Consider the following 144,179-nt stretch of genomic DNA (forward strand, 5'->3'; position numbering starts at 1 on the left):
AAGGAAATTATGAATGTTAAAGTAATGAGAAGTGGGGAGTTTGACTCCGATCAAACTCAGGAAGAAGAATTTCGACAACCTTGGGGAATGCTGCTCGCTACCCGAAGTAACTTCAAGACTCTCGAACTGATAAACGACGAGTATACAATAGGGCGAGCAGCATCCTGCGACGTCACTACCTCTCTACTGCAAATGAAGCAGGAAATTTTGTCGACCATCAGCAAGGTGCACTGCCGCATCAAGAAGGAAGAGAACACCGTGTTTCCGGAAGACCTCAGCTTTAACGGTACCCATGTCAATGGTAATCTGGTGGGCAAAGGGAAGAAGATAGCCCTCAAGAACAATGATCAGATCAGCTTGGCATTCCCTCATTATAAAGTGTTCATTTTCATGGATCCCTCCAAGTATGATGGCCAGAACTACCCTCCAGAAATAATGCAGAGTTTCTTTGTGTGTAATGTCTTGGGGACAGGAGCGTGTGGAGAAGTGAGAATTGCATTTGATAAGAAAACGTGTAAGCAGTATGCCATCAAGATTATTTCAAAAAAGGCTTACTTGACCAATGGCACGAAGAACCATGTCAATGATCCTGACAAGATGATGAATGAGGTTATCATTCTCAAGGCTCTGAGACATCCAAATATCATACGTATCTACGATGTGGTGGACACCCCTAACAAATTGTTCGTGCTGCAGCTGATGGAAGGAGGAGAGCTGTTTGACAGAATCAAGGCCAGTTCGCAACTTGAGGAGTCTGAGGCCAAGTTGATCTTCTATCAGATAGTGAGGGCTGTTCAGTACCTGCATGCCCAGGGAATCGTCCACAGGGACCTGAAGCCTGAAAATGTGCTGCTCGCGTCCGACAAGAAAGACACGTTGGTAAAAATATCGGACTTTGGTCTCTCCAAGTTCTTCAGTTCCCAGTCGATTCTGACGACGTACTGCGGCACTCCGATGTATGTTGCCCCTGAGATCCTGGAGACTAAGGGGAGGGGTGTCTACACAAACCAGGTGGACGTGTGGAGCTTGGGTGTCATTCTCTATTGCTGTCTGAATGGACTGACGCCGTTCAGCGACAACTACATGGGCCTGACACTTGCTGAGCAGATCAGGTCAGGAACTTACACCTTCCCCCACCGCCAGTAGAAGGATGTTTCCTGGGTAGCAGTGGACCTCATCAAGAAGATGATGAGAGTGGATCCAAAAAGGAGGATAACTATCAACAAGATATCCTGCCATCTATGGTTCCAGGACGAAGCGATGAAAGCAAAAGTGGAGTCCCTCCTTCATGAGCACTGTGCCGATGAGAATTCTCCTCCACCAGCCAAGAGAAGATGCCTCGACAATGGCGATGTATGATGTAAGGAATCTGTTCATCGCAGTGTGATAAAACCCCGCATGGCAAATAACTCAGCATGGCAAATGGCCAGAATTATATAAACAGATTAATAGTGCAGCGAAGAAAGTATTTGGATCAGTTAAAACTAAAAAGAAAGTATGGTGGAATAACGTATGTGAGGAAGCACTTATGGAAAGAACGAAAAAGTGGAAAAAATGGAAATGTTCCGGAAACAATGAACACTATGAGTTATTTAAATAACAAAGAAAGGAAACAACAAGAATAATAAGGCAGGTTAAAAGATCTTTTGAAAAATCGCAGCTAGTAGAAATTGAAAATAATTTTGTAAGAAATAACTCCCGAAATTTCTATCAGACCTTTAAGAATAACCTGAAAGGTTATCAATCCCAGATCATTTGCTTCAGAGATGCAAATGGTAATATTGGCCTTAACAATGCCGAGAATTGTGAGATTCTGGCAAAACACTTCGAACACCTGCTGAACTGCCCTGAGCCAAATCATAAATTAGAATTTTCATAAATTCACGAAAATCTAGAAGCTGATTCACCTCCAACAGCGGAAGAAATAAAGGAAGCATTAAAAAATCTTAAAAATAACAAAGCTAGTGGGGAAGACTCCATAACAGCTGAACTTTTAAAATGGGCTAAACTAAAAATTATAGAAGATCTACAAACAATCTTTGAAGAAATTTCGGAAACAGAAAAGATCCCAGAGGATTGGAAAGTGGCTCTAATACACCCATTACACAAGAAGGATAACAAGCAAGATGTCAACAACTACAGAGGTATATCTCTCTTGCCAGTTGCTTACAAGATATTCACAACAATACTACTAAACAGAGTAAAATCGACACTGGACAGTCAATTGGGTGAATATCAAGGTGGATTTAGAGAAAGACGATCTTGCTCCGAACAGATGTTCAACCTAAAATCTATAATTCGACACAGATTAATAAACTCCAAAGACATAGTTGTAACATTTATTGACTTTACAAAAGCTTTTGACTCTGTTGATAGGGAAACCCTAGATAAAGTAATCCGTGAATTTGGAGCTAAAACTAAATTGGCAAACCTAATTCGTGAAACACTTACAGACACTATCTCGAAAGAAATGTTATGGGTGAAGTATCTCGACCTTTCAAAATAAATACAGGTGTCAGGCAGGGCGATGGTCTATCTCCACTCCTTTTCAATTGTGTCATGGAGAAAATTGTAAGAATTTGGAATGAAAAGCTGAATGAATCTAAAATATTGCCACTCATGCTGGGGAAGAAGAACAAAGGTGATGCAATAAATTGCCCAGCATTTGCAGATGACTTTTCCATACTTTCAGAAAGCCTTACAGATGCAGCAATGCAAGTCAATCTCCTTGAAAAGACAGCCAACATGACAGGCTTGAGAATCTCTGCCGTGAAAACAAAATTTTTGACGAATATAGAAAGTGCCCCAAAGTTTTTAGTAACGGATATTGGTCAAATAGAAAAGGTAAAGAAATTCAAATATTTGGGTGAGACAATTCAAGAAAATGGTTTACAAAAATCTGCTATAGAGGAGAGGATGCAAAAGTTGGAAAGAGCGTACGGTATAACTAAGAATACTTACAACAAAAAGTGCTTATCAAGAAAAATAAAGCACTACAACACAGTAGTGAAACCAGAATGCCTTTATGCCAGCGAATGTCTAGCAATGGACTACAAGCTTGATAAATTAGAAATATTAGAAAGAAGTATTATGAGAAAAATATTAGGTCCTCTAAGAATTGCAGAGTTTTGGAAATTAAGAAGTAACAATGAAATTTACCAGAACGTAGAAAACATATCAGAAACAATAAGAAAAAGGAGATTGCTATTTCTTGGACACATTCACAGAATGGATGACAATGAACTAACTAAACGAATCTTCAAGTACCTTTGGGATAAGAAATCAACTACCACCTGAATTCAAGAAGTCAAGAAAGACCTGGAAAGGAACAACATACGATAAGAAGAATTATTGGAAAGAAAGATTTTTATGAAGAAAGTTTTACAAATGGAAAGATTCCAAGGAAGGAAGGAAAAGAAAACAGGCACAAAGTGGACTGAAGACAGGAAAACGAAACACAGTGAAACAATGAAAGAATACTGGAAGAAAAGGAAAGAACAACTAAGGCGGAACAACTGAAATTGTAATATGGTCCTTAGAAGGCCGGAACACAAGAATAATAATAATAATAGTAATAATAATAATAATAATAATAATAATAATAATAATAATGTAAATTCGTATCCTCATCCCGAGGTGGTGCAGCTCTTTTCAGGCACACCCCGAATGTAGGTAAGCTGCATGTACCATGTCAAACACATACTAGCCCTCCTGCCATTCTTAAATATCTGACAGTACCTACCGGGAATCGAACCCTGGTCCCCGAGGACGACAGTTAATAACACTAACTGTTACGTTAGGGAAGCGGACAAAATAATAATAATAATAATAATAATAATAATAATAATAATAATAATAATAATAATAATAATAATAATAATAATAATAATAATAATCGTATGGCCTCAGCTATCGTGTGCAGACATTTCAGTTTGACTCCATCTGGCTGTCTGCTCCTCCATTTCGACGTTCCGTCTTACATGGCAGAATAAACGGAATCTCTCTTAGGCGTCTATGACAGTGTTTTAATTTTGTCGGGTAAACACCAAACGTGTCACCAGAGATATTTTACATGCCGACATTGTACGACATGTCAGTCAATCAATACTGATCTGCATTAGGGCAGTCGCACATGTGGCAGATTCCCTATCTGTTGTTTTCCTAGACTTTTGTTAAATGATTTCAATGAAAATGGAAATTTATTGAACATCTCCCTTGGTAAGTTATTCCAATCCCTAACTCCGCTTCCTATAAACGAATATTTGCCCCAATTTGTCCTCTTGTATTCTAACTTTATCTTCATATTGTGATCTTTCCTACTTTTAAAGACGCCACTCAAACTTATTCGTCTACTAATATCATTCCACGCCATTTCTCCGCTGACAGCTCGGAACATACCACTCAGTCGAGTAGCTCGTCTTCTTTCTCCCAGTTCTTGCCAGCCCAAATTTTGCAACATTTTTGTAACGCTACTCTTTTGTCGGAAATCACAGAGAACAAATCGAGCTGCTTTTCTTTGGACTTTCTCAGTTCTTGAATCAAGTAATCTTGGTGAGGGTTCCATACACTGGAACCATACTCTAGTTGGGGTCTAACCAGAGGCTTATAAGCAGAGATCTGTATCATTTATTTACAATCCCATTTATGTGATTACCCCAACGAAGATCTTTCCTTATATTAACACCCAGATACCTACAATGATCCCCAAAAGGAACTTTCACCCCATCAACGCAGTAATTAATACTCACAGGACTTTTCCTATTTGTGAAACTCACAACCTGACTTTTAAGCCCGTTTATCATCATACCATTGCCTACACTCCATCTCACAACATTATCGAGGTCATTTTGCAGTTGCTCACAATCTTGTAACTTGTTTATTACTCTATACAGAATAACATCATCCGCAAAAAGCCTTACCTCTGATTCCACTTGTTTACTCATATCATTTATATACCAGGTGGCTCTCGAACGCCGTACTTTCTACTTATAAATGCCCCGCATGCACAAATGATGAATGGGATGTCTACCAACTGATTTTCACAGGGAAACTACTGACAGCGGACAGGTTACGTCAGAATATGAAGAGATAGGAAACGGAGAGTCGCTCGCAGCAGGCTGCTCAATGCTACCAGTCAAATGCACCCCTTGGATTGGTAAACATCGTTTTCGACCGCATAGTTCTAGGCTGGTATATGGTACAGCCGCACTATATTAGCGGTCTGCATATCAGCAATGGCTAGTGTGATCAGCAGCGACGAATACACAGACATTATTTTAATCTGGACAATCTGGTCGGAATGCAACAGAAGCTCCAAACAGACGTATGCCTTCTACACACGTACTTCACAGAACAGTATTATTTTTGTTTCATACAAGCAACTCTTCCATTGAGTGGAATGTCTACACGTCTATACATTAATAAGTTATTAGATTTACTTTTCTGCATCTTTGACGTGTCTACAAACAGTAGTGGCGATTAGGGGGTGGAGCGAGGAGGGTCAGTCGCCCCCGCCCCACTTTGTGGAGTAATCATTATATTTTATTCCACTTTAGCCAGCTGGAACTAGGAATTATTTTTAAAAAGCTGTTTGTGCAAACCTTGTTATCTTATCTGCTAATTCCTTCGTTTATTTTCCTTAATTATTAGCATAATTATTGACGGAAATACGCACAAAATGCTGTTCGTCGCGGCTAACCAATTTATATAGCACTACGGCAAGTAGTGGAGACTTTGTATGTGCTCTGAGAAAGGGTAGTAGAGGTACATATTTTTTACCGAGGTCGTGGCCACCCACTTGCCGCCCACATTCATCAGTCTGGCAGTCTCTTTAGTGTCTGTTAGTTTCTTACTGAGTATTCAAATACTAAATGATTTTTAATTGCATAATCATGCCGTACTTCTATTTAATTATACCGGGCGAGGTGGCCGTAGGGTTACGGGCGCTCAGCTCTGTGCTTGTACTCGGGAGATAGTAGTTTCGAATCCCACTGTCAGCAGCCCTGAATATGGTTTTCCGTGGTTTCCAATTTTCACACCAGGCAAGTACTGGGGGTGTACCTCATCTAAGGCCACGGTGGCTTCCTTTCCACACGTATCCCTTTCCTGTCTCATTGTCGCCATAAATTATATCTATGTCGGTGCGACGTAAAATATATTGTAAAAAAAAATATGCAGGTGTAAGGGTATTTCAACGGGAGCTAATACCAACATTCCTAAATTATTTCTTTGTGTTATGTTATTTATTAAGTAAATGCCCCGTAGTATCTTTGTGAGACCTGGTGAAAATTTAATATACAGCATTGAATCAAAATCTCAAAAAAACTATTATTACTAATATTCCACGGAGCAGATTAGTTACATTTACATATAAAATAACATAATACAAACGAAATAATTTAGTCCGGTGAAAGTAAATTTGGTGTCCGCCTCTGTGTTGTAGTGGTTAGTGTGATTAGCTGCTACCCCCCGGAGGCCCGGGTTCGATTCCAGGCTCTGCCACAAAATTTGAAAAGTGGTACGAGGGCTGGAACAGGGTCCACGTAGCCTCGGGAGGTCAACTGAGTAGAGGTGGGTTCGACTCCCACCTCAGCCATCCTGGATGTGTTTTTCCGTGGTTTCCCACTTCTCCTGCAGGTAAAAGCCGGGATGGTACCCAACTTAAGGCCATGGCGGCTTCCATCCCTTTTCCTTATCTATCCCTTCAAATCTTCCTATCCCCCACCAAGACCCTTGTTCAGCATAGCAGGTGAGGCTGCCTGGGCGAGGCACTGGTCATCCTCCCCAGTTGTATCCCCCACCCAATGTCTCACACTCTAGGACACTGCCCTTGAGGTGGTAGAGGTGGGATCCCTCGCTGAGTCCGAGGGAAAAGCCAATTCGGGAGGGTAAACAGATTAAGGAAGAAGAAGAAGAAAGTAAAGTTGGTATTCTCTCGCGTTGAAATTACAATTACAATTAAATATATCTTGTTTTACAATTGACTTTACGTCACACCGACACACATAGAACTTATGGGAAGGAAGCGGCCGTGGCCTTAATTAAGGTACAGCCTCAGCATTTGCCTGGTATGAAAATGGAAAACCACGAAAAACCACCTTGAGGGCTGTCGACAGTGGGATTCGAAACCACTATCTCCTGAGTGCAAGCTCACAGCTGCGCGCCCTTAACCCCATGGCCAGCACGCCATTACACAGATGTAAAATGCAATTAAAAATCATTTAGTATTAGAATATACACTAAGAAACTAACAGACACTAAAGAGAGTGCCAGACTGACGAATGAGCGCGGCAAGCGGGTGAATTATAACTCAATGGCCACGACCTCGGCAAAAATTATGTACCCCTAATACCCTTCCTCACAGCACATGCAAAGTCTCCACTACTTGCCGTAGCGCTATACAACAAAGGGAAGATTTAGCATATAAGACAACAAGGCTTTTACAAATAGCTTTTTCAAAATAATTCCTAGTTCCAGCTGGCTTAAGTGGAATAAAATGTAATATCTACTCTCCAAAGTGGCGGTGGGAGCGACTGTCCCTCCTCACCCCACCCCCTAATCGCCGCTACTGTTTGTAGACACGCCAAAGATGCAGTAAAAGAAATCTAATAGCTTATTAATTTATACACGTGTAGACATTCAATTCGATAAAAGAGTTGATTGTATGGAACAAAAACTAATACTGTTCTGCGAAATACGTGTGTAGAAGGCGTACGTCCGTTGGACTCCAACCAGGTTGTCCAGCTTAAAATAATGTCTTGTGTATTCACCGCTGCTCATCACACTAGCCATTGCCGATATGCAGACAGCAAATATAGTGCGCCTGTACCATACACCAGCCTAGAATTATGCGGTCGAAAACGGTGTTTACTAATGCAAGGGGAGCATTAGACCAGCAGCGCTGAGTAACATGCTGCGAGAGACACTCCGTTTCTTATCTCTTCATATTCTAACGTAACCTGCCAGCTGGCAGTAGTTCCCCTGTGAAAATCAGTTGGTAGACATCCCATTCATAATTTGTGCATGCGGGGCATTTATAAGTAGGAAGTACGGCGTTCGAGAGCCACCCGGTATATAAGAAAATATAGGGGTCCAGTAATACTGCCTTGAGGAATTCCCCTCTTAATTATTACAGGGTCGCCTATTATAATTCTCTGAGATCTATTTTCTAGAAATATAGCAACCCATTCAGTCACTTTTTGTCTAGTCCAATTGCGCTCATTTCTTGCCAGTAGTCTCCCATGATCCACCCTATCAAATGCTTTAGACAGGTCAATCGCGATACACCCCATTTGACCTCCAGAATCCAAAATATCTGCTATACCTTGCTGTAATCCTACAAGTTGAACTTCAGTGGAATAATCTTTCCCAAAACCGAATTGCCTTCTATCGAACCAGTTACTGATTTCGCAAACATGTCTAATGTAATCAGAAAGAATGCCTTCATAAAGCTTACATGCAACGCATGTCAAACTTACTGGCCTGTAATTTTCAGCTTTAATGTTTATCACCCTTTCCTTTATATACAGGGGCTACTATAGCAACTCTTCATTCATTTGGTATAGCTCCTTCGACTAAACAATAATCAAATAAGTACTTCAGATATGGTACAATATCCCAACCCATCGTCTTTAGTATATCCCCAGAAAGCTTATCAATTCCAGCTGCTTTTCTAGTTTTCAACTGTTGTATCTTATTGTAAATATCATTGTTATCATATGTACTGTAAATGTTAATACATCTTTAGCATTAGTCACTCCTCTATCTGGACATTTTCCTTGTAACCAACAATCTTTACATACTGCTGACTGAATACTTCTGCCTTTTGAAGTTCCTCACATACACACTCTCCTTGTTCATTAATTACTTCTGGAATGTCCTTCTTGGAACCTGTTTCTGCCTTAAAATATCTATAGATACCCTACCATTTTTTACCAAAATTTGTATGACTGCCAATTATGCTTGCCATCATGTTATCCTTAGCTGCCTTCTTTGCTACATTCAATTTCCTAGTAAGTTCCTTCAATTTCTCCTTACTTCCACAGCCATTTCCAACTCTATTTCTTTCCAGTCTTCACCTCCTTCTTAGTCTCTTTATTTCTCTATTATAATAAGGTGGGTCTTTACCACTCCTTACCACCTTAAAGGTACAAACCTATTTTCACATTCCTCAACAATTTCTTTAAACCCATCCCAGAGTCTGTTTACATTCTTATTTACCGTTTTCCACCCATCATAATTACATTTTAAAAACTGCCTCATGCCTGCTTTATCAGCCCTACTTAATAGCCCTACTTTTAAAACCTTCCTATCACATTTATTCTTAACTACGACAAAAACAGCTTCGTGATCACTAATACCATCTATTACTTCGGTTTCTCTATAGAGCTCATCTGGTTTTATCAGCACCACGTCCAGGATATTTTTCCCTCTAGTAGGTTCCATCACTTTCTGAATCAGCTGTCCTTCCCATATTAGCTTATTTGCCATTTGTTGGTCATGCTTCCTGTCGTTCACATTTCCTTCTCAATTGAAATTTGGTAAATTTAGATCTCCCGCTACAATCACATTCCTTTCCATGTCGTTTCCCACATAGCTGCTTATCTTATCAAATAATTCTGAATCCGTGTCAGCACTACCCTTTCCCGGTCTGTACACTCCAAAGACATCAAGTTGCCTATCATCTTTAGAAATGAGCCTTACACCTAGAATTTCATGTTTCTCATCCTTAACTTTTTCGTAGCTTACAAATACTTCTTTCACCAGAATGAATACTCCCCCTCCCACCATTCCTATCCTATCTCTAAGATACACACTCCAGTTCCGTGAGAATATTTCTGCATCCATTATACCATTTCTCAGCAGTGATCCAACTCCTATTACAATATCTGGTAAATATATATCTATTAAGTTAATTCCATTCCTTTCTTTAAAATACTTCTACATTTCAACACTAACATTTTAATGCCATCCCTACTTGACTTCCAGATCTCTGTGCCCTCATCACCGCTCCCTAGATAACACCGTTTCCCTGAATGTACCTGCCTATTACCTTTCTAAACAAATTTCCTAACTTATATGTACCACTGCGATTTAAGTAAAGGCCATCTGAGCGCAGATCCCTATCTCCTACACCCCCATTAGGATCTAGAAATTTCACTCCCAGTTTCCCACATACCCACTCCATAGTCTCATTTCAATCCCCAATCACCCTCCAGTCAGTATCCCTCCTACACAGTATTCCACTGATAACAATCTCCGCTTTCTTAAACTTCACCCGTGCTGCATTTACCAGATATCACACATCCCCAACAATGTTGGTACTTATATTAGCTTGCCACACGTTGTTGGTACCAACGTGAAAAACTACCACCTTCTCCTTCCCCTCCTCCTTCTCTTCTACTTTTCTCAGTATCTGCCTCAACCTAATTCCTGGATAACACTCTACCCTGGTTCCCTTTCCTCCACACACTTTCCACACGTGTCTAACGATGGAATCCCCCATGACCAGAGCCTCAATCCTACCCACCTCCTTTGATCCTCTCCCCTCCTGGTCAGCCCTATCTTTCCTGACAGCTGCAGAAGCTACTTCCTCCTCCCTTTTCTCCCTCCGATGACCCTGTTCCACCAGTCTTTTCCTATCCTCTACTCTTCCATTTTCCTTTCCTAGGCTTTTCCCTTCCTCCTACTTCCACACATCTCAGCAACAGTTCCCTGTTCCTCATCTTCCCTCTTTCTCTACCTGGCGTGGCTCGTTTCACAGACACCTGTCCTGAGTTCTGATCCTGAATAGAGCCCTTAGCCTGCAATCTCCTTCCCCTTAGAACATTAGACCACCTGTCTTATGCAGTTCCCCCTTTCCTTCCCCTCCCTCCTGTACAACTACTGTAACCTGTACATTGTTTGAGGGAATCATATCTTCCTTCCTGTCTTCTGTGAGAATCCTAATTATCTCCCTCAAACTCTCCAACTCCTCCCTCATACCCCTCAATGCCTCGCCACACCCACAGTTCCTACACTTGCACTCTTTATCCATTCTTTACGGAAAAAATGAAAAGAAAAGGAAAATTAAAATAAATTGTTTTGTGCAAAAAATGAACGAACAGAAATATTGTCTAGGTTAGTACTCAAAGATCACACAACAATTAGGTAATTAATATACCACTACACTATAATACTACTTAGTGGTATTCTATATTTATCCTACAACACCCTAACGGATAAAAACTACTGTTAATTACTGAATACCGAAAGGAATACACAAAAATTACACAATTCTATTCTGCAGTTAAGCCTCTCCTAATTACAACAGAATTTTAGTAAGAGAGTTTCTACAGTTACCTCTACTATACTACACAAAAAAATTTACAATAATAAAATAAGCACGCCTATTTCTAATAAGATATTACTCGTATACTACTGTACAGTACACTAGGATAATTTGAAACTACGTTCAGACCTATCCTAATTACAATACCTATTGTGGCCGTTCATCACTATGCCATAGGCATGTTAGGGGGTTTAGGCAATCATATAAGCCGTTTTCCGTAACATTCTGCGACGTATAATGTCGTAATTAGCAGTCTACGTGCCGAACCGGGATGCGAGTTGCGATACGCAGGCCCGAAGGAAGCAGTTTTCTGCGCTGTATCGAGAAAAGGATAGCGTATTACCACGGAACCTTGAAATCACGCTCTCACTCTGTGCGAGAGAGGAGGAAAGATGACGCTACGCATGGAAGTGTATGTTGTCAGAGAGTGGGGTGAATTAAGGTGTACCGAGCTCGATAGCTGCAGTCGCTTAAGTGCGACCAGTATCCAGTATTCTGGAGATAGTAGGTTCCAACCCCACTGTCGGCAGCCCTGAAAATGGTTTTCCGTGGTTTCCCATTTTCACACCAGGCAAATGCCGGGGATGTACCTTAATTAAGGCCACGGCCGCTTCCTTCCTACTCCTATCCCTATCCTGTCCCCTCGTCGCCATAAGACCTATGTGTGTCGGTGCGACGTAAAGCAACTAGCAAAAAAAAAAAGAATTAAGGTGTGTTAACCCCCAAGAAATAAAAATCCTTACTGATTCAACACCGCATTCATCGGTGCCAATTCACCATATTTAATCAGAAGAAGGAGAAGAAGAACACCTTTGCCTGAGATAATCTATGGAAATTTATAAGTTAGGTCTCATTCAAACCAACGTATTTAATGCAAATTGTTGATGCATATAAATGCAATACCTTAATAGTAGATCGGTAATGACGCATGTCGTATAGTGGTACGCAGACTAAAGATGACTGCCAAGATCTGGCAACGTGAAGAAAAAAGTGGGAGGTCTTGCGAGATGAACCATGACGCGTGAATTTCTAAAAGGACGCCTTTGAGATTGTGAATTACACGCTGATCGTATTGATTTAAAATTAGATCAGTATAAAACAGGGGTCATGAGCTATAATTTGATTGCTTTCACGTCGCTGAAAGATTCCGCTTACCGGAGCTCAATTTCGATCAGGGGTGTGGTGTACCACCTCCCCAACCACTCAGCCTAGATAATATAAATAAGACCCGGACTTAGATGCAGTATCCCATTGTAATTTGTGTAGCCGCAGTACTCACGTGTCAGTAATGAACTATGGATATCAGTGTAGGAATTGCTGTGTCGAGGAAAAACATATCAGTGCGGTGTAAATATCGCGAAATAAGCCCTGTGGTAAGAGATAAAGTACAGTGGTGATGAATAGAAGTCTTATTTGAACATTTGATCCTTTAAATATCGACGACAGCCAGTGTCGTCTTATGATGCAATCATCAGAGAAAGGGCAAACGCATCAGGTTGTTTAGAAGTAGTGAGACAGACGATTACATTCAGTAATTAATAGTGTCCGATTTAAAAGTATTTAAACAGTGCGTGACACTCAGTAAAATTCAAATAACGGTATTAATGATAAGAAGAATGTTGTATACTCCGTGGACACTCATGGTAACAATTAGACTGTGTGATTAATCGAGAAATGAACAGTGATTTATACAAACTTACCACTATTCGGGTTAGTCCATTTCTTGTTATAAGTGGATCTAATCACCAGTAGATTCTGTGAAAACACATAAATAGTGCTTATTAACGGAATTTCCCATTGTTGCCAATATGTTCGTGAGTGATCATCGAACCCAAGAATTGGAACCAACGAGAATCGCGCCGAAGTGCCTGCATTCCTTTCTTCAGGGAACGTCTAGAGATTCCAACAACGGAAGGTCACAATTCGGGACATGGACGTTGTGAGGAGGAAGAAGAACAAGGACAATTTAAGAGTGGAGCTGTCATCATGATGGTCTAAAATTTCAGGAGTACTCTCGAGATTGCTGCGAACCACAGGCATTATCTGATAAGTACATTTCTGAATATATTAAACCACGAGATTTGCATGCTAGTATCTGTTTTTATTTGTAAATAAAAAATAAAAAAGTGATGTAATTAATAATATTAAATGTAGGGAACACTATACGCGTGTGACTGGGAAAGATTATTTTATTAATTTAATTAGGATTTCTTCTGTGATTTAAGGATAATCACTGATATTTTAGTAGGCTTATTTGCATGAATTAATACATAGATCCCATAAATTCTTAGTGTGTATGAAGCACATATTTTGAGGAGAATGGCACTTCAGTTAAATTTATAATTCTTCCTAATGTTACCAATTGGTAATGATCTTCATAGTAATTTGAATATAGACTACGTGTTCGCTTCACACGGTGATTCAGGTATTTTATAAATACCATTTAATAAGTATATGATCATTGAAGATGTTCAAACCGAGGTATAGTTTGAATTATATACATACGCGAGTGAAATTGAATCAGTTAAATAACCTGTGAGAATAGAGTCTTTTCTATAAATGAACAAAATGGATTTGAGATGCACTGGTGTGATGTGGGAAGGGTGAGGCTTGTGAAATGTTTGAGATATTGGAATGACAAAAAATTATAATAATGACGGTTGCCTGTAATACCTGCATTAAAACAAGCTGTATATTTAGCCGGAATAATAAGTAATAAGAATTGGTGGCCCTTAAATGAACGTGTACTTGGGAACAAGCCAAGATTTGAGTTCCGCTTTAGCCTTAGCACGAGCAACACGTATCTCGAGCAAGTGTGTACAAGTGTGGAGCCGTACAGTGAAGTGGGGAAAGCCCGTTTGGTTTAAGTGTATTGCGTATTATACGCTTAGGGAACTAAAGACATTACGGAACGATGATAGTTGAAAGGAAAAATACAATCGCCATCACTTTCACAGAACGAGATATACCAAGACATGCCCCCTACGAAATCCACGTGTGGATTTTTGAAAATTTGAAACTTGATGAAGCCGACATCGAAACATTACAGCTCAACGGAATTTCCCAACAAGTCTTCATTAAGTGCAGGAAGCAAGAGACAGTTGATCATCTTCTCAAGCACTATGCAGGTGAGCAATATTTTGTTCATAGCAATGGCTATCGTAGCAAAATAACTGTTGATTCGGCCGGCCTAGGGATTAAACTTGTGTGAGTTTTTAACCTCCCCACCGAAACATCTCATGGACACATTTCAGACGTTTTGCGTCAGTACGGGACTGTACTTTCAGTAAGTGATGAAACGTGGAGTTCCAATTTTCGATATAAGGTGCACAATGGCATACGTGCAGTACGCATCATGCTTAAAAAACATATCCCTTCCTACGTAGACATAGCAGGAAATAAGGCTTTAGTAAGTTATGATAATCAACCACCAACCTGTGCCAGCTGCAGTAAGATAGGCCATTACCGTAGTGAGTGCCCAATGCGCCGTTTACCAGTTCAAACACCTGCTACACCCGACAAGCCAACCTGGGCGACCTTGACTTCAATCTTGGGGAAGCTACCGACGCAACGTATACCTCTCACAACAACACAACTCACCCCAGATTTTCCCGAGCTGATACACCAGACTCACATGTAAACACACCGTCCGCACAACAGGCAGAAATAACCACAGAAGAGGAAGAGACACAAGTAGCCAAGCCAGCACACAACCACCTTGAGGAGACAACAGAACCTGTTTGCGATAGAAATTCGCCAGTGGAACAGTCGCTCAGCTCATCAACCTACCAAAATAATACCCAGTTAAATGATGTACCGGTACTATCAGAGCCACCCTCACAGCACCAGACACAACTTTGTGAACCTGTCTGCGAACAGTTCCCGACACCTACCAGTGACATGACTAGCTTACAAAATGACACCACCACACAGTCTGTGCAGACGCATTCCGCACAGTGCACAAACAAAGTAGGCGGTGACGAAGGTAGTTTAATGGAAATGGAAACCACCAATTCAAAATCCAACCAAGCAGTTAGTCACAGGGATCCAAGATTAAAAAGATCGGTTGAGGGGAATGATAGGAAAAAAAAGTAATAAAATTAAGTAAATGTCTTCCACAAACCTAATCTGAAGAATATTTACGTGTTGTTGGGTAACGCCAAACGAGTATGGAAGCTGCTAATGTATTTTTCTTGGTAATCTTAGCTGTGACGTCAGTAGTTAGCTGCTACGGTACTCTGAATGTGAACTGCCTCCGAAGTCAGAGCAAGCAGGTATTGCTAAAAGAATTTATTAAAGATTATGATTTAGACGTAGTTTTCTTGCAAGAGGTTAACGTCACGAACTTAACTTTCTTTGGATCTCAATACAGTTATATAATCAATGCCGGAGAAAATTTAAGAGGAATTGCCATAGTCTATAGAGCAGGGATAACTATCAAACTCAGTGAATGTCACCCGAGTGGAAGAATTTCATGCATACTTACCGAAGATAATACACTGCTGATTAATATATATTTACACTCAGGAACACACAGACGGCAAGAACGGGAAGATTTCATTCAGAAGGAACTGCCTTATTTTCTGCGTCACAATTATGATAACATTATTCTCGGAGGTGATTTCAACTGTGTATTAAATGCAAAAGATCAGACAGGTGAATTCCATCCCTCCCTGGCATTAGGGAGAGTATATCGCGAACTTAGGCTTTGTGATGTGTGGGAAGTTATTCATGGTAACAGAGTCGAATATACTTTCTTTCGAGGTACGGCTGCTTCACGTATCAACCGATTTTATGTAAATAAAGAATCAGAGAATAATATCCGAGCAGTAACTGTTAATGTTGCACCATTCAGCGATCATCATGCAGTAGTGATGAAGACTGCGGGGCATAGACGGCAGCACGGATGGGAAGGGGTTACTGGAAAATAAACAGCTCCTTACTGTCTGACGACGATATACAAAATGAATTTTCACTCCTGTGGAATGATCTGGAAACTCGAGTGCGAAGAGGTGGACACCTTTCGATCAAATCTTGGCTATACAAGTTTAAGCCAGCTATTCAGAACTTTTTCAGACGAAAAGGAGTAGAAAAGGCCATCAACAGACGCCGTACGCTGCATTCTTATTACGTGATTCTTCACGATCTTGTCACCCGTCAGCAAGCCGGACATGACGTATCCAATCATTTGACCGCTGTAAAACGCCGAATCAACTCAATACAGGAAACTGTTCTCCGAGGAGCAATCATTCGCTCCCGTGCAACACCAGTCATACACGAAGAGAAAGCACAGTTGTACCACCTTGCATCCGAAAAGAATAAAGCGAAAAATAAATACATTCACTCGTTAATTACAGATGACAATAGGAGTCTTACCACTACAAGAGAATGCATTATTGAAGCCGAAAAATTCTGCCAGAGAACATGTAGTGAAAGTGAGATATCGATACCCGACCAAAACAAAATACTATCCTACTTAGATCAACGTTTGCCTGAGGAAGGAAAACAGCAGCTGGCCCGTGAAATCACCGAGGAGGAAGTTCTAAAGGCCCTGCGCACTGCAAGTGACAAATCAGCTCCCGGCCCAGACGGTCTCAGCTTCACCTTCTACAAAAAGTACTGGCCAGTCATTAAATATACGCTCGTAGAATTGATGAACATTCTATTAAACAACTCCGAAGAATCAACTGGATTCAGCGAAGGCATAATCATTCTTATTCCAAAAGTGTTAATGCCCCGAACTTTATCAGACTATCGTCCTATAACCTTACTAAATGCAGACTACAAATTATTTATGAAAATTCTGGCCAACAGGTTACGGCCGTTTCTGGAAACCATCATTCAGCTAGGCCAGACGTGTGGCATTCCGAACAAGAAAATCACTTTTAATCTCCAAGCAATTAGAGATGCTATATTATTATGTGATCACTACCCCCACAATGACGCAGCAATACTTAATCTTGACTTTGAAAAAGCTTTTGAACGAGTTCACCATGGTTATTTGTTTACGATTCACTATAAGTTTGGTATTCCACAGTCAACATGTAGTATCATTAGAACTTTATACACTCATGCTCATTCCCGAATTATCCTCAATGGTCATTTCTCCAAACCTATTCCAATACGAAATTCAGTGCGACAAGGATGTCCTCTATCTATGATCCTCTTCGCCTTAAGTATAGAACCCTTCATTCGAGCTGTCCATCACCTCCTAAAGGATGTACCAAATCCGCACAAGATGTTTACCGTCCGAGCGTATGTTGACGATGTAACACTTTTATTACGGAACCGAGCCCAAGCGGATCAGCTGATTGGAATATCTGTGTACGAAAGAGCCGCCAACGCGAAAGTGAATTATCAGAAATCTGTCTTGTTACCTGTCTTGTTACCTCTCGGTACCTGGCCAAACCACATCACAATTGCTGGAATCCCTGTAAAAGAAGAAATAACAATTCTCGGTTTGAAATTTACAAGCAAATTTCAGGAGACAGTCGAAAAGAATTGTACTGCAGTCATCAACACTGTCCGGAACACAATGACGAAGGATCTCAGCAGAAATCTTAATTTAATACAGAAAGTATGGCACATTAACTCATTCGCTCTGTCCAAGATATGGTACGCGGCTCAGGTCCTCCCCATTTCAGAGAAACATGCACAAAGAGTGGAACTTGGAATGAGTTGCTATCTATGGAGAGGATACATCTATCGCATATCAAGAAATCAGCTCAGAAGGCCAGTTGATCGAGGAGGCCTAGGCCTCATCGCCGTCTCCGCTAAATGCCAGGCTTCTGAGGTCAATTCTAATGGCAAAGAACGGACTCGGAGATATTAATGATATGCATTTTTGGACATCACCTCGAACTGGAAGCTTTAAACGAGTACTGCATACTATTGAATCTTTCTATCCTCATGTGAATCAACAGTGCATTCCACCCACGCAAATCATCTACCGTCGTCTTTTAAACCGTCAACTTCTTACCCCACAGATCATGGAAAAATTCCCCAACAGAAATTGGAAAAATATCTGGAAGCAGTTCACAACACAAGAGATCCCAACAGACTGGAAAAGTTCAGCATACATAGCCATCCAAGATGCCATACCAACCGAGGAGAAAAAAATTTCGTCACAACTTGGTCCAGTCACCCTTGTGCCAAAAATGTGAGATTCCAACTATTGACACACAACTCCACAGACTAACACGATGTGATGGTATGATGGACGTTTGGCGATGGACACTGACTATGGTGCTGCAGTTAACATCTTCTAATAACCCTAACGATATATATCGTATCTTGGTAGCTCTGGACATACCCAACAGGAACAACAAGTTTGCCCTAGTATGGCTAGCAATGGGCTTTCTTCATTATGCGCAGACCAACGAGAAATGCTCTGTACAAGGTTTTAGGCAGTTTCTCAAGACAGCGAGACAAAAACTGAAAGTGTATAGTGCTTCTGGAGGGCAGGAGAAATTCAATGAACTTTATGTTCTTACCTTGTGACGATACAGCTTGTGTAAATACTACTTTGTTTCTGTTTGCATTTATTTGTTTCTCTATTTAATAATCTATGTAATTGTATAGTGTATCGGTCACCGACGAAAGTGGATCGCCTTTCCGTTCCTCATTAAAGTAATGGATCACGTGTGTTAATTATAAAAAAACAACGAGATAACTTAATGGTCGTGTATCTGTCAAGATTTTTTTTGGTTGATTTTGTATTTGATGTTTATCTGTAACAGTATGTCTAATTAACGCAGCACTGTAATTAATTATGTATCCTTTACTTTGCTCTAGAAAATAAAATAATTATTTGGAAAAAAAAGATGAAAAGAAAGAAAAAGAAAGAAAGAAAGAAAGAAAGAAAGAAAGAAAGAAAGAAAGAATAGAATGTGTCTTTGGTGCCGCAGGGCAAGACACGGGCCCATTACTAGAGGAAGACTGATTTACGATGTAAGGGTTTGCACGGTCCGAAGGGGACTGTGTTGTCACCAAGAGTCTTAAGCATTTGCGCGAAGCTTTCTTTCATTCACCAATGCAGTATCAATCCCATGCTAATGATACATTATGAGCAGCGTTGATAATGTTATGATTCTGCAAATGTGTACTTGGGAACGAGCCAAGATGAATCAAATGTATCAAATTGGCTCGTTTCAGATTTTTACCTCGGAAGCTGAAGAACGTGGGTTCGACACGGTTTGGAACTATGGATTTAACCTGATACTTTATGGCTTGACTAGGCCATATCTTCAAGATGTATTATTTGCTATATGTTTGATATTTTCCTATGTAATGTATTTATATATTTCATTATTCTCAACTGCTTAAGGTGATGGGTTAGAGACCAGCGTTGGTTGATTTACTTTGAATATAACAGGTTTAGGTAAACCCAGGATACGCGTATGTATTCAGTATAATATGTAATAGACATGGTCAAATAGACCATGTGTTTGATATACGGCGATGCAATCTCGTGCGTGAGAAAAAAAATGTACTAACCAATACACCTAAATTCCATAACCATGACAGTTAACTAATAAAATGATTTATTGAGAAAATGCCAACATGACTTCTGGTCAGTCCATTCAGATAACAGATACCATGGAGTATTGTTTAGAAATAAATAAATTTGCATAGTGTACATAGTTAATAAAGTGATTTAAAGTATGCCAAGCGATAACCACAACAGTGAATAAACTGAAAAAGACGTTAAGGCATACAGTATACAAATGATTGCTTTACAATTGATTATTTCTTTTGTTTATGTGTAATAATATGGCATTATCTCATGTATTTATCGTGTGATTCTATCAGTTTAATAAAATATTTAGTAAATATTCTAAACAAAGATTCTTCTCGTTTAATAATATTAATGTATTCCTCTTACATTGTAGAGAACCCTACATTCGTTATATTTTATGTAGTGCCTATTTTTCTTTTACGAACAGTCCATTACCCGTATGCTTTTGAGCTTTAGCCGTTGACCCCATGAACGTAGGGAGATGAGACTTCGAGCCCCGGGATGTGATTTCCGAAGGTTCTCATCCAGGAATTCCATTTGTGTAATTGTTTGTGAAGCCGAATTATGTAATTGTCGCCCTGATATGCCCGGGATGGGTACAGAATGTCACTACTAAGCACAAACAGAAATTGAAATTGCAAGTTTAAAATTTGCACGAACTACTGTACTCAAAGATTACCAACAAAGCTAAATGCTTAGGCAGATTATTATTAGTACCGGTACTATGCTCTAATAGATACACACACAAGGACACACACGAATATAGCAGGTAAGATACTGTGCTATCTAAATATATCGTATCTGCACTATAATTCTAAACTGAAATGTGGTTATATGAATTTTACCGCTGATGGATTACTATTATTTTCCCTACTATGCGGGACGGAGAATATAAGTATCCTTAAATGCCGAAAAACAAGAGGTTGTCTACAATAATGTCTGTCAAAACTACGCCGGGGCCTTGAACTGCAGTATTATTACGATAGGACCTATAGGAATTTAATTATTAACTTTTAATCGATGTATGAACGAAGGTACAAAGTACAGTAGAAAGTATGCCGGGGCCTTAGCCTACAAATTATCGGAATAAAGTAATCGGCTGATTTTGTATTTGTTTACACAACTATCATGTGCAAGTAGCCCGTACTATTCGATCTCGTCGGAATGTACGGTATCAACAATCGTCAACAATCCAAAAACTGTTAAGTACCGTAATTATCCAGTGAAATTACCGTGTAATCTCTTTAACTTCTTTTTAAATCGAAGTTCACAGGCATATCATGCTTTTTTAATTTAGTAAATTATTACCTTCGCGATAGTTTGAACGGATATCTATACAAAATACGGGAAATGTTGCGGCGGAAGATTTTATTGCTATTTTGCTTTACGTCGCACCGACACAGATAGGTCTTATGGCGACGATGGGACAGGAAAGGCCCAGGAATGGGAAGGAAGCGGCCGTGGCCTTAAGTAAGGTACAGCCCCAGCATTTGCCTGGTGTGAAAATGGGAACCACGGAAAACCATCTTCAGGGCTGCCGAAAGTGGGATTCGAACCACTATCTCCCGGATGCGAGCTCACAGCTGCGCGCTCCTAACCGCACGGCCAACTCGTCCGGTGCGGCGGAAGTTACTGTAGTATTCCTTATGATAATCTACCTTTGTAAGTATTATACCAACGAACCTACAGATATTTACAAATATTTTTAAAGTGAATATTATTACCTAAAGTATTTCCTAAACCTAAATTCGAAACAAGGTACACCTACCTAGCCTACTTAACCTAGGAAACGTAATTTACTGAAGACCAACTGAATTACTTGTTATAAAATTTAAATAAATATCACTACTCCCAATTTCTACCAAGAAGCACTAAACACCACTATATAAATAGAACTAAATGAATCACAATCACACAAAATTAAGTTATTTCAATAGATTTTAACTACTTTATCACTACAATAATGCAAGAGCTCTCTCAACAGCCAACCGTTCACAAGCGCATCCAACAATGGTACCTCCAACAATGGAGTGTTGAATGGACTTTTTCCACCCTTCGAAAATCCGACAACCTCTGTCGGGTTTGAAGTCGCAATCTTGGCATCCGCATGCCAATATGCTACTACTCATCCACAGGGACAGCTAGTAGTTTCTGAGATTACACAGAGACAAAATCACAGTCTTTCTTTATAGATTAGTGGTCGGCACTAATGTGGATTCTGCCCTGTTCCTGTGATGGCCCGTAATGTGATGTTCTGTGTGTAGCTGAAGCTTCCCCCCCCCCCCCCCAGATAGAGGAATCATCGTTAGTTATTAACCAAGCGTGGTTAAAATCCGCCAAGCGAACACCGTGCCTCGTGAACCGCAGGCCACATAGCTGATCATCCATCCAAGAAACGAGAACCCTGGCCAAAACTCTCAGTGATAGATTACAGTATTGATATATTTAATTTACTCTCTTTACACAGTAATTCTCTTTCCCAATATGTGGTCCACGTTTCCGGAGAGACAGGGATTCACTACTCTGCTTCTTTTTTTTTTTCTTTTTTTTTACAATTGGCCTTACGTCGCACCGACACAGATATAGGTCTTACGGCGACGATGGAAGAGGAAAGGGCTAGGAGAGAGAAGGAAGCGACCGTGGCCTTAATTAAGGTCCAGCCCCAGCATTTGCCTGGTGTTAAAATGGGAAGCCACGGAAAGCCATCTTCAGGGCTGCTGACAGTGGGGTTCGAACCCACTATCTCCCGAATGCAAGCTCATAGCTATGCGACCCTAGCCGCACGGCCAACTCGCTCGGTAACACATTAATTAATCTCTCTCGATTCACTGCAAAAGTAGTCGTATGATGTCGAACTCACCCTCCTTATCTCCTCCTCAATTTGAAATATTCTTAGCAGAAACTAATTTCTACCGAGCGACTTGGCCGTGCGGTTAGGGTCGCGCAGCTGTGAGCTTGAATTCGGAATATCCCACCGTCGGAAGCTCTAAAGATGGTTTTCCGTAGTTTTACATTTTCACACCAAGCTGTATCTTAATTAAGGCCACAACCACTACCTTCCCATTCCTAGTCCTTTCCCATCCTTCCGTCGCAGAAAACCTTCGTTGTGTTAGTGCGACGTTAAACAAGTAGCAAAAAATGTAATTTCTGAATGACATTGTCCTCGCTCAGCGAGTTTGGATGCTGGAGACAACGTATTTTCCCCATAAAGCAATTATAATCATCACCATCATCATTATAAATTATTTTGTTTGTTCCATAACACTAATCAAGAGAAAAAAAGAAGAATATAATAATAATAATAATAATAATAATAATAATAATAATAATAATAATAATAATAATAATAATAATAATAATAATAATAATTTTACGTCCAGCGAACCACATTTTTATGGATTTTGCAGACACCGAAATGCCAGAATTTTGTCCCGAAGAAGTTATTTTACGTACCAGTTAATGTACGGACACAAGACTGACGTATTTCAATACCTTCAAGTATCTCCGGACTGAACCAGGATCGAACCCAGCGCTCTATCGTCTGAACTACTCAGCCCGACAAGAGGAACAGATGATATCCATCGAATAATGAGAGCCTTTGAAGGTCTTACGAATGAAACAGCACCAGCCTGGAAGAGAGCTGATCAAGAGAGGTCAGACAGAAATCATGAACGTTATGATCCCAGCAAACCACGCACACACAAATTGGAAGCCCCTGCAATATTATCTCTTTAGTCTCCTCTTAACATAGGCGAGGGACATCATGGGGTGGGAAGGGGACTTGAGGATAATTTTTCCTGTAAACTTCTTATTAAATATATTTGATCACAGTTTCGAACTCTCTCCATTAGTCTTCCTACACATTGATCCAATTTCTCGCCTTGTACTGCCATTCGACTTTCAATATGCATGACTATTATTTATCGACCGAGTTCTTTGCTGAATAAATATTTGTGGTTCTTTTCTTCGCCCTCAAGAGAGTAGTAACGAACAGCTGAAGCAGAGTGTACATGTAATTACAAAGTAGGCTGTGTTGTGTCCCTATAACAAGTTCGCTTTTCCACCATTAGCGACTGTGTGACATGTTTATTCAAAGCCCCGCGGGAGGGATCAAACGACAGCTGAGAACACCTCTTCTGAAATGTGCTTGCAAAACATATTCTACTGTCCACAGGCTCAATTACTGTCTTGAGTCACGACTGTAAGAAAAACTTTGTGCCATTAAAAGTGTTATGTTAATGATAAACGTCGCTAAAAAAAAAATAATGAAATGGCGTATGGCTTTCAGTGCCGGGAGTGTCCGAGGACATGTTCGGCTCGCCAGGTGCAGGTCTTGTGAATTGACTCCTTTAGGCGACCTGTGCGGCGTGATGAGGATGAAATGATGATGAAGACAACATATACACCCAGCCCCCGTGCCAGCGAAATTAACCAATGATGGTCAAAATTCCCGACCCTGCCGGGAATCAAACCCGGGTCCCATGTGACTAAAGGCTAGCACGCTAACCATTTAGTCATGGAGCCGGACATAAACATCGCTATAACTGTGCAAGACATGATCACATAATGTAAAGTGCTCCAACACGAGGTATAATCCTCTGAATTGAACCAAAATATCCCTTTAGGCCAAACGGCAATAAAATGCTAATTTCGTGATGGTGATTATTTTTTAATGGGAAATACAACTAGATAGCCATTCGCTATAAACTCTGATCACACGTAATTACAGTAATTATAGTATTTAACTAGCTGATGTACGCGTGCTTCACTACGGAATTCTTAGAAAGACTGTTTTTTGTGGTTTTCCTACCTGAAGTCAACATAGGTCATTACAAGACGTCAGTAGGAATGTAGCAATTAAAATCAATATGATCATATAAAATACTCGATCAAATAAAGAACGTCACTTTTAACGAACAGTACTGCGGTGACGATCTAACAGTCCAAAGTTCAAGAGCTGGAATAACCAGGTCGCAGACAGTCGTGAATACTCCTCTTTCATTATTCCGTTAAATATGCACACTGCTCATTCTAATCAGTGCCTCAGAGTAAGGAATGAATAGCTCGAATGCTATGATGAACCAGTGTGTTATGTACCAGTAGAATCAGAAAATTTATAAACCAGAGGAATGGCATGCAAAGAAGAAAGTTATATAACTCCCCAGCTACTTCCCGCCAATATTCAGGCAGGCTGTTACAGTCGGTACGACCGGGCGAGCTGGCCGTGTGGTTAGGGACGCGCAGCTATGAGCTTGCATCCGGGAGATAGTGGATTCGAACCCCACTGATGGCAGCCCTGAAGATGGTATTCCGTGGTTTCGTATTTTCACACCAAACAAATGCTGGAGCTGCACCTTAATTAAGGCCAAGGCCACTTCCTTCACACTCCTAGCCCTTTCCTCTCCCATCGTCGCCATAAGACCTATCTGTGTCGGTGTGACGTAAGGCAAATTAAAAAAATACTCTGTACGCAGCAGTAATACTATCTATCGGAGATGAGTGACAAAAGAAGACACAAAGCACGTCATATAAAACAATAGCCAATGTAATGTTATTGTTGATCAATTTTATGAGCTTTATATATTGTAGGCCTTCACATTTAGGTTTCTTTCGACTCTGTGATATTAGGGCGTCTTATAGTTATTTATAGCGTAGACTGCAGTTCCTCATTCTCCGACTTAAAATACCGATTTTCATTAAATTCTGTTTACTCATGTTCTCGTGACTCGGCGCTGATTTGGACTTATTAGCAAAAATCCAAATTCATGAATATCTCTGTGATCATAGCCGGTACGGTAACAATGTATAAGATATAAATGATTGGAAATGTAATGCTATACAACTTAAGTTATATAGTATTTATCGATACGACCACTAATATGTCTCCCCCTAAACTACCATTTCACTCAGAGTGAATAAAATTATTTATGACCTAGATTATAGCAACTTATTCCACGACTTTGCATACCAATTTTCATTACGATAGGACCACTAATAGCATAAATATTTCAGAATTAAATGTTTATGCTTTCCCCTAAACTACCATTTTTCTCAGCGTGAATACAATTATTTATAGCCTATATTGTAGCGACTTATTCCCTAACTTCGCCCACCGATTTTCGTTAAGATACGACCACTAATAACATAAATATTTGAGAATTAAATTGTACACCTTCCCCTAAACTACCATTTCACTCAGCGTGAATACAATTATTTATGACCTAAATTATAGAAACTTATTCCACGACTTTGTATACCAATTTCCATTACGATAGGACCACTAATAGCAAAAATATTTCAGAATTAAATTTTAGGCCTTCCCCTAAACTGCCATTTCACTCAGGGTGAATAAAATTATTTATGGCCTAGATTGTAGAGACATATTCCTCAACTTTGCATACCGATTTTCATTAAATACTCTTCAGCCATTTTCTCGTGATGCGTATACATACATACAACATTTGCGTGACGTTAAACAAGTAGCCAAGAAGAAAAAAGAGAATAGGAACCTTAACAGTGTGGTTTAGAAATAGTTTCGACTTAAATCTTCCATATTTTTATTACGTACACCGGTCCAAGTACGGTCCAAAACTATAGACGTGTTCGATGTTAACCAAGTGTCAATATCAAATTACTGCACGCGTGGCTTGTTCTGTGCGCTCATAGGTTCAGTGAACCCCTTTATAAAATTAGCATTGGAATTTTACTTTTAAAGTCGATGTGATTGACCATGGCGGGTGAAATTTTTATTTCCCGCCCCCTACCTTAAAATATTTCAGATGGAAAACTCTAATTGTGGGCCTGCTCATTTCTTTTATGGGTTTTAACTCTCCTCGGAACACAGGCAAGAGGGAAGAGAGGCAGGGGGAAGGAAGCACCGAAGCCGGTTTTTCGGATGAAATTAAGACTAGTGAAGAGTCGATCCTTTCCGATCCTTCATCACGTTGATCAGAAGTGTCACAACCTGACTGTCAGCAGATCGAGTGAAAGTTAAGGGAAGATTCACAGTCACGTACGAGAGTGCATTGTACTTTTATCAGTTGAATATAAATATAATTGTATTAAAATATGTTATACAGTAGTGAGTTGTGTATTTCTGATAAGTGCCTTACTTCTTCTTCTTCTTCTTTATCTGTTTACCCTCCAGGGTCAGTTTTTCCCTCGGACTCAGCGAGGGATCCCACCTTTACCGCCTCAAGGGCAGTTTCAATCTCTGGGTTGGGGATACAACTGGGTAGGATGACCAGTACCTCGCCCAGGCGGCCTCACTTGCTGTGCTGAACAGGAGCCTTGCGAGGGGATGGGACGATTGGAAGGGGTAGACAAGGAAGAGGGAAGGAAACGGCCGTGGCCTTATTAGGTACCATCCCGGCATTTGCCTGGAGGAGAAGTGGGAAACCACGGAAAACCACTTCCAGGTTGACCTCCCGAGGCTGAGTGGACCCCGCTCCAGCCCTCGTAACACTTTTCAAATTTCGTGGCAGAGCCGGGAATCGAACCCGGGCTTCCGGGGGGTGGCAGCTAATCACACTAACCACTACCCCACAGAGGCGGACAAGTGTCTTACTTACCTTTATAAAACAAAATGAACGGCGCGAAGTTTCTTTTGGAGACTGACTTCAATAAACTTTCACTAGAAGATCGGTGCAAAATATAACAGTTAGGCCGTCCGAAACCCTCCACTGTCCCTAACGCAGTAGTTTGTTACGGCAAAGAGTTCACGCGTACATTCAAAAGTAGTAATAAAAGTTGGTCGTAAACGATGTGAACTGGGTATATGAGCGTACGAGGCTTGGTCATACTGATAATTAAAATGAAAAAAATCATTCGATATCTCGCGCCGTTGTTATTTTATGATCTACTAAAGTTGCTTTTTTTTTTTTTTTTGCTAGAGGCTTTACGTCGCACCGAGACACAGATAGGTCTTATGGCGACGATGGGTTGGAAAGGCCTAGGAGTTGGAAGGAAGCGGCCGTGGCCTTAATTAAGGTACAGCCCCAGCATTTGCCTGGTGTGAAAATGGGAAACCACGAAAAACCATCTTCAGGGCTGCCGATAGTGGGATTCGAACCTACTATCTCCCGGATGCAAGCTCACAGCCGCGCGCCTCTACGCGCACGGCCAACTCGCCCGGTGATCTACTGAAGTTAGCCTATAAGATCGCTTCGGATGCGATTTAAGATGGACTTTGCGAGACGGTGTTGATAAATCTGCAGATGGCTTAAGACTTGCCTGAGAAAAATACTTCGCCAGGGGAGGGATTTAAACACGGATCACCGAGCAGACACGACCGCGCCATAGCAAGTACGCTACGGCTCAGAGCCATGGTGTGTTTTGTGTTCGATGCTAATTTCTCGGCATGGCGTTCAAGCCGGTCTTAAGCCACGTGCAGAAATAGCAACACCACCTCGCAAAGTCCATTTGAATTCACCCGTGATGCAGTCTGGTTGGCTAACTTCTGCCGCTGATAAAATACGAGGTATCGATTCTTTTCAAATGATTTATCAGTTGAATCAACCCTCTCTTCGGAAACGTGGACCACATATTGGGAAAGAGAATTACTGTGTAAAGAGAGTAAATTAAATATATCAATACTGTAATCTATCACTGAGAGTTTTGGCCAGGGTTCTCGTTTCTTGGATGGATGATGCACTTCTCCTCCGGGCAAATGCCGGGATGGTACCTAACTTAAGGTCACGGCCGTTTCCTTCCCACTTCCTTGTCTATCCCTTCCAACCTTCCCATCCGCCACAAGACCCCTCATCAGCACAGCAGGTGAGGCCGCCTGGGCGAGTTACTGGTCATCCTTCCCAGTTGTATCCCCGACCAAATGTCTCACGCTGCAGGATACTGCCCTTGAGGCTGTAGAGGTGGGATCCCTCGCTAAGTCCGAGGGAAAAACCAATCCTGGAGGGTAAACGGATTAAATAAATAAATATATAGATAAATAAATGTGTTAACGTCGTATTCATATCAATTAATGTATGTAACATTTCTTTATTTCTATTTTCTTCTGCGCCAGTTATCCGCCTCCACTCATCACCTCCCGTGCAAACCTCTCATGTCCCACAGTTTGCGAAACACTACCGTAAAGAAACTAAATAGATATTTACACAAAAATTCAAGGCGTTGTAATAAGGAACGTGATATAGTCTATCCAGCAACTCACATAGAATTACGGAATGTTACAGTATTGATTTTCCCTTCCAGCCAGACACACGTTATTGCTATTCTGGTGACAATATGCGGGAAATGTGACATCGTGTGCTGGAATTCTACAGGAAGATTAAAACTTGTGCAGTAATATGGAGTGTAGAAGAAACGATGCAATATCGTCAGTCCTCTAAACCTCTGTGTTGCGTACTTCACATACGAGATTACTTTGAACTATGCGGATATCAGTATTTCTACCTGCACATCATTCGTTAACGCTGATATAATTATTCCAGTGCCTTTTCTTTGCCAAACGTGCGCGTAGCACGTTATTTGCTTCAGAGCAAAGGTTGCCTACTACAAGACTGATTTAAAATCCGAGGGTCAGTCAGTTCTGGTAGTGATTGTTGTTTTAAGAGGAAGTACACTTGGGCAAAGATCCTCTATTAACAATAATCAGAGGATAAAATGGGACAGTTCGGATCCTTGAAGAATGAGGATAGCGGCAAATGAAAAGAAAAGGCCACAACGGGCGTGATATATAAGAACATCCTAGGCCTCGATAAACTACTGCCGCCGTTAGAAGAGAAAAACATTTGACAAAGAGAGGTGTGCGTACAACTGGAAAGGACGACCACTACATCGTCCAGGTGGCCTCAGCTGCTATGCTAAACAAGGCCTTGTGGGAGATGGGAAGAATGGAAATGATAGGCAAGGAACAGGGAAGGAAGCGGCCATGGCTTTAAGTTAGGTAGAATCCCGGCATTTGCCTGGAGAAGAAGTGTGTAACCACTCAGAGCCACTTCGAGGGATGTCACACCGACACACGCAACAAAATGCATAATACCGTATTTTCTCGCGTAATTAACACACTTTTTTGACGAAAAATACAGGCGAAAACTTCCGATGCGTACATTATTCAAGGAATACAGATATTTACAAATTATTAACAATTCATTTACATTTAAAAGATACATCAAATATAATATAAACACAACTGTTAAATTCATTTGCGGTTATCGTCATTTGGCGTAAAATTCCGGCGTAGGGTACATCAGGTAAGTTATACACGTGGGTTTGCAGTACCGACACTGGAAAATAATTTTCCCGTTACGAGCTGACAATACGACCTGAAGTGAAATAAACATGAACTAATAAAAGTACAATTCATGTAATGTCATGACATTGACATACCGGCAAAAAAAAAAAGAAAACTGTCCAACACGAGAAGGGCCGGGCATCAAAGAAGGGACCTTGCTACATTACCCCAAACCGTTCGTATCCAATCATGTACGAGCGGCGTGTCCATCCATCCTTTTTCTTGAATACGACCGTGGATCACTCGAGGAAATTTTGCTTTAGGCATTGTTTGTCGTTTTAGAACAAGCTAAGGTGCAAGCTTTCTGCCATCAGCTGTCACACCAAGCATTGCAGTACATCGTTGTTTTTGCTTTCGGTAGCGCGTACGATAATACTGTATGTTCCTTTCTTATCGATTGTTCGACTTTGTGGCATATGGAAACTGATTGGCGTCTGGCTTGCGGTTCCTGTTCCTATAAGGTAGATCAAATATTCCTTCACTTTACGCTTCTCAATCACAAAGCGATGAAAATGGTTAAAATCATTCGTCATTTTTTGGCATAATGTTGTTCTTCATCGAAGAGAAAGTCCATTTCTCTTCATAAAATTAATCAAGCCTCGGCTAACCTTCAAATCAGAGACACTGATTCTATGAGCAGCGGCTATTTTTCATTTTTTTAAATACAGCATTTCGTGAGAAACGGCTCATCCAACGTTGCGTAACAAAATCATAGTCTATATTTAAGCAGATCCTCCTCTACTTGCGGAAACTTGCCGCTTTTGGGTCCGCGAAATACTTTGCGACACTTGTTGGCCGCTTGAAGTGCACTTCTGTTACGGCGGTAACGCACGTTTCAGTTGGACACTGAATAATTGCTGCCCGCTGTCCTACTCCCGTATGTTTCGGCATAACTGATCACCGCGAGTTTGTATGATGCAGTATTACTCGAATACTGTGGATTGACAAACAATTTTAAGATCACAGAATGTCCCGTACCCGAAACACTCGTAAAACTAGTGCAGTGGGATTTCCTGCCGGCTAGTAACAGCACGTTGCCCTGTATTTGGAACAGGGAATGCCCGCTTTCGCAATGGGAAGCCTGCTACTTGAGTAGTTGACATCTTTATTTCGAAAAGCATCCGGAGCTGCGTGATGGATGTCCGAAGTTGTGGGTGCGTCAAATACGTGAACATTTCTTTTTCTCCACATTGGATCCGAAAAATTGGTAAACGTAAAATATGCAAGGGCGTTAATTACGCGAGAAAATACGGTGTAGTTTCTTTTATCAGACGGTAACATGAACGAAAATTTATAGGTGTATCTGAACACTTCGAGATAACGTTTGTTATATTTTTTGGCCATAACTAGAAAAGAAAATACCAGAAACTGTCACCGACACAACCCCCTTAAAAACATTGAACTCATTATTTTTTTTTTTTTTTTTTTTGCTAGTTGCTCTACGTCGCACCGACACGGATAGGTATTATGGCGACGATGGGACAGGAAAGGGCTAGGAGTGGGAAGGAAGCGGCCGTGGCCTTAATTAAGGTACAGCCCCAGCATTTGCCTGGTGTGAAAATGGGAAACCACGGAAAACAATTTTCAGGGCTGCCGACAGTGGGGTTCGAACCTACTATCTCCCGAATACTGGATACTGGCCGACTTTAGCGACTGCAGCTATCGAGCTCGGTACTCATTAAAATTATGCACTTAAATGCGCAAAACTACCGGTACCACATACAAAACAATTCAACATGACCCATACATTATTAACATACGACTTTTACATAGGGGGAAAGTAGTGATGGGCAACGCTCTCGCTCGAGAGTCTCGAAACTGACATCACAGGTCTCGAGACAATCGCGAGAATCTCGAGACCGATTCTCCTGTACTTCGAGCTGTGCGTCATCCCAGTAACTACGAGTGTAAGCTTGATAGTATATCATCAGCAGTTCTCATATGGAGACGTGTGTGCCGATAAATTGTATTAAAAGTCTGGGAAAGTACTGCGTGTTGAACAGTGAGCCCCGTAATACCATTAACGAAAGTGAAACTAGAATGTCAGTATCTTAAACTGTTCACGACTTATTTGAGGTGGACATCTTAGCTGAACAGCCCTGTATAACTTGTGAATAACTGTAGATAGGATATACACCTACTTGGATACTAGAGGCGTGCATTATTCGAACTTGGGACGGGGAACGATGTGTTTTGCTAGATATGCAACCACCACTACACATGAGTGGAACGTGTAATCTAAAATGCCCGAGTATGCTCCAATTCCTTCGACAGGATTGCTCTCGAGACCGATTCTCCTGTGCTGAGATCTATGCGACGTCCCAGTAAGTACGACTGTAAACTGTAAAGTTATTTTGCCTGCTGCCATTTCTTGATGGATACAGTACTTTTGTATCCATCTCTTGGCACAGGCCAGAGTAAAGTGTAGCTTTCACCGAAGTCCCAGTCTCATCCATGGCTGTGACAATATGGAAGCTGCTGGGGTATGGATGGTACTGAGTAATGGCATTCAGAGCACGACTAGTGCATCTGAGTGTTATGAAAGGTGTTGCTCATAGGGTCAGTCGTGCTGCAATAGCACTTTCTGACCCAGTGAGGAAAGCAATGGCAAACTACCTCACTCCTCGTCTTGCCTAGTACGCCTTATTTTGGTGCTGCCATTGGTTTTTGCGGTTTCCTTATAACCGCATAACCTTTGGTGTGCTATTTGAGGATCCAACCAGCCTCTGGACTGATGACCTAACAGACAGACAGAAGCAGTTATTGCGGGAAATAATGTTCTCGTATGGAAACGTGTGTGCGACAAATGTTGTGAAAAGCCTGGAAAAGTGCATATTCAACTATGAACCCATAAACGAAAGTGAATAGAAAATGTCGGTATCTTAAACCGTTCACAACTCATTTCATATGGCATCTTAGCTGAATAACAATGCATAATTTGTGAATAACTCTACAGTAGATAGGATGTATAGTACGCGAACCTTTTCTTGATCCCTGAGCTCCATAGTGCTGAATGGCAACTTGCGATCAAGAAAAGGTTCGCGTACTATACTAGAGGCGTGCATTACTCGAACTTTAGACGGGGCAAGATGTGGCTTGGTGCTTATGCAACCATCATTACGCATGACTCGAACGTGTAATCTAAAATGCCCGAGTTTGCTCTCGAGACCGATTCTCCTGTGCTGAGATCTATGCGACGTCCCAGTAAGTACGAGTGTAAACTTGATAGTATATAATAAGTAGTCATTGTGTGCCGACACTTTTTGTTAACTGCCTAAGTTATGAATCGTTATTCATCATACAGTATAACCATGATAAATGTTTAAGAACTTATGACGTAAGGACTGAGGCCAAACTGAATGCCGCCGTACCATACAACGCTTGGTATAAAACACAAATAAATCACGAGTATCATTACTACTGTACCTCCATATCCGGCCTCTAGTAGTCATGACGTAATTTGGCATTAGGACGACCTCTATAATCCAAGATTTCTCCTACATAAATCACTACATTACTGAATAAACTTGAATAAGAGTATTGCGGCCAACTTAGTTTTATGTTGAGGAATATTGGGTACGAAAGCGTTATTTATCACTTTACTCGGCTATATGAGACCACATAACAATATTCTTTGTGTTAGAATACTACAATAACACATGTACTGTAAAATATACCTCCTACATACATACATACATACATTATCATTATAGACTGTTATGCCTTTCAGCGTTCAGTCTGCAAGCCTCTGAAAATTTACTAAACGTCGCCACAACCCTCGATTTGCAACTAGTGTTGTGGCCTCATTTAGTTCTATACCTCTTATCTTTAAATCATTAGAAACCGAGTCTAACCATCGTCGTCTTGGTCTCCCTCTACTTCTCTTACCCTCCATAGCAGAGTCCATTATTCTCCTAGGTAACCTATCTTCCTCCATTCGCCTCACATGACCCCACCACCGAAGCCGGTTTATGCGTACAGCTTCATCCATCGAGTTCATTCCTAAATTAGCCTCTATCTCCTCATTCATAGTATCCTCCTGCCATTGTTCCCACCTGTTTGTACCAGCAATCATTCTTGCTACTTTCATGTATGTTACTTCTAACTTATGAATAAGATATCCTGAGTCCACCCAGCTTTCGCTCCCGTAAAGCAAAGTTGGTCTGAAAACATACCGAAGTAAAGATAGTTTCTTCTGGGAGCTGACTTCCTTCTTACAGAATACTGCTGATCGCAACTGTGAGCTCACTGCATTAGCTTTACTACACCTTGATTCAATCTCACTTACTATATTACCATCCTGGGAGATCACACAACCTAAATACTTGAAATTATCGACCTGTTCTAGCTTTGTATCACCAATCCGACATTCAATTCTGTTGAATTTCTTACCTACTGACATCAATTCAGTCTTCGAGAGGCTAATTTCCTAATGTAAATATTTTTTCTCATAAATTTGATAACTACCGGTACTTATGAATTTGTACTGTGTATACTCCAAACATCTGCAATAAATTGTGTGACCAAACTGCTCTTAGGAAATAATAATTAATTAGTAACAATAATGTGGGCTGCTTCATCACAATGCAAGTTGATTACACCGTCTCAGCCACATAATTCTTATTCAAAAATATAAGTTTACCTACGAGTTTCCCATGCAACCTATTTCTGTGTTTATTAACCAGAAAACCAGTCTTGGAAAAAATCCGTTCACTCGGAACAGATGTAGCCGGTATGGAGAGATGTTTCCTGGCTAAAACACACAATGTTGGATATCGGCTCTCGCTGCAGCGCCAGTATTGTAGAGGATTGTCTGTTCGCTGAACATAGGCTTCACCAAGGTAACGCTACATCTCTAGAGCAGCATCGGCTGCAGCGTTATGGCTTCTGTTTCTTGCTGCTACTACGGCATCATATGATGCCCATACTGAAGATACGTCGGATGATGATGGTGTGCATTGCTCACTGGTTGCTGTATCTGATACATGCCTTGATGTATTGGTTAGTAAAGCCGTACACTGTGTCGTCAAATACTCCACTGCGCTTGTCGCATGATGTTCGTCCGTGAACGACAACGTTTTGAAACGAGGGTCGAGAATGGTCGCGGTGGCGAACAGGAGATGACTTTCAGGGTCACCTAGCTTTATACTTACGGATTCCCGCAAGTCGCTCTCGAATTGCCGCGCTGCCTCTGTTTTCCAGCCTCCCCTTGACAGCGCCAAACGAAGTTGCCTGTTGATAAGTATAACTTTCGATATCGAAATAATCTGTTCCGTTGACATCTCTGTGGTAATGTGTTCAAATGGCTGTAATAGTTGGAGGGCTTCATCTAGAACATGCCATTCTTCCTGCGACAGACATTCAATTCCTGCACGGAGAGCTGTCAGACAGGCTGCAATGCACTCCTTTTGCTCCTGCAGCCTCCTGAACATATGAAACGTACTATTCCAACGCGTTTCCACCTCCTGAATGAGCTTGTGTTCAAGTTTTTCAAGTTGCTTTGTGTCTCCGTTAGTTTCTCCTTAGCAGTGCAGCTGGACTTAAAGTATGAGACTATTTTTCGCGCTTTTTCCCGTACGGCTGATAACACTTCATTGCTCACAAAAGCTTGCTTTATAGCTACATTGAGCGTGTGCGCCATGCATGATCCGTGTTGCACACCCTCACCTCCGCTAAGGACCAATTGCATAGCAGCTGTCATGTTGTCAGTGTTGTCCGTAACAACAGATACTACTTTTCCAGCTATCCCCCAGTCTGTAATTACAGTATCAAGTGCTTCACTAATATTCAACGCACCGAGCTCGATAGCTGTAGTCGCTTAAGTGCGGCCAGTATCCAGCAATCGGGAGATAGTGGGTTCTAGCCCCACTGTCGGCAGCCCTGAAGGTAGTTTTCCGTGGTTTCCGATTTTCGCACCAGGCAAATATCGGGGCTGTACCTTAATTAAGGCCACGGTCGCTTCCTTCCAATTCCTAGGCCTTCCCTATCCCATCGTCGCCATAAGACATATCTGTGTCGGTGCGACGTAAAGCAAATAGCAAAAATATATATATTCAACGCCGTGTGTCTCTGGGGAAATCGAGATGTTTCGAGCGATAGACTCTGCATGGCCCATTCGCTGTCAATGTAGTGAGTTGTTACGGTCATGTACGATTCACAGTTCATCGATGTCCACATGTCGGTGGTCAAAGAAACATGTGCTGCGGCAGCTACTTCATTACGAACATGTTTCTCTACCTGTTCGTACGCTTCCCAAACAAGTCGTTTTAATTTCTTCCTACTCGGAATATTATATTTCGGATCCATAAGTGTTACAAAATTACGGAATCCGGAATCGTTGACGATGGAAAGGGGTTGGAAATCCTTTTTGTCACCATCTGCACCAGTGCTGCATCGAGCTGTTGCTGGTTATGCTCTGAATAAACAAACAAAATACAACAAACGGTCAATATTTTGTTATGTCTTCCACTCCATACGCCTATATCTACATGGCATACAGCAGCCAGGGGCACATTCAGGACGGGCTTCAGATCATAACTTGAGCACATAAATATTTGTGTACCTTTTTTGCCAGGGGCTTTACGTCGCACCGACACAGATAGGTCTTATGGCGACGATGGGAGAGGAAAGGCCTAGGAGTTGGAAGGAAGCGGCCGTGGCCTTAATTAAGGTACAGCCCCAGCATTTGCCTGGTGTGAAAATGGGAAACCACGGAAAACCACCTTCAGGGCTGCCGATAGTGGGATTCGAACCTACTATCTCCCGGATGCAAGCTCACGGCCGCGCGCCTCTACGCGCACGGCCAACTCGCCCGGTATTTGTGTACCTAGATCTAGGAAACATACTTTCACTGGTTACAGTTACTTTCTATAAAGGACTAAAGTGTTAACAAACTGGATATAAATCAGATCCTGGAAAGGGATGTTTTTTCAATTTGCTTTACGTCGCACCGACACAGATAGGTCGTACGGCGACGATGGGATCGGAGAGAGCAAGGTGTGAAGAAGAAGCGGCCGTGGCCTTAATTTAGGTACAGCCCCAGCATTTGTCTAGTGTGAAAATGGGAACCGACGGAGAACCATCTTCAGAGATGCCGACAGTGGGGTTCGAACCCACTGTCTCCCGGATGCAGGCCCACAGCCACGCGCCCCTAACCGCACGGCCAACTGGCCCGGTGGAAAGGGATTTAGCCCCCTTCGTGGGAGCGCCCCTGCCAGCAGCATACCACCGGTACTGCGTACAGCACAACACTACAGCTGCTCACCTACACGACTATGAGCCGCCACTGACATGCAATTACAGTGTTTTACTGAAAACATAATTGAATTGGGCTAATAGGAACTCTTACATGACTCACAATAACAACAGAGTCGCTATGACCTCGCACATACACTACCAACTAACTATTTTTTAATTATGTCTCTTTAGGGATTCTGTTATTTACAATTTGTTTTACGGCACACCGACACAGATAGGTCTTATAGCGACGATGGAATAGGAAAGGCTCGGAGTGGGAAGGAAGCGGCCGTGACCTTAATTAAGGTACAGCCCCGCATTTCCCTGGTGTGAAACGGAAAACCACGGAAAACCAACTTCAGGCTGCCGACAGTGGGGCTCGAATCCACTATCTCCCGGATGCAAGCTCACAGCTGCGCGACCCTAACCGTATGGCCAACTGAAGCTAACAGGTGGTACGCCCCGCGCAGCCAGCTCCTTCAGTTCTGTATTTTGTAATGCTACTTCAGGATAATGATATTGTCTCTCAGAAGCCGGAAGCCTCTGTGGCTTAGGCGGCAGCGCGTCGGCCTCTCACCGCTCGGTTCCATGGTTCAGATCCCGGCCACTGCATATGTGATTTGTGCTGGACAAAGCGGAGGCGGGACAGGGTACTCCGGTTTTCCCTGTCATCTTTCATTCCAGCTACACACTTCAATATATTTTCATTTCATCTGTCTGCCATTAAGCATTGCCCCAGAGGAGTGCGACAGGCTTCGGCAGCCGGCACGAATCCTATCTTCGCCCCAAGATATAGGGACTCCATTCATTCCATTCCTGACCCGGTCAATGACTGGAAAAGAGGCTGTAGATTTTCATTTCTCTCAGACGCCATCGTATATTCCTTTTTCATTCACCTGTTACCTACGACAGTATGAAAGGCGTTAATGCATACAATTTATCATCGAGTATTTACGGGCACAGTTGAGGGAAAGCCTAGTTATCAAAAGAAGGTGAAGACAAACTGCACGTCAACAGCTCATGTGTTATACGTAGCGCGTCTTCTCGCCCGCTACCAGTCGTTCGTGATTCAGTCGAATGGGAAAGCCCACGGCTAGCAAATGAAACAAGTTTGAAGACATTCTACTTCCTCGAGAAGTACTACTCCGATTTTCAAGATAGTCACAGCGTTGAATTCTTAACGATCGTACGTTCAAGTCTACGTGAAGGAAATAGAGTAGTTAAATAACAAAATCCCACCGCTCAGTAGATATTGACAACCTGGAAAAGTACTGCAGGTTCAAATAAACAAATGTGAAAACAGAATGTCAATATCTTAAACGGTTCACGGGTTATTTGAGGTGGACTTTTTAGCTGAATATCCCTATACAATTTGATAATAACTGTAGATAGGATGTGCACATACATGGATACTTCGCAGTTGTTGACAGTGTAGCTTCTTGTGATGCAGGCCGGACAGGAGGTGTTCTCTGTGATGATTCCCGTGATGAGATGTTATGTGTTTTTAAGTGACGGATCATGCCAGAAGTATTTCTGCTGACGTATTTCAGTTCTTTGGAACAAACAACATAGCGGACTGTGCTATTTGGCGTCTCTTCATAATAATCCCATGTCCACGACTTACGTTGCGTTTCGGACATCGTTTGAAAGGTATCGCGTACAATTATACCAATTACACATTGCACAGTCGTATGCCGAAGTATCTGATTATACCGCGAATACTCTGTAATATTGTAAGGTATTCTTTCCTTCGTCACCCTTATGTCGGTGCATACAAGCACTAGTCAAATGAGTATTAAATGTCGGGTCTGATACATATAGTGATAACGGTGGAGGACGTACAGTAGCCACTTAGCCTACTCATTCGTGTACTTACCGCTGTACACAATTCCAGTAGGTGTATCCTTTATAATAGACCTCCGTAGTAGAGCTGGGAACGGAGGAGTTGCTCGTATGACTGCAATCGGTAATGCGAGTGCAGCGCTCCCTCCGGTATTCTCTGGTAATAAACTGTTGCTTGGAAACCAATCGGTGTTTTCGGTGGGCGAGCGGAGGACGGAGGAACAGTACTAAATGTGTACTGCTTTGCATCCCTCTTTGGTGCCTGCGCTAGTCTCGAGAAATCACGAGACCCCGTCTCAGACTGCCCATCGCTACCTTCAGGGATGTTGTGTGTTCTTACGTGCCGGATCATGCCAGAAGTATTTCTGCTGACGTATTTTACTTCTTTTGAACAACCAACACAGCGGGCTATGCTATGTGGCATCTCTTTAAACCAACCGACATCCACGACTTACATTGCATTTCGGACACCGTCCTCAGGTTGTCGCGTACAATTACACATTGCACCGTCATATGCCGAAGTACTTAATTATGACGCAAATACTTTATAACATATTAAGGCATTATTTCCTCGGTCACCAAAATATTGGTAAACACAAGCAGTAGTAGTATGATATTGAATGTAGGGTCTGATAACGATGTACACCTGGCAAACTCAGGCATGAAACCAAAAACAAGAATAATAGTTAACACCACCTTTCCAATACTTATCTTTCCTTATATTTAGGATATAAACATTACAACAGGCGTTGTAAGATGGGACATGTTCCGCTTAACTGTCGTGGCTAAGAGAAAAATGTTCAAACATTCTGATTGACTGACTAGTAGCAATGATATCCTAATGATTTTAATTATTTCACTACCAGCTCCGTATTGTACTTTCTGTTTTTAACCTCTGTTTCAACACGATTGTATGTTTTTCTCTTAGCCATGTTGTAACACTCTATGTTTCCTTCACACTAGTTTTAAGCCTTTTTGATTTCTAAAAGTAAATGTTGATTCTTACGGTGCCATATATTTTAAGGACACTAGGTTCGAGGCCCTGACCTAACTTTAGGCTAGGATTTATTTCGGCTGATGATGCTTACGACAGTTAAGCGAAACATGTCCCATCTTACAAGGCCTGTTGTCATGCTTATATCCTAAATATTAGGAAAGATAAGTGTTGGAAAGGTGGTGTTAACTATTATTCTTGTTTTAAGTTTCATAACTGAAGTCCAATACGGTCTACAATGAGATTTATTACTTGTAATAAACTCAGGCATTGTAGATTGCACGTTTCACTCATGCTTAATGGTGGTTGCATATGCATCAAGACGCATTTTGCCTTGTCTCGAGTTCGAATAATGCATGTTTCTAGTATCCAGGTAGGTGTACCTACAGAAACCGTCAGTTTCTATTCTTAGCCTATACATTTGTGTACTTACCGCTGCATACAAAGGCAGAATGCCTATCCTTTATCATTATGTTATACTGCGTCAAAATAGACATCGGTAGAAATGAAAGAAATGAACGCCCTAGTCGTTTGTCAACACGTATTTACGGAATGGAGAAGGCGCGTGGTTTGCTATTCACATACTTGGCATAAACAACATTCAGTTCCGTCTACCTGTAGGCCTAGGAAACGCGATCGCCACGTAATGCGGGGACAACGCTTTCGAGATCTCTCGAAATTTCTCGCGAGAAATAGTGCCTGCGCTAGTCTCGAGAAATCTCGAGAGCTCGTCTCAGACTGCCCATTTTGTTTAAAAAAGGAAATACAACAAAATCCCTCTATAACCCAAAGGGTGATAATATTAGCTCAAGAATGTGAAGGTCTATCAAAATGGTGAGGATCTTACAAAATTGGGATTGGAAGACAACAAGAGTTAATCAGTGGAGTTCAGAAACGTAAGATGAAAAGGAGAAGCCTGGCTCAAGAATGGGGAAGAGCTTAATGACCACACTGCTCTCTGAGATGATAGGAATTCCATGATAGGGAATAAGAAATAAACAAGAAAAAGGTAGAAATTTTATTAGTTTTTAAAAAACAGGTGAAGATAACAAAAATAGGCATGGAAAATCTTCTGAAAACCGAATGTGAGATACAGACTGCCTTGTTCTCTAACCTACTATACAACAAGCTACAAGGTCTACTGTAGCAATACAAAATTTGAAACTTTTAAAAACCTTTATAGGACAAGGCAGTTTAAGAAGATTGCAATGAGTAAGACTAGTTGTTTACCCGGTTGTGTCATGAAAAGGACCAAGACACGTTTTGAGGTTCTCCTTTCAAAAATCCATAACATATATGCTGCAATTAAGATTTTGGTGAGATTTTTTCAAAAATGTTTAGATTTTTTTTTTTTTTTTTTTTTACAGAAAATGCAAAATGGATTTCAGGGAGGAGGAAGATCTTCTGGCTCAAGAATTTGTGGGAATGGTTTGAACTTGATTCCAAGTCTCTGTTTTGAACGGTAGCCTTGAAATTAAAGATTACAATGATGACTGCCAAGCTCCGATGCAGAGACAGCACATGAAGAAGATACCTCAGTCTACAGTACCCTATATACCTCTCAGGTACTAATGGTTTCTTCTGTTTTGTCAAAGACCTTCACAGATAATTTTCCATGCCTGGTACAAGAATACTTCCATGGATGGAATTACGAGATTCAATTCACATCTGCAACATTCCATTTACATCTGCAACACTGGACAGAGACAGAAGGACGGTAGCTATACTGCCATGCACGTTAAGAAACATAATAATTACCAGTTGTAAAGAAACATTCTTTCAGAGCCTCCTGACAGTCGTTATACTCAATCCATGGTCTCTGTACTCTGCTCTCCAGAAGTTCTAGATGTTTTCTTAACTCACTATCAACACCATCTCTATTACCAGAAAACAGTTTACTCAAGTTTTTATGAAACTGTTCAGAAGATGACTTGATCTCCTTTTCAATTTCGTTTATGTCATTTTCAGTTTTACAATGGTGACAAACAATGTGTCTAGGTGTAGTCCCAAGCACATGCCCGCAATGTGAGCACTTAAACCCAGATATAACGCAAGGCAGATTGACATAGAGAGGCCAGTCAGATGTACAAGCTTCACATCGACATCTGAAGAAATATTGGGCTTCCAGATTAGTAAGCCGATCTTCTCGAGTATGTACAGCATAATGATATCCATAGTTATCCAGAATCTGAAATTAAAACACCACTGAATGTATTAATGTTGAAGTACAGGCGTTCTTCAGTAACACATCCTAAACCCTCTTCCAAAAAATATGTACAGTGGAACCTCGTTAAGAAGTTTCTGCAGGGGACAAGGAAAGAGAATGTGTTAAGCGAGAAAACGTACTAATGAATATACGAATTAAAACTATCCAACAGGGATATGGAAACACTAGATACGATATTTCCCGATATGAGGGCATGTTACGTCATTTATCCCTGGGTACAGTGAAAACTATAGGCCTATCTACCATTTATAAAGATGAGAGGAAAGAATTAAAAGGTGTGAAAAAATGAGAGAAGAAATATGAAAACCTTTCCTGCTGGGGATTATAAAGTAACAAGTACCGGTACACTGAAAGGTGTGAAAAACACCTGACAACAAATATGAAAACATGTGCACAGGGGCTAACAAAAATATCAAAATATTACTGCAGATCACACTTTTTCTAAAACAAACGTTAGTAGGATCATTTTATTTCAGAGCAGAGGGTTATTATACTTATTATACATTATTTTCGGGTCACACTCCGAGACGATGAATTGGGGGTTACACTTGAACATGTGCAACTGCGAAGTATGGCTTTGACCGCCATTTTGAATCGAAAAAACTTTGACCAACTTGAGTGGTCAAGTAGAAACTCAAAGGTGTGAGTTTCAATATTCGTGACTTCTGCACATTTATGCCAGGCCAGTTTCGGACAATTTTAATTTTGTCTTCATTATTAAGGAATTTTCCATTTTCCATATCCATAACTACACTATCACAAGACAAGCATGCACCACGCTAGACAATTCCACATGATTATGTTCCTGATCCAGATATTTTTTTTTTTTTTTTTTTAATGCTATTTGTTCAGGGAATCGACCTATAGAAATCTTTTGCCCCTACTTGCACCATGTGATATGAACCTGCATGTAATTGGAATGGAGGAAGTGTAGAGTGTTGAATGTGAGGAAAGGAATGTTAAGGATGACACAAACACCCAGTCCCCAGGCCAGCGATATTATGGTAATCATATACTATTAAAAAACCCTGACCCAGCTGGGAATCGAACCCAGGGCCGCCGGATGACAGACGGACGCATTGCCCCCTACACTGCAGGGCTGGACTGATCCAGATATACCCTAATGTATCATGCGACAAATATTAGCTACACTTCACTGTACCAATCAACACAAAATGCATTTCTACCTTCTGAATGGAATGCGAAGTACAAGTACAAACTGGCTCACTCTGCTGTTCAACAATCTTGCTGCTAACCAACAAACAAAACTGAACATTCCTGTAACTAACGGCTTGCTCCCCAAAAGTGCAACTTATCCTTTGAAGTTCAGGAAGGCCTTTCCCCGTAATCACGCAACTGTGGCGACGGCTCTGACCCGAGTTGAAAATCAAGTTTTTTACAGAAAGGATGACAAATACAGTAACATTTTCAGGTCTAGAAAATGTGACTGTACTAAACAGTAATAGCAAAAATTCATGATGCAATAAGTGAGGTATTTTTTATAGATTTAATATGATGAGAATCAGGACTTTGAATTTACGATGTGCTAAGCATGAAAACGTGTTAATGAGGAAGGCACTAATGAGGTTTCATTGCAGTTATTTTTTGTTTCTTTGTAAATAAATAAATAAATAAATAAATAAATAAATAAATAAATAAATAAATAAATAAATAATTCCTTCAGGCTAGCAACCCGTCGGAAGGACATTTGACTGCTTTCAAGTCTTGCAAAAAGTAAAATGCAAGACCGTAACGGGTCACATGGCCCAATACTTGGAAGGAAGATGATGATGAATAAATAAATAAATAAATAAATAAATAAATAAATAAATAAATAAATAAATAAATAAATAAATAAATAAACTACAGTCGAACCTTGATATCTCGAACTTCCATTACTCAAATTTTCTCTATCTCAATGTAACTTCAATTTCCTGGCCTGGGTATTCTTGGATCTTACATTCATATTATTGTCATCAGTAGTTATTATTAACAGAGTCCTAGGTTAAGACTAGTTAAGTGTAAGAAAGAGAGTACACCCCTAACTTTGCCAAAAATAAATAAAACATATTATTATTACAGACAGTCAAATGCAAATTATAATGTTTTTCAACAATAACAGTTGTTGCAAAAAACAGAAGTAGCAACAGATTTTTCCCCAAGGTGTTCACGAAGGTATTGTTTCATGTTCCTCCACTGTATGTAATGTGTCTTCAACGAGATGCTATAATAAGTGTTGTATTTACTCTCTATTACCCAAAATTCGATTATAGTAATTTCCCGATTTCTTTAAGCAAACGTTTCTACTTCTACTACTACTACTACTACTACTACTACTACTACTAGCTTTACGTACCACTAACTACTCTTTTACGGTTTTCGGAGATGCTGAGGTGCTGGAATTTAGTCCCACAGGAGTTCTTTTACGTGCCGGTAAATCTACCAATACGAGGCTGATGTATTTCAGCACCTTCAAATACCACCGGATTGAGCCACGATCAAACCTGCCAAGTTGGGGTCAGAAGGCCAGCGCCTCAACCGTCTGAGCCACTCAGCCCGGCATACAACATCTAAGGTTTGTGTATTATTAATTTCTTAATGTACTAGACTACAGAAAGTCCTCCCTGCTGACCTCGGTATGTTTATATCTGTAAACCCCTAGTGTGTTGATCATAGGCAGTTGAAGCTGCATGAGCCCTCTCCTGTATAAGATTTAAATGCAGTGGGTATTCTTCAATACTAAATACAGACAGTCGAATGTAAATTATAATGTTTTTCAACAATAACTGTTGTTGTAAAAAACAGAAGAAACCAACAATTTTTCCCGAGGTATTCACGAAGGTATGTATCATGTTCCTCTACTGTATGTAATGTGTCTTCAATGAGTTGCTATAATGAGTGTTGTAATTAAAATCTTAAAATACTTTGAGTGCACTTTTATAACGGTTAAATAATACTGTATCAACTCGTAGATACATGTGATTAGGTTATACATGCTCAAAACCAAGAATTCTCTGTACCTCAAAATTTTGATAACTCAAAATAATATTTAGCTCCCAAGGTGATTCAAGATTATATCAAGATTCGACTGTAACTATAACAACTACAACCCTGTGACATACCTGTAAAAGAGAAACCACATTATTAAACAAAGAATTAAAAAAACTCACTATTAAACACAATGAAAGTTACTGTTAAGGTAGCCAGCTGGCTTCAACCCAAGAACAGAGCAATAACTGCTTGCACTTCTTGTTAAACCAACAAGGAGTGTATGTACTACTGAGCACTCTACTAAGATAAGTTATAACTTTCAAATATTAAAGGATTATAAACAGAACTTAAGCATAAATATGTCTACATTTCCACACTATTTTTAACAATTTATAATAATTTAGAAATGGTTCATGTTTGTGGGTTACTGTAGTCACGTCCTAGTTCGTGAACCATGGGCAACGGCTGAGTGGCCTAGTAAGTGGTCCTGAGAGTCGGGATACCAGTTGCTATGGAATGGGAGTGGGCATCTCGGACATATTCTGAGTCGTGGCCCTCCTTGTGCTCAGGCGGCTAGGACTACACAATTCACCGGTGGTCCATAACCCGTTAGAGGAGAGATCCTCACTTGGACTATGTGCAAGTAGGGCAGCATCCTGCTTCATGAATTTACCGAGCTCAGAACACTTTAAGCAAGCCTCGGACCTATGGGAGTAATGGAGTCCCACTCCCATTTGACAGGCGAGGGACTCCTTGGAAACAACTTGGCGAACGAAATGGAATTCGATGGGGAGCTATCAATATTAATGGGGCTTATGGAAGAAAGAAGGTAGAACTTGCTGAGTCAGCAAAGAGGATGCATCTAGATGTGCTAGGAGTAAATGATATTCGGGTAAGGGGAGAAAAGGAGGAAGAGATAGGAGATTATAAAGTGTACTTGACGGGTGTTAGAAAGGGAAGGGCAGAGTCTGGGGTAGGGCTCTTTATCAGGAATACCATTGCACGCAACATAGTTTCTGTTAGGCACGTAAGTGAGCGAATGATGTGGGTAGATTTGTCAGTGGGAGGAATTAGGACAAGAATTGTGTCCGTGTATTCACCATGTGAGGGTGCAGATGAGGATGAAGTTGACAAGTTTTATGAAGCATTGACTGACATCGTGGTCAAGGTCAACAGCAAGGATAGAATAGTGCTAATGGGCGATTTCAATGCGAGAGTTGGGAATAGAACTGAAGGATACGAAAGGGTGATTGGTAAATGTGGGGAAGATACGGAAGCTAATGGGAATGGGAAGCGTTTGCTGGACTTCTGTGCTAGTATGAGTTTAGCTGTTACGAATACATTCTTCAAGCATAAGGCTATTCACCGCTACACATGGGAGGCTAGGGGTACCAGATCCATAATAGACTATATCTTAACGGACTTTGAATTCAGGAAATCTTTTAGGAATGTACGAGTTTTTCGGGGATTTTTCGATGATACAGACCATTATCTGATCTGTAGTGAACTAAGTATCTCTAGGCCTAGGGTAGAGAAAGTGAAATCTGTCTGCAAACGAATAAGGGTAGAAAATCTCCAGGACGAGGAAATTAGACAGAAGTACATGGATATGATTAGTGAGAAGTTTTGAACAGTAGACAGTAAGCAGGTTCAGGATATAGAAAGTGAATGGGTGGCATACAGGGATGCTGTAGTAGAAACAGCAAGGGAATGCCTAGGAACAACTGTGTGTAAAGATGGGAAAAGGCGAACATCTTGGTGGAATGATGAAGTGAGAGCAGCCTGTAAACGTAAAAAAAAGGCTTATCAGAAATGGCTCCAAACAAGGGCCGAGGCAGACAGGGATTTGTACGTAGATGAAAGAAACAGAGCGAAACAAATAGTTGTTGAATCCAAAAAGAAGTCATGGGAAGATTTTGGTAATAACCTGGAAAGGCTAGGTCAAGCAGCAGGGAAACCTTTCTGGACAGTAATAAAGAATCTTAGGAAGGGAGGGAAAAAGGAAATGAATAGTGTTTTGAGTAATTCAGGTGAACTCATAACAGATCCCAGGGAATCACTGGAGAGGTGGAGGGAATATTTTGAACATCTTCTCAATGTAAAAGGAAATCATCATGGTGGTGTTGCAAACAGTCAAGCTCATGGGAAGGAGGAAAATGATGTTGGTGAAATTATGCTTGAGGAAGTGGAAAGGATAGCAAATAAACTCCATTGTAATAAGGCAGCAGGAATAGATGAAATTAGACCTGAAATGGTGAAGTATAGTGGGAAGGCAGGGATGAAATGGCTTCATAGAGTAGTCAAATTAGCGTGGAGTGTTGGTATGGTACCTTCAGATTGGACAAAAGCAGTAATTGCACCTATCTATAAGCAAGGGAACAGGAAGGATTGCAACAACTATCGAGGTATCTCATTGATTAGTATACCAGGCAAAGTATTCACAGGCATCTTGGAAGGGAGGGTGCGATCAGTCGTTGAGAGGAAGTTGGATGAAAACCAGTGTGGTTTCAGACCACAGAGAGGCTGTCAGAATCAGATTTTCGGTATGCGCCAGGTAATTGAAAAATGCTACGAGAGGAATAGGCAGTTGTGTTTATGTTTCGTAGATCTAGAGAAAGCATATGACAGGGTACCGAGGGAAAAGATGTTCGCTATACTGGGGGACTATGGAATTAAAGGTAGATTATTAAAATTAATCAAAGGCATTTATGTTGACAATTGGGCTTCAGTGAGAATTGATGGTAGAATGAGTTCTTGGTTCAGGGTACTTACAGGAGTTAGACAAGGCTGTAATCTTTCACCTTTGCTGTTTGTAGTTTACATGGATCATATGCTGAAAGGTATAAAATGGCAGGGAGGGATTCAGTTAGGTGGAAATGTAGTAAGCAGCCTGGCCTATGCTGACGACTTGGTCTTAATGGCAGACTGTGCCAAAAGCCTGCAGTCTAACATCTTGGAACTTGAAAATAGGTGCAATGAGTATGGTATGAAAATTAGCCTCTCGAAGACTAAATTGATGTCAGTAGGTAAGAAATCCAACAGAATTGAATGTCAGATTGGTGATACAAAGCTAGAACAGGTCGATAATTTCAAGTATTTAGGTTGTGTGTTTTCCCAGGATGGTAATATAGTAAGTGAGATTGAATCAAGGTGTAGTAAAGCTAATGCAGTGAGCTCGCAGTTGCGATCAGCAGTATTCTGTAAGAAGGAAGTCAGCTCCCAGACGAAACTATCTTTACATCGGTCTGTTTTCAGACCAACTTTGCTTTATGGGAGCGAAAGCTGGGTGGACTCAGGATATCTTATTCATAAGTTAGAAGTAACATACATGAAAGTAGCAAGAATGATTGCTGGTACAAACAGGTGGGAACAATGGCAGGAGGGTACTCGGAATGAGGAGATAAAGGCTAATTTAGGAATGAACTCGATGGATGAAGCTGTACGCATAAACCGGCTTCGGTGGTGGGGTCATGTGAGGCGAATGGAGGAGGATAGGTTACCTAGGAGAATAATGGACTCTGTTGTGGAGGGTAAGAGAAGTAGAGGGAGACCAAGACGACGATGGTTAGACTCGGTTTCTAACAATTTAAAGATAAGAGGTATAGAACTAAATGAGGCCACAACACTAGTTGCAAATCGAGGATTGTGGCGACATTTAGTAAATTCTCAGAGGCTTGCAGACTGAACGCTGAAAGGCATAACAGTCTATAATGATAATGTATGTAATGTATGTATGTATGTATGTATGTAATAATTTAGAAAAAGTGTGATTTGGTAGAATATGATAATGTTCTTTCAAGGATGAAACATATAATTCTTTGTTTAATAGTGTTTTTTTTTTTAAATTTTTTGATCAATAATGTGCTTTTTTCACAGTAATGTTATAGGATTGTAGTTTATATTTAGTTTTAACAGACTAGAGAACTTAGTTACATGGGCTGCCACAAGACAAAGTATAATAAGACTTTTTTTTAATCTGACATGAGACTTCTCAAGCAGAAAGAAAAAGAAAAATCGATGAAACATTTTTCAGTAATCAAAATATTATAGCTTAAAATGTATTATATATACAAGAATTGTTTGCATATTACTTTAAAGTAGAAGGATGAATGGACAAGACACGACCACGGTAGCTGACCTAATGCGCATGACGTCACCACAAGATGACCACCAAATTAAGATGTTCTTGGCAGTCGAAAGTCTCTTACCACGCACTGTAGTTTGGCATGTAGATGTCGTGCAGAGGCAAGTGTGGTATCATTTGATTTACCTCAGCGATATCTATCAGAAAACCCCAGAAAAACTAAGATGTGGTTGAAATTAAAAAAACATATTGAAGCTTTTGTAACTGAAAATTTACAAATTTTGGGATACTTCATAAAAATATCCAAATAAAATAAGACTAATAAAAGCGGACAAAAACATACTTAAATGCATGTGTGAAGAAACTACAGTTCTATTACAATAACCTGCGTGGTCTGACAACTACCAGCATGTGGCGCCGAGCAAAGATGTGGGAGCGCTATTTTGCCACAGATTCCAGCTGATGTTTCTACAGTCACAATCCCTCTCGCTCTGTGCTAGGCACTGTTGAAAATAACATCCATGTTCATGACAGCATTTGTTGGAGATTCATAGTAAAGGACTCATACACACTCTATCGGGGAATATGTGTACTTGAATCTGTAATATCTTTGTACTGGATTGTGGAAAGTAATAATTTTTTAAAATACCAACCATAACGAAGTGAAGTAATTCAGTATTTTATTTACAAGTGATATCCCCAACATTTATGGTGCCAAAATAACCCATCTGTTCAAGTTACGATACGTTTCATCACAAACTTTCCAGATTTGGAGAACTTTCACACAAAGTAATCACGGATCTCCTGTAAAGGGAATGTTTCATCACGCCACACGATGCAGAATCAGGATAAGTAGAACAATTGTTTCTTCTGAGATATAATTAACTGAATCACTAACATAGCATGCTATATGGGGATTATACAGCATTATTGTATTGGTGTAGCTATTATTTCTGCATGTTTCTAGAATATCGTTATTTCTAAAACGACTCCACGTCAGTTTGTGTGACTAGTGCTGCCACCTACTGGAAATAAGGCGGACTATTACCGACCAGTTACCTGCTGTCATGAAAAGAAAGCACTGCCTGCAGCACGTTCATCCCTCCTCCTCCTCAGCTGTCATAAATCATTTTCACCATATCTTGCTCGTCTGTCACACCTTCAGCGATGTCTATACAAGACCTGTCCCTTCTGAAAAGGAAGCGAAGTACTCTGAGAGCAAATTTAACGTGCTTTGTCAATATTTTAAAAGACAAAACAAATACACCAGACTATGACGAAATAGAATATATTCGTGATAGACTTCAGAACACTTTGCAATTATTAGTTTCCTCAGGCGATCTTGTACACGACCAGTTACCCGACACAGATTATGAAACAGATGTACAGGCACGTGAAAACTACGTCGACAGTGCAACAAGAGCTATACACAATGCCAACAAAATTCTTACACGGAAACCAGCAGAGACAAATGCATCAACTTCCATTCCCAGTTCTAGCCATTATGTTCCACCCCCTGTTGTTCCAGAAGTTAAACTCCTGACAATACACATCGAGCCATTCTCAGGTGACATCGAGTCCTGGTCTCGTTTCTGGGAACAGTTCGAGACAGCAGTTGACAAGAACACCACGATTTCAGACATTAGCAAGCACGTGTTATTACGAGGTTATCTATGAGGGGAACCCAAGCAACTCGTCGATGGTATAGCACTTAGTTCAGAAACGTACGCCCAGAATAAGACTCTACTTACTGAACGTTATGGCGACAAGGATAAAATAATTCAGGCTCATCTCAACTACCTGGAGAATTTACCACCCACCTTATCAGAGAACCCTGATGACCTCAACATGACATACCTGGAGTGCCACCGTACAGTTCAAACCCTCGAGCCGCTCAGCGAAGACATTAATGTTTACGAACGCGTGATTGCCCCAAAGATTTTACAAGCTTTTCCAGCGGCAATCTGCACACGTTGGCTACTTCATGCAAAGTGCAACAAAATCTCCGAAGGTCATACAATGTCTTTGATAGAATTTCTTCGTGAGGAGGTAGAAGTAGCCCTTAGCACTCAGAAACTAAGGGGAGAGGCCAGCATCGCACTTCCATCACTTTATCCACCTACAGCAGCTTCTCTCCAAGTCAGTACTAGACCACAAAAGTTTAGGAGGGAGCAGAACAAGCCCGCAATAACACCATTCTGTGCCTTCTGTGAAAGCAAGGGTCACTGGGCACAGGGATGCACACAAGTAGTCCTACCCCAAGCTAGGGTGGAGAAGCTGAAACTCTCCAAAAGATGCTTTCTCTGCCTCAATCGAGGTCACAACGTCCAGAACTGCAACAAGAATGGAAGAGTGTCATGTTCTAAATGCAAACAATTTCACCACGTATCCATCTGCAACCAGAGCCAGTCCCAGTCAACTTCTGTCGGAAAGATTGAAATTGGGCCACCCAGTTTTTCATTTCTGCAGACAGCCCGTGTTCAGATACAAGGACCAACAGGGTCACACAAGATCACACGATGCCTCCTAGACGCTGGAAGTCAATCAAGTTTTATTGCCAAGTCATTATTGGACACTCTACAACTACCAGTAATATGTACTAGAGACCTAGCAGTCACAGCCTTCGAAACAACTAGCATTAGCTTTCAGCCACGTCGACTCACCCAATTTGAAATGATCGGATTTTCGACAAAAACCGCCGTCACTATCACAGCTTTCGAAAGTGAACACTTATTCATCTCACCCAGCAGTCACTCTTCACCACAGCAATCTGACACTCGCTGATCCAAAAACCAACGACGCCGATGACTTGCCGATTGAAATCCTTATTGGTGCAGACAATTATTGGAAAGTCGTGAAACTAGATCCTCCACAGCCCATCACACCCTCCTTAGTCCTACTTCCAACAATCTTCGGTTGAGTCCTCACAGGCAACTGTTCTGGTACCACTGTCAATCATGTCATGATGAACCACGTCTCCGTCAACAATGACGAGATATCTGACGACTCCATGCAACGTTTTTGGGACCTAGGGACAATTGGCATTCGAGAGACGAAACACAGACAGTTAGACGACACGGATGCTGCTATTCTTCAACAGTTCCACGACAATTACCGCATCCATGACAGACAAAGAGTCGTGACCCTTCCTCGCAAACGGGATACAGTCTTATCCGATAATTTTGCAACAATCGAGGCAAGGTTTCGAATACTACAGAGACGGCTACATCAAGACGAAACTTTCAAGAACATTTTGGACTACGTGCTTCGAGAGCAAGTGGAAATATATTTTATCTGCCACACCATGCCGTCAAGAAGGAGAAACGAGATGCCACTAAATGGAGAATAGTGTACGACGCTTCCTCTCACAAACCAGGTTTCCCATCCCTCAACGATGCCCTCCACATGGGTCCAAATCTCCTACCCGAAATTTTTGCCACCCTTTCAAGGTTTTGATTGCATCGGAAGGCCATCGCATGTGACAGTACCCAGGCATTTCTCCAGCTATCTCTCGACAAAAACGATAGAGATCTCACCCGATTTCTTTGGTACCGCATCGACACTACTACAAACGGAACCTACACGACAACAGAGGTCGTCGTAATGTACCGATTCACCCACCTACCCTTTGGCCTCATCTGTAGCCCGTTCCTCCTCTCAGCTACTCTCCGTGAACTAGCTACCCTACACTACAACATGCATCCCACGGCAGCGCCTCTCCTAGATGCTTGCACATTTATGGATGACTTCACTGCCAACGTAGAAGACAACAATACAGCCATTACTCTTTATTATGAACTAACAGCCCTTCTGCGCCACATTCGACTCCCACTCTCCAAATGGGTCACGAATTCCTTGCCATTAATGAACATATGGAAAGCAGAAAGTCAAGAAGTCGTACTGCAGACACGAGTATTAGGTATCGACTGGAATGCGGAATCAGACCGACTCTTTACAACCCCAGGTGACATCACTGCAAAACTATCCACACAGCCAGCAACTAAACGACAGTTACTGAAAGCCACCACACACTTGTACGACCCACTTGGACTATTTTCACCCGTGTCGATCACTGCCAAAATCCTTTTCCAAGACACTTGGTGCCAAGGACTGGCATGGGAAGAAATTTTACCACCTAATCTTGCACATCGATGGAACGATTGGCTCTCACACCTACAGTACCTCTCTCCAATCCGGATACCACGATGGATTGCCATTTCGAATTCCGGCACAGATTTATCACTGCACGTGTTTTGCGACGCCTCCGAAAGAGCACACGGCGCCGCATTGTACGTCCGGTCACTTGTCAACGACGCTTACACTGTTCGTTTAGTCTGCAGCAAGGCCAGACTGTCTCCTGTAAAGAAAGTGACCCTTCCCAGGCTAGAATTGTTAGCAGCCTTGGTCGGATCCCGACTTCTACATTATTTTTAAGAAGCCACTGGAGTAACATCCATCTCTGCCACGTTATGGAGTGATTCTACAGTCACACTAGGGTGGATAAGAAGTAATCCCAACCGCTGGAAGACATTTGTCTGTAACCGAGTGACTGAAATTTTGACTCATACCACGTCCAGTCAGTGGAGACACTGTCCAGGAATCAACAACCCAGCTGATCACCTTTCTAGAGGACTTCAAGCACACCAACTAGAGTCCTTGGACTCCTGGTGGCACGGACCTTCGTGGTTGAATGGACCTTCCTACTCATGGCCCAGAGATGTCATCCCCACTAATATGAGTCTACCCGAGGAAAGAAAGACCACTCAAGTTCTTGCAACCACCACTCCAGAATCATTGTTTGCTGCCTCACGATTTAGTACATACTGGAAACTTTTACGAGTTACTGCATGGATTCTACGATTCATGAAATGCTTGAAGGAGAAAACCAAGTATTGTCACAACTTCACAGCCTCAGAAATGGAAGAAGCAAGAACATACTGGATAAAGCAAGTTCAACAGGAATGCTCTGCTTCTGAACTGCAAGCCCTGAAGAATAATCTTCCACTAGCACAAGCGTCAAAAATCTTTCGCTACAATTCATTTCTACAACATGGTATCCTCTGACTAGGCCGACGGCTACAACACGCAGACATCTCGAGCAACGAAAAGCACCCAATACTTCTGGATGGCTCACACGCTTTCTGTAAACTTCTGATAAAACAAACTCACATAAGACTTCACCATCTAGGTGTCCCCGCTATCCTAACTGAACTACGCACAGAATTCTGGATCTTGCGAGCACGCCAAACAATCAAGAAGGTCTTACACACTTGCCTTCCGTGTAAAATTGTTCACCAGAGGAGACCGGCGGAATTAGAAGCACCACTTCCTCTGAATCGTCTACGTCCTTGCAGACCATTCGAAGTAACGGGACTAGACTTCGCAGGACCACTGTACGTTACTTCTGGCAACCTCATGAAGAAAGCCTAGATTGCATTATTCACCTGTGCAACAATGCGTGCATTACATTTGGAACTGTGCAGTGACATGTCAACAGACAAATTCCTACAGGCCTTGCAGAAGTTTATAGGCTGACGCGGTATACCACACACGATCTACAACGACAACGCTCAGACATTTCATTCAGCGAACACAGAGTTAACACACTTGTGGAGAGAACTGACAGCGGCACGGACACACCACTATATGGCCCAGCAAGGTATTACATGGAAGTTCATTGCCCCACGTGCCGCTTGGTGGGGAGGATGGTGGGAAAGACTGATCGCCCTCACCAAGTGATCTCGGCGGAAAATACTTGGACGTTCCACTGTTGATGACGAAGGGCTACGGACTGTTTTGACCAGCACAGAAGCCGTATTAAACACAAGGCCCTTTACGCAACATGATGACAATGGTGGTGCATTGACTCCAGCCCACTTCCGCGTTGGCGATCGACTCACCACGATACCTACTGGCCTAGAACCACCTAGGCGAGACCTTGTTAAAACCTTCAGACTACTCCAACGAATGACTGACAACTTCTGGAAGCGTTGGAGTAAAGAGGAGGTATTAAAGACAATGGGGTGGTACATAGTGCCTTATTTAAAATTTCTCTTTGACTATGTCATAAATAATAGTGTAATACCAAAGGAATGGAAGGAATCTATAATAATACCAATTTATAAAGGAAAGGGTGATAAAAGGAAACCAGAGAACTACAGACCAATCAGCCTGACCAGTATAGTTTGTAAAATTCTGGAGAGTTTAATATCGAAGTACATCAGAGGGATATGTGATGATAAAAATTGGTTCATGAGGAGCCAGTATGGATTTAGAAAGAAATTTTCTTGTGAGGCACAACTGGTGGGATTTCAGCAGGACATATCAGATCAGTTGGATTCAGGAGGCCAATTAGATTGCATAGCCATAGATCTTTCCAAAGCCTTTGATAGAGTGGAACATGGAATATTATTAAAGAAATTGGAGGGAATAGGATTGGACGTAAGGGTTACACGTTGGATAAAATCATTCCTAAATTCAAGGGTTCAGAAAGTCAAAGTAGGGAATAATGTATCGCAGGAAGAGAAAGTTTGGAAGGGAATTGCACAGGGTAGTATAATCGGTCCGTTACTTTTCTTAATATACGCAAATGATTTAGGGAACAATATAACATCAAAAATAAGATTGTATGCAGATGACATAATTGTTTATAGAGAAATAAACAACATTGAGGATTGTTCAGAATTACAAAGGGACCTTGAAAGTATCCAACAATGGGTTGAAGAAAATAATATGAAGGTTAATGGAGGCAAATCAACTGTTACAACTTTTACAAACAGGAGCTTTAAAACTGAATTTGAATATACTTTGGATGAGGTAGTTATCCCAAAAGAAGGCAAGTGCAAATACTTAGGTGTGAGATTTGAAAGTAATTTGCACTGGAAGGGTCATATTGATGACATTGTTGGGAAAGCATACAGATCATTACATGTCATAATGAGGCTACTTAAAGGATGCAACAAAGAATTAAAAGAAAAAAGTTACTTGAGTATGGTTCGTCCATTATTGGAATATGCAAACAGTGTTTGGGATCCTCACCAAGAATACCTAATAAAAGAAATAGATAGTGTGCAGAGGAAAGCAGCAAGATTTGTAACAGGGGATTTCAGGAGAAAGAGTAGTGTATCAGAAATGTTAAAGGAACTTGGGTGGGAAACTTTAAGTAAGAGAAGGGAGAAAACTAGACTTACAGGATTATATAGAGCCTATACAGGAGAAGAAGCATGGGGAGATATCCGTGAGAGGCTTCAGTTGGAAAATAATTATATCGGCAGGACTGACCACAAATATAAAATTAGAAGGAATTTTAGCAGAAGCGATTGGGGTAAATTTTCATTCATTGGGAAGGGTGTGAAGGAGTGGAACAGTTTACCAGGGGTAGTGTTTGATCCTTTTCCAAAATCTGTACAGATATTCAAGAAGAGAATAAACAGCAACAGAGAAAATAAATGAAGTGTTAGAGGGCATTCGACCGGTGCAGGTTATTGTAAATAAAAAAATGTGTGTGAATAAATTAATTCCATCCCCTGGTCTAAGGAGTTTGGACAGCCAAAGTAGGAGACTGCCTGTAGGGGTGAAGTACAGTGGGGACTTCGAGGGCCCTGGGACCGCTACGGTAGCTGTGAAGGCCCTTCAGGAACTCTGAAAAGTGGTGGCAAAAGGGGCTCTGGTTAAGACGCAGCAGGTCGTTATGCTACTTAGGATCCAGAACGGGTAAAAAAAAAAAAGTAAATAAATAAATGCAATGTAAAAATTAATGTTATACCAGTTTTATAGTAACATTTGAAGCAATTCCACATACTGTATATCAGTTGACTATATTTGTAAGTAGTACAGGAGATATTATAATTAGAATTTTGTAAACAATATAAATTTATTAAGGATGAGCTGTGTGTTAATAGAAAACATTGTTAGCGTAAATTGTATAATATTGTATTATAGGAAAAATTTTCTTCTCTTGTTAATTTAATATTTAGTGCTTGACAATAATGTATTTTAGTGTACCATTTGCCACCGAGGTAGACACCTCATTTGCAAATAAAGAGATTTTGATTTTTGATTTGAAGAGTATTTGCTACTATAACGGAATTTTCACAAAGTTCGCCAGCCCCGAGACCACGGCTCAAGAATCAGGGTCGGTGACGTAGTTTTACTACAAGAGGATACGTGCCCAAGACACATGTGGACTAAAGCACGGGTCGAAGAATTACGCGAAGGACTTGACGGGAGAACTAGAATGGTTATTCTTCGCACCTAGGACGGAAACCACGTGACACGGCCTGTCCAGCTGGTCATCCCACTCGAGATAGACCAAGGTGGAGAGGATGTTGGAGATTCATAGTAAAGGACTCATACACACTCTATCGGGGAATATGTGTACTTGAATCTGTAATCTCTTTGTACTGGATTGTGGTAAGTAATAATTTAAAAAATTGCCAGCCGTAACGAAGTGAAGTGATTCAGTATTTTATTTACAAGTGATATCCCCAACAGCATTAGTGAAATATTAAATATTGTTACTATTATTACAAGGTGGCTCAGCAGTAATATTCATCATCATCATCATCATCATCATCATCATCATCATCATTGGTTTGCCCTTCCAGCGAGCCAGGTAGGGTGTTTGAAAACGAGCGTCTTCCAAAGTTGCCTATTCAAAAAGATTTTGTTGTCCATGACAGATTCCCAATTCCATCCTCTTCTCTCCACGTCTTCCCTCAGTTGGTCCATTCATCTTCTTCTTGGTCTTCCAGCTGGTCTTCTACCAGTTATTCTCTTTTCCAAATAAGCACATGGTAACCTTGTGCTATTCAGTCATTTAACATGCCCAAACCATTTAAGTCTAGATGACCTAAGTTTTCCCCCATCAATTCATTTAGACCTAGGGTAGATCGGATCTCATCATTTTTCACGTGTCTTTTGGAGTAGTGTCTTTTGGAGGGCAATTCTAAGAAATTTCATTTCACATGCCTGAATCCTACTACAATCCCCTGATGTTAGTGTGTAGGTTTCCAGAGAACATGTAAGGATGGGAACGAAATATGACTTGTACAGGACCTTGTGGGACCTTCCCATCCCACAGTAGGTGTCTTAATGATACTGTAAAAGTTAGAGCCTTTGGTTACTCTGTTATTTCAATCTCAGCTCTATTATTACTAGCCATTATGCTTCCTAAATATCTGAATTGGTGTACTACTTCAACTTGGTGGTCCTGTAGTTTTTTTTTTTTTTTTGCTAGTTGCTTAACGTCGCACCGACACAAATAGGTCTTATGGCGACGATGGGGCAGGAAAGGGCTAGGAGTGGGAAGGAAGCGGCCGTGGCCTTAATTAAGGTACAGCCCCAGCATTTGCCTGGTGTGAAAATGGGAAACCACGGAAAACCATTTTCAGGGCTGCCGACAGTGGGGTTCGAACCTACTATCTCCCGAATACTGGATACTGGCCGCACTTAAGCGACTGCAGCTATCGAGCTCGGTGCCTGAAGTTTTATGTTGCATTCTGTATTATGTCCGCTGAATTTCAATGCTACTGTTTTTGATGGGTTCAATTTCATTCCATAATCATCAAACTTCTGACACCATGCATTCAGATTATTTTGCACCCCCTCCTCCATTTCATCCCATATTTCCACATCATCTGCAAACATCAGAGCCTGAAGATCTTTATTAGATTTCCCTTTTAGTTCCTTTAAAATGGTATCCATAACTACTATGAATAGAAGAAGTGATAAGGCACTACCCTGTTGTACTCCTTTGGTTGTATTGAACCATTCAGAGTGACCATCTCCAATACTGACACAGCTTTTGCAAATAGTATATAGCATTTGGATCTTCCTAATAAGTTACTCTGGTACACAAAGTTTGCTAAAACTTTTCCAAGTAGTTGATCTAGGAACATTATCATATGCCTTTTCAAGAGCCATAACCACAATAATTAGGTCTTTTCCTCTTTCCCAGTGTTTCTATGCCAACATCCTCAAAGCAAATATCAGGTCTGTTGTGTTTCTTCCAGCCCTAAAGCCATGTTGTTCCACTTCTAAGATAGGCTCTAGTATACCCCTTACTCTGGCTTCAATGTTCTCCATAATTTTAAGGCCATGTGATAGGAGGGTAATGCCTCTGTAATTTTCACTTTTCTTTTCTACTCCCTTTCTTAAAGATAGGAACTATCATCGCTTTTGTCCAATCTTCAGGTATTTTGTTATCCTTACATATTGTTCTGAGAACTTTATAAAGCCACTGTATTCCTGGTGGACCAGCAGCTTTAATGTCAGCTGTAACTTCATCAGCTCCTGCCGACTTACCACTTCTCATCTTATGGAGAGTTTGCTCCTTCTGTCCATGTAATTGGGATATCTTCCTCTATTGTTTTCTCTCCTACATCCTCAATAGAGATCTTTTTACAGCCAATTAGAAGCTTGTCAAAATACTGTCCCATTGTATCTCTGTTATCTTCCATATTGCGAACTATATTCACATCTGCTGTCTCCAGCGCTGTAATTGCTTCTTTATCTGATCTTTTATTCTTTACTATTCCATGTATAATTTTTACATTCCCTTTACTGTCTTCTTCCAGTTTAGTTGTAAATTCTTCCCAACTTTTCTCTTTTTCTTCCCGTACAATTCTCTTGACTTCTAACTTCCTGTATCTATATTCTTTCACCATCTCTTCTATTGTTCTCTCTTCATTCGCTGTTGATTCTGTCAGATTTAGCCACATCAAGAGCTTTTTTGGCTTTATTCCTTTTCATTATGGCTTCTTTCACTTTATCATTCCACCAAGATGTTCTTTTCTCTCCAACTCTTCTGCTTGTTCTTCCACATATTTTATCTGTGCTATCAACCAGACTTGTCTTAAAATCATTCCATTCTTCATTACCTTTCTTTGTGTCTGTTATTGGTATTTTAGCTCTGATTTCCTCTTGAAACTGCTATTTGACTTCCAGATCTTTCACTTTCCAGTCTTTAATTCGTGTTCTTTTCTTCTTGTTTACTTTAATAATAGGTTTGGTGACTCTTAAATCTGCAATGAGGAGTCTATGGTCACTATCAAAGCTCTCACTAGGTATTACTTTTACATCATGCACCTTTTCTCCACTTGACCTATCTGTGATGATAAGGTCTATCACAGATCTATACTGACCATCCCGGGTGTATCTTGTTATCTTGTGGCTATCCCATTTCTGAAACCATGAGTTCTTCACCAGAAGTCGGTTTTGTGTACATAGATCAAGCAAAAGTTCACCCTCCTCAGTTCTATTACCAAATCCATATAGACCAATAATTCCTTCATAACCTGACCTATCAGTTCTTACCTGAGCACTAAAATCCCCAATTATCATGATGTTCTCTTCATCAATGATGTCCTGTAGTTTTTCCCTAGTTTTTTGTCACTACAACCCTGCTGGGGAGCATAAACTTGCATCACAGTTTGAGTTTCTCCATTTAGGCATATTTTAGCTTTGATTAATCTCTCATGGCTGAATGAGATGTCTGTTACACTATCAATGTCTTTATGGAGTATAAAACCAACTCCACCAATTCCTCGCCACTGCAGGATTACTTCTCCAGTATAATTTATATCCATCGTCTAACATTCTTGTGTTGCAATCTTTCCATTTGGTTTCACTTAGCCCTAGGATGTGAATATGTCTACGGTTCATTAAATCCGTGATTTCATTGCATTTTCCTGTTAAGAGTCATAACATTTAAGGTTCCAATCCAAAGCTTATTTCTATGATTGGTTCTTCTCGTGCATCTTGAATGAACATCGGACATGACGCCATCATTAGTTCCAAGAGTACTTGAAGTATTGTCGACATAGAGAATATGTTTCTTTCCGAAGCTCGTTTTAATTTTGAAAGTAACTGCATTGTACTCCTGTACTGTCTTGCTAAGCCTAAAGTACTAGAGGATTTTTTTTCAGGGTGGTCTCCCTTAGCCTTTGGCAGTCCCCTGCCTCACTGCAAAGCAGCAGCTGATGAATTTATGTGTTATTTCCCACACAAAGGACTCATCCAACCTTCTAAGGGAAAACTCATCTGCTCGCAACTATTGGCCTTCCCTTAGTTTGCCTGGTTTGGTATCGGCCGCGAAACCCTTGGCCAGACAGTCGCAGGTAGTACCGTCTACTGTCGCATACGGTAGCAGAATATATTCTGACCTGACAAGAAAGCAGTAATATTATCAACTCAAATATCTTAAAGACATACTCTTCCTTCCCTTCCAGGCTTCTATCACTCCATCTCGGGATGATTAGTTTCAATTTTTAGGCAGATTTCAGCAGCAGAATGTTACATTTGAAAACAGTATCTGTATCTATATTATCACAGAAATATCCATTGACATCATTGCCAATAATAATTAGACTGGCCTGCTCAATATTCTGGGTTCAAATCTGGTGATGATGGGAGAAATATCTAATAGCATGTCTTTCTTTGGACAAAGAAGTAAAATCAGACAGTTGAAATCCAAAGCAGAAAAAGGCTAATAATTATATTCTAACCACAGGATGTGATTCTTAATTTCTAAAATCTCACATGTTTTGTCCCAAAATCCAAAAATCGAAGCCCACCCACCTTAATGAGTGGTTCAATAAATAACAAGGATTAAGTTAAAAATTATGCTATACTACAAGATACTAACATGTACAATACACTAAAATGGTATACACAGTACTGATAATGATACACTTATTTATTAACTAAAACACAGTTGCTCTATAAATGTTTAGCCAGTTTCAAAAACACATAAAACAGATAATAGTATCACTCAAAAGCAGACACTGTTAACCAAGGCCATGTGTTAAGTTATACTAATTGGCAACGCAGAACTTGGAGCAGCCACTTCAGAGGGCTTTTAGACAGAGAGGGTAGGGAAAGCGAAAGCATACAACTACCTGGGATTGGCTTAAACGGGACACATGTACTGGTTACCATAGTAACTGCTATCTGAAACTATGATGTTACGAGCTGTCAGAACATGTAAATTGTTTTAACAGAACTATAGTTTCAATATGGGATTGAATAAAATAGAAAGTACATCTGGGGAACGAATGAGACGGCCAAGGGGGTGTCACAAACGTGAGCCTGCAGTGCTGGCCTCTTATAAAAACAAATGACAAATCAAATGATACCAGAAATCACACATCTCTTACATCTCACATCATTCAACTTTGATCAACAAAATTTTGATAAGTGCTAAAAATATGTGCAAATGAAAATATAAATGAAAGAATAAAACAATGTAAAAATTTCAACTTGTTTATCATTTCTAATTAAAATAAACAAGAGGCACTGCACGTGCATAACTCAGCCTACCACTTTTCTTCTCTCTTTCATTTAAGGAGGTTTCTTACGGTCACTTCAACTATGCCCATAAAGATTGTTTCTTAGTATAGAAATTGAGTCTTTCATGGCCATTAAAGCAATCTGGCACAAAAACAGATCAGTATTCCTTTCACTATGATTTCACGCAGCTGATACTGGTACTTCTCCTAAATTTCTTTAGATAATACTTTCTATTATTCAATACCTTTGTTTGCCACTGGATAATTAACAAGAGTTTGATTATTGAGCTCTGGGTCTAATTTTAAGTGCAATCTATACAATGAACACTGACCATTCTATATTTTCCTTCTTTCCAAGTTAACTCACCCAATTCTCCGTGCTTTTTTCGCCACAGTTGTGAAATCGTAATTTTAAAAAAAGCCAAAAAAAAAAGTGGCCTGGATGCTAGTTTTATCTTTGACTTCTTAATCATCACCATATCAGCCAACTTTCAGAAATCAAAAATATGAAGAAAACAAGGCTGCATCATGGGTCACAACTGCGTAATGCCCACTAGCAAAACGTTACTCGAGCATCAAAAGTATTTCCAGTGGCACTATGAATTGGCACAATATGCACATGCACAGAGAAACCCCATTGTGTAAGACATGATGCATTTCAAGTGCAGTAGGGAGTAAATGTCTGGTGTGGGATCTTGGGCGACTACCTAATCGGACCATATTTCTTCGACAAAAATTTTACAACCATTTTCTTCCTAATTCTAACAGTGTGCTAGGAAAAATGCTTTTCTGTGTTTTGGCACATCCTTTATCTGAAGAAAACTAAACACTGTTAGTCTTACAAACAAAAAGAACATACACACAAGATTTAGAAGTAAATTTATTTTATAAATGCTCATATATATTTTCTTCATAACTCTAATGATTTTCTAGAAAACTGTGCCTTTTTATATCTTAACACTCTTAGGACCAGGTCCATGCTTTGTACTTGTTCCCAGAAACCTGGCAATTTCAGTGAATTTTAAAAATTCCTCAGCTGTACCTACTCAATGGATCTTAACCTGTGATGCACTACTTGAAAGGTGCAGTTTTGCATATTTCTATCCCACTTACTGCATTCAAACAGTCTGAATAGTACACTATGTAAACTGAAAATTTTGTCAATACTGGTTCATATTATCACTAAACTCTCTATCGTTGACAAATTTACGCAATGTAAACAATACTGTACACATATACGCATGTTTTAAGTGATTTGATAGAATCTGAGGATGTTCTTGTAGAACAAAACATGTCATTCTTTGTATATTAGTGTGTATTTTTTATAGGTATGTTTATAGTGTTATAATTTATATAGAAATTGCTGTGTGTTTGACAGACTGAAAAGTTGTTGTTACATTTAACTAAGTTGACACTGAAAAGTATGGCTTCATTCTTAACAAAATATTTTCATTCTAAAAAAATTTATAGTACCATATTTCTCCAAATCTAAGATGACATCACTTTTTCCTTCAAAAAATTTAAATCGGGCTTAAAAATTGCTTTGTAAAATCATACTAATGCCTTTCTTGTACAGTACACAATTTTAGACTATCTTCGTCTTCATGCCACCACCGAACATTGGCTTTATTATACCAATGTAAATGGTCCATTATTCCCTGTGGGAATCAACATCTATATCATTGGCTTTAGTTACGCTAAAGAATTGATCAATAAATTTTAAAAGTTTAATATTCAATCCAATCATTCTCTTCATTCATTCGATATTGTAAACATGTATCCTAGTATACAAATTTCCAAAGAATATCCCATCATTCAAAACAATTTAAGCAAATACAGTGGCCTAAGTATATTAGAAATACAGGATTTTATGTCTATCCTCAAATTAGTTACAAACAACAATTATTTCACTTTTGATAACGTCATTTATCAACAAGAAGGTTTGGCTATGGAATCGCCAGCCTCAGGTATCTTCGCTGAGATTTACTTGGATTTTTTGGAACATATCAAAGTTGATAATAATAATAAATTTGACAGCATCCTTTCCTGGGTAAGATATGTAGATGACACAATAGTAATTATGAATGAGAGCATAACAGATGCTGCTACCACTCTCATTAATCTAAATAACACTGATCCGCATATAAAATTCACACTTGAATCCAAAATTGGACAAAATTATTTTTTTAAATTTAACTATTATCAGGCACTCAGACCACTTAAGACATAAGATTTTAAGGAAACCTACCCAAACAGTCACTACAATCCGTCAAGACTCTTCACACCCTCAAATTCACAAACGAGCAGTATACAACAGCATGGTGTACTGAGCCTTCAATATTCCAGTCAAAAAGGGACCTCAAAAACGAGTTGAACACTATTCGTTAAGATTGCTAAATCTAATGGATACAACAGTTTCTTTACTGAAAGAATAATCAATAAATATAAATATCGCCCCTTAACTACTTTGAAAACATAAACAAACCAACTCCTCTTTTTCTACCTTTACGTTCAACAAAGAAATTTATAAAAAAGCATGATGTAAAAGTGGTTTTCAAAACCAATAATAGGAATGCAGAAATCTTACACAATGCCACATCCATAAACAAGTTCAATAGTTTTTCGAAGTCAGGGGTGTACAGAATTAAATGCAACAGTTGTAATTTTTCTTACGCTGGACCGAGTGGAAGGAGCTTTAATATAAGATACTCAAAACACGTTAATGCCCTGAAATACAATAGATTTTCGGCCATGAGACAGCATATGCACGACTATAATCACAAATTCACAGACATAAAACAAGATATGAAATTCTCAAAGTCATGAACAAAGGACCCCTCCTTAAGATTACAGAAAGCTGCTTCATACATATAGATCAATATTTCAACCCAAATTATAATCTTAATGACATTTCTGAAGGGCCAAATATCCTGTATAACCTTTTAATTCCTATTTTTACTAACTTCAAACCAAACAGTCATAATTCAATTTTTCATTCTATTCACAGCACCTTCCCTCAGCAGCCACCCGTTTTCCCACATCCTTCGGCCCCGCCTTAAACCCCTTCCTTTCCCTGCCCTTTCTGTGTTCCCTTTGAATCTCATGACCTCAACACCTCCCTGTTAGTGAGGCACAAAGTAGGCGACGCACCACACGCCATAACGTAAAGTAAGTCTCATATAACTTATGCCATTTGATTAGCACTCTCTCTCCTTTTAGTTCATTAATTTTGAATATCATTTATTTAGGTCAACTTCATGGACACTGCATTGAATTGCGAATTTCTACCAAATGCATTCTATGAACTGCCAGCTATTGATCATATCTTCGTATGCTATTTTTGACAATCACCATCAGTATTTTTCAAGATATTTTAATAAAAAGCACCAACATATTAACGTGATGCAACACATCCAAGGACTTTAGAGTCTTATTTTAATTTCATAGTTTACTTGTTGTCCGCATAGTTCATCGTTTTATTACCTTTTAATGTCATTTGTGTTTGTGCATTTGTTTTAGTCATTAAATGTATTTGCACAGTTTCATATTATGCTGATGATGGCCAGCCAAGGCCGAAACTAGTTCCAACTAAGATTTAAAATGTAATGTAAACATTGCATAATATAGTATTGAGCAGGTGGACAATTAAAACATAAGTTTAATTATTATTGAGATATCTTTTCAGAACATCCAGGAACAAATTAGCAATATTAACACCAGTAGAGCTGTCTTCCAAATTTTCCATGGATAGCAAACAATTTTCAATCTCTTTCATTTCTTTGTTGAAAAACGAGATGAAGACAGGATAGAGCTTACAATCTTTATCATTGCTCCCATCAGTTGAAATCGCAAAAGGTTCAGTCTTTAAAGTTTGAATCACCTTACTATCTACATCACGGGCCATTTCATTAATATGGCAGGGGTTTTAGTTCTAGTACACGCATACTTCTTCACAATGTCTGAAACTCAGAACATCTTTCTGAACAATGGTCCTGCGTGAAGAGAACAAGACAATGCAAGGTTATGTTCAACAATGCTTTTTTTATTTACTTTTTATGTTGCACCGACACAGATAGGTCTTATGGAGACAATGTGATAGGGAAGGCCTAGGAATGGGAAGGAAGCGGCCGTGGCATTAATTAAGGTACAGCCCCAGCATTTGCATGGTGTGAAAATGGGAAACCATGGAAAACCATCTTCAGGGCTGCCGACAGTGGGGTTCGAACCCACTATCTCCTGATTACTGGATACTGGCCGCACTTAAGCAACTGCAGCTATCGAGCTTGGTGTTCGACAATGAAAGCTGTGAACAAACATTCTGCTCGAGTGACTGCATCATTTTCCTTCCTGCCTACAATCCTCTCAAGACAGCTAGCACTATCTTTGCATTTTTGTGTGATACTGTGAGCTACAATATCAATGTTCCCTCCATGTGAGATATTTATATCACACCGAACAAAATGCATAATAGTTTCCTTTATTAGACTGTAAAATGAACGGAAATTCTTTTTTATAGGTATTCCTGAACACTTGGAGATCACATCTGTTATGTCTTGTAGTCATAATGTGAAGAGAAAATACCAAAAACTGTCACCAACACAACTCTCTGAAATACATTCAAGTCATTAAAATTATGAACTAAGAATGAACACAAATGTGCTGAAATACACGAAACTACTACATACAAAACAGATTAATATGTCTCATACATTATTAACATATGACTTTGACAGGGCAAAAAGCACAAAACCACAAGAAAAAACACATGACCTACAACTCCAACAAAACTATGCACAGAAATGAGCACACGAACTACACAATAACAAACTCACTCTTTCATCCCGATTAACAAAGTCGCTAGTGTGCACTAGCTTCTCTGGCTTGTAGAATGAATGCCATCCCAAATTCCCTGCTGAACAGCACAGAGGTTGCATAAATTACACAAGCACACAAGGGGAAGAGTACTGACCGTACTGGAGGTTATATTGGTCAAAAATAGGAAGAAGTGAAAATAAATAGGAGAACCGGAAGACGATTAAAAAACGGAAAGTTTCTGGGTAAATTGGAAGGGTTGGCAGGTATGCATCACAGATCGGCTCCCTTTTGTCACTGATTAATGTTTCATACATCTAAACCTTTCTCGATAAAAACTCCTTACAACAGTGAGAAACATATCAAAATACATTTGGTGGTTTCCCAATTTTAGCCCGCACAAACACAGACAAATGTGCACAAGGGATTTAATAATATGAATTAATCTTCATTACCTCTTCTCCAGCCTTGATGGGCCGTACAGCTTGCAGCACAGCAATATCTCCCACGTGACTTGTTCTCGTTACATTGGGATCACAGGAGTGGTTTACGAGACTCAATGTTGCATAGGCTGCAGCACCAATCTCCAAACTCCTTGATGTCATTTTCCCGTCATCTGCAATCTCCTGGATGTAATTTGATACTTCGTGGGCATTGCATGGTAAGTTTTGGAGGTGCCTCAACAACAAACCACCAACCATTCCTTTAATCTCAGGAAAGTTGTTCTTAGCAGCATCTGTGAAGAACTTGCTCCATTTCTCAAGACAATCCAAGAGACAAGCAGCAAGAGCTGCCCTCTTAAACAAGTCTCCAAGATTTCGCTTTTCAGTGTTTGCAATTAAATAATATATAGGGGCATAATCATCAGATTTATAAAAGCCATTTTTATCAAAACCCATGAGTTTATTATCTTCTAGGGGTTTATCTTCAAGTTCCCTTATATGATTGTACAATTCTATCAGTTTCCTTCCACAGGCAGATGCCAAAATAACAATCTGTACAGCAAGATGTGCCATTTTTGGAATATCAAGTTTTAGGAGTACAGGCAGAATATGACAATCAATACAATGGCCTTTCTCCCAAGATTCCTTACGGCAACTTTCAGAACAGTACATTACCTGAAAATATAGAAGAAAATGTAATGAACAGGATATAACAAACAATATTCTGTGAAAATTAGCATCTAATATACTTTTATTTCATAGTTTTATCTCTACATATAAAAATTATATGAAATCTGTCAGTCTGCCTTCCAAATCAACATCGCTGAGTAGAATTTCATGAAATTACCCACAAACCCTTTCACAGGGTTGAACTGCAATTACTGCGATATATGAACTTTATTATTATTAGCTAACTGCTCATAAATACTGAAAAATCGAGGGAGCGAAATATAAATCACGGATACTTTAACTACCTACTCAGAACTACAAATGGTTGGAATACAAGATCAGCTTACTTTTATTTATTTTTATTTGTCTACACCACTTTATACACCCTTTGTTTACAACTTAGCCAACAATGCAATATTTGAATATGAAGAGCGACAATAATCAATAACAATATGACTGTTAACTATTACCGTGTAATCTCTTTAACTTCTTTTTAAATGGAAGTTTACAGGCGTATCGTGTTTTTTAATGTAGTAAATTATTACCTTCGCGATAGTTTGAACGGATATCTATACGAAATACCGGAGAAGTTTCGGCGTAAGTTACGATACTATTCCTTATGATAATCTGCCTTTGTAAGCATTATACCAACAAATCTACAGATATTTACAAATATGTTTAAAGTGAATATTATTACCTAAAGTATTTCCTAAACCTAAATTCGAAACAATGTACACCTAGCTAGCCTACTTAACCTAAAAAACGTAATTTACTGAAGACCAACTGAATTACTTGTTATAAAATTTAAATAAATATCACAACTCCCAATTTCTACCAACAAGCACTAAACACCACTACATAAATAGCACTAAATGAATCACAAATACACACAATTAAGCTATTTCAATAGTTTTAACTACTTTATCACTACAATAATATAAGAGCTCTCTCAACAGCCAACCGTTCTCAAGTGCATCCAACAATGCAATCATATATTATTATTATTATTATTATTATTATTATTAGGGTGGGTGATATTAGTTGAATTTATGTTATTATTATTATTATTATTATTATTATTATTATTATTATTATTATTATTATTATTATTATTATTATTATTATTATTATTATTATTATTATTATTATAAGAGTACTCCACCTTAGCCAATACACAAAATATGTCTTAAAGGGAACAAAGAAACAAGAGTCAACCAAGTCAAAATGTGACTGAAGGTGGACTAATTGTATACTTTTCTTTTACTGTGGAGTCAAAATGGAACAACCCAAATGTGACATATTTGTCATGAAGTGAGTTATTCATGATCTTATTTCCTCCATATCTTGGGTCATTGTTTCCTGCAATGAAAGCTGAGGTGGAGATTCTTTTCAAGGCAACCACTCTCTCTTAACACTAATCAGAGGAAGAAATGGAAGTGGTATGACCCCACAAAGAAATAGGGTATCAGCTAAAGAAAGTGAGGGCCATAAATGGCGTGAAAATGAAAGACTCCCCAAAACTCCTAAGCCTAATACTGTCAGGGTTGGAAGAGAACAAGAGTTGACCAAGGAAGGTCAAATAGGAAAGCTGACACAAGAAAGTGGAAACAATGTCAGACTCAGCTAAAAGCTCATGGTCACCATCCCACAGTCCATATTTGAGAGCTCCTGAGATCTTTCCTGCAATTAAATCGCCAGATGGAGATCTTTCGATTTGACGCCCGTAATCATAGATAATAAATTTCATATTAATCCACATTGAAGAGCAATATAGTGTAAAACAAAAGCTAAAAGTTTCCACGTATTCAATACTATTTGTTGTAACCTTAAAGTTACATACAGTATATTTGTTGAAACTAGTTTTGGACTTACCAGAGACTATCATCAGTCAAAATCAAAATTTAGGCAAGACATGAATATAGATAAAATTTGAACAAATGAACATCTCAACACTTTCCCATCAACTTCATTCTGTTCATACTTGTTTCAGCTCAGATTAGTTCTAGAAGATTCCTCAAGTGCTGGTATGTTAGTGTTTCACCTGGTCTTCTGTGAGGTGCAGTCTTCAAATTGGAGGAAAGCTGTGAGCTTGCAAAGGACATGAGATTGTGATGAGTGTTTCTCAAATCTTTATTTCATGCTTGCTTCATAAATTTTATCTATATTCATGTCTTGCCTAAACTTTGATTTTGACTGATGATGGTCTCTGGTAAGACCGAAACTATTTTCAACAAATATATGTAACTTTTTTAAGGTTACAACTAACAGTATTGAATAGGTGAAACATTTAGCCCTTGTGCCAGAGGAATTGCCCAATTATGGTTCAAATTCCCGACCCTGGCGGGAATCGAACCTGGGACTCCTGTGACCAAAGGCCAGCATTTAGCCATGGAGCTGGACTTTCCTGCAATAATTACATGACTTACAATATTTAAAGCAAACCAACTCCTGTAAAAATATCCTATTGTTTTGAAAATACCACGAATCCTCAAACGAACAGAACAGCAAACATGCACAGAGTTTCTTTTTTTTTTTTTGCTTTACGTTGCACTGACACAGATAGGTCTTATGGCGACAATGGGACAGGAGTGGGAAGGAAGCGGCCTTAATTAAGGTACAGCCCCAGCATTTGCCTGGTGTGAAAATGGGAAACCACGGAAAACCATTTTCAGGGCTGCCGACAGTGGGGTTCGAACCTACTATCTCCCGAATACTGGACACTGGCCGCACTTAAGCAACTGCAGCTATAGAGCTCGGTGCACAGAGTTTCCAATAAATCATATCTTTTAAATCTTCTTGTAGCTCATTATCTGGGAACTGTACAAATAATTTATGAAATACGTAAATATATATTTAGTTATTTTTTACTGAAATAAGGAATCACAGTCTTTATGGACTTCAAGTTACAAAAAGCTATAATTTATATTCAATATTAAAGTTCAATGAAGCTAAACAAAGTAGCCCTATATGAAACATAATGTTGCACTTCACATTATAATATGAACCTCGAAGAACACATGATCATTTATGCTCTGTTACCAAAACAATGAATTACAAAATGTTTTAAAGTGCTGGTAAGTGGAACCTTCTATTGTATCTGAGGCCAGATTCAACATCAGAAGTAGTAATGGAGGCATGTTTGAAATTCACAATGTCTATTGCGGCTAAGTCCAATGTTAACTTCACACTTAAATCTCCACACAACATTGTACCAACCTTTCCCATTTCTTCATATCCAGGGTTCTTTGAAAGGATGACGTCCATCTTAATTTTTGCTATATCTGCAACTTTACGTCTTCCAGGATTCAGTTTTTCCACAGTATTACTCACAATTCTAAAACATTCAGAAAATGACAGATACAAGTTTATGGAGTCTTTTGAGTGCTTTTGTGATGCAAAAAAATGCATCATCATCATCGTTGACCATCTCCAGTTGCCCGGGTGTGGTGTATAAGACCACTCCATCTTTGTCTATCCATAAACCACTGTTCTCTCGTAATCTTTTCCCAATCTTGTCCTCTCTCCTTGACATCTTTCTTCACCAGATTGGTCCATTTTTCTCTGGGTCTGCCCACTGGTCATTTTCCTTTTACTTCTCTTTCATATTCTCTTCCTGTAGTCCTGCTTGCACTCATCCTTCTTACATGGCCAAACCACTTCAGTCTTGCTTTCTGTATCCTCTGTAGTAGGGAGTCTCTTATTCTCACTTCATCTCGGACTTATGAAAAATTATACTGAACATAATTTAAGTAATTCCTCGCACTTATGTCACAGACAACTGTTTCCGCAGCTTTAGTTGAGGCTGGATCTTTAGAGTCCATGGTATGCACAACATTCTTAACAGTCTATATATTCAGTATAATATTCAACCGCTTGCAGCCATGTACCCCACCTCATAAGAATTGGCTTGGGTAGCAACAGAATTTCTAGGTACATTTCTTTCAAAAATTAACACTTCTGTGGTTTTTGAGAAAAACATTTTTCACTGAGAAAATGAACAAAATTTACTTTGGGGTAACTGCCTCTTACCACCTCTGCCACACGAAGAAAGGCATGTGATAAACAAGTGAAATGAGTCATCATAGAATATACAACGCTTCTCCAGCCTTTATCATATAAAGTGCGGCATCACTAATAAAAAATGAACACTTTATCATACTTAACGCCCTAGGGCTACAGAATACCCATGGCTTCATTGAACAGTTTTGCTATAGCTTCAGCTTCATTATTGCACTTTTCTAGAACATCACAGTGTAAAAGAATCTGTTTACAGTACAATAATCACTTAACAAACCAATTATTATGTCCTTTTGTCTTATCTTCTCAACAGTTTGATCGTACATAGTTGAAAAATAAGTTTTTCTGAATGTTGACTCATCCAGGATAGTTTGTTTGGTATATTTCTCAAGGAGTCTGCTGAAGGACAGATTATTCAGTTTGAAGAGAGGGATGTTACCAGAGATGAGAGCATGGCGAAGGTCTGTGTTTGATTCGGATGTTACACTTGAAAGTTGTTGGTTGTGTCAGAAACAACTGTCACTCCTTGGAATTTCCTTGTTTGTTAGCCTGATGTTAACTGATTGAAATGTGTTGTTCCACCAGGAACCTCTGAGCAGATATCACTGTTCACTGACACAAATTACAAAATAATACTTTAGTGTCACTTGATAAAAAATCACCTTTAAATTCTGATACTTAATTTTAATTTTAAACTGGTTGACTGTGCTACTTCAGCCATATTGAAAAAATGTTAATGTCTTCAATGAAATCAATATACAGCTGAACACACTGTACGTGTAGTGAACTGGATGGAGGTACGAAGCAATGAAAGGGAATGCCTGAATTATGGAATAATCGGGAAACAACTGCCACACTGTTGAGTGTTGAGTTGCACACAAGTTAAAATATTAAATGCTTAAATATAAAATGTTAATTTGTTTCTCCATTATTGAGGGGACTGTTAATTTACTAGAATTTAATACTTTTTAGCCAAAATGTGGACTATATTCATTTTAATGACTAAGAATATGGAAAAGATGTGCTTAACTCCAAAATATGGAGAAATATGGGGGGAGGGGAAAAACCAGCATTTTTCAACTCCACACACCATGATTCATTAAGATAATACAAAATATGATTAATTTTAGTTTCATAAATATATTTGTACTTGCATAGAAATCTGTTCTCCACTCATTATTAACTATCTGCAAAATTAAATATTGTTGGTATAAGAGCAAAAGCAGCAGGCACAACCAGAGTGAAAATAAAAAGATAAAAGTGACAGCATAAGAAAAGCATATGGCCAGTATATTAAAAGAGGTGGGGCTGCCTAGCCAAGGCGCTATAAGCGTGCTCGCTTCATCCGGAAGGACATGGATTCCATTCCCGAAAAGGAAGTCAAAAAAAGTTTAGGAAATAGATTTCCAGTTCTGGAACAGCACATGGCCCTCAGGTTCACTCAACCTACACCAGAAATGAGTACCAGGTAAATTCCTGGGAGGGCAGCATAGGCAGCCAGTCTTAAGCTGCGTTTACACTAGCAAAACTCAATTGCGAAAGTCGCTTGGGCTAAACTTACTCGCTTCGAGTGAAATTTTGCACTACCCAAAACAGAGCGCAATTCAGAACTAAAAATAGCGCGAGTGGGGCGAGCCACCTTCGACAAGCCTGAAAGCTTCAGTTCTGGTTTTGCAGCCAACACGGAAACTTGTTTTGTCCCTCGAGCTGCTGCAGCCGCGTTTGAAATCATATCTTTTTTTTTTTTTTTGCTACGGGCTTTACGTCGCACCGACACAGTTAGGTCTTATGGCGACGATGGGATAGGAAAGGCCTAGGAGTTGGAAGGAAGCGGCCGTGGCCTTAATTAAGGTACAGCCCCAGCATTTGCCTGGTGTGAAAATGGGAAACCACGGAAAACCATTTTCAGGGCTGCCGATAGTGGGATTCGAACCTACTATCTCCCGGATGCAAGCTCACAGCCGCACGCCTCTACGCGCACGGCCAACTCGCCCGGTGAAATCATATCAATGTCATTTCTGATCAAAAAAAGGGGAGAAGAAAAATCAGTGCCCTTGAGGATGTTGGAGCAAACAATTATTCCTTGGAAGTAGCCAATATGGAAACAACCTTATGAGAGAAATGGTACAGGAACCCAATGACGACACAATTAAGAACTCCGTCCCTGTGAGTACTCAAGATTTTGAACAACTCGTTTCACTGATCAGTCAAAAAGTTGGAAAAAAAAAAAAAGACATGACATTCAGAGATGCAGTAACAGTGAGAGAAAGGTTGGCGGTCACAATGCGTTTCTTAGCAATTGGTGATTCGTACACAAGTTTGCAGTATTTATAGAAATAAGAAAGTTTAGCTGAGAATTAATTTCCTTCCATGCATCTTCTCTTTTATTTCAATTGAAATAGTTTTTGTTTTTCAGATTCCACATAAAATCTCGATTTTTGTAGAGCTTGATGAGCTGCAAGCACTGTTCTTGATACATCTCTCGTGCAACTATGGGGACCACGTTTACACTGAGCGAAATTCGATGAGCGAAACCGTTTGATGAGCGGACAAAAACCAACTGAGCTCCGGCTCGCAGCGAGGGGGTGAGGGAGGAAATTGCGAGGAAATTGCACTTAGTGTAAACGCAGCTATAGAACCAACACTCCATCCTACTTAGTGCCAAGATTTTACCTTCCACTCCTCCAAAGGCCGTCAAAGGCCTGTATGGAGATGGCCTCACATTTCAGAATAAAGAAGGAAACTTACATCATCTATAAAGGATAACTTATTGCAACACCTACAACAAGAGAAAGCTGCAAACAAGTTCTGAATTTAAAAACAGAAAATATTACTATTACACAAAGCAAACTGGCTACATTATAAAGGCTGAATAGTTGCAAGTTTATATTCAGGAAATGGTACGCTCAAATTTCACAACTGGCTGCCCAGGAGATACTTTCTTATTTTTACACCAAACGAATACCAGGATTGGACCTTAAATAAAACCATAGTTGCTAACTTCCATTTCTCTTCCCAGTGTTGCTGGAATACTACCTGTTTAAAAACTAGCAAAAACAGATGAATTATCAACTTCTTTGAGAAAATAGTACCAGTTACTGTTTTCTTCCATTTACTTGAATATTCTTATCTTTCGTTACTACCACGTCGTGTGAGTTTGGAATAGTTTTAGTACACTGCCAATAATAAATGAAATAGCTAACAATAAATGAGTTTGAAAGACTGAGATTTACCTAGATACATAAATATATTTTAGGATGCCCAATACTTTTAGAAAAATGAAAATATTTCATCGCACAGTGGTTTTAAACATATGAAAGTAGCGTCCGAACTTACCTCTTATTAGGGTGAGTTTGGACAGCAATGTTATTTTGCTATTCACATCCGATTTCATGTTCTGTAATGACTGAGTTCAAGATTCAAAATATGTTGTCAAACCCTGTAACAATTTTAAATGGAGTTAAATGAGGAGATCCAATGGCCTGTCTTCTCTTAAATACTGCATTAGAGAAGGTGGTTTGAGATTCTGGCATTAACGTGAGGAGCACTATGTCAAACCAGATTTTGGCATAGCAAGAACACCGAGAGTTAGAAAGAGTTTACTTGGGTCTTAGGGCTGGATCATGGTCTATTCAGCCTACATGAAAATAACTGAGGACCTGTCTGACAGTGAAACAGCGGCTCTGGTCCAGAAAGCCAAGAACAATGGCCAAGAGTATTCACTGCGCTGACAATCCGTCTCCTCGTAATCTGCATCTGTTTGTTTTATGATATTTCTTGAAAGACTCATGAACATGCAGGGCTGATTTTCTGTCACAAGTTTCAAAATCAAAGTTGTCAATGTCAGAGTGATGATGATGATGATGATGATGATGTTTAAAGGGTCCTAACATCTGTTCTGTTCTGTTGTGAGTTTCACAAATAGGAAAAGTCCTCCCAGTTTTAATTACTGCGTTGATGGGGTGAAAGTTCCTTTTGGGGATCATTGTAAGTACCTAGGTGTAATCATATCAATATGATTGTTAATAAAGGGTACAGATCTCTGCACATGGTTATGAGGGTATTTAGGGGTTGTAGTAAGGACGTAAAGGAGAGGGCATATAAGTCTCTGGTAAGATCCCAACTAGAGTATGGTTCCAGTGTATGAGACCCTCACCAGGATTACTTGATTCAAGAACTGGAAAAAATCCGAAGAAAAGCAGCTCGATTTGTTCTGGGTGATTTCCGACAAAAGAGTAGCGTTACAAAAATGTTGCAAAGTTTAGGCTGGGAAGAAATGAGAGAAAGGAGACGAGCTGCTCGATTAAGTGGTATGTTCCGAGCTGTCAGTGGAGAGATGGCATGGGAAGACATCAGTAGACGGATAAGTTTGAGTGGTGTCTTTAAAAGTAGGAAAGATCACAATATGAAGATAAAGTTAGAATTCAAGAGGACAAATCGGGGCAAATATTCATTTATAGGAAGGGGAGTTAGGGATTGGAATAACTTACCAAGGGAAATGTTCAATAATTTTCCAGTTTCTTTGCGATCATTTAAGAAAAGGCTAGGAAAACAACAGACAGGGAATCCGCCACCTACGCGACTGCCTTAAATGCAGATCAGTAGTGACTGATGAAAAAAAAAAGGTCATCAGCCCCTAATGATACGAAATGAGATGAAATGCAATGACAAGTTACAAGTCAAAAAAAATTCATCCAATGGCCAGAATTCAAAACGTGATGATGAAGAATGAATGGACGAATATGAGTTTAAAATAATCAGCAGATCCAACTCACAATAATGAAACTTAAAAATAATTCCAACAGAATTGAACAGAATTGAAAAGGATGATAATGAATAATGATTACAAACTTAAAACAATTAGTGGATCTGACCCGCAACCACCTTCCCAGAAACTATCTTAAAACAACAGTTCTACTGACCAAGGGACTGCCTCCAATGCACAATACTGAATCAATGATGCTTGATGTCTAAAAGGGTCCAAAATCCAGGTCAATGGCCCCTCATAATGGTACTTATTGCCAGTAAAGTAGAACCATGGTATTTCTCATGTTGCAGTACTAATCAAAAGTAGCGTAAACTCACAGTGTTCCACGCATTATTGCACTACTCACAAGTATTGTACGTTGCACAGGTAACGCAGACCTATGGTGTTTCTCACATAAAAGCACCACTCATAGGCAACACAAACCCGAGGTGTTCCTCACATAGGTGTACTGATCACGGGCGCCGGTATTCCCATGCTGTTCCTCACATAGTGGGTACCAATCATAGGCAAAGCAGACCCACGGTGTCGCTCATATAGTGGAAATAATCACAGGCAACGCCCAGACCCGTGGGGTTTCTCACATAATGGTACCAATCACAGACAATGTAAACCCATTGTGTTTCGCATATATTGGTACTAATCACAGGTACCGTAAACCCACAGTGAACCACTCTCTGCTGCTACAAATCCAAAAACCTATTGTGTACCTAACATAGTGGTACCACTCGCAAGTGAATTTAAACCTTGGTGTTCCCCACATGATGGTACTTATCACAAGTAGTTTCATGGTTCTAATTCAATCAACCCTTGGTCGCCCCTTTCAGTCGCCTCTTACAACAGGCAGGGGATACCGTGGGTGTATTCTTTGTCTGTGTCCCCCACCCACACAGGGTAGAGAGAGAGAGAAAAAAGGAAAAGGAAGGGATCCATCTCTTCAAAAAATGAAGTAATGGACAAAGAAAGGCAAGTGTCACAAAGGGAATTAAAGACTCCTTAGGCCTCAAATGCTCTAATACCATCGGGGTAAGGGTCAGAAAAGAACAAGAGTTGACCAAGGAAGGTCGGACAGGATAGATGAAAGTGAGGAGGCTGGTACAGGTAAGTAGAAGCAATGCCAGGACTTAGCGAAGGGCCCTGCGATCGCCAAGCCACGCTCCCAAGTTGAGAGCCTCTGGGGCCCCTTTCAGTTGCCTCTTACGGCAGGCAGAGGATACTGTGGTGTATTCTTCATCTGCATCCCTCACCCACAGGGGGTAGTGTCAGAGTCAATATGATTTAACATATCACTTATAGCAGCAGAATGTAAATGTCTACTTTTTCCCTTACTCAAATCAAAAAGTAAAAGATAATAATGTTGATGTTTTTACATCCCACTAACTACTTTTTGATGGTTTTCGGAGAAGTTGAGGTGCCGAAATTTCTACCGAATCTACTGACATGAGATTGACGTATTTGCTTTTTTCTTTTTTTTTCTGCTAGTTGCTGGGTCACACTGACACAGATAGGTCTTATGGCGATGATGGGATAGGAAAGGCCTAGGAATGGGAAGGAAGCGACCATGGCCTTAATTAAGGTACAGCCCCAGCATTTGCCTGGTGTGAAAATCGGAAACCACGGAAAACCATCTTCAGGGCTGCCGACAGTGGGGTTCGAACCCACTATCTCCCGGATGCGAGCTCACAGTTGCGCGCTCCTAAGCGCACGGACAACTCGCCCGGTACTGACGTATTTGAGTACCTTCAAATACCACCAGAATGAGCCAGGATCGAACCTGCCAAGTTGGGGTCAGAAGGCCCAGAAGGCCACTCAGCCCAGCAAAAGTAAAAGTAAATGTGAAAAAAACTACACGGAAATGTACATAACACGCCAATGTTTACACTCATGACTTCCAACATATTACTGCCTGATTAGTGTGTTCCTTTAGAAAAAAAAAAATGATACTAAAAGCACATAATACTAACAATAAAGGGTTCAAAAACTGGTCAACAGCTAGCAGCAAACAACAGATACATTAGGTGTCATCTTGCTGTCGACAATGGAGTGGAAAGAGTTAAAAGGACTATTATTAGAGAAAAGATGGTTTATATCTGTAGGATAAAACTATACAGAAAAACGGCAAACATAAAGCAAAACTAGGCAATTCTTTGTATTCCAGTATAATATTATAATGCTGGATTTCCACATTCTGCATTTATGACCTAAAGACAGGCAGAAGACACACGATGGAGAGGTCAAGAAGGAAACAAACAAAATACGCAGTTTCTGGAACACTTTTTTTTTTCAAGAACACTATTTTGGTGGAAATATTTGAGAGGCTCAGTGGAATAAGGGCCAATTCCAACCAACAGTTGAATTTATCTTTTGTACAAAAAGGTATCTTGGAGCCATCTGCTGTCAGATGAAAAGCTAATTTATGTAGAACGTGTGTGCCAAATTCAATTTACATGTGTGCTTCACAGTTGGAATTATATTAAATCTAACGAAACCCGTTTTTCTCAAAACTTAGTTTTGGTTGGGATCGGCCCTTATTCTAATGAGCCCCTCATTTTTTAACATTTGCATACAGGGTCCCTAAACTAAAACTTGAGCTGTCACAACACTCTGATACTTAGTTAATGAAAGACAGGGTCATAAGATGAGTCAATAAACGTACAATGAATAACATTTGTTAATATCAACTCCATTCACTCCTGTATAGTGCATTTTAAGGTCATAATATAACAATATCATACCACAGAGCAGTAGAGACAGGGTAGGAGAGCTTGCTGACGTTGAAAGCAGTTGTAACAGTGTGTTCTGAAACATTCTGGCAGCAGCACAGATGCATAAGGCTTCTCCACCACTAGTACATCACCTGAAATATTAATATTGTCATCAAAGTTCCATCAGCATATACCTATAAACATTTTGGAGAACATAATAACACTGTACATGTCATTTAAAATTGGTTCCAAGTTGTTAATTTTTTAAACATTGTTACGGCCTAATTGGACCATATTTATTTAGGTTTCCAATCATGTTTACGTATACTTGCCCACATGTCCATTCTCTTAATATGAGTGTTCCTTCTGTCCTCTGACTATGAAAGTTGTTTCACTTATTTGACCTCTTCATGTACCCTCCAATCCTCGATTTTTTGTTTAAAGATGTGTCAATCTAAGACATCTTGTTCATTATCCCGCTCAGCCTCAAATAGTTAGCCACTGCTTGGTGCCATCTAGATTTGCCTTTGAGATTCCAAACTTGTGTTAGAATCTGTTTTGTCAGCCTGCTATCAGACATACAGAACACATAACCAGAAAAGTCAGCCTGATGACATCTGTTACTTTTCCTGCCTCTTTAATGGGTCAAAAGATCTTTCTCCCTAACCTTCATTCTAGTCTTCCCAGTTCTTGTTTTATTTCTCAAGCTGTGTTTCTGACACATATAAAACTTCTGGTCTGGTGGTGTCAGATCGTAACTCCCCATGATAGTACTCTCTTATTGTATATCTCAAGAGACTTCATGTAAGTTGACTTTATTTTAATTAATCTCACCTCCATAACTCGTTTATCATTATTCCTCATATCTAGCCACTATCCTAAATATTTGAAAGTTTAGACATTTTGAACATCACCCTGCATTGTTTTTATCTTAAATGGACTGTCGTTAATATTGCCCATATATTTTGTTTTTGTTTTTCAATTGAGACCGAATCTTATTTTGCCTGCCTGCCTCATGATAAAGTAAAATTGATGGACGTAGAGGTTGCGGTCAAAGGAAACACTTAGAAGACAAAATACTGTGTAGTCGACATACTTTGTCCTTGTGGCAGCCTCCGCATGGGGGAAGTTGTAATAATAATAATAATAATAATAATAATAATAATAAACTGAGGAACTTATGGGATTGGACAGGACTAGATTAGAGTAGACTGATGAGCAACAGTCAAATAATGTACACACTTCGCTGTGATTCTGTCCAACCTCCAGTAATGGAAATGGCACTACAAAAAAAAGATGATGATAAAAGTTCCTGGACTCTGCTATGGAGGGTAAGAGAAGTAGAGGGAGACCAAGACGACGATGGTTAGACTCTGTTTCTAACGATTTAAAGATAAGAGGTATAGAACTAAATGAAGCCACAACACTAGTTGCAAATCGAGGATTGTGGCGACGTTTAGTAAATTCTCAGAGGCTTGCAGACTGAAGCTGAAAGGCATAACAGTCTATAATGATAATGTATGTATGTATGTATGTATAATTCTACTGACACAGTACCAAAAAATTATGAAGCCCATCTGTTATATTATTTATTCGTGTCAGTAGCACAATATAGATTACAGATGCAAATTAGACAAAATATATGAAATTACAATATTACATAAAATTAAACATTTATTTACAAAATATCGGCCCAGAATTTGTCCACTTTAACAGCACTGATACTGGCCTGTGCCAGATAGTTCTGTGCATTTAACAGGGCATAGAGGGCAATTAATAAGGTGCCTTGTCGTTTGTACCACGCCGCATTCACCTAAGGGTCTGATCGCCCTTCAGGAGACCCATTTCTTCATATTGTCCTTTGATCTCCCAACGCTGCACTAGCGGGCGATGAGGAGTGCATAACACTGTTCCTGGGCTTCAATCAAGTTGGTAGAAGTTTGTATCCATTTAGGGGGTGGGCTGAGCTGGTAGAAGCCCTTAACCTCTCTACATTTGCAGCTACTTCGTATCTGATCCCAGGAGGGGCTATTCCTGCAAAGGAATACAGTTTGTCTGTTAGTGTTGGTTTCAGACATCCTGTAATATGTCTGCATGTTTCATTCCAGGATGACATCGACCTTTCTAGCATGTGTAGATTTATACCAAACGGGACTAGCATACTCCCCTGCTGAGTAACAAAGTGCTAAGTCTGTTGTCCTTACCGTATGAGGTTGGGCGCCCCACTTTGAACCAGTCACTTTACGGAGCAGGGAGTTCAGAGAGGAGACCTTTGCCTTGATATTGGAACAGTGCTCCCTGTAAGTTAGAGAACGATGCAAAGTAACACCCAAGTATTTCGGTGTGTAATTATGTTCTAGAACTTTGTCCTTCCACTTCACTTGCAGCTTCCTTGAGGCTTGTTTGTTCTTCAGATGGAAAGCACATACTTGAGTTTTTGATGGGTTTGGTTTGAGATTATTGGCCTCATAATAGTGAGACAAAATATCCAATGCTGAAGTGAGATTGTTTTCTACTCTTTAAAGCATTCAATCTGAGTAGCCAAGGCCAGATCATCAGCGTATAGGAAGCTTTTAGTATGAGGTGGATGTTGCTGGTCATTGGTATATATATTGAAAAGTAAGGGAGCTAGCACACTTCCTTGAGAAAGACCATTCTTTTGTATTCTCCATCGACTTCGCTGACCCTGAAAGTCAACAAAGTATTGTCGGTTCTCTAAAAGGGCAGCAACAATTCTGGTAAGCTTGAAATCCTTTGTAAGGCTGTACAGTTTTTGTAACATGATTTGATGTTGTACGGTGTCATAGGTACAATAAAGGTCTACAAACGCTACTCCTGTGATTTTTTGGGATTGAAAACCATCTTCTATATACTGCTTTAGGTTTACTACTTGTACAGTACAGTTCATGTGTGGCCTAAAACCAGCTTGCTCTGGGATTAACAAAGGCTCCACAGATGGTGCAAGACGGTTAAGAAGCATTCTTTCAAAGATCTTGTAGAGGTGACACAAAAGGGAGATCGGTCGAAAGTTCATTAGGGTCCTTGCTAGGTTTAAGGATAGCAACTACTCTGGCCTTCCTCCAGATTTTTGGAATATGACAGTGCTCCAGGCAGTTATTGAAGAGTTGGAGTATCCATTCTTTGGTAGCATTTCCAAAATGTTTAATTTGCTCTATATGAATGTCATCAAGACCAGATGCTTTTCTGTTCTTACACATCTTGATGGCGTTTTCCAGCTCTCCAAAAACTAAAGGTTTGGATATTTCACAGGTTTCATCTTCAATGTTCCTTAGAAATTTTGGTGGTCTAGCTCTGCGTTTAACTTTGCCATTCAACAAGAGCTGATGGACAATTTCATTTGGGGATACATTATAATGAACAGATGTCATTATTCAAACGTTTTAGGCTGTATTTACATGTGATATTGTCATACATCCGGGTGTCTCCTGGGCAACGAACTAGGACTATTCCTAGACGGCTGATTCTCTTACTCCAGTAGCACTATTGCAAACTCGGTATGGTTAAGCCCATCTGTAATAGTATTATTCTATAATGATAGCTGTTGAATATCCAGGTATCAAAAGAATCAAAAACCTATATCTAATAAAACATAACATGGCACAGTCATAAAACAACAAGAAGAAATTTGGTCAAAAATATTTAACAAGTCAGTATTTTCATTAAATAACCTTAAACCAGCAAAAAAAAAAAACATGGATGGCAATCATGCAATCAGTTGGAAGACATTTAAACACAACATGAATTATACATGACTGCAAGAGGATGTGCAACAAAATCTGCACAAGTACAAACTGCTGTGTTCCTACACATTCTTGGTGAAGAGGCTCGCAAAGTCGTTTAAACAATGGAATTGATTGATGATGAAAAATACAAAAAAATAAATACAGTATACTGTAACTGCAAAATTAGATGCACATTTTTCACCAAAAAAAGCAATACCAGTATAGAAAGCCACAAACAGGCTAAACACACGAGTGCAAGGTATATTTGACTCGTCTGTAGTCAATTTCAAGAAAATTGCAGCTATGTGAGAGTTTGATAACCTCAAGCATGGGCTGAATAAAAACTGTGTGCAGCATAAAAAATCTAGAAGTAAAAGACAGACTGTTGAGAGAACCAAATCTAGACCTAAACAGAGCTGTGGAAATATGTAAGGCAGCAGAGCTGATGGAACAGTACATCAAGACGCCGAGTTAGAAATGAGAATCAGCTGACTATAAAAAAGAGAATCAGCTGCAGGTGAATGAGATGAAAAGCAAGCAATATAAGAAATCTGGCTCACTGAAGCAAAACAACAAGGCAAAATGGCAACAGGACATCTGCAAGAGACATCTACTGGTGACAAGCAGAAAGCCAGTCAAAGATCAGCAAATAGAAAATGCTCCTGATTCAGAGGGCTCCCACCTAGTTTTGTTTCAACTATGCAAAGTCGTCATGGAATATTGTTTCCCTCTACCATTTGATGTATCCAGCGATAGGTAAAATATCTCTCAACTGTAAGAAACTGAATCACTTCACCCTAGTGTGCAAGTATAAAATTGTTAATATTTTGAAAAATCCCTTGAGGCAGTGAATACAGTTTTATTATTAACTGTTTTACAGGTCAATGAACTTAGAACAGTTGGAATTTACAGGTTAAGTTGTTAGGTGTTGACAATATTGTGAATTTTAAATTAGGTTTGGGTGCTCAAATTAATGTTATTCCAGCTAAAATGATTAAATCTTTGAATTTAGAAGACAAAACAAAACAGAGAAAAACAGTTGAAGTGACAGGTGCTGCACAGCTGAATGCAACAGGCACTAGTGACTTACATGTAAAATTCATGACACTGAGCATATTTTAAACTTCATTACCCTTGACACAAAAAAACACATTCTACCAATTCTTGCATTCAAAGCTATGCAAAACTTGAATGTGGTAGAGTTTCATCAGTCACAAAGACTTTGAATTACAGAGCAGAACTATGAATGTGATGTAAAGTACAAATCCGGATCTCAATTAAACAATGCAGATGCACTGTCAAAGGCCGTTATAATGGCCGTTAATTTAGTGTAAATGAAAATGACACCGAGGCCTGAGGAGCAGTTAGGTTTATTAGAATTTTCAAAAAGCAATCCTGACAAGATTTCAATTACAACAGTCAAAATAAGAAAAGACAATGAGTTGCAAAAGCTGATTAAATATTTCAAAAATTGTCAGCCAGTAAATAAAAAGAGACAATATGAAGTATGGCCATATTGGCAATATAGAGTGGAGCTCACAGTGGAAAAAAAATGTAGCTATGAAAGGGAAAAGAGCTGTTATACCAAAGTCTATGAGGAAGGAAACATTAGATCAGTAACACTACCATCATATGGAGATAGAGAGGAATATTGCTTAAGCTAAAAAAAAAAATTTCTGGACATTCATTAATGAGAGAGAGAGAAAGGATGGGATTTTTAATTGCCTAACTTGTCTTACACATCAGAAAAAAGAAATCAAAAGAAATCAAGTAGCAGCAACCAGGCCATGGCAAATAGTGGCAGGAGATTGTTCAGTATGGAAGAGAAGCAATATTTTTTGGTCATGGTCTCTTCCTCTGACCTTCCAGAAGTCTCTAGTTTGACTGAAACAACCACTGGTAAACTGTTATACTTTTGCTTTATGTTGCATCGACACAGATAGGTCTTATGGTAACAAAAGAATGGGAAAGGGCTAGGAGTGGGAAGGAAGCGATCAAGTGCCTGGTGTGAAAATGGGAAACCACAGAAAACCATCTTCAGGGCTGCTGACAGTGAGATTCAAACCCACCATCTCCCGAACGCAAGCTCACTGCTAATTTGTTTAAGAATGAAGCCATACTTTCCAGTGTTGACTTAGTTAAATGTTACAGCTCACTGCTATGCTATCCTAACCACATGGCCTACTTGCTTGGTGGGACATACACACAATCACTGACAAGTTTACACAACATAAACAATCTTGTTCATATATACACACACGCAAATACTGTAAGTGATTTTAAAGAATCTGGGGATGTTCTTATAGAATAAAACATGTCATTCTATTACTAATAAACTTGTCTTTTTTCACTTATATACTAGTGTTTTATAAATTTGTAACTTGTATTCGAACAGAATTAATAACTTGAAGTTTATTTTAACTAAATCGACACTAAAAAGCGTATCTTGCAGCTTAACAAACTTGCTGTCTGTCTATAATTTATCAAGGATATGTTCACATGTACATCCAAAATGTAATACTGACATATAGTACAAGCAATATTTGAACATTAGGTTTAAATATCTCTACATGAACATAAATACTACTGGGTCAAGTTTTCAGTTATCTAAGAGAGTAACTTTTACAACCATAGCACTCTGGTATGGACCATACATCAAATTACATCTGAAACATTTTATGCAATTCTCCTTGGACATGTTATATGTTTTGTTTGAAATGAACAAGAGTAATAACCTGGATGGATATCCCTGGTTGCCTGCACAAATCGGCCCATTTCAGAGCTGAACTGGATGTCCACACAATTAGAAGAACTAGGAATATGATCATGCTGACCATAACTTTTAGGTGGAGCTGAATTGTTTTGCTTTGGTACAGTTATAACATCAGATAACTTCAGCGACTTCAATTCCAGCTGAAGATTATTTAATGCATCCTTTAGTGATGCCTTCTTCGACTCTGACAGCGATGATGAGGAAAGATTCTGAACGGCTTCCTAGAAAATGAGAGATGAATATTTATTATCTTGCAACAAGTAAACATTTTTCACAAAATATTTATACTTATAAAGTGACAATTCAGGACTATTTAATAAAACTGTTACTGCCTTCAAGTGGATCACAAACCTAAGCATTACTATGATCCTCTGTTCAGTGAAAATCCCAAAGGCTCACAATTTGTGAGGTTGTGAGGCAAACACGACCAGCTGAATATCGTAAGTGGAAGCATGTTAGGCTCAACTATTACATGTGATAACTTGGAAAAAATCCAAAGAAAAGCAGCTTGATTTGTTCTGGGTGATTTCCAACAAAAGAGTAGCGTTACAAAAATGTTGCAAAGTTTGGGCTGGGAAGACTTGGGAGAAAGGAGACAAGCTGCTCGATTAAGTGGTGTGTCAGATCAAAAATTAGATGTATGGCTTTTCAGGCGTTTGCTCTATTAACCAGCATTTCGTCTTAGGTCTGACACTAGACTCATCAGAGTGGGATGTATCAGACCCTACCCACTGATGCTGGGGTGTATGCAGGTGAACTTATCAGAAGCCTTATGAGGCACAGTCTGATAACTGCATACGGGAGATAAAACCAGTGTCAGACCTAAGACGAAATGCTGGTTAATAGAGCAAACGCCTGAAAAGCCATACATCTAATTTTTGATCTGATTTTTTATATGCTCTATTGGTGGAAAAATATCTAATTCCCTCCATGGGAATTTAGAATTTCCACGAAGTGGTGTGTTCCGAGCTGTCAGTGGAGAGATGACGTGGGAGGACACCAGTAAACGAATAAGTTTGAGTGGTGTCTTTAAAAGTAGGAAAGATCACAATATGAACATAAAGTTGGAATTCAAGAGGAGCAAATATTCATTTATAGGAAGGGGAGTTAGGGATTGGAATAACTTACCAAGGGAAATGTTCAATAATTTTCCAATTTCTTTGAGATCATTTAAGAGAAGGCTAGGAAAACAACAGATAGGGAATCTGCCACCTGGGCGACTGCCCTAAATGCAGATCAGTAGTGATTGTTGTTGATGATTTGATCTGTATTGACTTACACTAAAGTTATGTAAAATTTCTTCAAAGGAAAATCATAAGGTCAATCCACCAATTCAATACAGCATATGATATTTAACAGGACATGTTTTGACCCTAATTGGATCTACTTCAGCTGAATAACAAGAAATTTATCAGCTAAAATAACATACTAAATCAGACATAATAATAATAATTTGATATTGGTTAACAAGTCCTAATACAAAATCCTATTATGACATAATCCAACAAACATATTAAAATATCTTAAATATTATATGCTGTATTGAATTGGTGGATTGATCTTATAATTTCTTTTGAAGAAATCTATATATATATATATATAAAATAAGAGTTTTGTCTGTACATTGCTCAGAATTTGAAAAGAATTGTATTTCTGTATCGATCATGTCCACAGTAACAAGAAAATGCAGTTTTCACTTTTCCGTAATTTCTGTCTGTCTATCTGTCTGTATGTATGTACACGCATCACGAGAAAACGGCTGAAGAGAATTTAATAAAAATCGGTATGTAGAGTTGGGGGGTGAACCGCTACCATCTAGGCTATAAATTATTTTATTCACGCTGAGTGAAATGGTAGTTTAGGGGAAGGCCTAAAATTCAATTCTCAAATATGTATATTATTAGTGGTCATATCGATAAATACTACATAACTAAAGTTATATAGAATTAAATTTCTCATCATTTACGTCTTATGCATTTTTACCGTACCGGCTATGATAACACAGATATTCATGAATTTGGATTTTTGTTGCTAAGTCCATATCAACGTCGAGCCCCAACAAAATGGGTGAACAGAATTTAATGAAAATCACTATATAGAGTCGGGGAATAAGAAACTACAGTTTAAGCTATAAACAATGTTATTCACCCTGGGTGAAATGGTAGTTTAGGGGAAGGCACCTAAAATTTAATTTTTAAATAACGTACCTATGTTCTTGGTCCTATGGAAAAGTACTACATAACAAAAGTTATAAAGAATATAATTTCCGATCATTTATGTTTTATTCAGTTTTACCATACCGACTATGATAAGAGTGGTATTTCAGAACCGGAAGACAATTAATAATGTGAAGGCCTACAATATCGAAAGCGCGTAACATAGATCAACAATAACATTACACTGACCGTTGTTTGTTGTAATGTTCTTTGTCTCTTATGCTGACATTCAACTCCGATAGATGGGATTACTGCTGCGTACCAAGTATAACAGCCTAACTGAATATTGGCGGGAAATAGCTGAGGAGTTAGATAACTTTCTTCTTTAGCACACCAATCCTCTGGTTCATACATTTTCTGATGCTGCTGGTACGTAACACACTGGTTCATCATAGTATGCCTGCTATTCGATACCTACTCTGACGCAATGTTTTGAAAGAGCAGTGTGCGCACTTAAGTCAGAGTCTCAGTTAGTAGCAGTAGGAGTAGTTGTATGAACTGGTCTGGAATTACAATTTAGCCCTATTCCAAATTATAGTACCACAATTCACTAAATAACTCAAAATTCAACCCTGAAAAGAGCCGTTTATTAAGAAAAGTTTCTTCCTCTTCACTTTCACTAAATCTGCATTAATTTTATTCCAAATTAGCAGCGAAGATGTGGTTTCTTCTCTGGCTTGGAGGAAAAATTGCCTCCACGTCAGACAGTTCTTTCCCCCGCCAGTGTAGTGAATTGAGATTTTCCGACTCATCAGGTACTCCCAGGAAACAGACAAGTAAACGGGCATAGTTTTTTCCCTGGGACTATCCACTATTTGAAACCCCCCGCCGAAAAAAGGACGAAGATTGTTCACGGATCACGGATGTCTGCGTCTTGGTCATTCCAGCACTGTAGCTTTGGACTGTTAGTTCGGCAGCATAGTATACTGTTCGTTAAAAGTGAGAAAATGTGTGGTTTTTTTATTTGATCGAGTATTTCATATGAAGGCATTGTTTTTAATCGCGCCATTCCTACTGACATCATTGTAATGACCCATGTTCATTTCAGTTGGGAAAAACCACTAAAAGAGTCTTTCTGAGAATCTATAAAGGCAGGCGGAAAGTGAGTGTCTGCCATTATAATGAAAACTCCCCAACCTGATTGTGACTGACGGTAGGCAAGCTGGCCTACCATTACAATGAAAATTCCCTAACCCAGTCTTCATATGAGAAAAGACGTTGGTGACTTGCCCATCGTGCTTCTAGGGCAACTTTAAGAGCTATGCAACTTAATACAATCTTGCTCACAAGGTTTATACTACCTAACCTAGAATTTTGTATAAAATTTAGAATTCCGTAGCGAAGCACGGGTATATTAGCTAGTAATAATAATAATAACTTAAATGTTTCCACCTTTTCAATACAATATATTCACAAATTTACAAAATTATACGGTACTAGTTTCGACCCATCTAGGGGTCATCATCAGCCGTATTGAAGCAAAGATCATTTGTGGCGAAATCCTAAGACAATATTATTTTAGGATTTCGCCACAAATGATCTTTGCTTCAATACGGCTGATGATGACCCCTAGATGGGTCGAAACTAGTACCGTATAATTTTGTAAATTTGTGAATATATTGTATTGAAAAGGTGGAAACATTTAAGTTATTATTATTATTACTTATATATTGTTCAATACGGACCAAAAACATGAAATTCATAACCATCAATATTAGCTAGTGTTATATAATTTTAGGCTCAACTAGTAAGCTCAAGCCTCTGGTGTACTCCACTTAGTTGCCTCTTACACCAGGTATGTTATACCATGGATATTCTATGTTCCCAGCCACAGAAATGGAAAGTACAAGATAATCAAGTCATCATCTACCTTCCTTCCTCTCCAGTAATGATCAATTAGCATTCAGAGTAGGCCTACACTACGTGACACACAAATTGAATGAACTCTTTTACAGAATAATCAGTAATAAACTTTGTGTATCTTGTAACAAGGGCTGCCTGGCCAAGGCGGTAAAGGCATGCTTGGTTCACCCAGAAGGGCATGGGTTTGATTCCGCATCAACAAGTCGAAAAATGTAAGAAATGAGACTTCCACTTCAGGATGTTCACAGGACCCTGAGATTCACTCAACCTACACCAAAAATGAGAACCAGGTTAATTTCTAGAGGCAAATGCAGCCAGATAATGAGCTAACCACTCTATCCCACCAAGTAACAAGGTTACGGATAGTGGAAACCTTTACCTTCCACCCCTCCCAGAGTCTTCACGGCCAGTAATGACTTTGTTGCTTTTGTACCTTACAGCATGATATAGTCTTTCATAATAAATTATGTCTTGCCTTACCCTTTAACCCTCAAAGAGTCTTTTCGACCAGGTTCATAATACTTCATCATTCTTTCAGTTACTACTTAAGGGAATTTCATATTGCCTACCTGTCCTTTTCACTATCTTCCAATAAACTCATCCACTCTCAGAAAAGACTATTGTTGTAAGTTGATCTTGGATTCTTTAAGCTCCAGATGCAATTGCTTTCAGATCCTGTCATTTTGACTTAGTGTGACTCCTCACAGTGCTGTTGTTATTCAGTAGTTCCTTTATTCTACAGTGCAATGTCTTCTTGAAGTACATGAATATCCTAAGATAAGTCACATGCAGTTCTGTTCAGTGTCGGTCTAAAATTGAAAAATGAAGAGGAATCAATCCATAGGTTATTAGAGACCGTAAAAGGACCTCCTTTCTGGTGAGCAAGAATAAAGAAGAATTTATAAGCAGTTGTTCTTTCAAGAAGGTGCTGGTGACAGTGACTTAAACATGATCTGAACTCGGGTGAAACATTGTGTCCATGTGTGATAACTCCCCCAAACAAAATTTGTAAAAACTTGTCAAAAAATCTTGTTTAAAAATCCACTTGAAAGGATCGTGTACAACCCAATGAGTACAATCCCTCTGGTGTTAACATACAGGGTTTGCTGAAAATATGTATGCATACTTTAACAGTAGTATCTGTCAGCAAAGTTGAACTGAATTGTCATTACAATATGTAGTATGGTGTTTTCTCAACCGACATGACACCTTGCATGACAGCAAGATTTGATGTTTGATGAACGAAAGTGTACTTTAGTGGTATATCAAGTGTGAAAATGTTGCTGAAGTTCAATGTCAGTGGAGGCATCTGCTTCATCCTCCAACACGCTTGACAATTACAAGGCATGGCTCTGCGATAAGTTCGATATACATGGTCCCAATTGTGACATGCTTAACTTAAAATCTAGAAGATTTCATACACCTATAAGTCCTGTCTCCTCGGCCAACTTTCTGGAGACTTTAACATCACCAAGGGAGTCAGCTACACAATATGCCTGTGAGACAGGGGTTACTAGTACAAGTGCATGACTCGTTCTGAAAGCCATCAAATGAGAAAGGTTTACTAACAACATAAGAGTTTTCTTTCCTTAAAGAACCGAGCTCAATAGGTGCAGTCACTTAAGTGAGGCCAGTATCTAGTATTCGGGAGATAGTGGGTTCGAACCCCACTGTCGGCAGCCCTGAATATGGTTTTCCATGGTTTCCCATTTTCACACCAGGCAAATGCTGGGGCTGTACCTTAATTAAGGCCATGGCCACTTCCTTCCCACTCCTAGCCCTTTCCTGTCCCATCGTCACCATAAGACCTATCTGTGTCAGTGCGACGTAAAGCCAATAGCTTTCCTTAAAGAGTGTAAACATATTTTTGGCAAACTGTGTATATTTGCCCTAAACAAATTTTGCCAATTAACTCTGTAGTTTTAATATGTTGGGAAAGTGACAAGCAACATTTAGAGCAATATGTAGCAAATCTTATCTTTTAAATGCTTTCTGAAAGCACAGAAGTGCTCTATTTTATTGGCAAAGTGTTCACCTTTGTCTATTAATTAGTCAAGAAATCTCTATGATAATGATAATGTGCTACTTTCTTTTGGTCATGCTTGTACTTGGGGACTAAGAAATTTTCGTTCAGTCTATCATAGGGTGACCAGATTACAAACATGAAAATATGAGACACTTTGACTGTCATTGATCACTAGGCCCTATTTAAGATTAGACCTCACAAAGAGTATCATTTATTTATAGAAAACAAGTAGCCTACAGTACTGATTATTTATTATTATTATTATTATTATTATTATTATTATTATTATTAAAAATGGAAGTGGCCCAATTCCAGTACATAAAGTGGTGTAAAAAAAGAAACTTTTTCCTTTGCAAAAAGCTAATAAACAGAGAAGTTAATGAGATGGAATGAATGACGTGACATATTACAGTAGGAAGGGAGAAGGTGAAACCCACTGCCAGCACTTAAACCACAGTATACACCTATATATAATTACAAATACAGATAACACAATAATACCAATAGTAAAAATGTTAATAACAATACTGTAATAGTACCTTCATTTTAAACCAACTATAAAATGAGCTATTTGCTTTACGTTGCACTGACACAGATAGGTCTTATGGCGACGATGGGCTAGGAGTGGAAAGGAAGCGGCCATGGCCTTAATTAAGGTACAGCCCCAGCATTTGCCTGGTGTGAAAATGGGAAACCACGGAAAACCATCTTCAGGGCTGCCAATAGTGGAGTTCGAACCCACTATCTCCCAGATGCAAGCTCACAGCTGTGTGTCCCTAACCGCACAGCCAACTCGCCCGGTGCTACTGAAGTAACTGCACTAATTTCATTCATCTCATTCATTCATCCATCCATCTATTTATTCAAAAATTATCCAGCAAGTCAGCGGGATCTACTCAGCAAGTGCCCATGGCATGCAACTTTAAACTTGCGATGAGAGAATGTCCCTAATGATCGCAGGTAGAAATCCCATGACTTGGATGCAGAGATTATGAAGGAGTGGCTGTAAACAGTGGTGTGGTTTACAGGTATGGCAAGAAAGGAGCTAGATCTTGTATTGTGGTCATGATAGAATGAGAGAAAGAAAAAGGTGAAGAAATGTAGTTGGGAATATTAGCAGAAAGTATTTTGTGTTCAAGTGATAACCTGTGAAGTTCTGCTATAAAATTAATCTGTTTAGGTGTATGTAACTTACTATGTACATATGTCAAACCATTGTCCTGCTTCTCTACGGCGTCAGGTACGAAACGAAATAGATCTTCGTAGCAAGTTTTTAGGACCGAATGCCCTTTCTGACGTTAGCCTCATCAGAGGAGTTAATGAGACGAAATGAATGTCGTGATATATTATAGTAGGAAGGGAGAGGGTGAAACCCAGTGCCAGCACAGTGCCTAATCCTGTCCAATAGCACCAAGGGGTCTGCTGAAGGCTCTACGTCTCCATCTGAGAGATGAATCGCCCTCACTCAATATGAACACTCCAGGGAGGTTTGGTATATAATTCAGGCTTTTGGCGCGCAATCTACAGATTAGAAATTGTATACCACCATCTCCCCTACCCTGTCGGCCAACATTCTAACGGTGAAAATTTTTTTGACCAACAGGACTCGAACTGGCTAAACATGGTGTCAGACCATTTATAGACTTCATGCCTTAACAATCATGCCCACCAGGTGGGCTTCTGTACATAAAAACAGCAATTTATTGGAGTAGTTTTAAATGGAACAAGATACAGTGGAACCTTGGATTGCGAGCATAATTCATTCCGGCAACATGCTTGTAATCCAAAGCGCTCATATATCAAAGCAAGTTTTCCCATAAGAAACAACTGAAATGCGGATGATTCGTACACAACACAGAAATATTTATTCGCATACCATTTATGAAATAAAATATAACTTAAGACAAATTAAACTGCACTTTACAATAGAATCATTGTTGGTGTGAGGGAGGCAAGAGATGACATCAGAAGAGTTACTGTGTAGCACGAATTTTACTAACGGAATCACTGCTGTCCTTTGGCTCACTGGAATTGTTTCCTTTTCATGCAACTCTAACGAGGAACCTGTCCAATGACTGTTGCTTTTGCCTCTTTTTGAGGATTTCACGAAAATGTGACATTGCATTGTCACTGAACTGATTCAACGCTCATACTGCTACAGCCTTATTCTGGTGATGTTTTTTCTACAAAATATTTTACTGTTTCCCACATTTTGCACTTCTCCCGAATCTCAGTTGAAGTGAGAGATTCCATTGACTTTTCCTCCTCCTATTCTCCACGCGAAATGTTCTCTATAACCTCCTCCTGTTGTTCGCGATGCAGGTCCATCAGTTCGTTGGTAGATAGTTCCTGGCTATGTTCTTCCAACAGCTCTCGAATGTCCACGTCATTCACCTCCAACCCCATAGTCTTCCCTAAGGACACAGTTTCATCGACAATCGGCACCTCATTTTCACCAACAGTCCCCTCAATGTCACCTTCAAGAACACAGTCAGGCCACAGCTTTCCACAAGTGGAAGTGAGAGTTCCCTTGGTGACTCCATCCCACGCTTTATCGATGATCTTCAGGCAGTCACAAAGGGGAAATGCTTTCTCCCAAACTCTTGAATGGCAAGGTTTGTTCCTTCGGTCACTTCGAAGCATCGCTGAAATGGTGCTTTGGTGTATAGCTTCTTGAAGTTCAAAATGATTTGCTGATCCATAGGCTGGAGTGGTGGAGTAGTGTTGGGAGGAAGGAACTTAACCTTAACGAAATTGAATTCCTCCAGTAAGTCGTCCTCAAGGCCTCAAAGCCTGGACGATAAGCAGGAGCATTGACCATAACCAGCAAGACTTTGAGCGGCAGATTATTTTCTGAAAGGTATTTCTTCATTACAGGACCAAAGACCTCGTTCATCTATTCAACAAACGATCAGGTGAGGGCAAAACGTAGGCAGCCCCAAGGACTCTGAACTTTGGAGCGTGGGTTGGCGACCACAGGGCCCTCAGCTGAGTCCTGGCATTGCTTCCACTTACTTGTGCCAGGCTCCTCACTTTCATCTATCCTATCCGACCTCCCTTGGTCAGCTCTTGTTCTTTTCCGACTCCGACGCTATTAGGTTTGCGAGGGCTAGGGAGTCTTTCATTTTCACGCCCTTCGTGGCCCTTGTCTTTCTTTGACCGATATCTTCATTTTTCGAAGTGTCGGATCCCTTCTATTTTCCCCTCTGATTAGTGTTATGTAGAGGATGGTTGCCTAGTTGTACTTCCTCTTAAAACAATAATCACCACCACCACCACCAAAACGTAGGCACACGTGATGCTCGTATTGCGGAACTTCACTCGCTTATCAAGTTACAATTTATTTTAAATTTTTGCTCGTCTTGCAAAACACTCGTAGACCAAGTTACTCGCATTGCGAGGTTTCACTGTATATCAAAGGAATAGGTTTCAATTAAAGTCGGCAAGATGATCAATTAACATATCCAAACATTGATGCACACTGGCTGTTGATACACAGAATGTCCACAACATGACAAAATAACTAATTCAACACAAAACTGGCAGTTTCTTCATTTATGCTAATAAAAGATTATATTAAGGGGAGACTGTAGCCAGTTCCCTCTATGGATCAGTGGTAGAATGTCGGCCTCTGAATCCGAAGATCGCTGGTTTGAATGCGGCAGAGGTATTCAGATATTTTAAGGGTGGAAAAATGTCCATTCGACTCTCAATGTCATATGATGTCGGCATGTAAAAGATCTGTGGTGACAGATTTGAAATTTACCTGACAAAATTAATTAAAATTCAACCACAAATGCCCAAGACAGATTCAGTTTATTCTGCTATCTACTAGGCCTAGGGTAAAACAGAACATTGAACTTGATGAGCAGGTAGCCAAATGGTATCTAATTAAAATGCCTGAAAATAGTAGCCAGTTTTTGGCCAAAATGACCAAAGTTCTTGGGGGTTTTTTGGTGCTAACATAAATTTGGACATTCATTTACAAAAATATAGCTCTGTTTTTCACAGAATGCATCTCTAAGAGCTTCAGATCGACATTTAAATGTCCCGCTGCACTCCATGTCATGCTCACCTTTTCTGTTTACTCACAATTTTTTACAGCTGTTGACAACTCAAGTTGCTAGCATGAAAATATTATTTTTCTTAGATTGGTTGTACATTCCTACTAACCAATTTTTATTTCTTTTCTTCATACTGCTTATGTTTATGGTATGTAATTAGCACAATAAAAAGTTAGAATTATTGAAAAATAAGTCTAGACAGCATCAGTGGCGGTGGGCTCTTAGGAGCACAGGGGCACTTGCCCTGTCAAGTTTTTGCACTCAGAATTTCAATAAATAATTTATAATTTAGTTGGGCTACAGCCGAACAACAGAATTATTTCTACAAATATTGTCACCACAAAATGTTATATTCTTAACTGGATTACGGATTTTGGTAGGTGTTTAAACCCACCATGTCTTTAAGCATGAAGAGAGGATACCTTTTGTATTTAAAGAAACAAGCTGTTGCTGTCAGCTCGACAATGACTGTAGGAGCCTTGCGAGGCGAGTGGCAGGCGAACTGTGGAGCTCTGGGCACTAGACTGTCTTGTGCCCAAACGACGTGCCTGCGCATTAGAATACAGTATTTGAAGATGGTGAACGTCCATGACAGCTGTGGGCTTGTGTGGGGAGCGGGCGACGGGGAGGGCTTCTGGTTGGATTTAGTTGTTTCGAGATGTTTGAATTATTGTTATTTTAAATGAGGTTACCGTGTTTCTATATCTGATATAAGTTATATCAGACAACCAAGTGGGCAATAATTAGCAAAAGTAACATTTTGTTCCGGCACTTACACGCGTTCTCTTTTGCTCGAGGCGCTACTGATAAGTTAGTTACAATAACACTGGGTGTGACGTGAATTCTCTTCAGTGTTATATTTTGTGTATTTGTATGTTTGTTTATTTCAAAATGAATCAAGACAGTGAGTTAATTGGAAAGCAAATTAAATTTTGAGACCAGAGTTCATGCCAAGAGTTTAGGACCACCGCGACCAGATATGATTATTGTGCAGCAGACGGAAGGAAAAAACAGGAATTTCAATAGAAAATGTAATAGTGGTATGTATGCTAACGCGAAATGGTTATGTGAATGCGAAGAGAGAAATTAATTTTTTTTGCTTTCCTTGCATTCTGTTCGGTGGTAACGATGCGTGGAGCACAACAGGTGTCAAAGATTTAAAGCATTTGAACAAAAACTGAAAAAACACAGTGAATCGAAAAAACATTTACCGGTAAACAACAAAATGGATCTCGCACTTCTAGGTGAGCTGAACATAAGGATGCAACTTGATAGTGGGTACAGGCTTTCACTTCGTAAACAGCACGAACAGGTCGACAAAAATAGATATATTTTATCTCGTCTGATTGACTGTGTGAAATTCTGCGGTGTACTTGAACTTGCGCTCCGCGGCCATGATGAATCAACCGATTCAAACAATCCTGGAATATTTTGCGGTTTTGTTGACTTTGTAGCTAGCTTGGATATCGCAATGAAAGAACATCCAGAATCTGCAACAGTTTTTAAGGGTACGTCGAAGATGATACAGAACGATATACTAGATGCTATGTTCGAAGTATGTCATACTTAATGAAAGAAATTAGTGCTGTTAATGAGCCATCCAAGCAGATGAAACAACCGACAATGCAATGAAAATGTAGGTGGTGCTTATATTTCGCTATCATATAAATGACGAAATACATGAGCAGTTTTGGGGTTTCTTTCTGGCATCCAGTCATACAGCTGAAGGTATAAGCTCTGTGATTTTTAGTGAACTAATTAAGTTGGGTATTGACAAAACCACTGAAAAACTAATTTGTCAAACATTTGATGGGGCTAGTGTAATGAGCGGTGGTGTACAAGCACGCATAAAGGAAGTATATAATGAAGCTAATTTTGTTCATTGTTATGCTCATGTAGGAAATTTGATTATGCAGAAAGCCACGTCCGACATAAAAGAAGTGAAGATATTTTTCAGTGATATTCAGGGAATTTCCTACTTTTTCAGTCGCTTTAGTAAACGCACCGAATTACTAGATAGAGTTGTAATGCACCGTTTGCCGAAATCAGCTCCAACCCGTTGGAACTTTCAGTCCCGCATTGGCAATACATTGTTTGAAAACAGAGACGTACTGACTAAATGCTTCCAAACAATATGCGAAATAGAGACAGATCAAAACACTGTAGGATAAGCTTCTGGATTTATCAGATTACTGAAAGACGCTGACTTCATATATTGGCTGAATTTCTTCCATAGAGTGATGCCTCATGTTGATATACTGTTCTCCCAAATTCAGATGCGTAATATTGACCCTGTCTTGGTATCTAAATTCCTAGCGAACTTTGTTCGTAACATCAGAAGCATCGCTCTGATTTCGAGGAAACTGACGACTATGAAGCTCCAGTTTCTCCTAAGCGGTAGCGAACTTTCCAGCAAAGAAAACGAATTGCTGCTTTGGAAACATGTGATACTATTTTACTACATGTAGAAGAAAGATTTTGTTTCACAGGCCATTTAGCAGCTGCCAACCATTTTTTGTTATCAATTTTTTGGAGAATTTTGTACTCGCTTTCCGGAAAATGATTTTGCATCAACCGTAAACACGTTCCCAAAAGTGAACAAAGCCAGGCTCAGGACCGAATTTGAAGTGTTATATTCCAGGGTAGACGTGCGTGTGGCAAATGGTGATGCGGCGCTTTTGCAACTTTTCCTGCGCAACAATATGCAAGCCACGTTCAATGAATGGTTAAGTTACTGAGCATCATTGTTACAATCCCGATGTCGACAGTGGAAAGTGAAAGGTGTTTCTCTACTCTAAATCGAATAAAGACCTTCTTGAGGAACACGATGAGCCAAGACAGACTAACAGCCCTGGCGATGCTTTCATTGAAAGTAAAATGTTACATTCGATTCCCGACTTCATCCAGCGAGTTTTGCTCAAGCAAAGGATCGAAGAATGGACTTCACCAATAAATAAGAAGGTTAGTGTATTCATTATTACATGACTTGTAGGGGAACTGGTTATAAATGAAATGTGGATCAGCTTATCCCTGGCCATTTAGCTCAGTGAAATAACACTTGACCGGATATGGAGAGGTCACGGGTCCGTGTCCCAGTTCCTTTGACCCCACCTTTCACTGTCTTTTTCCTTGGTGTTAATATCTAACTGGCACCAACTGTAAACAGGATAAGCTGATCTACAAGTCAGTTGTTAGTGTATTTATTCACATGTGCATTAGTGTTATATTTTGCAACCGATACCTTAAGTTTCTACTTGACTGTCCATATTATTTTATACATTGTGCCCCGTCGGATAATTTGGCCATGAGCCGCCACTGATTTCTTTGCAATCATTTAAGAAAAGGCTAGGAAAACAACAGACAGGGAATCTGCCACCTGGGCGACTGCCCTAAATGCAGATCAGTAGTGATTGATTGATTGATTGATTGATTGATTGATTGATTGATTGATTGATTGATTGATTGATTGATTGAAGATGTCAGGACACATAGCAAGGCCTCATCAACATGCCAGAAGAATTTAATAATAATAATAATAATAATAATAATAATAATAATAATAAGCATCAACATCATCTTTATCTTTGGTACAAGAGGAACTATTCCAAAATCCTTCATGATATAGCGACAGAAATATAAACTGTCAAGAAATCTGCAAAATGAGGTACTGTAGTCATCTCAATAATCAAATACTCCATCTCAATTCTTCAATTTCATTTATATGGAATTCATAGCTTCTGACATGGTCAACTGTAACCTAGATTATTTTTAAGATTAGTCTGATTAATTCGTTCAAAAATTAATATCTTTTCTCAAAATTTTTACTCTGTGCTATTCTGGGTCATTTGGCAAATCCGGAATGTCCTGTGTCAGATTAAATAAATAAATAAATAAATAAATAACTGCCATATATGGGAAAATGTGTGTTGTTCTAGTGAAAGATAGTGGGTAAAATCTCCGATCCAGCCAGAAGTTGAACCCAGGGACTTCTGAACTGAAGACTACAATACCATTCAGCCAAGGAGACAGACATTAGGCAAATAGAACAGTAACTATGGACATTATTTTCAAGGCTCCAGGTTGTACATAAGTGAATCTTTGATTTCAGATAAAAAATTTTAAAGTACAATAATAGGAAATAGTTAACAACTAACTTAATAATCCTTTATATCTTGCATAATGAACATCACATAAAAATCACATAATGAAATCACATAAATATGATTGTAAATAAAGGGTACAGATCTCTGCACATGGTTATGAGAGTATTTAGGGGTTGTAGTAAGGAGGTAAAGGAGAGAGAGCATATTTGTCTCTGGTGAGACCTCAACTTGAGTATGGTTCCAGTGTATGGGACCCTTACCAGGATTACTTGATTCAGGAACTGGAAAATATCCAAAGAAAAGCAGCTCGATTTGTTCTGGGCGATTTCCGACAAAAGAGTAGCGTTACAAAAATGTTGCAAAGTTTGGGCTGGGAAGACTTGGGAGAAAGGAGACGAGCTGCTCGACTAAGTGGTATGTTCCGAGCTGTCAGTGGAGAGATGGCGTCGGAGGACATCAGTAGACGAATAAGTCTGGATGGGGTCTTCAAAAGTAGGAAAGATCACAATATGAAGATAAAGTTGGAATTCAAGAGGACAAATTGGGGCAAATATTTGTTTATAGGAAGGGGAGTTAGGGATTGGAATAACTTACCAAGGGAGATGTTCAATAAATTTCCAATTTCTTTGCAATCATTTAAGAAAAGGCTAGGAAAACAACAGACAGGGAATCTGCCACCTGGGCGACTGCCCTAAATGCAGATCAGTAGTGATTGATTGATTGATTGATTGATTGATTGATTGATTGATTGATTGATTGATTGATTGAAGATGTCAGGACACATAGCAAGGCCTCATCAACATGCCAGAAGAATTTAATAATAATAATAATAATAATAATAATAATAATAATAATAATAATAATAATAATAATAATAATAATTCTATTGGCTTTACGTCCCACTAACTACTTTTTTGGTTTTCAGAGACGCTGAGGTGCCTGTATTTTGTCTTTTACATGCCAGCAAATCTTCCGACACAAGGCTGACGTATTTGAGCACCTTCAAATACCACCGGACTGAGCCAGGATCGAACCTACCATGTCGGTTCAGGAGGCCAGTGCCTCAACCATCTGAGGCATTCAGCCTGGCCCAGAAGAATTTCATGTTTGTACTGATAATATAAGTTTCTGATAAAAAGTTACATGCATTTACCAGATTTAGCATTGTCGACATACAGACTACTGTCTCTCCCTAATCACATGCAAGTTTATAAATAGATGACCAAGATTTCATAATACATTATATTATATTTCATCTGAGTTTTCAGAAGACCTGAGAGTGGTGGTGATGATTATTGTTGAGGATGGAAAAAATGGACAGCGTCTGGCACTTTCAAAAATGAAGGCCAGCCAAGAGGGCGTGAAAATGAAGACTTCCTAGGCCTCGCTGCCTAATGCTGTCAGGGTCAAAAAAGAACAAGAGTTGACCAAAGGAGGTTGGATAGGATAGGTGAAAGTGAGGAGCCTAGCACAAGTGGAAGCAAAACCTGGACTCATCTAAGGGCCCCACAGTTGTCAACCCACTCTCCCAAGTTAGGAGAATCTAGGGCCCCTTTTAGTCGTCTCTTATGACAGGCAGGGGAGACCATCCAGAGGGGGAGATGATCTAGAGAAAATTCTGCATGGTACAGCGAGGAGGACAACAAGATGAAAATAAATTTCAAAACAAAAGTAATGCAGTCCAGTCAAACAAAGTCAGGTGATTCAGGAAATATTAGATTAGGAAATCAAGTCTGAAAGGAAGCAGATTAATATTGTTACTTGAGTAGTAAAATAACAAACGATGGCAGAAGTAAGGAGGACATAAAATGCAAACTAGCACAGGCCTGGACGGCCTTTCTTAAGAACAGAAATTTGCTCACTTCAAACATTAATATAGGACTTGAAGAGATATTTTTGAAATGTGGCAGTGTATGGAAGTGAAACATGGAAAATAATTATCTCAGGAAGAAAGACAATAGAAGAGTTTGAAATGTTGTGTTACAGAATAATAATAATAATAATAATAATAATAATAATAATAATAATAATAATAATAATAATAATAATCAAAATCATATGGCCTCAGCTACTGTGTGCGGGCATTTTAATTTGACCCCATCTGGCTGTCTCCTGATCACTTTCAATATTCTGTCTTACTCTAAGCCTACTAGATGGCAGAGTAAACCAAATCTCTCCTGGGCATCTATGGCTGAGTTTTAATTAGTTTTGTTGGGTGAAAAAACAAATTAATCACCGCAAATTTTTTAGATACCGACAACGTACATCATGGAGTGTCAAATGGACTTTTTTCTGGCCTTCAAAAATCTAATTGCCTCTGCCAGGTTTGAATCCGCTATCTTGGGATCCAGAGGCCAACACTCTACCACTAATCCACAGGTGTTACAGAAGAATGCTGACGGTGAAATGGATAGATCAAATCACGAATGAAGAGATACTGAATTGAATTGGTTATGGGAAATCAATTTGGCTAAATTTGACCAGAAGGAGAGATAAGATGAAAGAAGACATCCTAAGACAGCCAGGATGTGTTAAGTTGGTTTTTGAGGGAATTATAGATGGTAAGAATGGTAGGGGTAGACTAAGGTATAATGAATATGACAAGCAGATTAGAGCAGATGCAGGATGAAGTAGTTATGTAGAAATAAAAGGGTTAGTCATAGAAAGAAAGAGATCCACCTTATCAATACTAAATTTATTAATGTTTTTAAAACAGGACCGGTTTCGACTCTTCACAAGTCATCCTCAGCTGTCATATACATACACATTAGAATACATGTTTTAACAGTTGTATCTTACAAATAAATATGTCATATTTAATAGACATTAGATAGTATGTCTAGAAGTGAAATTCTGCTTCTTACGTCTAAGTTTAGAGGATCAAAAATATATTAAAAAGATATCTATCTTTAACACATTAAAAGAATTACAACACATGATAAAATTTGTTGTTTACACCTGACTTTGAATATAGCATTAACGTTCAAGTTTTACCAGTAAAAGTTCTTTAAAAAGACTTTCATATTGCGTTGTTTTTAGTCGACTAAATATGCTTAAATGTAGCTGCATGTGCTTATACAGTATATTTTTACACATTTTTTTTTTTTTGCTAGTTGCTTTACGTCGCTCCGACACAGATAGGTCTTATGGCGACGATGGGACAGGGAAGGGCTAGGAGTGGGAAGGAAGCGGCCGTGGCCTTAATTAAGGTACAGCCCCAGCATTTGCCTGGTGTGAAAATGGGAAACCACGGAAAACCATTTTCAGGGCTGCCGACAGTGGGGTTCGAACCTACTATCTCCCGAATACTGGATACTGGCCGCAAAGCGACTACAGCTATCGAGCTCGGTTTTTTTTACACATTGAAGTGTGCTATTGTCTTATTTGCATGTAATGTATTTTAAATAGCATATAATTGAAGGAGTCATTCAACAGAGGTTTCAATTACCTAGCTTACTGTTATTTCAAAACACATTTCACTTTGTTATCGTAATTTCAAATTCAGATTCACATTATTCACTTTGACAAAGTTTAAGCCTAATAAAAAAATATACTGTATAAGCACATGCAGCTACATTTAAGCATATTTAGTCGACTAAAAACAACGCAATATGAAAGTCTCTTTAAAGAACTTTTACTGGTAAAACTTGAACGTTAATGCTATATTCAAGGTCAGGTGTAAACAACAAATTTTATCATGTGTTGTAATTCTTTTAATGTGTTAAAGATAGATATCTTTTTAATATATTTTTGATCCTCTAAACTTAGACGTAAGAAGCAGAATTTCACTTCTAGACATACTACCTAATGTCTATCAAATATGACACATTTATTTGTAAGATACAACTGTTAAAACATGTGAAGAGTCGAAACCGGTTCTGTTTTAAAAACATTAATAAATTTAGTATTGATAAGGTGGATCTCTTTCTTTCTATGACATACTATAGATATCAATACAGAACATCATGAAATTTATTAATCAAGATAAAAGGGTTAGCACAGGATAGAGTGGCATGAATAGCTGCATCACACAATGATGACCCCAACAATGACGAGGAAAACATTATACTGTAGTTCCCATTATAAAAGGTACAGCCGTGTTAAAACTCATTTTTTTTAAATATCCAGTATTCATATACTGTGCATGTTAGCAAAATAGGTTTGTGGAGTGTGAAATTCTGTTTGTGTTGTTAAAATCTCATTTTCAATATAAATTGTTTTATGTAACTTTAAAAACACAACTATCAGTCTATCTGCAACTGCTTTGAGACACACGGCTATTTTCCAGCATTAATTATAACATTACCGACTGAATGGCAAAATGATTATTACAATTAAATTTAGAATGCATTGATTGATGATCCCACCAAGTTTCAGTGAAATCTGTCAGGTTTAACCCAACAGTTCCCTTCTGTTTTTATGGTTGGATGCCCATCCTGATGCCAACCTCAGTCAAGGAGCTAATGAAGAGGAAATGAATGATGGTGAACGAAACTGGGTAAGGAGGTGGAAGGAATCGGCTGTGACTTATGAATGGGAATTGTCCCAGTACAGTAAAACCTGCCTTAACGGACACCTCTCACCGGCGGACACCCCTCATTGGTGGACGATTTTCTAGGTCCGTAATTAAAGACCATGTTGTGTATAATTTACCCCTCTTATACGGACACCCTTTATTACGGACATGAACACACCATACCCACGAGCCACTCAAATTAAACCTATCCTAACGGACACATTCTTTTTCAAAAAAAAAACTGTATTTGTGTCCTGTACAGTATATATTCGCTTATTTTTGTACAGGTGGTACTTCCAAGAATCGCAGATATTGTAACTTTTGGTCCAGGCTGTGCACATTCTTAGAAGGCAACACTAAGCTACGCTATCGCTTCCGAAAGTTGTGTGATCTGACATGCTCGAAAGTGCTGGAATTCGTACCTTCACTGTCAGGTTACTTTCCATTGACCCGTAGGCTTTTGATGTGTTCAGTTTTATGTTAGTAAGTTGGTGCAAACATGGCTCCGAGGAAGTTTTTAACTCTAAAAGAAAAGGTAGGCATAATAGACTATCATAAACGTGAGAAGTGTGGTGTGTGTAAACTGTCCAACTGTGAAATTGTGAAAAAGCAAGAGGAACTAGTGAAAGAATGGCATTTAAATGGCAACGAACAGCGCATTAAACTGTTTCAAAGTGGTAGTGGAGCTCTCATTGACAAGGCAACACCAGAGTGGTTAGCTAAAATAAGAAGTCAGAATGTCCGTGTCAGGACCAATGATACAAGCAAAAGCATTAGAATTTGCGGGGTGAATTAGGTATTGGAGATTTCAAAGCCTCGAATGGCTGGCAAGAAAGATTCAGAAAGTGACATGGTATCAACTTCAGAGTGATTTGCGGAGAATCATCCAATGTTAATATGGTATTGTTGAAAACTGGCAAGAAAAAATACCTTCAATCATAGACGGGTATGCTCCGGAAAATATTTTGAATGCCGATGAAAATGGATTATTTTTCCGTGCTTTACCCGACAAAACTTTGTATTTCAAAGGAAATCGTTGTACTGGTGGAAGAGTTGAAAAAGAACGTCTTACGGTCTTGTTATGTGCAAGTATGAGTGGAGAACGGGAGAAGACCCTTGTGATAGGAAAAGCTGCAAAACCAAGGTGTTTTGAGAATATGGACGTTACGAAGTTTGGCATTGAATGGAAAGTGAATAGGAAAGCATGGCTTACCAGAGAAATAATTACAGAGTGGCTTGGACAATTGGACAGAAAAATGATACGCCAGGAGAAAAAAGTGTTATTATTCCTCGATAATGCAGCTTCGCATCCGGATACAATTAAGGTGCAAAATGTGAAGATCGTCTTTTTCCCATCAAATGTAACATAGTTTCTCAGCCGCTTGACCTAGGAGTGATCCAGAATTTCAAGGTTATGTACAGACAGTTATTGATGAAGCACGTAGTATCAGAACTTAACGGGAATGAAGTAACCCTTCAAACACTGACAAAGGGACTGAATGTTCTCCAAGCAATTTTGTGGATAACCAATGCATGGAAAAACGTTACAGCCTCAACAATTAGTAACTGCTTTCTGAAAGCTGGGTTTCCCGCTAGTGGTGGGCATCCCAAAATAGAATCGGATACCCTTCCTGACAGCATGGAAACATCACAACAGTTGATTAATGTAGCAGGTTACAGCGTACAAGTGAACACCTATATCGAAATTGATTCAGATATTCCAACAGAGCGTGAGAGATATGAAAACGATTCTTCAGTCAATCCAAGGGAAGATGGACAAAAATGAAGATTCTGACAAAAGCGAGAGTGAAGGTGATGTTAATGATGACTGAAGAAAATATGGAAATTAATGTGCTGCTAATAACCTCGTACAGTGAGGCTCTCAGCTTTGTTAAGCGACTAAAAGAATTCTATTATAAACAAAACGATGAAAGTGGTGTAAATTTGATACAGGATTTAATTGCACATAGTGAAAATATCATTGCTAAACTGAAATGGACAAAACAAATGAACATTAAGGATTTTTTCACATGCTAATGTTTTACTGTACTGTGCTAGAGATTGCTACATCTAAATATTGATTTAAAGTTTCAAAAACTCGTCTGTTCTTCTTAATTTTAATATGGTGAACGGTAATAGTGTACAGTGTGCTCAATAGAGGTTTCCATAGAAGTGTTTTTGTCTCTAATACTGTACATCGCAGCTGCAGCAGCCCATCTACAACTTTCTCATGTGAGTATAGTGCGCTATATTGTACAATAATGTATACAGTATACAATTAAAGGTACATTTGCGACAATTGTTAACACATACTATACATGGGTTATTGTGTTCCAACTTTTGTTTAATGGTACCAGTTTCATAACCTCTCTCGGGCGGTCACCCCTTCATAACAGACATTTTTGCGGTCCCGAAGGTGTCCGTTATAGAGAGGTTTTACTGTATTTGACTGGTAGTAAAAATAGGAACCCCCAGAAAACCACTCACAGGATAATAGCCAATGGTGGGGTTCGAACCCACTCGTCTCCCGAATGCAGAGCTTGGCCCCACAGCCATCACGCATTAACATGTAAAGCCACTCCACTTGATAAACAGTTTCCTTCTGAGCGATTTGTTTAACTTAAGGTTCCACCATCAGAAGAGGAAAAGGAAGCTGATCCTTCAAAGAATGAGAATATCAGAAAAAGAAAGACAAGACTCATGAGAAACATGAAAAAGCAAGATTATCTGCGCATTCAGAAATTAAAAATCATCAAGGCTGGAAGTAGACAAGGATGGATAGGAAAGATGAAAATGAGGAGTCTGGCATAAGTAAGTGGAAGCAGGAGGCTATTCGTACAAGGCTATACCTAATTAGGTTATAAAGATAAATTAAGGGGCCTACCTCCCTAGCAGGGGAACAAAATGATCTCTTAATGATCATAAAATGATCATAAAACCATACAGGTAACAAAAGCAATAGTTTTAGCAATGGTTGGCACACTCCTGAACCAGTTCCACTGAGCAGTTCTTTTTGATGACTGAATGGCCTGTGGCTTAGTATGAAATTATATATTACAACAACATGATGCATTATGTGTTTTTCAGGTTGGGAATGTTTGAAGTTGATGGTAGTCTCCACAAGCAGAGCAAACGACCAAAGATTCAAGAAACTGAATTCAGATCTTTCATTCCCTCACGTCATGTCCTGTGCCAAACCAGAATCAGTGTTCTCACCTGCCTGCTGTTCTACTGTCAACTTTGTTGGCTCGCACTGCACAACTGGCTTAACCCCTTCGAACTCCCATTTTTTTCATGCCCTTCTTGTGCGAGTGTTTGGGGGCTACACATACGGACACTGTGCCCACATATATTTAACCACCTTTCACACACTGAACCTACCATAAATGAATAGTGGATGTATATTTAGCCATCCAATACTGGGATAGCTGTGATAATATGCAGTCAAAACACTAATCAGCTGAAAAGTATGCCCATACAAACTATAATAACACAATATGTTTGCAGAACGGAGAGAAATAAGTAGTTCAGCATAAGGGCAAAAAAGTCAGCAGTTGAATAGTTAGCCACTATAACCATTAACCTATAAGGGCAGAAACTGCACTCACCCACTTGCGAGTTAGCTTTCACCAAAGAAAAAAATAGGAACAAGAATCGCCAATCAGTTTGTAACAATTTGAGCAAAAGTACCAGTTCACAAAGTACCGTCTTAATGTAGTTGAGAATGGAGTATGAACCAAATGCTACGTTCTGGATTTCTTGTGCCTGCCTCAGATAGCACCCTAACAGCAGTGTACGGTAACGAGGAAATTCTTGAGTTAGCGCATCTTTTATTCATGGTAATATAAATGAGAATTTATTTTGCTATCTGAACGGCATATGGTTAAAAAAGAGCAAATGTCTTCAAAGGGATTAGATGAGCTATTAACATCTCTACACAAATTTCCTGACCACTTCCGTGAGCAGAAGAAAGTGTTTTACAGAGTTGTGTGCATTGCAGTAACAACAGTATTTTGTCAATGAGGATTCTGCTTCATTAAGTGAATAAAAAGGAACAGGGAATTTTTAATTTCTTAAATAAGCGTTATTCAATCTACAACTTTATAATGGAACTAGAAATATCAATTGGCCTAATAAATAATGGAGCAATGCAATACATTATGGTTCAGGCCGAACGTTAACAAATTCCTCCCACTGTGTTCTGGTGAGTAAGAAATACCAACAATTTTCAAGGGCTATCTGTCTGTTAGGTTATCAGCCCAGAGGCTGGTTGGATCCTCAAATAGCACCACTAAGGGTTATGCGGTTTTAAGGAAACTGCAAAAAAACAATGGTAGCACCAAAATGAGGCGTACTAGGCAAGATGAGGAGTGAGGTAGTTTGCCATTGCTTTCCCCACTGCACCAGAAAGTACTAGTGCAGCACAACTGACCCTATGAGCAACACCATTCATAACACTGAAACGCACTGGCCGTGCTCCGAATGTCATTACTCAGCACCACCCATACCCCAGCAGCTTCCATACTGTCACAGCCGTGGATGAGACTGGGACTTCAGTAGAAGCTACACTTTACTCTGGCCTGTGCCGAGAGATGAATGCAAAAGTACTGCATCCATCAAGAAATGACAGCAGGCAGTCAAGGGCTGTATATGGAGTTAAAGGTAAGTTTCATGTTAAAATCACTGACTTTAATGCATGTTAAGTCAGGGAGACACGGAATCCTCCTCTTTAACCCGGCAATATTCGCTAGGTCTTTACATGTGCAGTTCCTAGCTAGTGAACGCAGCGCTCACCTTTATGTGTAATGGCCATAATATGTCCATATAAAGATGAAGGTATTTTTAATACGCCACTTTGAGGTAGTTATTCATTTAGGAACACAAGCAAGTGGAATGGCCGTGCATGTTAATGTGCTACAGCTAAGGAGCCAAGCTCTGCAATCGGGAGAAGCATGAGTTCGAACCCTACCGTTGGCTGTCCTGAGAATGGTTTTCTATGGTTTCCCGTTGACACTTCCAGGCAAATGCCACGGCTGATTCCTTCCACCTCATTACCCAAATTCATCCACCATCATTTATTTCATCTTCAATACCTCCTCAACTGAGGCTGGCATCAGGAATGATATGCGATCCTAAAACATGCAATATAAATTCATCTCACCTCTCATCTCCGACCCCGTATCAACAAACAGGACCAAGAGGTAGACAAACTATTTAGGAACACGAATGCTTAAATTTCAGGAAATTTGAGATAGGAGCATTATGCTCAGTATAAACTAAAGAATGTGAACATATAATCCAGCATAACAGGAAACAAACATTTTACACAGTCAGTCATCACTTCTGTTCCTTGCAGCACATTTCCTTATTTAACGTCAAAAACTTCATAATTGGTCTGTATTGAAAAAAGATTTACATTCAAAGATAAAGGGTAGGATTCTCCACCTGTTCAATACTACAGTAGAGTCTCGCTCAACCGACCTTCGCTTATCCGACACTGGTAGGCTTAATTTGAACTTTAGGTGGATGCAATTCTGGGACACGGAGTGTGGAGGGTGCGACTGTGGGACAAGCACTAGCAGTCATGCGGTAGGATTTTGCAATGTAGTATTGGTTGGGTGCGTATATGATATAGTTTTCATATCCTCTGTGAGTATGGCGAGTAAACGTAAGAAAGTGATTGTTTCTGTGGAAGACAAGTAGAGTGGGTTAAAGAGACTGGACAAAGGGGAAACTCTCCAAAAAATGGCTTCAGATTATGGTGTTGGACGTGTTACAGTGGGAGACTGGAAACATACGAGGGAATAAATTGAAAAGTGGTGCTCTACAAGAGCAACAAGTGATGCACTGAAAATTAGAAAAAAAAATGAAAAATGTGAGTACGAAAAAGTAAGTGAAACACTATTTCTTTGGTTCACTAAAAACCAGGAAAAAGGCTTGTCAATATCTGGCCCCATTCTGCAAGAAATGGCGGTGTATATCCAGAAGGAGTTTAATAAAGGGATCCTGATTTTACTGCTATTGCTGGGTGGCTTGATCGGTGGGAAAAACGGTACGGCATTGGGCAGCTTAATATCTGTGGAGAAGAACTGTCAGCTAAATCCGATGCGGTTGTGAAATTTAAAAGACAATTTCAAGAAATAATTCTTGCTGAAGGATTAACCGGTGATCAGATTTTTAATTGTGATGAGACTGGGCTGAATTTCAAGATGCTGACATCAAAACTCTTGCAGCCCAAGCCAAGACGTCTGCACCTGGCTACAGGCGTAGTAAGAAAAGAGTACTGCATCTACTGTACAATTGAATTAATAAGACAATAAATAGAGTCGCGTAAAACATAGTACGTAATACAGTATAGTCTTCCTGTTTGTTTTAGTTCATTTTCAAAGTTATTCCGTATTATCCGACATTTTCGGTGATCCGACATACTCCAGGTCCCGTTTAGATCGGATAATCGAGACTCTACTGTACTTAAAATGTGATATAATTAAAATGTCACATTTTTTATTGTCAATTTTTAGGTACCAGTTTCGGTATTTTTTATGCCATCATCAGCCTAGGGTTAAGCAAACAAGGACATTGAGTAAATTACATATGTATGTACACAGATAAACCTTCTCAAATAACTAGCAATTAATAATTGCGTCACAACATAAAACATTTGACTACAAAAATATCTCCTATATATATCATAAAGTTCTAGAAAGGAGGTAAAAGTATTCTATATACAGCTCTGTGCATTTCTATCACCTGGTAATGTTAAATGCTGTAATTGTGTATAGAATTACAGTAGCTAACAAGTTTGTGTAAAATCTTCTTTCTTGACTATCTAAACAGCTGATTAAAATTAGACAATTGACCTTGGAGCAATATATAAAACATTTTTGAACGTTCTATCATGAGAGATTTGAGCATATATAGATTATTAGCTAATTTTTCAGAGTATTTTTACTATATAGTACAAAAGAGAAGACCGTTTTATTGTCCGATGTAGTATGTAAAACATAGTTCCTCATGGATTATAATCAGAGCCATCATAAATTGGTCGGATTATTAGAATCCTAGAATACTGTTTCCGTGTTCGAACATTTGTAGTGGGAGCATGGAAACCCGGCTTGGTAATTCCATCCTTTAAAACGAATGAGGTACAGCCTTCAATCAACGAAAGCCTCAGAACTAGCAGACACTCCGTTTCAGAGATAGGATCAATTTCATAAACCTCATCTGCTTCATTACCATCACTTTTGGTGTTCAAGTCCACTTCCTCCAACGTTTCATCCAACCACGAAATTATCTGATCAGTTGATGCCATTATAACTTGTGTAAATTCACGAACAGTAACAATATAAAAATTTCACATTAAACATGCACATAAGGCAAACCTTGACGTATTACAATGCGCAAAATTGAGTACCACAGTTACTCGCTACTGAGCACACCGCTAACCAAACATGCACTGTCGTGCCTAATAATGGACTGAGAGTCTCCGTTTTCAAAGATGATGGAAATAACCGACACCTCTCCTTCCTACAAGGGTGCCCATAGGAAAGTTTGTAGGGGAGGGGGGTCCCTTAGATCTGGGGGTATGTGGTATTTTTAATATTTTGGAAGATGAATAGCGACTTGTATTCCACAATAGAATACCACCCACGGTATCCCCTACCACCTCTACGTAATACCGACTTTAAAATCATTTTCTTGAAAGAAAAACACCTGACCAACAACAAACAATATACTACAGAGACCATGCGAGTAATCACGGGTTAAAGAAAAGTTAAAAACTAAGTAGGTACTAATAGTACTACAATATTCAGCACAGATACGCTCAATAAAACAACACAATATAATACGGGTTGTAATATATTTCCACCTCAACCAAAGTCATATTATACCTTTTCCTGCTAACTTACATATTCAACATGAATTTTGTAAGCTGTAATTTTTTTTAAGAAAGAGGAACTTTAATGAGTCACCGAGCCATTCAATAGACCCATATATTTTCAATGAGTGAACTGCTAAGCGGAGCTCAATCAGGTGAACACTTTTGCCCATCTCTACAGCAATTAGTTTGTTAAACAGATGAACATAATGTTATAAACTATGTTAGGTATTATAAATATCACAAAGGAGTACCAAATAACAGACTTGGGCTGCTTCTAATTTGCCTTGGTGTTCCAAACATCTTCCTTTCCTCTCCAACAATTTATACCTTAAATTACTAGGATAGTGGTATTTGAAAGCTTGCTCTATGTCTGCCAAACAAGCATCATATTGACCTTTAGAAAAGAAAACCGCGGATCTATTGGCGAATCCTAGAGACAATGCGTTTGTGTCTATTCTATTTATATCATTTCCTGGACTAATAACATTGGATTCAATTTGCGAAGATTCACACGGATATGGTGCAAAGGCAATGCATTCTGTATAAAATTGTAATGCTTGGTTATCATTCTTTTTCTGGAATGCATTATTTCCTAGGTTTCTTAGGGTTACAGATTTCTCCATATCCTTACTGCGTTCATCGTAAAATCGATGAGAAGGCAATAACTTAAACTCTTCGAGTATCGCCGAAGCCAATCCAACCCTATGTGCATCAGTCCTCAAATCAGAAAAGCACTTGGATAGTTTCTCTACTCTCCCGCCTTGTTTTAGTTCTTTGCACAAGCTATCAAAGAGCGCGTTGAAAGACGGTGAATACATCTCGAACTTAAAAAACACTGAACTACACTTTAAACAGTGAGGTTATGTACGTCTCAGATCCAGTGATTCATAGCGCACACACACACACTGTCATAATGAATATAAGACAACCATTTGCTGTCAAAATAAACGAGCAAGGTCTTTTGTTTCCTATGATGGATCACTACGACTACCAATAAATTGATGTTTACGTCTCTCTTTCCCGAAGTTGCGCCCTACAGCACACACTTTAGTGCTCACCAAAGAGGATATAATACCGCACTCTGCAGCCCTAGACGACAGCTTGTCCAGAGAGAATTGTTCTGACATTCGAGCACTGCGATCGCTGTCGCCTGTTATTTACCAACGCATTTCCACGTGTTTATATCTGTTTATTTACATCCTTCATTCCATGCAAAGGCCTACATGTATTGTTTGCCCAACCCTTGTCCCGTTTCCCTACGGGGTCGGGTTGTGAGGTGAGGAATCTGTCGTGGGGGCTTTTTATGACTGGATGCCCTTCCTGAGGAGGGAAAGGGTAAAAAACCTGGTGCCGGCACATAGCCTACTCTTGTCAAATAGCACCAAGGGATCTGCTCAAGGCTTAACGTCTCCATCCGACGGACGAATCACCATCAACAGCGTCATATGACCTCACTCCATATGAGCACTGCGGAGAGGTTTGGAATTTAATCCAGCCCAACATTCTGATGGTGAAAATTTTTTCAACCAACGGGACTCGAACCGGCTAACCTCGGTATCAGACCGTTTAGACTTCAGCGCTTTAACAATCATGGCCACCAGGCTGGCAAAGGCCTACATGTATTATAGCATGTAATCTCAATAGTTTCAATGCATGCATATATTGCAGGAATGTTATTATTTCGTTATAATGCCTTGTTGAGTACCGGTACCTGCTTTTTGCGTTGTGACAGATGGATATTTTTCACCTAATATGACGTGCCCTCCTATAATTGTATTTTATGACAATATTATTTCAGTACGGGTAATAATATCTAAGAATGCATTGATCGAATGTGTAAATTTCGTAGCTTAGGAAAGCGGAAAAGTCCGCCTCTGTGGTGTAGTGGTTAGCGTGATTAGCTGCCACCCCCGGAGGTCCGGGTTCGATTCCCGGCTCTGCCACGAAAATTTGAAAAGTGGTACGAGGGCTGGAACGGGGTCCACTCAGCCTCGGGAGGTCAACTGAGTAGAGGTGGGTTCGATTCCCACCTCAGCCATCCTGGAAGTGGTTTTCCGTGGTTTCCCACTTCTCCTCCAGGCGAATGCCGGGATGGTACCTAACTTAAGGCCACGGCCGCTTCCTTCCCTCTTCCTTGTCTATCCCTTCCAATCTTCCCATCCCTCCACAAGGCCCCTGTTCAGCATAGCAGGTGAGGCCGCCTGGGCGAAGTACTGGTCATACTCCCCAGTTGTATCCCCCGACCAAGAGTCTGAAGCTCCAGGACACTGCCCTTGAGGCGGTAGAGGTGGGATCCCTCGCTGTGTCCGAGGGAAAAGCCGAACCTGGAGGGTAAACAGATGATGATGATGATGATGAGGAAAGCGGAAAAAAAGAGTCTCATTACGAAAACTGAAGTAGAAGTGTCGTTTGGAGATTCAACGACAAATCAGCTGATGGATATCTACAGTAGCTACGAGGTTTGCAATTATTTACGCAGTAGTTCTCGTCATGGCCTTATCTGTAGCGCCTACGCAACACCAACAACAATCTGATTATATTACACGACCAAGGCGAGTGTTTTATTTTGTTGTTGTTTTTTTTTTTTTTTTTTTTGAGGCGGGGATCCCGAAGCTCGCTCCCCCCGTGTGGCAATCGTCACTAAGCTACATTGCCTCCGACATGCTATTAATTTCTAAGGACAAAACAGATACCAAGAAGGAGTGAGAAATGGTACTACAGGAGTACCTGCCTGTCCCCATGTCAGACACGCTACCAGGCAAGGATTGTGTTGGAACGGTGGTGATGAAGGGTTGTATTAAGGGTCAAGGGAAACCACATAACTTAGGCGGAAAAAGAAAGAGACTACATGAAAAACCTACAAAGTTTGATAGCACATGTAAGGATGTGGTTTCTGAATAGGTCCAGATGATATAGTTGAGAAAAGGTATCATGCGCAAGTCATGAGCCGATTATTCAGGGGGTCAGTCTTTCTGGACACTGCCGTGGTAAGCGCGGGCCTTGTCGCTTGCGGAGCCATGCGCCAATAGCCACTAGTGCCCGTTGCACCGCTCGGCTTCCTTGGCGTCCCTCGTCCCCAGTCTGCGATCCCGGAGAATGAGGCCAAGCCCGCCGAGGCGGGCTCCTCCTGGATGGGGTGGACATGGCGCCGGGCCTCCTTCCTCTCTGCCCGCGCCATGGCCCGGTAAGCAGGCCAACTGCGATGAGTGGCCGGGTTGCCCCGCGCAGTTGGAGCACACCGGCACCCCCTTAAGTGCTGCGCGGGCCGTGTAGTAGTGATCATCCCCACCATGCTTGCACCTCACTGGGAGACCACACCTATCCAAACAGCCGAAACACTGCAAGAGCTGCCGAAGGGGACGTACAGATCTCAGCGACTGCCGCTTGTCTTCTCCTGCTTGGCTCCTCGGTCGACTGTTGTCCAGGGTGGCCTTCTCCTGGTGGGCCGGCATCATCTTTTTCCTCCTGGTCCAGGAGCGGCGTCTGCTTTCTGGCGGTGGGGTTCTCTTCTCGGCGGTGGAAGAGGCCTCGTACTGGTGGGCACTTCTCCCGACCTGGTGACCATGGTTAAGCGGGTGGCCCCGCTGCAAATCCGGCTTCTCCCTCCTCCTGGTTGGCGCCGGCGGCGTCGGTCGTAGCTGACACCTGAATGCGTTCCCTGTCCTGTGGGGCGCACATCGATGTCTGCATCATGCTAGCAGGCCGAGCCTGGATAGCAGTCTCTGAACGCCCAGGAGCGTCCGTCTCAGTGCCGCCTTCCGCCATCCGGATCACGTTCCTGGTCTGCGCCTGTGTGGTGGGCATTTTTTGAGTGGCTGGGCAGGTGGTGGAGATATGGTTGGCGGCCTTATCGGTTTGTGTGTACTTCGTGTGAAGTACAACAGTTCGACTTGGGTCGCGCCGTCGTCCTCCTCGGTCCTCGACTCTGGGGGAGCCAAGAAGTGTGGGTCCGTGCCCACCTGCATGTGCTTCTACCTCCGGACAGTCTGCGAGGTCTTCGTCCGCAGCGTCCGAGCAGCTGCCTCCTGTCTGAGGACGTTCTCTAGCCTGGCCCTCCGACCAAGCAATGGGATGGCCAGCCATGTCTTGGACAGCTGCCTCTCGTAGTAGTCGACCCACTCCTGACTCGGCGGGTGGATAATAAGCCTCCAATAAAAGACCGAGTCCACGTCCTCAGCCTCACCACCAATCGCACGGAGTGCCGTGAAGATGAGGTGCGTTTCCCGTTTCCTGTGCATGCCCTTATAAACCAATAGGACCGGCAGGGCTGGGTCGGCATGGCCCTGCCTCGTTGCGCGTGCCTTCACCCATTCCATTGCAAAATCCAACTCTCTTGTTGGTCCGCTCTGTTGTCCGCCATCCTGTTATACTGAAATTCAAGTCAAGACCTTAGGAAAAGTATCCTTCCGCATGTGAGCACGTCCCCTGTTCCCCCTTCCCGTCTCCTCGCCGTTCTCCATCTCCGCCACAACCAGCATATCATTAACGCCGTGCGTCCATCTGACAAGTACAGTACTTCATTCTGAAATAGTGAAGCATCAAACGAAATCACTTCCTTTCACATAGCTGTACATTGATTACGTACCATACCTATTTATTCCTTTATTGACCATGTAAAACCTACAGATTACTGACGAATTCAGAGGCAAGAGAAGCAAGTTTTATTTTTATTTCATAATGCGATTTGTGTGAGGCACATTGAGACTTACAACATACGTATACGATTCCGCTCTCGTGCTACGACTGTCAGTGGCAGTTTCTTACAGTTAAAAAAGCTGAAAAACCCACCCGTGAGTGGGATTGCAAAATACAATGCTTCCAGGAATGTTGTAAATATTGTAGTCTCGTCATTCGGAAGGTAAAATGGAACTCATGATCCTCTCATGACAACATTTCTGCAGGTAGAGGCCGGTTACGGATATAAAGTAAAGTACACATTATTATTATTATTATTATTATTATTATTATTATTATTATTATTATTATTATTATTATTATTATTATTATTATTATTATTATCGAATACGCCAAGGATCCTATTCCCATACCGTGTTAAGGCCCTTCCTGTTTTATTTACGGCGAGTGCTGAGCTGACACATCGATCTTTCGCTGGAGACTTGGATTTTCCATTCCAAGCGAGCATCGTAAACACTGTACACAGAAACGCCGATCAGCTGCGCGGTCTTTTTCACATCTTCCACAGTCCACAGTGGATTCTAATCTCGTAGGCTACTGTAAACGTTTAAAACAATTTGGTTTAGATTTTCTACTTTATTCTTCTCCACTTTTGTTAGCTTTAAAGTATTTCACAGGGGACTCAAGCGTTACAGCAACACACACGTCTTGCTCACGGCTGGCAGCCATTATGAATATGGGACATGCTGTTGCAGCCAGTATTCTTCTTTCTTCTTCTTTTCCTGCCGCTTTTTCCCACACCTGTGGGGTCGCGGGTGCGAACTGCGTCGCACATGTGGATTTGGCCCTGTTTTTTACGGCCGGATGCCCTTCCTGACGCCAACCTTCTATGGAGGGATGTAAGCACTATTGCGTGTTTCTGTGGTGGTTGGTAGTGTAGTGTGTTGTCTGAATATGACGAGGAGAGTGTTGGGACGGACATATACACCCAGTCCCCGAGCCAGAAGAATTAATCAGAAGCGATTAAAATCCCCGACCCGGCCGGGAATCGAACCCGGGACCCTCTGAACCGAAGGCCAGTACGCTGACCATTCAGCCAACGAGTCGGACCTGTTGCAGCCAGTATTGCCAACAGTTTTCTTGGATCCATCTTCAACGTCCCACATATTATGCGAACTCATCAACAGTGGAATGAACTCGAACAAACTTACTAAGTACACAGTGCAATAAGATATCAATATCATATTAAATTATTATTATTTTGCTACATACACCACTGAGAACAATAATTATTCATAGCCATCTACGTATGAAATATAAGAGTTGGTAACGAACCCGAATAACATACAACCTGTGATATATTTTCCATATTTATACAGGGCAAAAATTTTAATTCATCAAGTCAGTCCACCAGAATATCTAACCAAACTGAAGGAAGCTCCTGACTTCAGGAACAAGTAACAAACCTAGGGAACTATTTGGCGCTGCGGAAGCCTTTTCACCGACCAGAAGTCTGACTAACATCTAAGGGACCGCTAAGGTCTTAACTTGACTCTCAGTATAGTACCTGTAACAATAATGCCTGAAACGAGAGAAATAACACTGAAAAGTGCTTCCTGACAATGCTCTTGTGTGCTCTTAAAGTGCACTCTCAGACAAAAGTTGCTCCTTCCTGATTGTGCTAATAAGTACAGTTGCCTGGCTAGGACTTGGAAAGTACAATCAATCAATCAATCAATCAATCAATCAATCAATCAATCAATCAATCAATCAATCAATCAATACTGATCTGCATTTAGGGCAGTCGCCCAGGTGGCAGATTCCCTATCTGTTGCTTTCCTAGCCTTTTCCTAAATGATTTCAAAGAAATTGGAAATTTATTGAACATCTCCCTTGGTAAGTTATACCAATCCCTAACTCCCCTTCCTATAAATGAATATTTTCCCCAGTTTGTCCTCTTGAATTCCAACTTTATCTTCATATTGTGATCTTTCCTACTTTTATAAACGCCATTCAAACTTATTCGTCTACTAATGTCATTCCACGCCAACTCTCCGCTGACAGCTCGGAACATACCACTTAGTCGAGCAGCTCTTCTTCTTTCTCTCAATTCTTCCCAACCCAAACATTGCAACATTTTTGTAACACTACTCTTTTGTCGGAAATCCCCCAGAACAAATCGAGCTGCATTTCTTTGGATATTTTCCAGTTCTTGAATCAGGTAATCCTGGTGAGGGTCCCATACACTGGAACCATACTCTAGTTGGGGTCTTACCAGAGACTTATATGCACTCTCCTTTACATCCTTACTACAACCCCTAAACACCCTCATAACCATGTGCAGAGATCGGTACCCTTTATTTACAATCCCATTTATGTGATTACCCCAATGAAGATCTTTCCGTATATTAACACCCAGATACTTACAATGATCCCCAAAAGGAACTTTCCCCCCATCAACGCAGTAATTAAAACTGAGAGGACTTTTCCTATTTGTGAAACTCACAACCTGACTTTTAACCCCGTTTATCAACATACCATTGCCTGCTGTCCATCTCACAACATTTTCGAGGTCACGTTGCAGTTGCTCACAATCTTGTAACTTATTTATCACTCTATAGAGAATAACATCATCCGCAAAAAGCCTTACCTCCGATTCCACTCCTTTACTCATATCATTTATATATATAAGAAAACATAAAGGTCCGATAATACTGCCTTGAGTAATTCCCCTCTTAATTTTTACAGGGTCAGATAAAGCTTCACCTACTCTGCCGAGGAGATTGCCTCAGCGGGAAGCACGTAAGCCAGCTCACTGTTTTTCCAAACGTATCCTCCCAAGGCGAGTGGATCCGCAGAAAGAATATGAACTAATGCTGTGACATTGGCACTGCGCACGGAAATACCGTATAGTCAGGTCCAACGAGCTAGAACAACATAGAGGCAGAAGTGCTGCCTGGCTGAAGCTAATTGAACAAACGTCCACCATGTTTCCAGTGGTCACATAAGCAAGGGACGTGGCTGTCGAATGACTAAAAATGTTGAAAATATGCTTTATAGAATCACTGGTGAAAAATTATAGACCATTAGCTCGTTGGTCCGGTTGAATGATGTTCTCTCAACACTTACAGCGTGAAGTTCTTTGACATGCTCTACTAGCTCAGAGAACTAGAGAACTTTGAGACTGATTCAGCTAAACTCCTGTGTATCTGTTTAATTGAAAGAGCAGGTATATGGCGTACATGTAGTGTTTGAATAAATATCCAAGAAGAAGAATAAAACGGGTAGTTTTGTTTCTGTTCTAACCGTCCGGTTAAGTTCAGTTATCGGCTAGTGATGGAGCGTAAACCAAATAAAGTACTTAATACATGAACAGGCTCGGCGTGTTATTTACAATGCAGTTAAGTTTTGTGATCGAGAGAAGAAGGTGTGAAAATACCGGTTACAAATGCTACTGAGTATGCTACTGCCTCTACCGGCTGTAGTAAGAAAACAATATACAATGTACGAAAAGAGAGCCAACTTGTAAAAATTGGAACGCGAAAAGTTAGGTTATCTCGTAAAAAAAGCAAACCGCCTGTAAATAAAATTATAGTGGTCGATGTGGATAACTGTATTATTTGCAGGAAATTTAAGGAAGATTTTGAGATAAAAAAGAAGTTCCAAAATCAATCAATCAATCAATCAATCAATCAATCAATCAATCAATCAATCAAAATTACGGAAACTACTAAAATTAATTTCACAGGTTGCAAAGAAACGCTTAGATATATAATGAAGTCAATTGGATTTAGGTTTAAAAAATGTAAGAATAAAGAACTTTTATTTAGTAGCTCAGGGGGTATTTTTAGAACACTAAAAAGAAATGAAAAAGGAAAAAATAAACCGGTTATATATGTCTACATGGATGTAACGTGGATTCATGGGCATTGTACTATCTCCAAGTCGAATACGGTTAAATAAGTATCAGGTGACAAATTGAAATATTTCCTAGGAACGCGAATTGCTTTACTATAATGAACAGAAGAAATATATTTGTAGACAGTTAACTTGAAATGTTTGATGCACACGACTGTTTCATTATCTACAGTGAAATTCTTGCTTTGAATGCACCGAACCTATTTCTCTCGAAAATCTTATTCTTCCATTAAGGCAAAAATACTAAAAAAAACTATCCATTTTTACATACAGATAGGTACACAACGGGGTCGACCCATACTGTTACCCCACCAGGGCGAGTGGATCCGCGGAAAGAATGTGAACTGGCGTTTTGACGTTCGCGCAACGCACAGAAATGCTGTATAATCCGGTTGGATGATGTGCTGCCTCAACCAACGAGCTAGAATAACATAACAGAGGCCGAAGCGCTGTCTGGCTGAATCTAACTGAACGAACGTCCGCCATGTTTTCATTAGTCTCATAAGCAAGGGAGCCTGGCTGTCGAAAGTCGAAAAATGAATGAAAATTTGCATTGTAGAATCACTGGTGCAAAGTTGAAGACCGTTAACCGAAAGCTTAGAGCATTAATAATCATAGAGTGCGAATAGTGCCAGTTCATACATGCTTCGGTGCGAGGCCAACATCACGATCAGTTGATTGTAGAGTAGTTCGAAAATGAAATGAAGAGAATCGTCATACAGTGACATACGAACAGGCCACGAAATCGGAACGAGAGCGTTGCCCTGCTTAGCTGTTGTGGTTAAGCGTAAATTATAAAAACAATCCGTGGACATTATTGAGTATTTATGACAGAAATCCTTTAAACGGAAATGACCTACGATAGGTTACAGCCTCATTCTGATCATACTTTAAACTTATTTCATCCCCATGAGTACCACTATAATTTTTAAATGTAATCATTTATTATAATGTATGGGTCATATATTTTTCCCTTACCGTATCACACTGGAATTACTAGCTGAAAGATAACCTTGCATATTGCCCATTATGAAGAGTAGCCTAATTTTACTGTAAATATTAATACGGCTGGCATCAACAACAAACACTTCATACATTTCACAAATAGCAGCAAAATACTCTATTTGTCATGCTGTGTGTACGTTTGACTGATATAGGCTTACAACAAACCAATGCCCAAGTCACAGGGAGTGACACATAGCCTTCAGGTCCATTCTTCTTCTTCCGCCGCCCTTTCCAAACACATATGGAGTTGCGGGTGCGACTGTGTCGGAACTGTCGATTTGGCCCTGTTTTAAGGCATGATGCCGTATGTGGAGGGACATAATTACTAGTGCGTGTACCAAGCGAGTTGGACGTGTGGCTTGAATTCGGGAGATAGTGGGTTCGAACCCCAATGTCGGCAGCCCCGAAGATTGTTTTCCATTGATTCCCATTTTCACACCAGGCAAATGCTGGGGCTGTTTCTTCCTTCCCTTTCCTAGCCCTGCCCTATCCCATCGTCACCACAAGACCTATAAGTGTCAGTGTAACGCATACTCAATATAAAGACTCTGTCACTCAGTTCAATACTACTCCACTCTACTACTACTCTCTTCATAACTACTAAGGTGGCTTACGTACGCTAATTTGTATTACACTATCACTCAAATACAACTATAAACAAACACTTAACCTGCACGGTACTACGTGCAACACGAAATAATTAACACTTCAGGTCGTCTAGTCCTTCACATCCTAATGTATGTCCACCGCTGAGTCTCGTTTCTGGATATGGAGTCGGGGTGAGGTGAGATGAAATTTATGGCATGATTTGACGACCAGATACCCTTCACGACGCAAACTTCAGCTGAAAAGGTAATGATAAATTGAAAAATAGTGAATTAAATTGTGGAAGAAGGTGGAAGAAATCGGCTGTGGCCGACGGTGGGATTCGAAGCCATTCGTCTGCCGAATGCAGAGCTCACATCAAATACAGTAGAGACAATACGCGACACTTACGGATTTTGCCTTGCTAAAATGGGAGACAATTCGATGGTGGCGCTCCTAGTGACTTGACCAGAAAAAATCGCGCAAATTCAAATATCAATGGAAATGTATATACGGAAATGGATAAATAAATTACGTCTACAAAGAAAGTGGTATTGAGATATTAACTTCGAAGTTGCTAAAGCAATTCTGGATAAATGAATGAAGAATTATTTAAAAGGTTATTATTCAAAGACTGAAATTAGACACATAAACAAGATATGAAATGGGCTGCTGTGAAATGGCTTGATCTTTCATTTATGCATTTTTTTAGCTTTAGCATTCCTGCCTGTACTTTTACGGTTGGATTTGTCTTTTTTTCTCATTTAAAAAACATTGTATGATCACATTAAGACACTTGTCAATAAAAATATCGGCACATTCCTTACACACATGATGCAACGAATTAACATTTAAAAGCTGGACAATTTACCTCTTAACATGAAGCCTACTAACAGAAAGAAAATCTATAAAATTCCGGCTTTAATCTGAGAAGAGGAATAAAAAAGTATGAAAATGTTGCTGATAGTGATGCTTTGAGGCATATTTACGTACATTTAGAGTAAAAATGTAACATACCCTTGGCTGTATAGTCGAGGATTTTCAAAGTCGCTGGCCTGGAAATGATCTGAACAGATCTTATAATTCTTATATAAGCGTAACGTCCCTTCTTTCTTGTACACCTTATCCAAATCACTTCTGTGACATTTCAAAACCCACATATCACACCTACAACAACACATCCGTATTGAAGGTTAACTGCTGCACTATACAATAAAATATGCGTATTACATTTTATGCCAGTTAAAATATGGGTCGAGCAGGTCAGAAGATTATTCTTCTTCTTTCTTCTTTTCCTGCCGCTTTTTCCCACACCTGTGGGGTCGCGGGTGCGAACTGCGTCGCACAAGTGGATTTGGCCCTGTTTTACGGCCGGATGCCCTTCCTGACGCCAACCCTCTATGGAGGGATGTAAGCACTATTGCGTGTTTCTGTGGTGGTTGGTAGTGTAGTATGTTGTCTGAATATGATGAGGAGAGTGTTGGGACGGACATATACACCCAGTCCCCGAGCCAGAAGAATTAATCAGAATCGATTAAAATCCCCGACCCGGCGGGGAATCGAACCCGGGACCCTCTGAACCGAAGGCCAGTACGCTGACCATTCAGCCAACGAGTCGGACAGGTCAGAAGATTATGAAGTACTATAAAAATCTATGTCACTAGAAGAATATATATGCAAACACAATATTACTTACATGTTCGTGTGGACCGGGCGAGTTGGCCGTGCGCGTAGAGGCGTGCGGCTGTGAGCTTGCATCCGGGAGATAGTAGGTTCGAATCCCACTATCGGCAGCCCTGAAAATGGTTTTCCGTGGTTTCCCATTTTCACACCAGGCAAATGCTGGGGCTGTACCTTAATTATGGCCACGGCCGCTTCCTTCCAACTCCTAGGCCTTTCCTATCCCATCGTCGCCATAAGACCTATCTGTGTCGGTGCGACGTAAAGCCCCTAGCAAAAAAAAAAAACATGTTCTTGTCACGAGGGAACCTGAAGAACGACCGCGCATTTTTCTCTACTTCGTAATTACTGCAGCCAAACACAGCACATACCTTTCCAATCATGCTGAGAGGAGATATCAAGGAATGACACGCGCTACTATTTAATTATGTCAACTTACTGAAAACGCATAAATAACACCAAAAACTTCACACAAAAATACACGTGCTCTTACGAGAGAATCAGTACTGTTCAGGTCTATCCGCTAGAGTGAGCTCCAATAGCTGTCCCTCGATAATTCGCTCAGTGTCGCGTATTGTCTCTACTGTATTTGCTCACATCCACAGCCGTAGCTCGCTAACAAGTTCGGCCACTCCGCTCGGTCTTCACAACTTTAATTTTTCTCCTGGTAAAGCAATATTCTACTCTTGAAATTCTAAGTCAAGCGTCACCTTAAAACTCATTAATATCGATGGAATATCTATACTGTACTAGATCTTGGAAACACTTACAATCTTCCATAATCTCGTGGAATGTGCTCATATCTTTATAGTGAAAGTCTGAAATTGGCTTCTTTACACTACCGAGTAAACGCTCCGTCTCTCTGTGACAATCGCTCTTCGCGATTTTTTGTTTTTAATACATAGCTTTGCTGTAAAGAGGTACAAAGTCATATAAGATATACACGAGATGAGGAGTTTATACGAGGGTTCCAGGTTGGAGATGGATGGTGAGGATGTGCAAGGTTGTAGTAAGATTGCAGAGGGAAGAGGTGAGGAATCGGAGAAGGTCTAGAGTTAAAGGTGTGAGGGGAAGGAAACTAGGCATGGGAAGTGGTGGACTAGGTTGAAATGACGGGGCTGGCCGGGGGCGACGAGGAGTATTGCTGGGGGAATGTCGAACTGGTTGGGGTGAGGAGATTGAAGGCTCCACTCTGTAGCGGTGGTTGTAAATGTATGCGCTGGTTGTAATCAGCCGTTGATCATCTTGAAATGTCGGGAGTTGAACACTAACCATATATGTCGGGCCTGATGCATTCTGAATCCTAAAAACTCGACGGACAGGGATGCCTTCTGCCTGAAGTTGGTGAAGAATTGTGCGAGCTGAAAGGGCAGGATCGACTCCGCGGATCACACAGCTATACTTGATGTGATGTGTTGATTGTAGATCGGCGGCGGCTGCGGTGTTGTCGTGGAAAGATTGTGGAGGCGGCGGCGGCGCTGCTGCAATGGAGTCCAAGGGGGTGTCAGGGAGTGGCTGGAGATGAGATTGCTCAGTGGTGGTGGAAAGAGGAGGGGATGATATCATAATGGGCGATGGATGGCATGTCGTTATTGTAGTGATGAAATTATGGGAGGGGGTAAAAGCCGACATCGTAAAGGTCGAGGTTGTGATAGTTGTGTGTTGAGACGAAGAGGAGGGCGGTGTCAGCTGTTGCGATATCTGAAGTGGAGGCGCGTTTACTACGGGCAGGATAGTTGGGTCAGCGGAGAGCTGAGCTAGTTTGGATTTGGGAGTAGGCTCCACTTGGTAAAAACGGTTGTGAATGGTCACTCCGGTGGCGATGAGGCGCTTCCAGGCGTCCAACGTAGGTAGGTATAGAAGGATTTTCGGTGATGCTGATGAGGTATAGCCGTACAGCAACCGGTAAGCATACTCCACGGGGATGCCGGCGGAGCGAAGGTGTCTGGTGATATCATCTTCCGAAATGGTTGGATCAACACCGTTTATAATACAGGTGAGCATATTGAAGGGAAGGCCAACTTCCTGTGCGGTGTCAGGCCTATGTGTTTATTGGCGCTGGCGAGGTGCAAGATAGAGTTGAGACGACACCCGGCCAGCCAAAAAAGTGCAGCGTTGATGTGGAAATCTAGGTGTCCACAGCGAGAGAAGCAAAGAGAATCCTTCTTCCTCGAGGAAATGTAATGTTGTTATGCGAAGGCTGATTGTCAAATCTGTTCGAGTAAGTAGCCTATCAGGTGACAATTTAAGGTATTTCCTAGGAATGCAAATTGCTTCACTGTTCTCACCTGGAAAAATATATTTGCGGGCAATGAACTTAATAGTTAAATGTTTGATGTACACGACTGTTTCATTATCATTATCTACAGTAAAATTCTTGCGATGAATGCACCGAATCTTTCTCTCGTAAACCTTAACATTCCATAAGGGCAGAAATACCCGGCAAATTGCCGATATTTTACTTACAGAAGTACACAATGCGATCGATCCATCTACATTCTATAACAACACCACTCAAACACAATGATAAACAAAAACTTAACCTGTATGGCACTACGTGCAAACACGAATTAATTAACCTCCTGTTATTTTGAGCTTCCACGTAAAAGGACCTAGCGACTCAAATACCTCAAATACGTCTTTATCAATATTGAAAATTACGAAGAACGATCACAAGCAGACTCGAAATAATTATTTTACAATTATCACTTTAAACTTACAGTATAACCGCGATCACATACAATCTATGCATGGCCCGCATTCAGGCCGTATTGCCGCTAATCGAAACGTGAGTATTATAGTCAGACTTGGTTAGTGATACAGTTGTTCTCCTTGGCTTACTGTACTGTGATTACGCCATGTTCGTTACTAGTGGCACTGTGTTGTGCAGAACTCCACTCGCCTAGGTGGGGTAATACCAAACACTGAAATAAATATAACCGAGCTCGATAGCTGCAGTCGCTTAAGTGCGGCCAGTATCCAGTATTCGGGAGATAGTAGGTTCGAACCCCACTGTCGTCAGCCTTAAAAATGGTTTTCCGTGGTTTCCCATTTTCACACCAGGCAAATGCTGGGGCTGTACCTTAATTAAGGCCACGGCCGCTACCTTCCCACTCCTAGCCCTTTCCTGTCCCATCGTCGCCATAAGAAGTATCTATGTCGGTGCGACGTAAAGCAACTAGCAAAAAAAAGAAACGAATAACAATTTCTCATGTAGAATGCAATTAGGCATCTATCGTTCATGTAGCGGGTGTCCACAATTAAAGTTAAGGTATTGAGCGTGGTACGGCACGGGCTGTAATGGTCGTAGGAGTCTGAAATTTCGTATATATCTAAGCAATCGGCTCGCGAATTATGTCACAAAAGTTATTAGTACCAAGTTTTGCCAACAGGCAAATATATGACGCTGTAAACAGTCAGAACGTGCAATATTCCGTAACTCTGGCGTCAAAATGTTCTTCTGTTAGAAATGCGTTCTGTTCATTTCTTGGTTGTTGGTTCGTGGCGCATATTGATTCCTTTTGTGAAGTTTATCTCCGTTGTAACGCAAAAAGTTGATTTTTTCGTGTGAAACGTAATGCCTATTGGGAAGAAGGACCGTGTACTACTAGTGGAGTTGTTCTATCAGATTGGCAGCAATAGCAACGCTGTATTGCGGAAATATCCCTGACAGAAACATCACAGAAGGGATCGCATGACATGTAATGGGGTGAAGAAAATGATTAAGAAATTCGAAGGAACTGTTGACTTCGTCTCCTTGGCTAACAAATGAAATTAAGTCGGTCATGGCAAATCGTGATGCTTGGTATAGGCGATTTAGGCGAACTGAAGGCACTAGTGATTTCGAAAATTACCGTATTCTCCGAAATCAAGTTAAGAAATTAATTCGTAACAGCAAGTATAAATATATTCAAGAGATAACAAACAGACGAAATTCAGCACTAATATGGAAACATTTGCATCAGATGGGTATAGGTCGCAGCCTGACCATGCAGACACCCAGTATACCACTTGATGATCTAAATTCTTATTTTACGAAAGCAGCATACACTAATAATGATATTACTGACAATAATGACTATGATGCTAACTATCCTAATAATGATAATAATAATAATCATCATCATCATGAACCAGTTGATGACCTAACTGATGATGATATTAACGCCTTAAATGCTCATTCCCGAGTAAATCAAGTAAAATTCGCTTTCAAAACAGTTGGGGCGAACGATGTGAAGCGTGTAATTTACTCCCTCAGGTCTGATGCTCCAGGTAATGACCACATACCATTATCTTTCATAAAAAATATTATTGGTGCTATATTACCTATTCTGGCGCATATATTTAATCATTGCCTTGTACAGGGAGTATTCCCAACTGTGTGGAAGCACGGTATCGTCATTCCTATTCCTAAGAAGAATTCTCCTAGTTTACCATCAGATTATCGCCCTATATCCATTCTCCCACCCCTTTTCAAAGTACTAGAAGGCTTGGTACACGAACAAGTCCTCACTTACTTGACTAACTTCTCACTGCTTGACCCTTACCAACCTGGTTTCAAGAAAGGACACAGCACAACGACTGCCCTACTGAAAGTAACTGATGATATCCGACAGGCAATGGACACTCGACAAGTGACTGTACTGGTTCTACTTGATTTTTCTAGTGCTTTTGATACTGTTGTTCCTCAACTGCTACTTTCAAAATTGGATTCATTAAATTTCAGCAAGACGGCAATAAACTTTTTCAGTTCGTACCTCAAAAATCGCCGTCAGTGTGTCAAAGTAAATAATACCAGATCTGAGTGGCTTAACAAACCCCTCGGTGTCCCCCAAGGGTCTGTACTTGGACCATTGCTGTTTGCAATTTACTTACACGATGTTGCCAAATCGATTACACATTGCAAGTATCATCTTTATGCTGATGATCTGCAGATCTACTACCACTCAAGAACTGATAAAATTCAGAGTGCTGTAGAAAAAGATAATGCTGATTTAAGTCTCATAAGTAATTTTGCATTGAGTAACAATCTCAAAATTAATCCTCTTAAAACGCAAGCAATAATCATTGGTACTTCAAAAAACTTACACGTCTTAAAACAATACGAAATTCCTCCTGTAGCACTAAACAATACCATTATTCCATTTTGTGAAACAGTTATGAATCTTGGTGTGGCTATAAGCGAAACATTGAACTGGTCGCAACATGTGATGAAAGTGTGCCAAAAGGTATATCAAAGCCTGCATCCTCTGAAGCGGTTTAAAAATATATTTCCTCGGTCCTTGAAAATAAAGCTCATTCAATCACTCTTGTTTCCAATTCTCGAATACTGTGATGCAGTTTTTATTGATATCAATAACGAGCAAAGCATGAGACTGCAACGTGCCCAAAATGCATGCATCAGGTATGCATTCGACATACAACCATACGCCCATGTATCCCCATTCTATACACAATTATCTTGGTTACGACTGAATGACAGACGTAGACTCCACGCAACTACTTTGGTGTATCAAGTGCTTTCTGAAAACACTCCTCCTTACCTATCCACCAGATTTCGCTACCTTAGTTCCCTGCACCTGTTCAATACCCGGTCAGGCTGTACGCTAGAAATTCCTGTGCATCGAACCGCAACCTACAACAGATCGTTCACTATCACCGCCACGAGCTGGTGTAATGAACTCCCCAATGACATCAGGGAAGCTAAATCTAAGACAAAATTTAAAATCCTTTGCCAGCGTCATCTTTTAAGCACTTCCAGTCTTTCTTGAGTGTGAATGGAATGCATGAATGAGAGTGAATATGGTTGTTTATTGCAATGTGTTCCTGTATATAATTTAGTTATACCTTACTCACCTTAGTTTAGTTAGTGATACTTTAGTTGCTTTAGTTATAATTTAGGTCGTAAAGATTTCATATGTTTAAATTTTATGTAAAATATACATTGTATATACATGAAGTGGTTAAGTGTAAGAAAGGGCCGGGAGCCCTAACTTCGCCACAATAAAGACGCTTTAATAATAATAATAATAATAATAATAATAATAATAATAATAATAATAATAATAATAATAATAATAATTAGGTATCGCACCAGGGAGAGGACGGCGGCCTATCCCCATGGATATTGCTGATGAAGTTCCTTCAGCTGTAGCAGACCGTGCAGCACATTCTCCCCATTCTATAACCAGTGCTCGAGCTGTGCCACTTGAATTGTCGCTACACCGGATAACAGTTCACAAGATTTAGAAGGCGCATTTTACACTGGTATCACTACAAACTTCATACGTTCATAAATTGAAAACCCAAGATATTGCACAACGCCGTGACTTTGCCCCTCGGTTTCTGGCGCGCGTGAAAGTGGTCAACAAGTGACCGAAGAATATTTTGCGGTCTGACGGAACGCATTTCACTCTGGAGGGTGCAGTGAATGCACAGAACTGTCGCATATAGGGTTCGACTCCCCCAAACGTTGTGCAGGACCAACCATTACATTCAGTTTACGTGCCTATTTGGTGTGGTTTTACAAGTTCCTCCATTCTCGGTCCACTTTTCTTTGAGGAGATGACTCCTCCTGGGCCGTTTAGGTGTACAATGACATCTGCACTTTATAGGGAACTTCTAGTGCAACACGTGATTCCAGGTTTGCAGGAATGCATCTGTGACCACACCATTATTTTCATGCAAGATGGGGAAACGCCACATATCGCTCGCCAGGTGATAGAATTGCTCCGAGAAACCTTCAGTAACGACCGCATTGTCGCTAGGCATTTTTCAGATGCGTGGCCTTCGATCTCCGGCGACCTGAATCTATGTGACTTCTGGTTGTGGGGATATTTGAAAGATCGTGTCTATTAGGAGCATATCTGGTCTCTGCCTGATCTAAAGGCTACGACAACATGTAGCTCTGATTTCACCCGATATGCTACGGACAACTGTTGAGCATGCCGTGTTACGGAAGCAGCATGTTGCTGAGTTCGGAGGCCATATTGAACAGAGTTTGTAAACCTAAATGCTAACAAACTTCCCAGAACCACCGTTATCATGCGTTTGAATTTTCCTGTCTTTTTTCTGTGGCCCTTACCATTGTTTACAGCGCCATATTTTCGCCCGGTGGCAAAATTTAGAACTAATAATTTTTGTGACAAAATTCGTGAGCTCATTGCCTAGTTAGCATACCTACGAAATATCGGGCTCATACGATTAGAGATGATCTTTACCGATATTTCAGAATTTCGGTGACAGGCGTATCTGTGATACAAAAATATCTATGACTCGGTCACAGGAAGCACGAGCATATGATTATCGTTAAGGGTCACGGTTAGAGATGAGCTTAAATGATATTTCAGAATATCTGTGACCGGCGTAACTGTGATACAAAAATATCAGACTTTTATCTGTGATTCAGTCACAGGAAGTGCGAGCGTATAAATATCGTCACGGTCACTCTTTCGTCGCAGGCGGTCAGTATGGAAGTACTTCCAGTTGATATTATGACGAAGTCGAGTAGTATTTTTCGGAAGATTCGGGTCATTAGGAGTTGGAAAAGCAATATTCACATTATTTTATAATAAATTTGAAGTTTTAATAATGCCTAAGGAAAAGGCTGTTAACATGATGCGCAATAAATCAACAAGCGGATGTGATTACCCATGTCATGTCTCCAGGATACCAATTATTTTCAGTACTTAATAGTAGTGGAGCAAGGGGGATTCTGAACCACCCCGTCAACATTTTTCTGCTGACGTCAGCAAGGTCATTGAACCCAAGGTTATTGACCCCGAAATCATTGACCACGGTCACCTGACCATGAGGTCATGCCCACGTGTTCTTGTTTGAAAACAAAGCCACGTGCTTTTTTGACAGCTGTCAAGCTGACAGCTGCCATCTTTAAACAACAACGCATCGCTAACCTCAGTGTTGCTACCTTTGTCACGTAGTAGCGGGCAATTTGAAAACTTTCACGTGCTTTTGACAGCTGTCATCCGCCATCTTGCATCGATAATCTTAGTGCTGCCATCTTAACGGCAATAATAATAATAATAATAATAATAATAATAATAATAATAATAATAATAATAATAATAATAATAATAATAATAATAATAATAATAATAATAATAATAATAATAATCGTATGGCCTCACTAAACCTCATGGATGCTACCTTAGGCATATAGTGGAGGGCAATTTGAAATTCCACGTGCTCTTGACAGCTGTCAACGGCCATCTATAAAGCAAGCCACGTATTGTTGTCTGTAAACAAGCCACGTGCTTTTTAACAGTTGTCATCTTGCATCGCTAACCTCAGTGCTGCCGTCTTGACGGCGCTAAACCTCATCCTTTGACATGTGGTAGCGGGCAATTTGAAAAATTCCACGTGCTGTTGCTTGTAAACAAAGCCACGTGCTTTTTTGACAGTTGTCAGCGGCCATCTTTAATCAACAGAGCATCGTGCTGCCATCTCTACGGCACGAAACCTTATCCTTTGAAAGGTGGAAGCCGGGCAATTTAAAAAATCCAATGTGCTCTTGTTTGTAAACAAACCCACGTGCTTTTTTACAGCTGACAAGCTGACAGCTGCCTGGCAATTTAAAAAGATTCTGTCAGCTGTCATCATTAAACAATAAAAACTTTAGTGCATTCGCAAACCTAACCTCTCATCTACCATCTTGAAGGGGACTATCCTTAGTTTTACGATAAGATTCCCCTTCCGAGACTAATTACACAAGATAGCAGCTGCTAGCTTAGAGGCTACTACACAAGATGGCGACTATACATAGGCTGTTATTACTTCCTCATCTGTCAAGGCATAGCTATATCGAACAAATTTAAACATGCATCGCCAAGGCAAGAGTGTTCACGTGTTGAAGGGATGACGTCATTGTGCATGTTTAGACTTGTACACATACTTTCGAAGCTGCTATTTAAAACATATTATGACTTGAATCACATACTATAGTTGATATCGAACGAGTGTTGAGAACACAAAATAAGTGAATCGCATACTATAATTCAATGTTGTAAGTGTTCAGTACACTGCATTGCAAGAAAGAAAACAAGCCTAGAATCAAACACTGTTCAGAGAGATACCCCTGTAGAAAAAATCCTTCTCAACATACTTACTGAGTTGCTCTTCCTTCTTCTCTGTCAAGGCATATCTCTATCGAACAAGTTTTAACTTGCATCGCGAAGGCAAGAGTGTGCACGTGCTGCAACGATGACATCGTTGGGCATGTTTAGACTCGAACAGATACTTACGAAGCTGCTGTTGTGGACATATTATGACTAGAATCGCATACTATAGTTGATGTCGAACAAGTGTTGAGATCACAAAATAAGTAAATCGCATACTATAGTTCGATGTCGTAAGTGTTCAGAACACTGCATTGCAAAACTAGAATCGAACACTGTTCAGAGATTTACCTTTGTAGAAAAATTCCCTTCTCAACGTACTTACTGAGCTGCTCTTCTCTTAGCAAGCAGAGACGATGACATACTTACGAATCTGAACACCTTCTTTCTTGACATACTTACTCTTCTTCTTCTACTTCGAGCGATGTTGTATTTAAGCAAACTTTATCTTGTAAAGAAGAAGAGGGAGCGAGAGGAGGATAAGATAATACCTAATCAGAAATAAAAGAATATGCAAATTCTACATTATTTATTACATCTTGTATGTACAAGTTTTATCTTGAATCGTTTGCTGTAATGATGTACATGTTCGTATACTTCTCCCTTTCTTGTAATTCTTGTATGTACAAGTTTTATCTTACAATTAATAAGGCAATTCTTGTATGTTAAAGTTTTAGTTGATGCTGTACCCCCATGGAACACTGGTAAGGGAATTACTATCCCATAGTACTTCTCCCTTTCTTGTAATTCTTGTACGTACAAGTTTTATCTTACAATTAATAATGAAATTATTGTATGTATAAGTTTTGGTTGATGCTGTAACCCCATGGAAAACTGGTAAGGGAATCAATATCCCATACACGTTTGTCATCGCAAGGAAGCAATGAACATTTATTTTGTTCCATCGTATACACATGATGTATACGTGATTGAATCCTTTTTTGCATATAGAAAGCGGTATTTCTAGAGATGAGTACATTGCGATAGTGTCGAAGGTGTAAACGACTAACGACGCTTGAACGTACGCCTTTTGCTTTTTTATCAGGCTGTGAATTTTCAGTGTCATAGGCATACATTTTTTGGTGCTAAACCAATAAACTCATATTCATGCCGCAATAATCTTTCATAAGCCCTATGACTTTCTTGCTCTGTATCCGAATGGTGAATGGATTACTATGCGAAAAGGATGAAGTATCAAAGTATAACGAATGGTTTCGCATCACATCGTAGACGTCCGTCTTCCGAATATGATAAATGAAACTATCTGTATCCATATACAAAAGTGTTAGATCAGAAAACTGTTGCTTTGCAAATCTATAATGAAAATCATACATTATTTTTATTTTGAAAATCAAGTATAGCCATTCCCAAATAAATTGGCTTTGCATAGACGATCTCCGTTTTTTTCATTTCAACAGAAATAAGGTCACGATCAATAACATGATAGGCTTTGAAATTTGGTTTTGAGATGTACTTGCGCGCGCTATACCGGCCATCCCATTGATTAATTAAATGAATGTCACGATGTTTGCGTTCATTTTTCATTCTTTTGCTATAGATCGTGTTATTCATCAGTTTGAAAAACGTACTCCCAAATGTTGTTATAGCACATTGACGATGTTCAGTATTTAAATCTATGTACGGTTTAAGCCATGCTTCCTGCTTAAACGCAACTATGCGATGAATACACTCTAAGCCGTATTCGGCACATTGAACAATACATTGTATGTGGATAACATAGCGCTTTTTCGAAAAAGTGTTTTTTTTTTGCTATGGGCTTTACGTCGCACCGACACAGATAGGTTTTATGGCGACGATGGGATAGGAAAGGCCTAGGAGTTGGAAGGAAGCGGCCGTGGCCTTAATTAAGGTACAGCCCCAGCATTTGCCTGGTGTGAAAATGGGAAACCACGGAAAACCATTTTCAGGGCTGCCGATAGTGGGATTCGAACCTACTATCTCCCGGATGCAAGCTCACAGCCGCGCGCCTCTACGCGCACGGCCAACTCGCCCGGTCGAAAAAAGTGTGGCTAGCCGTTTAGTATGTTTCGATGTATCGTTAGGTAGAATCATTTTAACGCAAAAAGGAGGGTCAGAATGTGAATCGTGTAGATGACAAGGGTATGCAAGAGAAGCTTCCAGCACATAGCCGCGATGAGGATCTTTGGCAGCCTCAAAAACATCAAAATGTTGAATTTCAGTTTCTGTTAGCTATACAAAACATTTACACGGTAATAGCTGTGACATGGCCTACCCATACAGATTATTGACATCGATATACATCAGATAAGAGAGTCCGCCGCGAATGACGCGTTCGAAAACAAAAGCATGTCGACATCCGTTTGAAGATCAATTTGAACACCGGTACACATGAGCATCGCATCCCATGACAGACCAGGTGTTGTGTAGTAATAGCAAGTGTTTAATCCGTACATAGTTAAACACATTTTTTGAAACTTCTCAAACATATCACACAGTAAAAGTGTATCTACCTTCAAATACAAGTCAGCATATTCACCTAAGGTCTGTTAGCTGAAACGTTGACCACACCTGGCAGGCATGTAAATAGTCTTCATCGGAAATAGATACCGTGTGCTTATCGTATGACGATGAGCTGCGTGACGGCGTGCTACATTCACTTAACACACTTGTAAATGCAGACTGAGCAGATAATTTTATTTCTTCTAATTCTTAAAGCTCTGAATATAGTCATAGGGCAGAACACCTTTCCTCATGCAAAGTTTAAATTGTTCAGGATCTGAAAAATACTCCCGAATGTATATTAAGTCCAAAACAACACCATCTTCATTTTTTATATGTTTGCAATGAAAACTTATTTGCAATGAAAGCTTATTTACAAGTGTATCAAGTAAAAAAGTTAATAAATTTATAGGAATCTAGAAAGAGAATGCTAATATCGCCTACACGATAACCGAATGAAATAAAGCGTTCATGAATTTGCGCAATCACAGTGAACTTTGTACAATTTAATTGTGCAAATTCTCGAACGATATAGTGACTAACGTAGCCTGACAAGTTATGGAAAAATATGGAATAAATTTAGGTACACGATATGAAAGATTGCATGAATCATGTGCAGGTCCGCGATATTTCCCAGTAAAGTGACAATGATCTCTAAACTTAATCTGAGGGAAAATAATCGGCTGTTTACAGATGTGACATTCATCAGTTTTATCATGCAAAATCATCTCATCCAATGTCATTTGAATGGGCACTGGTTGTGAAATAAGCGTATGAATGCGTTCCGCTAACAGTTTTAATTCATTTAGTAGCCATGCTGTGCAGTTTTCGCCACTATATATCTTAAAAAAGGATAGAGATGCATCGTACGAACAAACGACTTTGTTAGCTACTGAAAACGGAGCGTGCTTTTGCACATAATCCGTGTAGGGTTCGCTCAAGTCGGGTTTCCAACGTTGAAAAGGTACAGTAAATCATTTAAAATCTGCACAAACCGTGAAGGGAACAGGTTCCTGTCGATAATAATTCTGAAACGTCATTTCGGCATTTTCCGTCGTTGGCAGAACAAGTTTTACGGTAGGATGTTTTGCACAACCATTCACATGTGTACCTAAGGTGCTTTCCGTAGTAAAGTAATGTAAACATCGGTCACATATAAATTTTTTCCCATTGTGTATTGAAAGTTGTGAGTTTAACAGACGGGAAAGATTTGATATGTAGCAGTAGTAGCTTGTGTTTTCATTGCAAACATATAAAAAAATGAAGATGGTGTTGTTTTGGAGAAGAAGCAGTGTAAAGTAGTCCTACAAAGCAATCTCCGTCGACACCGTATACAGAAAAGGAAAAATTCGGGTTGTTTTCTTCAAACGTAGAAATGTTTGCTAAATCCATAGAAAAGAAACACCTTCAAAATGTAATGACTGTTGCAACTGGATAAACATATCTTTATACTGAGAAGTTCTGCAGTTAACAAAGCTATATCTAAGAAACCGACCGATAAGAATAAAAGTTAAGCGCGAGCAGAATAAAGACTGAAGATCTGTGTTTGGTAAACTTTGCATTTTCGTATAACGTTAGCATCTTTCAAAGCTATATCCAAGAAACCGGCTGATAAAACTTACTTTAAAGCTGCACACAAAAGCTAATCCGTTATTTGTTGCAAGACTAGCGTTTAGTCCAAGCGCCATATGCATAGACAGCAAAGAACTGACTTTTTCTTCGAAAACATTATAGCAAGAGAGTAAAAAAGAATTTCGATCTATCACATTAGATGAATTTCGTAAAATACGCCATGAAAAACATGTATGTGTAGTTTCCCAATTCATACTCATAAATATGCATCAACAAAACTAATAACACACGATTTTTTCTCTATTCCACGGTATATAATGCAAATAGAATGTTGATTTAGCTGTTCTATTTCTAAATAGTTAGCACACTAAATCTATTCGGTAGACCCATAAAAATTCCTTCGCCAATTTTTTTAAATTTTCTTAGAGAAATTACTTTAAATTGTTGATTTAGCGGTAGACTCATCAGCGGCCTGGTAGTAGGCGTTGACCTAGCTGATTAATTTTCTCCGTTGTTTTTCTACAAAAAGCGAAATACTATTTTTTAGAATTTTAAAAACAGAATGTAACCATATAAGATTGATGAAAAGATTGAAACATACCTTAAGATGTACACGGTACAGACTGCAAACTGTTACTCGGATGAATAACGTTCTTAAAATGTGCACGTTGAAGCCTGCGAACACATTTTTTATTTACATTAACCTGCACTCGTCGAATGCCCTCAAACATTTAACTTATTTTCTCTGTTGCTGTTTATTCTCTTCTTGAATATCTGTACAGAATTTGGAAAAGGATCAAACACCACCCCTGGTAAACTGTTCAACTCCTTCACACCCTTCCCAATGAATGAAAACTTACCCCAATCGCTTTTGCTAAAATTCCTTCTAATTTCATATTTGTCGTCAGTCCTGCTGATATAATTATTTTCCAACTGAAGCCTCTCGCGGATATCTCCCCATGCTGCTTCTCCTGTATAGGATCTATATAATCCTATAAGTGTAGTTTTCTCCCTTCTCTTACTTAAAGTTTCGTCGCCGAAAGACCTATCTGTGTCGGTGCGACGTAAAGCAAATAGCAAAAAAACATACTTAAAGTTTCCCACCCTAGTTCCTTTAACATTTCTGATACACTATTCTTTCTCCTGAAATCCCCTGTTACAAATCTTGCTGCTTTCCTCTGCACACTATCTCTTTTATTAGGTATTCTTGGTGAGGATCCCAAACACTGTTTGCATATTCCAATAATGGACGAACCATACTTAAGTAATTTTCTCTTTTAATTCTTTGTGCATCCTTTAAGTAGCCTCATTATGACATGTAACGATCTGTATGCTTTCCAAACAATGTCATCTACATGACCCTTCCAGTGCAAATTACTTTCAAATCTTACACCTAAGTATTTGCACTTGCCATCTTTTGGGATAACTACTCCATCCAAAGTATATTCAAATTCAGTTTTAAAACTCCTGTTTGTAAATGTTGTAACAGATGATTTGCCTCCATTAACCTTCATATTATTCTCTTCAAACCATTGTTGAATAATCTCAAGGTCCCTTTGTAATTCTGAACAATCCTCAATGATATTTATTTCCCTACAAACAATTACGTCATCTGCATACAATCTTATTTTTGATGTTATATTATTCCCTAAAGGAGCCTCCGTGGCTCAGACGGCAGCGCGTCGGCCTCTCGCCGCTGGATACCGTGGTACAAATCCCGGTCGTTCCATGTGATATTTGTGCTGGACAAAGCGGAGGCGGGACAGGATTTTCTCCGGGTACTCCGGTTTTCCCTGTCATCTTTCATTCCAGTAACACTCTCCACTATCATTTCATTTCATCTGTCAGTCATTAATGAATCACTTTGGGAGTGGCGACCCCATCGTATTAATAGCCTATATCTGTTCCATTTATTCCATCCCTGACCCGGTCAATGACTGGAAAACCTGTAGTAGGTTTTCTTTTTCATTATTCCCTAAATCATTTACGTATATTAAGAAAAGTAACGGTCCGATGATACTACCCTAAGCAATTCCCTTCCAAACTTTCTCTTCCTGCGACACGTTATTTCCTACTTTGACTTTCTGAACCCTTGAATTTAGAAATTATTTTACCTAACGTGTAACCCTTACGTCAAATCCTATTCCCTACAATTTCTTTAATAATATTCCATGTTCCACTCTATCAAAGGCTTTGGAAAGATCTATGGCTATACAATCTAACTGGCTTCCTGAATCCAATTGATCTGATATGTCCTGCTGAAATCCCACCAGTTGTGCCTCACAAGAAAATTTCTTTCTAAATCCATACTGGCTCCTCATGAACCAATTTTTATCATCACATATCCCTCTGATGTACTTATATATTAAACTCTCCAGTATTTTACAAACTATACTGGTCAGGCTGATTGGTCTGTAGTTCACTGGTTTCCTTTTATCACCCTTTCCTTTATAAATTGGTATTATTATAGATTCCTTCCATTCCTTTGGTATTACACTATTATTTATGACATAGTCAAAGAGAAATTTTAAATAAGGCACTATGTACCACCCCACTGTCTTTAACACCCCCCAGTAATTTGATCACTTCCTGCCGCTTTTCCTTACTGAAGCAGTTGTATTTGTCTGAAAATATCTTCATTTGTGAATGAGAAGCTTCTTGTTTCCCTCTGTCTCTCTCCCCTGTATCTTATGTTTCGGTTTCCAACTCCTGACAATCATCTACTGAATCTCTGAATTCCTTACTAAAGAGGTTTGCTTTCTCAGTATCTGTTAAATAGTGTTCACCCCCTTCCCCACTATTGTAGGAATTTGGATTCCTTTTCCTTTTTAATTCCTGATATATGAATACAGCTCTTTCCATTTCCCTTTGACTTGAAGCAGCGTGAAGCTCACAATCCTTTCCCAGCAAATACAACAACGTTTTTGTAAGAGATTAAAAACACATCCCCTGTAAGAAGTAAACACCCACGGTATTTCTTGCCCGAGACTCATGCTTCTTCAACCCGGTGCCGGAAACATAGCCTACTCCAGGGTCTGCTCAAAGCTTAACGTCCTCATTCGGAACCCGGTGTTGGCACATAGCCTACTCCCATGCCTTAACGCCCAAATAGCGCGGTTCGAACTACACTGTCGTCAGCTCCGAAGAGATAGTTTCCTAATTTTACACCAGGCAAAGGCTGGGGCTGTACCTTAATTAAACCACGGCTGCTTCCTTTCTACTCCTAGCTCTTTCCTGCTGTATAGTTAGACCTCCTAACAACGCAAGAATATGTTTTACGGCCGGATGCTCTTCCTGACGCCAAAGGTCTAAGGACAATAAGTCACCGGGATTTTAAATCGCAGGATCCATCATGTTTAGGCGACTAAACAACGCAAGAATATGTTTTACGCCCGGGTGCCCTTCCTGACGCCAAAGGTCTAAGGATGATAAGTCACCGGGATTTTAAATAGCAGTATCTATCATGTGTAGGCGACTAAACAACGCAAGAATCTGTTTTACAGCCAGACGCCCTTCATGAAGCCAAAAGTATAAGGACATTAAGTTATTGGGATTTTAAATCGCAGTGTCCAGTGTCTTACTTCACGAACAACGTAATGTGCATTTTTTTGCTAAGTTACTTCCGTTTAAAACATACATGCATACTTTATCATTAGAGACTGTTATGCCTTTCGGCGTTCAGTCTGCAAGCCTCTATGAATTTACTAAACGTCGCCACAATCCTCGATTTGCAACTAGTGTTGTGGCCTCATTTAGTTCCATACACCTTCGTCGTCTTGGTCTGCCTGTACTTCTCTTACACTCCATAACAGAGTCCATTATTCTCTTAGGTAACCTATCCTCCTTCATTCGCCTCACATGACCCCACCACCGAAGCCGGTTTATGCGTACAGCTTCATCCATCCAGTTCATTCATAAATTAGCCTTTATCTCCTCATTCCGAGTACCCTCCTGCCATTGTTCCCACATGTTTGTACCAGCAATCATTCTTGCTACTTTCTTGTCTTTTACTTCTAACTTATGAATAAGATATCCTGAGTCCACCCAGCTTTCGCTCCCGTAAAGCAAAGTTGGTTTGAAAAGAGACCGATGTAAAGATAGTTTCGTCTGGGAGATCACTTCCTTCTTATAGAATACTGTTGATCGCAGCTGCGATCTCACTGCATTAGCTTTACGACACCTTGATTCAATCTCACCTACTATATTACTATCCTGGGAGAACACACAACCTAAACACTTCAAATTATCGACCTGTTCTAGCTTTGTATCACCAATCTGACATTCAATTCTGTTGAATTTCTTACCTACTGACATCAATTTAGTCTTCGAGAGGCTAATTTTCATGCCATACTCATTGCACCTATTTTCAAGTTCCAAGATATAAGACTGCAGGCTTTCGGCACAGTCTGCCATTAAGACCAAGTCGTCAGCATAGGCCAAACTGCTTACTACATTACCACCTAACTGAATCCCTCCCTGCCATTTTATACCTTTCAGCAGATGATCCATGTAAACTACGAACACCAAAGGTGAAAGATTACAGTCTTGTCTAAGCCCTGAAAGTACCCTGAACCAAGAACTCATTCTATCAATTCTCACTGAAGCCCAATTGTCAACATAAATACCTTTGATTGATTTTAATAATCTACTTTTAATTCCATAGTCCCCCAGTATAGCGAACACCATTTCCCTTGGTACCCTGTCATATGCTTTCTCTAGATTTACGAAACACAAACACAACTGCCTATTCCTCTCGTAGCATTTTTCAATTACCTGGCGCATACCGAAAATCTGATTCTGACAGCCTCTCTGTGGTCTGAAACCACACTGGTTTTCATCCAACGTCCTCTCAACGACTGATCGCACCCTCCCTTCCAAGATACTTTGCCTGGTATACTAATCAATACCTCGATAGTTGTTGCAATCCTTCCTGTTCCCTTGCTTATTGATAGGTGCAAAAACTGTTTTTGTCCAATCTGCAGTTACCTGACTAACACTCCATGCTAATTTCACAACTCTATGAAGCCATTTCATCCCTGCTTTCCCACTATTCTTCAGCATTTCAGGTTTAATTTCATCCATTCCTGCTGCTTTATGACAATGGATTTTAATTACCATACTTTCCAATCCTCAAGAGTAATATCACCAATATCACCTTCCTCCTCCCCATGAGCTTGACTGTTCGCAACACCACCAGGATGATTTCCTTTTACATTAAGAAAATGTTCAAAATATTCCCTCCACCTCTCCAGTGATTCCCTGGGATCTATTATGAGTTCACCTGAATTACTCAAAACACTGTTCATTTCCTTTTTCCCTCCCTTCCTAAGATTCTTTATTACTGTCAAGAAAGGTTTCCTTACTGCTTGACCTAGCCTTTCCAGGTTGTTACCAAAATCTTCCCATGACTTCTTTTTGGATTCAACAACTATTTGTTTCACTCTCTTTCTTTCAACTACGTACAAATCCCTGTCTGCCTCGGCCCTTGTTTGGAGCCATTTCTGATAAACCTTCTTCTTACGTTTACAAGCTGCTCTCACTTCATCATTCCACCAAGATGTTCACTTTTCTGATATTTACACACAGTTCTTCCTAGGCATTCCCTTGCTGTTTCTACTACAGCATCCCTGTATGCCACCCATTCACTTTCTATATCCTGAACCTGCTTCGTGTCCACTATTGGAAATTTCTCATTAATCATATCCACGTACTTCTGTCTAATTTCCTCGTCCTGGAGATTTTTTCCGTTATCCGTTTGCAGACAGATTTCACTTTCTCTACCCTTAGCCTAGAGATACTTAGTTCACTAC

General features: G+C 39.9%; 1 protein-coding gene across 1 annotated transcript; it reads right to left on the reverse strand.

Annotated features, from left to right (window-relative positions):
- Positions 1–41,180: 41,180 nt before the first annotated feature.
- On the reverse strand, positions 41,181–114,404 carry LOC136858696 (SET and MYND domain-containing protein 4). The gene is made up of 5 exons (XM_067138431.2): positions 113,611–114,404; positions 86,652–86,910; positions 80,204–80,325; positions 68,030–68,692; positions 41,181–42,359 (listed from the first exon to the last, which is right to left on the reverse strand). Exons 1-5 carry the CDS (start codon positions 114,175–114,177, stop codon positions 41,910–41,912), a joined length of 2,061 nt encoding a protein of 686 aa, XP_066994532.2. The 5' UTR covers positions 114,178–114,404; the 3' UTR covers positions 41,181–41,909.
- Between the last annotated feature and the right edge of the window lie 29,775 nt (positions 114,405–144,179).

This window comes from Anabrus simplex, chromosome 1 (assembly GCF_040414725.1).
Source record: "Anabrus simplex isolate iqAnaSimp1 chromosome 1, ASM4041472v1, whole genome shotgun sequence".
In the NCBI taxonomy this organism is placed as follows: Eukaryota; Metazoa; Arthropoda; class Insecta; order Orthoptera; family Tettigoniidae; genus Anabrus; species Anabrus simplex.

Bases quoted from the DNA above. Each gene is read 5' to 3' on its own strand.
- LOC136858696 (XM_067138431.2), bottom strand. From the start codon at position 114,177: ATGTATTCACCGTCTTTCAACGCGCTCTTTGATAGCTTGTGCAAAGAA. The intron at 80,326-86,651 runs GTTATTACTCTT...TTAATATTTCAG, and splicing joins AACCAGGGATATCCATCCAG to GTGATGTACTAGTGGTGGAG. The intron at 42,360-68,029 runs GTAATGAAGATT...TTTTAATTTCAG, and splicing joins CCATCAAGGCTGGAGAAGAG to ATTCTGGATAACTATGGATA.